This window comes from Crassostrea angulata, chromosome 7, assembly GCF_025612915.1.
Source record: "Crassostrea angulata isolate pt1a10 chromosome 7, ASM2561291v2, whole genome shotgun sequence".
Taxonomy (NCBI): domain Eukaryota; kingdom Metazoa; phylum Mollusca; class Bivalvia; order Ostreida; family Ostreidae; genus Magallana; species Magallana angulata.
Window position 1 is genome coordinate 20,958,610 of NC_069117.1, and position 140,247 is coordinate 21,098,856.

Below are 140,247 nucleotides of genomic sequence, written 5' to 3' on the forward strand. Positions count from 1 at the left end.
CATATTATATAAATATTCATTGCACTGTATCTCCTCTTTTAAAGTGATTGTAACGTCAGTTCATCCCCCTTTTTTGCAGTAGACATTTTTTCTTAAACCTACATATAAAACTTGGACTCATCATAGAGCCCCCCCCCCCCCCCCGCATGTAATAAATGAAAATAAAGAAACCATTGAACTGCTAGAGAGCTGAAGGATTAGAATTTTCATGATTTTTTTTTCTTTTTGCTTGCAAGATTTTTTGGATGAGGCTGCCATTCACCCATCCACCCACCCACTCCCTTTTAAAAAAAAGGCGATGCTATGTGTACGTTCCAGGAGTTTACCGTAATTATAGTGAATAAAATAAATGTGAGCATTCATCCAAATGAGTGCAATTTACAACTGTTTCCTGTATCTGAAGAAATGTCCTTATTTTTCAGCTGTTCTTTAGCTTAGCTTTTGCAAGATTTTGAGAGGATTTTGGTCATTTCAGCAGATTTACAATAACTTCAATTAGAGTAATTTCCCCTTATCAGTGCTTATTGTGACGTCAAAGCTGACGTTGGTTACGTGTCGCCTGACTCTTTAAAACTCTCATGAGAAATAAAAGTACGCAAAGTATATTGTTTTATTTACTTAAAAAAGCATGATGTTCTTAAAATTAAACATCTTATATATTCTTCTCAAAAGTTGTACTTTGATTCTCGCGATAACGCGAGGTTGGAAACCATTGGTACTATGAATTGTGGGTCAAAATTTACTGACGCCGAAAAAATCTATCGGATCAATGTGTAAACCTTTGTGACGTCACTCGATTATTTTTGATTGAGCGTGTACTGACGTGAACTTTAGAGGTAGCACTGACTGTATGTTGTAACATCGTTATTGTTTTTATATTGTCTTGCTGATTCTCGTGAGAGTGTGAAGTGATAAAAATTGCCATGATTACAGGGAACTACTGGGACGATTAAAACAATGCATTACTGGTCCGATTTACTGACGCCAAAAAAATCCGTTGAATGAATGTGCAACTAGTCCGAATTTTCTATTCACACATGCCTTGCCGGTAGAGCTCGCTTCGCTCCGGCGCTGCTATCAAATATGATTTACATTAGTTAACTATATTTGAGAGTTGTTTATCAAAGTTTAACAAATCCTGTTAAATCCGATGTTAATCAGCTAACCTATGTTTTATAATTGCAAATGATTGTTTTCAATGTAAATTATAGTGTACACTTTTAAAACAAAGATTATTTCGTTAACTATGGTTAACAGATGTGAACTATTAATAGATTAATGACGTTTGCTATAGTTTTCAGCCGGTCAACCTAGTATTTGAACTGTGAGACTATGTTTAGCTCATGGTCATTTTTATGATTTTAGCGTTATGGCACGCCAAATATACAAAAATGAGCTAAACGTGAGCTAAAACAGTTTTACAGGTGACAAACAAGGTTAATCGACTTTTAACTATTGTTTACAAACCTGTTAACTATAGTAAACGATTCACTTACTATAGTTTTCAGCTATTAATAATATTTGAATGTGTAAAATATAGTTAAAGAAATCTTAAGTTTATTTGTCTGTAAATAAACGTCAATTATGGTCTACAAATCGTGAAACGTTATCTTTTAGAAAAACTATGTTTTACAACTGCAAATAATTGCTCTCAGGTTAATAATAGATTACATTTCTGAAACAAATGAAATATAGATTGACTTCGTTACTGTCCGTCGACGTGCTGTTATCGACTGTGAAACTGTTCATTTTTGTAGATTTTGCGAGCCACACTTACATTGTTTAAATTAAAGTTAAAAAAAAATATAAGATGGTATTTTAGTAAGATTATCTTTAAATGACTTGCTTTTACTCACTATGTGTGGTTTTTGTTGGAGGTCCATCAGACACCGATAGAATTATAACCAAAACCATTGTCATTATAAACATTATGATGTTAAATAAATGAAAAAAGAAAAGATCAAGTAAAGCTGACACCTCCTTGCAATGGAATGGGAACACTCGATCCTTCCTGATTGGTACCTGTGGCCTTGTAGCTGACATGCGATTTAGGAAGTGGTATTCGGCTGTGCCCTCGTTGGAAACCTCGTTGGAAACCACGTAGTCTTCGACTCTTGAACTTCGACAGCTGATTCTGAGAAGCACTTTGAGGGTGAAGAACTTAAGCCATTTTGGCACCGCTGATTGGTCCGCTCTGAGGTGAAGGCGGAGATTCAGGATGGTGATGACAATGGACAAGGCCGCCAACATTAGTACAAAGGAGACGTATACTTCTGTCATAACAGAAACAAAAACATAAGGTTTATTGTAAACGAATAGAGATATGATCTTTTTGAAATGAGTGTTTTGATATATATAGAAAAAGCACAAAGGATATATATGCCAACGATATAAAAATAATTGTGTGATGTGTCACCGTCGTTAGAAACCCACCGCAAGTCTTGCAAGCGCATTTACTGACTGACCAACTTGACAAGACTCGTTTTTATTTATTTTTAACATTATATAAGATAGTGAAAGTTTTTCTTTTGGAAAAAAATACCTTTAAAAACCCATACATTTGTTATGTTTATGGCATGCCAAATTCACAAAGATGGGCTAAGCATACTGTATACAGGCACATATTTAGCCCCGTTTTATTTTAGTTTCTTTCGCACTTATTGTCATTGGGTGAGTTCCTATGTCCAAATTATCCCTCTTTGAACACAACTTTGTCACGGCGAATTCAAGGTGGGGCGAAACCGTTTGCAAGTGAAAAGAGCAAAAATAACCCTGAATACAGTAGTTTTACAGTCGATAATCTAGATTTATAGGTTGTAAACTGTATTTTACGGACAGAAAACTATAGTTAACGACGTTTATCTATATTTAACATCTGTAAACCATAATTAACACTATCATTTATATTTCAGACGTGTAAACTATAATTAATACTGAATACAGCCATTTGCGACTGTAAAACATGATTTATCTGATAAATACAGTTTCACGATTGTGAAACTGATTAACAACTGTTTACTACAGTTAACGAATGTAAATGATAGTTTACAGACGTGAATCTATATTTATGAGCAAAATCTATTGTTAACGTTTATTTTATGATAGGTAAACATAAATTTTCATTTGTAAAATGTAACTATAGTTAGCGAATGTAAATTATAGTTTATATTATTTGATCACGCCCCGACCAAAATTATCACATCATAATACTCGAAGAATGATTCCTTATTCCTTATATAATTACATATGTGAATCTATATTTATCACCAAAATCTATTGTTAACTACTTGTAAACTATAGTTGACAACATTTAAATATAATTCATAGATGAAAACTATAGTTAACGAATAATTTACTGTTGTTTACGTTTTATAGACCATAGTCCAGGATTCATAACTAATATTAACATTCGATGAACCTAGTTTATCATCTGTGAAACTACAGTTAACGTTGTTAATCTATATTTCACATCTGTAAACCATAGTTAATTCGATCATTTATGTTTCAAAAGTGTTAACTATAATTAACACAGACAATAATTTGGGATTACAGAACATATTTAAGATGATAAATAAAGTTTCAGGATGAATGGAACTTTTATTAATGTCTCTTAACTAGTGTTAAACGAATTTAAATTATAGTTTTCATTATATTATGTGAATCTACATATATTAGCAAAATCTTCTTTTGTTAACGTTTGTCTACATACATGTATGTATAACATGGTATACCTCACAGATTTATTGAACATTACGTCAATTCTCTGTTTTCCTTACTATATAAACAAAGTAAATATTGTCTATATAAAATAACGAGTCGACAAACACATGTACATACTCATACCGGTACCTGTATTTATACAGGTTTATGCAAAGTTAGGATGCACAAAACATCAATTTGAATTTTTAAAACCACTTGGTATTTCCTTAATCTTTTTATAAAATTTGAACCAAAAAGTGGGGAAAAAATTCTAATATGGAGGAAAGTCTACTATGCAGGAGCTTTTCTCTTCGAGGGGTAAAACTACTATATAACAGGTTTTTCGGGGGGGGGGGGCTGCTATACAACACCGCTTTTGACCTAATCTAACAAAGCATCCATAAGACAATTCGTTACTTCTGAATACGGTAGATAAACCACAAAGTTATGTAATTTCCTGCTTTCTTGATTTAGTAAGCACATTTTTGTCTATGAAAAAAAGAGAAGAAAAGCGATGGCATTTGACATGTGCACTGGTCAAGATATCCAAGACATGTGCAGTACGACATGCCTAATCATGTCGGTAATTTGAAAGTGATTTGGGTAGTCATACTGCTCAGACAGGTCTAGCACGTAAAAAAGTTTGAAACTTAATTAACAGGTGTGATCTTTCTATTGTATTTAGTGGGTATCATCAAATTTTACTGTCCGGTTAATTGAAGCAAGATTTATTGTTTAAGAGCGTTTTGTGGATGTGTGTTTGAAGGGGGGGGGGGTAGGTGTATATTTTGTTGAAACAACGTCAATTTTACACAACAGAGCAGATCTTTGGGGGAAAACTTTCAGAGTTTGTTTTGATGAGCAAACTAGATAGAAACATCCCATCGAAAGTCTAAACTCTTGTTAAAATAGTAATAATGCAATTTTGATTTATTAATTATACTTGTGTAATGTGTATGTGTAATTAAAATATAAATGGGTTGCATAAGTGAAATTATAATTATTCATATGTGTTGTGTCATTAAATAAATTTGATATTATCGTTGAAGAATCTTGATTATATGTTCAATGAAACTATGAGTTCGTTAGCATGTCTTATCAAACGATGTGTACACTATCTTTAACACATATTTCTGAGCAGATACGCAGTGTTTAAACGATTTTACCTATTAAAGGTGCTTTTTTAGACGTCGTCGGCATGCTGTTCCCGATTAGGGTCAGCAGCACTGCCTGGGCCAACAGAACAGTGAGGATGTATGATATCTTCTCCCCGGAATCCGCAGGAAGAAGAAAAACTAGGTTAGTCAGAAGAGAGACTAGAATCACGGGGTAAATAATGTTCGTAATGTAATATCCGGGCCGCCTTTCAAAGATCATTTGAAATTCCAACATAGAAAATTCCTCGCCATTTTCTACTAAAACATGATTTTCTGTCCTTGTAGAATGCAGGACCCATCCCCCGTGATCCTGATAATCCTCGATGTTGATTGTATCTCTGGAATTTTTCAAAGTCACAACCTCTTTCGAGAAACCGAAACTTACAATCTCAATAGAACATTTCTGGTAGTCGAATGGGAAATAAGTGACGTCAAATTCACAATGAGTGATGTAACGACCAGGAGGATCCCAGCGAACCTCACCGGTATGCTTCACTTTGAAATACAAGTCTTTATCCCCAATAGGCTTGATTCCTTCAACACTATAATTTGTTTTTAGAATTAGACACGATTAATGTGCAATTGTGATATTATTAAACTTATATTATTGAGTCTTTTTGACAAGAGATTGGACTTTCTATTGGATGTTACGAATTTGCCCATCAAAACAAACTGTCAAATATTAAACTTATTTCTTCTTATTTCTAAGAGAAGCTTAGTAATATCCATAGCCTGTCAAAATCAGAAATATGCTTTGTTGTGTAAAATTGACACTGTTTCAAATGAAATATACACCCCTGGATGAAGTCGGACAAGTGTTCAATTTATACGTAATAACTAGACAACGACTGGACAATTAACCTTAAGAAGACTGCGCCTTCACCAAATCAGATTTGGCCACCTACTGCCAAAAGTCCAAGCTCTTGTTTTTTTTAATGGATTATGTATAGAAAAGATATTTACGAGTTATCGATGATGAGTTCTGGGCACCAGATTTTGTCCTGTTTGGTATAGATATATTCTATGCCGCCGTAGGCTGACGCATTCCAAGTCAATCGTGGATCATCCCAAGTCTGCACACAGATAGGAAAAAGCTTAGTTTTAAGCCTTGAGGTACACATTACCATTTAGCTTTTGCTTGAAAATCGCAAAGTTAGTACTTACAACAGTTAGCCAACCAGAGGAAGACATTGTCTGCCTTTTTACGTCCTTAATAAAGATAAAAATAGAAAAGTTCAACTTAATACAAGTTTTGACTTTAGGTTAACGTATTAAAACTGGGGATCAGAGGTGTTTGTTGATTTATTATATCAATCAAGCCATGTATCTCAAGTATTTACACATTTTATTCTGTAGCAATTTCTTTTTACAACTGGAAAAAATAATATATTAATGTATACTATACTCCCATACTTAGAACGTTCTTTGCAGAAAGCTAGTTAATTTTTATATTGAAAAAAAAATCTCGCATATATATGGTCATGTACATGTATGCGCAATTCCTATCCTTGAAATTTTTAAAAGTAATAGAAACTTACCAATTCATCGATCGAAAACAGAACCAATTCAATGCTGATATTGGTGAGAGCAAATGGTCTGACATACTTGTTGTAGGAGTCGTCAAAAACAGAATGGATTTGAGTTGCATGTCTGGTCGTGAATTCGCCCATTGAATCTGCAAAAATATACAGTATGCAAAAACATTTCCTTTATACATTGTTAACTTTTGTATATCCATTAAAATACAACATATAAGATCTATCATTGATAAACAGTTGTATTAAATTAATGTGTGTAATTTATAAGACTAATATTGTGTTGAATTCAAAAACTATTTTAATTTGCTCAAAATTCTTGCATTTTTCTTAATCAACAAATACAAAGTTTAATTGAAAAAATATGTCTCTCATTTTTGTTAGGTTTGCAGTTTTAAGAATCGGGATTTTTTTTTCTAACAAAAACTTCATTTGTTTTATCGTTCTGGATTTTATGTTCATAAAGTTTAATGCTTCCAAACTTAAAAAAGAAAGAACTATTTTAACAAACGGTTGGACGTAACTATCCATTTCTTTCATAAAAACAAGTTAAGAATGACGCTGGTGTTTTGTTAAATATGCATAGATTGCGTAGTCTTAGCTCAAAGACAAATAGTGTTGATTTCAAAGAGCCATGACCGAGTGGCCACTGAGAAATACACATGCCTAGAACTACACGAAGTCAAAGCTCTTGTTTAAATGGTTCTAATCGAGATTTGTAAAAACCCTTTTACCGTCAAAGTCACGACTCCGGATGTTTTGAACTATGTAGGGTGCGAAATCTTTCGTACAAAATATTAGTAATTTTGTAATTCAGGGGATTATCGACTGAACAATTATTTTTGCCTGGGTCTTGTTTTAATTATATGTTTTCAAGTTTAAAATTAAATGACATATTTTTAGGATGGCTGTTGGAAAATTACTGCGACATCTTACTACTCCAAACGGTAGTCAATTAAGCAGTCGTTTGAGTTCCTCGTTAATTTTGTAAAATGAATTGTCAAAAGAAAAATCAAAAAGGTCTTAGACACGTTTCTGTATTGAAAATAAAAAGATCCAGGATTTGAACAAAGAGAGATTTTCATTTTTAACATTATAATTTTTTATAACAAGTTAGTCAGACTTATCATAATTTTATGTAAATGATACTTGTACAATTCTTACCTTTCAGGCTCAGACAAAGAGCTAATTGCAGTATCGTTAACTTCATTGTGAAAGTAAAGTTTCACTACAGAATTTGCTTAAAGTTAGCTTTGTAATTTGTTAAAAGGAAGAGGGAGTGAACTTAGACCAGAGAATATAAAATAGCTTGTAACGTTGTTCGGTCGGAAGTGTGTCAGATAATCTTATATAATAAAATGAAAGTCTTAATAAATGTTGAATCTATATCATTGTGTATTTTAGTTTAAATTCTTAGAAATGATCATGTGTTTTGATAACTAGACATTTTATCACTTTATTTCAATAAGACATGCTCACGAAACTGTTTTCTGAATAATCGCCCAATGAATCGAACCAATTGCAATTTTACTAAATAACGTGTATGTCTTATTTGTTCAAACTCAGAAAAAAAGAAAAAAGATTGATGGTGCTTATAAAAAAATGAAAGACCATTTTAAAGATTAAAAGAGTTTATTACCACTTTTGTTATCATTGATGAATCTCACAGCTTTTATGTAATGTATCTTATCTGGGGGGGGGGGGGGGTAATTTATGTTCTTCACTGAAGTTCTGAAATGTGCCATTTTCATTTACACTATTTTAATGTGATGTGGACGGATCATTTCCTGTCGAGCCTTCATTCTTCTCCCCATCGAAGGGTTTCACCACTCCCTGACGGGGGCAGGGAAGTGTGGCTTGGTTTCCATCAGAGTGTGATGCCCTCCCATTGAAAAATAATTAATTCTCAACATTAACGGTAAGAGAGTTATAGGCGCGAATGTTCGACATTATACACCTATCTCTGATGTGCCATTTGTACTTTGTACGACTTTGTATGCTTTAAAACCGTTGTAACACTTTGTATGCTTGAACTTTTCAAACAATTGCAACAGTTTGTATGCTTGAACAGTTTAATCACTGTTAAAACAGTTGTAACACTTTGTATGCTTGAACTGTACATCACAATATAGCTACAATGAGGTAGGTTTGTTTGTTTTTAGTATCTGTCAATGCTGAAATTTTTTCAGTATCTGCCACTGCCTTTTACAAAGTCCAGCCTGTGGTGAAGTTTATGTTTGAAGTGTCGTTAATGAACAGAAACGCCCCCAAACCGATTCTAAGAGGATCAAATTTACAACAGAAATCAGAGGTTCAGTCACCCCCACCCACCCATAACAATTGTTAACCGTCAAAACTGTAGACACAGCTTTGGACAACGAAGATTCAAACTTCTCTGTAACAAATTAAATTTGAAGGCAGGGGAATGATGATATCAGGAATCGAATAATAAGATACATTTCTTTCATCTTTGTTAAAACAGGCATCTTATTATAGACTAACTATAGATATATATGTACACAGCTTTGGACAACGAAGATTCAACCTACTCTGTAACAAATATAATTTGAAGGCAGGTGAATGATATTATCAGGAATCGAATAATAAGATACATTTCTTTCATCTTTATTAAAACTGGCATCTTATTATAAAAACATGTACATTATTTAATTATGAAAAACAAAATATCCCAATCACAAATAATTTTCTAGGTTATTAGAAAGATCATCATAACATGTAAAATTCTCCGCACATTTCAGAACAATACAAAATAAAATATAGATTTGATGATGAGATTATGGCAACCTTATATAGAAAATAAAATAAAATCTTGTTAAATTAAGATTAAATACATTTTTACAGTGTACAAAGTATAAATATGTAAATAAAGTTCAGAATGCAATCAATTCATTGTTGATTCATTATTTAAAAAGTCTTCACAAGCTACTTATTCGTAAGAAAGACATAGTAAGTTGTAATAACGACGTTTGATCTAAATGATAACCGGTGCAATGATAAAATTTAAAGCCAATCTTTACAAACAAATTCATTTCCCTTGTTAATAATGTTTGGTTCTACCTTTTACCACTCGTTCTGGTTGATTTATTAAATTTTGATACTAGTAGAAGGATATCATTCATCTTAATAATAAAAAGATAATACACCTTATTTACGAATTTTTGTTATTATAATGTAAATTTTCCATTTCCCGTTTTAAAAGTATTTGGCTTTACCCTAAATCTGATCAAAATGTAATAGAAAAATATGATCCATCTAAATCGTAAAAGAAAGGACTTATTATTTATGAATTTTGTTACTTTAATGTATACTTTTAATCCTTTTTGTCACATTTCTGAAATTGCTTTTGTATCGATCCTAGTATATGTCATTTGTACAGAAATGATTATCTAGCTATTACGACTTATTAATAATATTCATTCAAAGGGTTAAACATATTATTCACCGATTTGTGTTTTATGAAGGAGACACATCAGATACCGCTAAAACTACAAGGAAAACCAGTGTCGTCATAATTAAGACTATGTTGAATAGATAAAAAAAGAAAATGTCTAAGAAAACAGACACTTCCTTGCATTGAAAAGGAAACTCGGTATCTCCCTTGCTTCGAGCCTGTGACCTAAGGTTTAGCACGCGCTTCAGAGTTTTGCCTTTTTCGCTGATATCCTCCATTTTGACCGTGTCCTCATTGGAAACCACATTCTCTTTTTCATTTTCTTTGACCTTTGCGCTATGACAGTTGATTCTGAGAAGTACACCAAAGGTGAATACCTTGAGCCATCTTGGTACTGCTGTTTGTTCCGTTCTGAGGTACAGACGAAGGTTTAGAGTGGTGATGATAGTGGCCAAGGCAACAATCAGGAGAACAAAGGAGATGTACATCCCTTATGACAGTAAAATTATCATTTTTAGTGTGAAAATAAGTATACATCTACCAAAATGAACACAATGTAATCTAATATGATGAATAATGTTCAATAGATTTTAGTCATAAACGTAAACAAAACTTCTTAATAAGTGTTTTAAACAAATTGATTGTTATGAAATTGTATACACTACCTGTATGGGTTCAGCCATATTCAAACTTAGTTATGAAATACACATGTACATGTATTCTTTTATAATATGAAAAAGATCTGTTATTTGGTTTTACCCATGATAGGTGTTTGGACGGACGTCGTTGGCATGCTGTTCCCGATAAGGGTCAGCAGCACTGTTTGGGCCAGTAGAACCGTCAGGATGTATGATACCTTCTCCCCAGAGTCCGCCGGTAAAAGGAAGACTAGGTTTGTCAGAAGAGAAACTAGAACCAATGGGTAAACGACGTTGGTAACGTAATAATCCGGTCGACGCTTGAAGATGATATTAAATACCAACTTCGAAAAATTTTCATAATGTTCTGTCAAAACTTGCTCTTCTACCCGAGCATTCCCCGTCCCATTTATAATCCTCAGTATTTACTGTATGAATTGTACTATTCAGAGTCAAAGATTCTATGGTGAAGGCGAAACTCGTGACCTCAACCGAACATTTCTGGTAGTCGAAAGGGTAATAAGTGACATCAAAATCACATTGAGTGATGTAATGGCCAGGTGGATCCCAGCGAACCTTACCAGTATGCTTCACTTTAAAAATATCTCTTTATGACCTAATGGACTCATTCCTTCGACACTAAAAGAATCTCAAGGTTAATTGATGTACAAGTAGGAACAACAAGATTAACACGTACTCAAAAACCATTTTGTTAACGCAGGGTAATCAAATACTGTTTCCATTTTTAAATAGTTCTTTATTTTAAATAGATAAGGTATGAAAAAACATTTACGAGTTATCAACGATGAGTTCTGGGCGCCAGATATTGTCTTGTTTTGTGTAAATATATTCTATGCCGCCGTAGACGGAGGGATTCCAAGTCAAGCGTGGATCTTCCCAAGTCTGCATTCAGTAAAAAATGGTTATGCTAGTAACTTAAAAACATTCGTTTCCAAAAATGAAAGGTATTCATGTCAATATTAGTATCAATTATAGATTTTATTGTTCTATGTCAAAATGTCTTTCTTGATATTTCAAAAAGACATCCTTATATTATCATTTTAAACTCCATATTTTGTTTAGTCGATGATATCAACTGATGATGATGGTGATTTAAACCATGTTAACTCTCTGAAATAATAAGACATAATAAGTTATAACACAAAAAGCGTTGTTTCGCCTTTTAGAAGGGAATAGTAATACTGCGTATACGAGCTTTGTCTCAGATATGCAAGTTTATATTTAGTCGTCACATATATTGTATATTGAATTCCGTAAAAATCTGCTCCATTCACTTTATCCTGACAATAGTAAAATCACACAAGTTGGTTTCATAAGTGGAATCTTCCGCACCTTTCTTTCTAGAATTATCCTTTGCATGGTGAGATCTTAAAAAATTAAGGTTTAAAATTTCCTAAAATTTCAATTCAAAAGCCCGTACACCAACTTTCGATGTTAAGAGCGTATTCTGCTGTTGGATTTAATTTTATTTTGCAGCGTTGGATTTGATGCTTCCTGTTCCCAATCAGCCTCCTCGCAGTGATGTCGGTGCTCTCTGTCGCCGAACTTCAACCCAAATGGAAGACTGCCCTTAATTATTTGTTTGTACAGGATTCAATTTGTACATATTTACCTTTATAATGACTTTATAGTTCTGTAATTACTTTATAATATTTGCATAGTTTGCATAATTACCCGGTAATGTTAATCACTATTTATGACCTTCACGCATTTGCTTTTACCCAGTGCGCGATTTGCCATATTTGGGCCGTCAGTCATCTGTTATCTGTTTTCATATTTGATGGCAGCCCGTCGATAGCCCAAGCAAATTATTGCCGCGGCCAAAAGCGCCACAAATAAATGATGTTATCATTACTTCAGAGTTTGTGTCTTTCTGCGACAATCTGAGATAATGCCCTTTTAAAAAACGAGTTTCATTCCTTTTCTCAAGGCGTTCGAATGCCTTTTTTCAATTTGAAAAAGCATTTTTTTCGTCTTATGGAAACGCGAATTTGCGTTTAGAAAGGCGAAAAAATGCCTTTCTTCGCGTTATAACGCCTTTTGAAAAGGCGTTTCACGCCTTTAAGTTTATCATTTAGTAACATAGATAATCATAATAGGCTTCCGTATACGCGAAATATGTATTTATCACATTTATGGCAGAGTTATGCCATTTAGCATCTTCCCAAGTCAAGGGTTTATGATGCACACCTCCTGTTTGTGGGGAGCGAGTGGACCGAAAACCCTTGGCTAGCTACATGTAAGATAGCCATTCAGGCATCTTTCATTTACATGTACCATTCAGTCATATTTCAGTTCACTAAATGGCAGAACTTTTACTGTTTTATTTGTTTATAGTTTGATCATCAAAGTCATTAGTCGTTATCTCTTGGCTTAGTGGCATGTGTTTAGTTGCCGACCGACACTTGCTTTTGAAAGTGGTAATTATGGAGTTCGCTCAGGCAAAGCGTAGGTCATTTAACGTTTTCTCCATTGAAACTTTCTGTTGAAATATTATTTACGTGCATATTTGGATTACTTTAAGGACTATCTGAAACAGAACTGTTATGTTCTAAGTGTACTTACTACCGTTAGCCAGCCAGAGGAGGACATCTACCTATTTCAATTCAAACCTAAAAATTTCAATGCATTGTGATAATTATTTCTGAAGATAATATATTTTGTAGAGCCCGAGGTTGGGATAGTCGCCGCATGCTAGCGAGGTCAAATCTAGACATTGGCGTTCTGGTAGAATTTCATAATTTAATACTCTGTATAAATTGGCCACGAAGCTCTTATATTTTCATAATGTAAATAATAACTCTTGTTGTAATCGCTGGAATGGTATATTGGAGTAGTTTGCGATCAGTTTGTCGAAGTCCCTTCAAGAAGTCATGATTGTAGCTTTATAATACAGCTCATTATGCAAGGACCTAGCCTTAACTCTCCTTCAGAGCGTATGTCTTTTTTCTATCCAATTTATTTGTTAATATGACATATGCTTTTATTAGATATTTGAACTACGTTGAGGGTACCCTGTTCACTAGCTCTAAATTTTAGGGCCATTTATCAATTCCAGTACATTTTCTTGTGATTTCTATCCATTGAAGCAAAATATGCATCGTATCACTATTCGGATGTCCAGACTTTTTATTCCTTGATCTAGAGACAAAAGGCATTGATATCTGAAATGCACGGTAGCGTTCCCTATTTTTTTTTAAACAATTAGAAAAAGTCTATATTATCTGTTTCAAAACTTTTTGTTGTTTGGAGCTTTAAAAAAAATACAAACCTTAAGAAAGACGTAAATTCAAAACGCGGCGATGTCACATATTATCATGCTAAAAACATCAATATCTTGTTAAGAGCTCAACAAAAATTAATCAAAATTTTAATTCAAATTAGAATATGGATACAAAAACTTTTGATGAATCATTTTATACAATATAGCACAAGTAAGATTCACGGTGTATAGTGTGACATAACTTTTGGAGCAACCCTTGTAATATGGCTAAGGACCACTTTACGATTACTGTGGTACTTCTTTCTTGCAGGGTAAATTGATATACTTTGCAAAAATATTAGTATGTTGATAACTAAAATGACGTAAATAAAACAATTGACGTTAAGTCATACATATTCCATCCAACTATGTGAATTTGCTATGCAAAAGAGCAGTACTGCATTAACCTTGAAGGGGTCTATCAATTAAATTCTGTATTTTTTAATGGTTTCAACATTTTCGTTTGCACCAGATCATCAAATTCTTTCATGCATTCATATAAATGTACAAATAAACAATAACCATGAAATTTGAAATATGTTACTCACCAACTCATTTATTGAAAGCAGAATTCATTCGATGTCGACGGACGTGGTAGCAGACGGTCGGACATTTTTATTGTACGAGGTTCCAAAAATGGCGGTGTGAATGTTAGTTTCATTGGTGGTGGTGAATTCACCCATGGAATCTATATAATGAAGACGGAGGTTTTTTCTATATATAAAAATGTTTTTATTTAACATTTAAAAAAAGAGGTGTAAATTTTAAAATGATATTTTTATGCATATTATATAGCTCTTGTTGCAGAGCAAACGAGTGTGTATGTGTGTGTGTCTTCAGTGATAAATGTATTATTTATTAAATTTCCTTTGTGAATCCATATGACTAAATGTATTGACTTTCAGGTAAATAAGGAAGATTTAAACACTGTAGTGAATTTCTGGTGTGTATTCACAATGAATCACGTGAGCTCGTGTAGTGATTATCAGGTATAAAATCACAAACTTTTAGAGATAAATTTTCCTTGTTTCAAGTAGCAGAATAGTATTAAGATAGATAAGTCTCATATTACATAAATATGTTATTGTACATTGAACAGCATAACTAGAACACAGTGTAGTGGATATCAGGTGAAAAGTCTGGTATAGTGAGTTTCTGGGCGGGGGATTCTGGTTGTCACATCGGGTTTTCTGGTGTGCATATCTATTATCTGTCTCAAGTTTCCGTCACATGTTGACAATATTATAAAAGAAGTACAACTGAAATTGATGAAAGGGAAAATTTCGAATTCGAAATTATTTCTTCATAACAAATTATGGCTTTTCACTCGTAAACATTCACAGGAACGAAAACAAATTTATAACGGAGATTTATAACTGGAAAATCTTAAATCTCATTTTTTCAGAAGTCACTCATAATACCTCGCATATTTTTTTTTCATAGTTCTTATCCTGGTACTTTCAAGTATATCACGGATTCTGACATTGCAATGCAAAATCCTTGAAGATTTTTTTTATTTTTAGCTGTGTAGTGAAACACGAAAAGCTAAAGGGCAGCGTTTCAAAACAGAAAATCTTTACTTTTTTTCATTATAGTGGATGAATGCAGCGTTGGCTCAAAGGTTTGTATGATTATCAAAATATTAATCAAAAAGTGATGGAAGCAGAAACTTAGGACAGAGTATAGTAGCTCCTGGTTGCTTTGAATACTCATACTGAGTAACATTCTTGGCTCAAATAACGCAATACCTCTTTGAGCATATAAAATTGGTTTGCTGAGTTAGGAGAAAATACTGTTTATCAGAGTAGGAGAAATAAAAATTATCTGATGTAACTGTTGTTTTTCATATGTAACGATTATCAATTAACAACTTTTAAGATATCATAATCATTCATAAAATGATGTTAAGACTTGACACAGTTTATTTGCTTAAAATGAGTATGATTCAAACGACATAAAATAAATAGTAGCGACGTATTATAAATATGCGCCTCTTATTAATGCAATATACTCTAAGTACCAGTGCAACAAAAAGGTTTACTTATATAAACGATAATGCATAACCCGGTTTAAATGACGGAGAGACCATTTGACGTCCTTAAAAATATATTCAATAATAGTTTTAGTACTCACTAGTTAAATTTTTATTGCCTTTGTATGTGATAACACCACGTATTGTTTTGTACTATACAGTCCAATAATTTCAAATGACGTCTAATTGGGGCGCAGGCGGGGTTTGCAAATTTATATTTAAACATTTAATCGTACAATGGTTGAAATTAAGATTACATAATCATAAATAAAAAGGAATCATTCTTTGAACATTATGAGGTGATACGTTTGGTTAGGGCGTGATAAAATCTATCATAAAACCATTCGGGCTATATCACGCCTCGACAAAAATTATCACTTCATAATACTCATAGAATGATTCCTTATTTCTTAAAAAACAAATATGAAAATGTTTCTCTTGTATTGTACCACTTTGCTTAACCGATTTAGGAAAGAAATAGGGTGTGCCAGTTTAAGCATTAAAGTTTTACAAGACAAATAATTTTTGATATCTAATTTGTGCATGAATCGTACAAGAGACCATCTAAGGATATAATGGCATTTGTCTTCAATTTAATCAAAGTTACAAAATCTTCAACTACGTTTAGCCATAAAATTTTATTTGTAGAGACATCTATCTGTCAACAATATGCATTTGCATTATCTCATTTCGATGATACAGGTAAAAGTCGTACCTTGTAGGGTCAAGCAGAGAGCTAATATCAGTACCATATACTTCATGGTGAAAAATAGGCTATTACTGGATAAAATGTATGCTTTATATAGATATTAACTTTTAAAAAATCTGTTTCACAAAGAGGAAGTAAACCGAGATTAACAAACCTGGGAGATGTAACCAGATAGTAACCAGATAGCTATGGCCTTACCAACTAACTTCATATCTCGGTGAACTTTTTACATTGCCGTTTATTTCTTAATTGGGAAGTGGACAGACATAGCCTACATCCACTTTTCTTCGCAAGCCCTCATATTTTGATTCTGGAAAACATGTAAATGTCAGGACCGAACACGGTCTACGCTTCGACCCATGTTTCGACGAATTCATATATCACAAACAAATCAACATTTTACATATGATACATTTCAGAGTGAATGTTGAAATAACCTAATATCACTACATTTAAGGTACAACAATATAAAAAACGAAGGTTTCTAATCATGATTAAGATGCAGGGAAAGAAAATGAAAATGTGGCGTTGGTTCCTACTCAGTACTTCAGTACTTTGGAGATGTTTAACCAAGATTCATCGAGTCAGAGGAATAATTTAACAACAATCAAAGGAATTATCAATTGGTAGAACATTAATTACCATCTAATAAGAGGATATAAAAAAAAATCCATTATGTACAACTTCAGATATGATATTCATACTCGATAAGGTGTAATATATGTATACAGTTTCACATATTTTAAAACTAAGAAAAGTTGAAAGTGGAGTTGGAGGCAACTTATCGAACAGAAAATTGAATTCCTATTACGTTGATTTTAAGGTTAAAAACTTGTATAGAAATTTAGAATGGGTTCAAAACCATCCTCAGAATTTTGATAAACAGTCAATTTTGTTTGGAAAATTTTATGATAAAAACATTTCTAGACTGCATAATTGCCAAACAATGTATATATTCCTATATAAATGAATTAACTCTATGTCAAAAATTGTATGTTCTAATGATCTGTGTTGCAACATCCGCTTTTAGCTCAGCTAGACTAAAAGTCCAGGCGAGTTTTTCTAATCACTTGTTTATACTACACAGTCTATATGTCGAATTCCTTTATAAATTTTCATTCTTTAACCACTGTGCTAATTTTATTTGGGTGAAAGGATTTCAACCCCTTTTCTGGTATTTTATCTTGTAGAAGAACACCTTAGAAAAATGATTTAATAAAACAAACGATGTTGACAGATTACATTTTATTCTTTTATATGTACATAATGTTAACACTGCAAAAAAAAAATACCTCAGCATAATTATGTTATCATTTTACACTGTTCTCTTTCTACATTTCGTATTTTTGTCGTAAGTTGGGGATATTTTGTCATACAAATATGATACCGAAATATTAAGTTATTAAATTACAAGATATATTGTCATAATATCAATAAAAACATCTTCAAAAAATGCTCATTTGTACGATTATACGTCGTAATAACTCTATCGTAATTCTCTATCTAAAAGATAACTAGTGCAAAGAAATAAATGACAAGCTATACATACGATCGCGAGCTCGTTACCCGTGGTAATTTTGTTTGGTTCTAATCTTTACCTCGCGTAATAATTGATTTAGCATTTAATACTAGTTGAAATATAATACATGTTTTCCTTTAAATCTCAAAAGACATTTTTTTTATTTTTATTTTTGTTGTTTAAATGTATATTTTTCATTTCCCTTCTCAACAATTATGTTTGGTTTTACCCTCAATCTGGATATAAAATCAGCTGTTCTGATGCGCTGCGATAGCGTATCAAAACAGCTTATTTTAATTAGACTGGCTGTCACTTTAACCCATATTCTATTTGATTTGATATTTTTAATATAGAGAGGAATAATTTATCAATCGAAAAGACAGGACTTTTTATTTATGAACATTTGTAATTTTAATATATATATATATATATATATATATATATATATATATATATATATATATATATATATATATATATATATATATATATATATATATATATATACATACTTTTCACCCTTTTTGTCATATTTCTGACATAGCTTTTGCATCGATCCTCATCATTTGTACAGAACTTATTTTCTCGTAATTATGGCTTATTAATATACTTTATTTCAAACGGTTAAGATATTATTCACCGATTTGTGTTTTATGAAGGAGGCACATCAGATACCGCTGAAACTACAAGGAAAACCAGCGTCGTAATAATTAAGACAATGTTGAATAGATAAAAAAAGAAACAGTCCAGGAAAGCGGACACTTCCTGGCACTTAAATGGAAACTCGGCATCATCCTTGGTTTGAGCCAGTAACCGATTCCACGTGAGCTTCAGGGTTTTGCCTTTTCCGTTGCTTTCTTCCACGTTGACCGTGTCCTCGTTGGAAACTACATTCCCTTTGTCTTCTTCGTTGACCTTTGCGCTACGACAGTTGATTCTGAGAAGCACAACGAAAGTGAATGCCTTGAGCCATCTTGGTACTGCTTTTTGATCCGTTCTGAGGTACAAATAAACGTTTAGAGTGGTGATGATAGTGGCCAAGGCAGCCATCAGGAGAACAAAGGAGATGTACATCGCTATTTTAATAGAAACGGCATAATTTTTTATGAAAGCATAGAAGTATCAATATATCTGTATTTTTTCACTTGACGTTTAAAGATATTAACAGAATCTAATTAAATTTGATACATAATTTTTTTTTTATATTTCTAAGTAATTGACTTCAACAAAACTTTAAAATAAATTTTGAAATTATATGCATGTATACCCCAAAAATAATTTACTTCATTGAGTATTTAGTTTAAATCATACAAAAAAGTCATATCATTGGTTTTACCTATGATAGGTATTTGGATCGACGTTGTTGGCATGCTGTTCCCGATCAGGGTTAGCAGCACTGCTTGGGTCAATAAAACCGTCAGGATGTAGGATATCTTGCATCCGGATTCTGCTGGCACAAGGAAAACTACGTTTGTCAGAAGAGAAATTACAACCACTGGGTAAACGACGTTGTTAACGTAATATCTCGACAGGCGCTTTAAGATCACCTTGAATTCCACCTGCGAAAACTCTTCACCATTTTCCGTCAAATTTTGCTTGTTTCCACGCAAAGAATGCAAAACCCATTCCCCGTTCTTTTTTAAATTTTTGCTGCTTTCTGAAACACTGTTAAAAGCAACGGCTTTATTGGTGAAGGCAAAACTTAAGACCTCAATTGAACAAATCTGGTAGTCGAATGGGTAATAAAGGACGTTGAAATCACAATGAGTGACGTAAAGCCCAGGCGGTTCCCAGCGAACCTCACCGGTATGCTTCACTTTGAAAAATATCTCATCATGGCCTAGTGGACTCATTCCTTCGACACTGAAACAAATGTTATTTTTAATTTAGTAAATAGTGTGAACCATCAGATTTACGCGTTTAGAAAAAAGTCTTTTTTTGTTAATGTAGGAGTATCTGCACACATTTCCATTTCTATAATATTCTTTATGAAGAATACGTAATATATAGTTTACACATTACGAGTTATCAATGATGAGTTCTGGGCGCCAGATTTTGTCCTGCTTGGTGTAAATATATTCTATGTCGTCTTTGGCGGAGGGATTCCAAGTCAACCGAGGATCTTCCCAAGTCTGCAAAACATTGTTAATATGCTTATAACAGAACAATAGTTTTGCAATATGTACATATGATATGAAATTTTCTTAAAGTCAATATTATTATCATGTATAGATTATATTGTTCTATGTCAAATGGCCTTTTCGATATTATTAAAACTCATTCTTTGGTTATTATTTACACTATTTATTTTTTAAAGTCAATAAAGCTAGTACATGCGTTCTTTGATGATTCATGATCAATCTAGCTTTAAAGGTAGCGAGCATTGCATAAAACATACATACAATTTGTTCTGCAATTATAGATACTTTCATTGTTCGCTTGAAACATCAAAGGTAGCGTTTTATTGTTTATATTTACATTTTTCTTTTCCAACATTATTGAATTAATCATAAAGAGTAAGTTAAAGTAAGTAAATTATTGTGAATATACGTAACTACATTAGATAGGAAAAAAATTAGATAGTTCTTCTTATATTGGATTTTGAGTATGACATCATCATGATCATTTCGTGCAGTCCGTGATTTTTGTAGGATGACTGGACCGATTGATAAATTGATTAGAAACGGATAACGTAGATTTCATCCCTGTCAGTTTTACATAGGCGGGGAATCAAATTTTCTTAAGAAATAGAGAAAATACTCAGTGATTGTGAAAAAAGAGTATATATATATATATATATATATATATATATATATATATATATATATATATATATATATATATAATAAAAATAAAAAAAGCAACACTAACTGCAAAACATAAGCGTAAGCGCTTTCATTGTTAAAAATCTTCACGTCTAAAGATTTTTAACAATGAAAGCGCTTATGTTTTGCAGTTAGTGTTGCTTTTTTTCTTTTATTATATTTTTACCGGACAGTGAGAAAATACTTTTGTGATTTGGATATATATATATATATATATATATATATATATATATATATATATATATATATATATATATATATATATATATATATATATATATCTTTGTCTGTGATAACACTAAGAATCGATTTTGTACTATACAGTGCAACAATTTCAAATTACGTAATGTTGGTGGCAAAGTGGGGTTCGCATACTTATAACATTCGTACAACTGCTGAAAATTATATAAATAAAAGTAATAAGGAATCATTTTCTGAACATTATGAGGTGACAATTTCGGTTGGGACGTGTTCAGATCTATCGACCAAAACAATCACCTCATAATTTTCAAGATAATGTTTCTTTAAAAGCCTTTTTTCTGCGCATATTTAAATTACTCTGTACTATTATTAAGAAATTTAGTAAGAAATATTTGAAACCGAGCTTTTATTTCAAAGTGTACTTACAACCGTTAGCCAGCCAGAGGAAGACATTATCTGCCTTTTGAAGTCCTTCAAGATGTAAATAGAAATAAAAACCCATAAACATGATATTAACGGTTATAAACCCAAACAAAATTTCAAAAAAGTATTACCTTTGTACATGTATATAACAAAAGAATACTCCCATTCCAATTTTGTAACCAATTCCTTTTGCCAGTGATATTATAATAATTGCAGTACTGCTCTCTTGCAAGGTAATTTAATATACTTTGCCGAAACTTGAAAAAAGTAAACGATATACGCTACGTCATACTTCATCGACTTATGTAAATTTGCCCTGAAAAAGAGCAGTACTAAATTAACGATGAAGGGGTTAATTGTTTAAACACTGTATTTTTAAATTCCTTCAAAAGCGTTTATGTATATATGATTTAGTGTACTCATTAACATCTATACTTATAAATTAAGGCATTTTGCAAATAAACTACAAAACGACTGCACCAGAGTACTTGCTTACACCTTTGGTATTTCACCACATGTGAGATGATGTCTGTAAGATATAATTGAATTTTAACTGATGAGTTATCATTGTGAAATTAATCAAAAACCTTCTTTCATTTTCGATAAACAAGCCCGTGGGCGATTTTATTTTTGATTCATTTTTTGATACACATACGCTTGAGAACTTTTTAGAACGGGGTAACCAAGAACGCGGATTGACTAATTAACGAAAAGAGTAGGACAAGTTCATCATGCATCGCGGGCAGGACTTGGATCGGACTTCTATTAATACTAAAGTTAATAAATAAAATGGAACAATTAATGCGATTTTAGTATTAATGGAAAAACTTTCCAGAACGGGCGAGTTAACCACCGGCCAAATCTGACAACTTTGGTTTGAATTATGTAGTAAATGGGTAATAGTGCATAACCTAGCGTGTTTTTATACCACGACAGATAGGTTGTAAACCTTATACATTGATTTGTAAACATAAATTAACAAATTAATGTACGTCTATGAGTTTAATGGGGATGCCCCCACCTACAGATTGTTTTTCAAAAGAGCCTTTTATCTGAATTTCTTATTTGGGAAGATTAATACGAATTATATTGAAAATTGACCAAAAGAACCAAATTTATAGAGAGAGATACACTAAATACCAGTTCAATGATTTGAAATAAATACTATTATAAAAAAGTTTATTTTTTTCAGTCAGCTGCAACAAACAGGATTAAGACAACGTACATGTACATTTGTATATATTAACAATTTCAGTTTATTTTTTTCATCCCTGTCCGCTTCTCTAAATATCCAACAATGCAGTTTGTTTTTCAATCAATTTTAAAGTAGAAGATAAGGAATAAATCGGACAGAGAGTATATACAAATATAAACAAAACTAGACATGATTTCGTTGCGAGCAACGAGGAGGTCTTCCGCGATTTTTTTAAGGTAATATGACCTTGACTTTGATATTTGACCCTTTATCTACTTATCGGGGCAACTACAACAATTTTTTATGGTTGAATATTGTTAGGAACATCATTCTCAGCATTTTTATTCTATATTGATTTTCAAAATGATGCTTTTAATAATATTTGTTCTGTTTGAGATATGTTATCAAAGTTTGGGACTTTTGGCCCCTAAAAATCCCTAAAAAAACCCCTAATTACATGATAAAATAATTATAATTTATTGTTAAATAAATGTGAGATGAACATTATTGCTTCCTAAACATATAACAAAATAATTTTCAGTGAAGTGCTATAAAAGAAAGACTTCAGAGCCTTTATGGCCCCTAAAAATAAAAAAAGATATGTCTTTTGATATTAAATATATTTTGTTCCAAAAGAGTTTAGAAATGCTTTGCCGTTTTTTAGCTATTTTGTAAAGACCGTTTTAGGGGCTGACCCCTTATCTCCTTATTGGTGTCATATGACAAAATTTCGATGGTTGAATATTGACAAGCGCATCATTCTAAGCATTTATAATTCAATATTGCTTTTCAAAATATATTTCAGTAAAGTGCTATGGAAGAAATATTTTAGAGCCCTTTTGGCCCCTAAATTGAATGGCCAACCCCTTTTTCTTGATATAATTTGAAAGGTCTTTTGATTTAAACATATTTTGTTCAACAAATGTTTAGATCGTTGCCGTTTTTGAGCTATCTGGGATAGTACCTTTTAGGGGCCGACCCCTTATCTCTCTATTCGAGCCAGATAACGAAACTATTATGATTGAATATTGTTTAAAACATCATTCTAAGCATCTTCTATTCTATATTGCTTTTCAAAATATTAGCGCATATGAAAGCGCAGTCTCAGAATATGCGCATTTATCTCAGTATACTTTCCATGCTCATTCCGGATTTATCCGGGTTGCACATGCTGAGATCCAAAATAGTTTTTAACTAAGTGCTTTTCTATATTACGTCATATCCTCCTTTTCAATCTTCACGTCATACTAACTGGTAGGTTAAAAATTTCTCTGTTAAATTATCATTATTTGCCTAACAATTTCTTAAAAATAACATTCAAAATTTTTACATCTTTTTGTATACGCTAACTTTAAATTATTATTCGTTGTTGGGATTTGCAGATGGCAGTTAATTTTATCGGATTGTTGTCTTTCATCCAAACTTGTTTACTGTGAACTGTACACACGCCATATTCATTGTTACAACGTGGGCTATCGGGCCACGCTTCTTTTTGATTACGTGTCAGTAGTTTATTTACTTTTTTAGTTGTTTAGTTAGACTCTTTTTCATTTAAAATAATTTGACAATTGTTTCTATATTTTTATGGTAATACCACCAACACAAACTATGCCTAAGACTAAGTCAAGGCCAGCAAGGCCAGCCCCCACGGAGCGGACGTCCAGGCGACCTCGACTCCACGCCGCTGCTAGGGATGATCCCCAGACAGTAGTGCAGGCGAAAACCCCACAGGCACTTACAAGCCCAGTTGAACAGTCAGCGCCACAGGCGCCCACAACCAGCGTTTGCACAATACCGGTCACTGAGCCACCCGTGCCCACGGGTAATTTAACTCTTGTTCCCTTGACTCGAACCACACAATCCTGCCCTTACCTGTAGGGTCTACTCAATTTTCGCTGGGATACTATGTTGACCCTAGCACTAGGGATAAGATCATATCTGGTAAATACATTAACTTGGGGACATTGCTCGTTAGGGACCCAAACAAATCTTATGTTTCATCCACTCTTGCAATAGATGCAACCGGCCAATTCATTGCCCAACCTAAATCTCAGCACAAAATTCAAAACATTGATCGTTGGACAGATGCATTTATTATCTTCATGAGCATTTACACAGCAGCACATCCAGAAAAATACAACAATTCTTAAAGTTCATGCATGACATTAGGCTTGGAAGCCAGAGATCACAGGGCTGTCTCACATATGACGAACAGTACCGCCTTAGGGCCTCCATTAACCAAAACACAGATTGGGGTGTAGTTGATCCTGAGTTTACTTTGTTTCTTATATCTGTGATAATTATCCTTTTTGAGATATAACTGATGAAAGTTTTGGACTTCTGGCCCCTTTAAACCCCTAATTACGTAACGCATGATATAGAATTTTATAATGTATAGTTTTATAAGTGAAAGATAAGCATTTTACAAAATATTTCTCAGTAAAGTGCTATGGAAGAAAGACTTTAGAACCCTTTTGACCCTTAATTTGAGGGACCAGCCCCGTTTTTCTTGATATCAAACGAAAGCTCTTCTAAATATAAATTTTATTTGCTATGTTATGTTAAAATATTTTCAGAAAAGGAGATAAAGAACGAAAACCATTCAAAATCCCGTCGTTTTTTCAAACTCGATTTTCGGGTCCAGGCGAGTTTCGACGCCTTTGAAGCCAGACAACCATAAATGCCTTTACACACATTTACAATCTTTCGTCTACAGTCCCTGAAAATTTAAATTCAATATCTTTTTTCGTTTAGGAGGAGATAGCAGGACAAACCGACCCTCTAAAAATCACTAAAACGTCAATATCTCCCGAACGGAAATGACGTCATTAAAATAAAAAAAAATATATATAAGGTTTAATTAATATCTACAATATCTGAAATTTTCACGAAAATCGGTCGAGTCATTTTCAAGGAATCGCTTGTACAAAAAAGCGTAAGAAAAAAATAATATATAAAGGGAAAGAGAAACAAAGCAATATCAATAAGGTCTTCCGTTGGCAACGAAAGACCTTAAATATCATCTAGTGACTTAAAATTTAGAAATGCGATACTCACCATATCATTGATTGAAAGCAGATGAAATTCGATACCGACATACGTGATATTAGACGGTCGTACATATTTGTTGTAAGAGGCGTTAAAAATGGCGGTATGAATGTCAGTTGCAGTTGTGGTGCTGAATTCCCCCGTAGAATCTAAAGACAGAAGATGCCAAGTTTGTCTTTTTTGTTGTTCAAAATGTTTTATTAAATATAATTTTTTTAAAAAGGTTTAACTCTAAAATGAAATTTTAATGCATATTCTATAAGTTTTGTTTTAAGAGCAAACAATTGTTACTTTGAAAGAAAAAAACCCAGAAGTGATATCGTCGTCGATAACAAGAAGAAAAGCTTCTGGTGATTACATCGGGTTATCTGATGTTTTCATCTATAGTCTGTTCCAAGTTATTGTTTCCTTTACAATTAGACGATTTTTTGGAAAAATGGAAAAATGTACAACGTACGAAATACAATTAATTAACATGAAAAAAGCATAAGATTTTTTGATGACATAAATCACAATATACTCGGAAACTTTTAGGGAAACAAAAACAGATTTCTAACGAAGATTTATAATGGAAAAATCTGATATCTTTCTTCATTTGAAAGTCACTCAAAATACCTCGCACAGGTTTTTAACGTTATTATTCGTCCACTTTCATGTATGTTGCAAACCCTGTAATAATTTTACATGTTTACTGACACCTGAGGGGTGTTTCAGATCAGGAAAATGGACCTTTTTCTATTCAAGTGGATAAATGTAGCTTTGGCTTGATGGTACTTGTGATTATTGAAATGTTTAGCAAAAAGTGTTGGAAGCAGAAACTTAGGACATAGTAGAGTTGCTCCTGGTTGTTTTGAAGTCTTATAATCCTTATTCTGAATAATTTTCTTTGCTCAAATAACGCAGCTTGTATGAAACTAAATTACATCGAATCTTTCACCATTTAATTGGTTTCTGAGTTAAAACTAAATACAGTATATCAGAGTGGGAAAAAAATCCAAATTAAAAATTAAAAAAATATGAAATGCGATATAGATTTCAGTGCATCAAACAGATGTTTATTTTTACGCACGAAAACCAAAATAAGAATATCAAATGCAATTTTAGTTTCGATGCATCAAACAGAGGTTTATTTTGAAAATGGCGAAGATATACTTTGACATCCTCAAAAATGTGTTTAACAATAGTTTTAGTACCCAGAAATACATATAAGAAGAAAATAATTGCAACAAAATGTTTCTACTATATGACATCACTCTGTTGATTACGAAGAGAAATAATATGAACCAGTTTTAACATTAAATGTTAATTGTTTTATGAGATCTAAGTTGCGTTTGTACAAGAAACCATATTAGAATATAATGGTATTTGTCTCCAATTAAACCAAAGTTACATAGTTTTCAAATACGTTAAACCCTGAAAAGTCGGGTTTTTTTTTAAAATGCCTCTATCTGGTGAAAAAAAAAATTCAATTATCCCATTTAGATGATACAAGTTTGGATCTTACCTTGAATGGTCAAGCAGAGAGCTAACACCAGTATGATAGACTTCATTTTTTAAAAAAAAGTCTGATATTTGAGAAAATGTATGCTTTATATAGTTATAAAGAGGAAGAAACCGCGATCAATCAACAAGCCGGGAGAGCGTGTAACCATTGGTCAAAATAAATATCAGATAAACTTCTTTTATGTTATATTGGTGATCTGGCTGGGAATATCAAACACATTACAAATGTTTGTGAATAATGTTATTAACATCAAACAGATATATTAACAGAGCACAGCAGTTGACATTTGACACTGATCTCTGCTTTGGCACCAGGAAGTAACAATTTCATGTTTAAAATTTTATCTGCTATTGTATTGTTATGCAGTTTAATTGAAATATAAAATTGTGTAACCAACACAAAGATCAAAACACAGTGTTTGATGTCTGACATGTGTCCAACATCAAGAATACATATATTGCACTTCACTGCAATAGTTATTGTACTGAGTGGGATTTAAAATGTAAAGATTGTCAAGCATAAGTGTCTACAAATTGCATCAGATATCTATCTGCCCACCTTTTGAATGCAGTTTTCAAAATAACCAAATAGTGTCGCTTGAATGGCTGACGCTATTCTTATAATGTGACCTTTGTAAAGGACAATGTCCAAACCTGGAGGTGTTTTGGTTCAAATGCATAGGTTACTGGTTCACCTTCCATAAATTAAACAAGGGACCTGATTTATGGCCAAAGTTTGTTTTACGTAATTGTCGAGTGTTTGAACTGGGAACGTTTCTTTAATTTCCGATGCTTTAAGATGGATTTGAAAAAAAGTCATAAGTTTTATTTGTTTTAAAATTTCCTAACACAATTACCAAAACCCATCAATGTCGTATGCAACATTCCAAAACTAATATCAATTCTTTGTTTACTATACATTATTTAAGTTTTTTTAACAACAATCTCTCCCAAGCGTAGGAAATCATTGGAGACTTAAGGGCACCTCCAGTCAATTTTTTTCACCAATCAATAGAACTGATCTATCTTTATCTGCACTGGTTTTGCAGATAAAAGCAACTAAATATGATAAATATATTAGTTTCTCCCTTCTCGCGGAAATGCACGAAAAATATAAAAAGTTCGCTTATCAGTTGTTGAATGCGCTACGTTACAAATGTGTCCACAAGCATCAATGCTTTACAATGAAATGAATCAGAAGTCTGAAAAGTGTTAAAAGAAAAAAAATGAGGTTTAATTTTTTCGATATTAAGGAGAATTTCAAAAATCATTAGATGTATTTAAATAAAGATATTGATTTAATCTATAGGATGCAAATAACAATGAGAGAGGCATCCTCACTCCCACACTTGTGCAGCAATTCATTAGGATATTGAACCTATGTAACTAAAAACAGGGCACGAGCCTTTTTTACATGACAAAGAATTGTGAGCCCTGTATCTTGCTTATAACTTTACGAATGACTCTCAAATTTTATTTGATCATTTGAAATGCATTTCTAAAGCATTGTAAATAATAAAAACATGAAAATAGAATTCGTCCACAATCATGGCCATGCCCCTCTCAGTTTTAATTTAAGATTGTTTTAAAACATGTTTTATGGAAAATCAACATCTGATTTTAAACTAACTTAAACTGGTTGAGGACGAATAATTCACAATTAATAAATAAACAAAATTATTAATGAAAAGCTTAATAAATAAATGATATTGCATTTAAAATTCTTTTGTTGTCAAAGCAAAACAAAATGGCTTAACTAACTTCAGTTATTTTTTTTTATGAATAAGTTAATACACTGTTTCTACATGAACGTATCGATGACGAAATGAGAAAACCAATTTTGTTTCAGCTGAAACCTTTTTTTTTCAGGAGAATATTACCGTATGTCGAGTTCACATTGAGAGGTCTGGATTCCTTGCGATTGTATGACATTATGTTTAATAAAATAATCCCAGCTTAAAAAATTGTAATTAATGCGGAGACAACAAATGGAAACGTATTTTAGAAGCAGAATTAGAATTTGATCACAACTAATCTATTCAAGCGTTACCAGGTTCTCTTTGACTACGTTAGAAATAGAAATTTATTTCCATCGTTTAATAGTGTGAAACATCATGACTGTAAATGTGGAATTGTGAGCTGTTCTGTGTAACATCAAGTATTTTTTCTTATTGGCTAGGAATGTGTAAATGTCTTGATATCAATATATTTGAAAGGCGTTTAGTGAACACCTTTTAAGCCTACGTAATATATAAAAGCAAAGTGACAGCTAGACACCTAGTGTTTGCTTTCATTTACAGCTCACGCTTCGACCAAGGCATAAGTATCTTGTGCGAGTTCATCTAAAGACAAGGAGAGGAGGAATTTTCTGTTCTGCAAAATCGAACAGCTGCATCAAAATTTATTGTGGCTGTGTTTTAGCCTAGAAAGGAAACTGGTGGTCACAAATCTTCATTTCAACAATTATCCGTGTTTGGAAACCCTACGTTACCGCGACAGCAGGTAAAATTTACCGTTTTTGAAATTTAATTTGAAAATCAATCAAAATGAAAGCAATTATAGTTACAGATACGACGCAGAATACTTAATTATTTTGGTATATTTTTTTTCAGTGCATGCTTGAATTCGTCTGCAGATTAGTATGCGCTTTAAAATACGTTGCAAAACAAAATTTAAAAAAGTATGCAATCCTAGATTCGCCTACACTAATCGACTTTATAGATATTTCGGAATATTTGTTTTTCTGTGCATGCCTTGATAGCGGCAATTCTAAAAGCTTTGGATTTGTCCTATAGCATTCTGTCATTCAGTGTGCAAGCATATTCGTTTGCAGTTTATAGTATGCATTTTGCAATTATTTAAGATACGAAAAAAAGTAATAGAAAAACAGCAAAAAAGCGGATAATAAAAGTTTATTTGTGCGAAAAAGAAATATGACAGAATACTGTTATTTACCCACCATAATAGGTAAACTAAGAATTTCTTTTAAAAAATACTAGACAAGTCTATCTCTCTTGTAATACTTGATTTTATTGATTTAGCTATTCCGGTCTGTTTTAAGAGATAACGTCATACAATAGTTATTAGTAACGCATTAGTAGAGTATGCAATTCTAGATTCGTCAAGGCAAATCAATTTTTCTCAGTTTGCAGGTAGTTAATGTAACGCAATTAATCTAGGCGTTTGGTTTCCATGGTTTATTTAATGGTATTAACGCATAGTGTGAATAACGTTATTTCTGTAAAAATGTCATTTTGTTTTTATTAGTAATCTAGAAAAATTAACATTAAATTAATTGACACATATTCGAAATTATAAGATTTTGCAGATATACTATAAAAACCTCATTAGAAATTAAATATATAAAAAAAATTGTCTTTTTAAATGTTTATGTAATTTTTCAGTAATTGTTTTGTCTCTTTAGAATGAAGAGGCTTTCAAACAGCTCTGCAAATAGAAAATGTTACAAAAGTCATCCAAACAGACGCACAAAATCAAGAGCCCACGCTATAGCTCGGCGTTTTGATGGAAGCGACCGTTCACAGTAAGTTGATGGAAATGAGTTGATAAATTAATATGAATTACTGTACACAGGATTCTTTTGCCCCCGAGTTTTTAAATACCCAATTGTTAACGGTTTCGCAACGTCCTGAGTTCGCCCAGACTCAGTGTGTTAAGAAAGAAATAATTTGAGACATTTGAATTCGCCCAGTGTTAGATTTGCCTGCTGACGACGTGGAAGGAGCAAACATAAATTGGAGGCAAAGTTCTTCTTGAATACAGCATATTTTTTGAATTTTTAATGATCCTTAAATTGTATTTATAACAGAATTACCAATTAAGCGCTGAATATGAAGTTACTTTCTATTTAGTAAAAAAGAAAATAATTTCTTAGTACGATGTATTTGCTTAAACTTCAGATTCCTGTGGTCTAAGTATAAATTCAGTACTTTTCAACATTTACAGTTTTTGAATATAGTTTATCTTGACTTGTTTGATGAGTAGAATGAATTGTGGATTTTGAAAAGTATGCTTTAACAAACGTTACTATGTTTACATTTAGACTTTCGTTATTATCCATCGACGCCTCCAACAGAAGGAGACAAAGTACGTGCACAAATATCTACTGATGCTGAAAATGCTTAAACTTATGATCTTGAACATTTTATCAATAAAGTTTTGTTGCTAAAAGAACTATCAACTAAAATGAGAGGGTTGTCAAAAGAAAACAAAATCCTTTTTCAAATTGAATATATTTTGGGAAATGAAATTCAAGTTTGTCAATTGTTGGTGCTCTTAACCAGGACAATTCTCGTCGGAAGGATCACTTGTAAAGAATGACCAGGGAACTCAATCAGAAATATCAATGGCAGATGGAACCCTTTGGTCCATGTTTCCATTGTGTAAGTTCAAAACACTATCAATCAAGGTTTTTGTTTTTTGTTTTTTTTTGGGGGGGGGGGGTGGGGGTGGGGTGGGAGTGGGTGGGAGTGCAGAGGCGAGTAATATTGTGTATCTATACTAAATTTATTTTTTATTTCTTATTATTAAGTTAAAATTAAATTTTAAGTAACTAAAGGTGTTAAACTGTTAAACATCAATTTCAATTACAGCACAAACACTATTAACATGATTTTTCATTATCATGGTTGTAAAATTGTTTAATATTCATTAAATAAAAATTTATTAAATTACAGAACAACCCCTATTAACACGATTTTCATTGTTACGTGTTTTATTACAATTCTATTAGGTCCTTTTGATTGGAGTTCCTCGGACACGGCGTCATTTCCGGATTTTCCTTGCTGTAACAATTTGGACATCAACTTATTGCTACAAGGTTTTTGATTCTAGTGATAAACTCATAAAACAGATATTTCATTACTTGTTGTTGATATTTACTATTTAGTCTTACAGAAAATACAAATTATTTAAGAAGTTTTATAATATATAAAAAAAATTAAAATTTTAAGTTTTTATATTTCTTGTTAGAAATAAGACAGAAAAATGAGTGGCATCATTAAAATCTCAAAGCAGTGGCGGTCAAAACCGACGATAACCACGTGATTATTTAGATAATGCATACTAATCATAAAATGCATGAAGTAATTATTTATCATCGATTTATCATTTATAATGATATGTATATGCCTACAGTACATGCATAATTAACTGACTTAAAATACACTTTTGCTTTTATCACGGGCGAACTGAAGAAGTGGAATATGTTAATATTTCTAAATAGACACAAAATAATAAATATTACTTTTTTAGCAGCTTACTGATTGGCTAAAACCAAACATTCTAAGAAAATAACATGTTATTATAAACCTAATGTAACGGTTAAAGTGGATATAATAATTGATATTTTCTACTTTGCTATAATTGGTAATCATTAGTCCAATGAAATTGTGTGTTTTTCTCAATGGTTTCGGCAATGAATTTAGCTTGATGTTAAGAAAATAAATAAAGGTGATGAAATAACAGCGAATTTATTATGTTTATAATATGTTTTACGGTGCGACCGTTGGGGCGAGCACAGCATGTGATCAAACAATGAATTATAATAAATTAATAAAATAAAATTAACAACGTGAAATTTGAATGCCAAAAAATAAAACATACCTATTTTTCAGTAAATTTTCATTATTCATAGTTCATTATTCATAAGTTTAATCTCAGATACAATGTTGTTAAATAATAAAGATTTTAATATATAAATATTCATTGCACTGCATCTCCTCTTTTAAAGTGATTGTGATTATGATTGATTGATTGATTTCCCCCTTTTTTTTTGCAGTAGACATTTTTTCTTAAACTTACATATAAAACTTGACTCATCATAGAGCTCCCCCCATGCTATTTTTTTTTTCATTTTTGTCAATTTATACATAGAAAATCGACTTACCATGGATTTGCCCCTCCACTTAAAAAAAAATAATTAATGTTTAATTTTATTTTTAATTTACGCTTAAAAATATTTGCTTATCATGTTAAAAGAACATGGTGTTGTCCCCCCCCCCCCCCCCCCCCCCCGCATGTAATAAATGGAAGTGAAAATAAAGAAACCATTGAACTGCTAAAGAGCTGAAGGATTAGAATTTTCATGATTTATTTTTTTCTTTTTGCTTGCAAAGATTTTTTGGATGAGGCTACCATCCACCCACCCACCCCCTTTAAAAAAAGGCGCTGCTACGTATAACGTTACGTTTCAGGAAATTACCGTAATTATAGTGAATAAAATATTTGTGAGCATTCATCCAAATTAGTGCAATTTACAACTGTTTCCTGTATCTGAAGAAATCTCCTTATTCGTCAGCTGTTCTTTATCTTAGCCTTTGCAAGATTTTAAGAGGATTTTGGTCATTTCAGCAGATTTACAATAACTTCAATTAGAGTAATTTCCCCTTATCAGTGCTTATTGTGACGTCAAAGCTGACGTTGGTTAAGTGTCGTCTTACTCTTTAAAACTCCCCTGAGAAATAAAAGTATGCGAAGTATACTGTTTTATTTACTTAAAAAGCATGATGTTCTTAAAATTACACATCTTATAAGCTTTTCAAAGGTTTCACTTTGATTCTCGGGAGAACGTGATGTTGGAACGTGAGGTTGGAAACCATTGGTACTATGAATTGTGGGTCAAAATTTACTGACTCCGAAAAAATATATCGGATCAATATGTAAACGTTTGTGACTTCACACGATTATTTTTGATTGAAAGTGTACTAAGGTGAACTTTAGAGGTAACATTGACTGTATGTCGCTTACATCGTTATTGTTTTTACTGTCTAAATTTGTCTTGCTGATTCTCGTGAGAGTGTGAAGTGATAAAAATTGCCATGATTACAGGGAACTACTGGGACGATTAAAACGGTGCATTACTGGTCCGATTTACTGACGCCAAAAAAATCCGTTGAATGAATGTGCAACTAGTCCGAATTTTCTATTCACACACGCCTTGCCGGTAGAGCTCGCTTCGCGCCGGCGCTGCGCGCCGGCGAGCTGCGCTCGCTATTATTTTGTCACTGGATCATATAATAAAACTATTATTGTTTTGTCTTTTTATCAGTACAATAGATCGTATAGACCGAAATAAACTTATCATAACTATGTCATTATATTGCATAAATATATAAAGAAGTGTAAATAGATATTTAAATAATATGTTTTATCATCTTATCGACCTAAAATACATACAAACTATGTTTTGTATACAGGGTTATTTTCGCCCCATGTCATTTTTGCCCTTCTTCACTTGCATACGACTTCTGCCCGTCTTGAATTCGCCCAGATGTAGTTGTGTTAACAGAGATATTATTTTTGACATAGAATTCGTATAAATAATAATGTATAAATAATATGATTGTTTTAACAGCTGTCACATATACTAGAATATTTAATATTTCCTTACTTAAAGCATTTCAAACTCAATGGGAGCCTACCACAGAACAAGACATGAAACAGATGACCGAGCATCTTGAAGAACTCAAAACAAGGATTCAAAGTAAGAATGTTTCTTATAAAGGTATATTTTGCTTATATAAACAAAGCCCGCTGCCTATATGTAATTTATAAGTGTAATATATTTACATATTCAAATATGATCAATTCAAATCAAATCAATTAAACTAAGGCATTGGTAAATTTAAATACATGTAGCATTGCAACGGTTTAAAAGAATGTTATTTTCTTGGATAAAAAAATTAAAAGTGTATATGCTTTGCATGTATATAAGACTATATATATCGATACTTTGTATATCTCGAAAAACAAACTTTAAAAACGTTAATACTCATAAATAAAATAATAATTGGGAAAAGCGAATGTATAAAAATAGAAAAACCAAAACAAATATAAAAAACGAATAAAAAAAGAGATGAGTTTTATCGTTTATCAAGTTCTGATCACAATGCACTAATCCATTTGAGTAGATAACATTTCAATTGCGTACTGGTAAGTACTTATTGTTTTTCCCCCACAGAATGGTTCAAAGACAATGAATGAAAAGCGGTCCTTTCTTCTCCTGCAATTGTTTCTATCATTTTGAGCAAGTTACAGAGATAACGCAGCAGATAAAAAGTTTCTTTGGGTTGATATTATCTTTACTTTATGTATCAATGAATTGATGATCATAAGCTATTTGATATTTTGAAAGATGTTAATATATCAATAGTGCCTGTTTAGGAGGGTAAGAGTTGAAATTGACACCCCGGGAAAACTATTGTCAACCGCCGCGAAGCGGATGTTGACAATGGTTTTCGAGGGGTGTCAATTTCAACTCTTACCCTCCTAAACAGGCACTATTTTTTTTATTATACTGAATGTTTCAATTTTAAAGAAAACTTTACTACTCTTATATATGAATGACGTGAATTCTTTGGCGAACGGTTCGCGCATAGTTTACGCGCATGTAACAATTCGTTGTGTTACCCGTTGCTAAGTGTGTTGCTTACGCTTAGGTTATAGAACGGATTATCAACTGCGTCTTAACCAATCAGATTTCAGTATTTAACATGAAAGTATAATAATATGATTTAACAACTTCTAGATACATTAAAAATGTCCATAATATGTTTTCGGGTTTCAAAAAAGGTCATGTCTGTTTCATTTGTGTTTAGATGTGTTTACATGGTGTTATTTGTGTTGTTGTGCATGAATTATATTTTTTATTTTTTATTACCTTCTTCTTAATTTTTCAATTCACTTTACAAAAGTAAAAAAATTAAAAGTAGGTTTTGAAATAGAAGAAATATTGTATTAAGTTAAATGATCTTTTGTTTTGTCCATGAATCTATAGGTGTATAAGAGTTCATAAATTATACTTATAAATCAAAATGGTTAGCTATTGAAATGGACAAAAAAATGATTATAATAGCAATGTACAATCATGTAAATTGAATATGTCTTGACAGCCAATCTTATTGTACACAAAAAATAAATATAGTCTCAAAAAATCATACTTTGCTTTTTTATTGACCTGAAGCAATACTTAGAATACTTTTGTTTTATCAGCTATTTGCATTGTTTGTTTCTCAGAAAGGGATAAAAGATGAATGCTTTTAACAAAATAAAAATAACAAACAACTGTATATGCAAACTGTCAACATATGAATCACATGGATTTTTTTTTCGAACATGAAATAAAATCTAAAGGCATTGTATTTTTAAAAGTTTTCAAGCAATTTCAGATCGGACATTCAAAACATTTATTTTTAAATAATATTTTGATATCCAAAATACAACCAAAAATTCAATTTGGGCTGGAAATGTTAAGTGAAATATTTTAATTCTGATTGTAACACATCATTTGATTGGCTAAACCAGTTCTTATATATCGTGTAACATAACCCTGGACAGTTTAATACTTTTGTTATAACTTAATGAATGAATTACGCCAAAGTGCAATTTGTGTATCATTTAAGTAAAAAGATTACAAAAAGCATACATATATAATGGTCCCTCATCCGAGCATTATTTTAAGAGTGTAAAGGATAAGATACATTATATGTTTTAAGCATAAGGCTCAATAGGTATCGTATAGCATGGTTATCTTTAGTAGCATAACATTAAAACGGGTGATCATTTGACAACACAGAACCTTACCTCTTTAAAAAGGCCTGTCCGAGCGCGGTAATCATCTTAAAAGAATTTGTGACAACCCCTCTACAGGGTTTGGGAAACAAAACAAAAGGCGTCTGTAGGTGGGTATATGATATCCTCTTAGGCCTCAGACGCATAACATTAGTTTATCATATTTGTGAAAAGTAATTGAAGGCAAAGGTGTTCTTGGCCTTGACGTTTTTACAGGAGTTTGAATTTGTAATCCGGTTTTATCATTGAAAATACACATATAAAATCTAAATCCAAAGCTGATAGGCTTTTTGCTTTTGCGGTAGTAGTTATTGCCCAGAGTGCTACTAATTTAAGAGACATCATTTTGAGATTCAATGTTTGAAGTGGACAAAGACCACATAAAATCGCAATAGCTTTGAAACATCCAATGTCCGCTTACATTTACAGGAAGTCTCAGGAGGCCTATATTAAGAATATCTTTTAATCATTGTTGAAATCAATGTCTGGTTGTTAATCATTTTTACATTGAAAAAAATGAGTTAAAAAATTATTAATTTATGTTAAAATTTATAACTAAATATTAGAACATTCACTTCAGAAAGTTGACGGAGATTAATTTTCCATTAAATGCACTATTCAACCCATGCCACGCATGTTGATACTTTTTATTGGTGGCTGGTTTGCGGGTTTCGTTTGTAACGTAGCATTCGAAGTATGATCTTCATTGACTCTCAATCTGTTTCCAGATAAAACATAAGTTATCAAGGATAATTTCCTTACCAAGGGATGAAACTCTCCCATGTGTGGCATAATCAGTAGAGTTTTGTGTCTTGACAACCTGGTAGGAATAGATATTAAAGTTGATTTCAATAATGGAAACCAACTACTGTAGAAGCACATATTTTCGTTGGGTCAAAATGTCGTTGTTTTTAAACCAAATAAAATTCTGTTTGGCATTTAATTTCGTCATATTGTGATTTCTTTGTAATCATTAATACTTGGGTTAAAAATTCGTCATGAATTTAATTTCGTTGATTTATACTGCCAACAAAAATAACGAAATTAAATCCTCAACGAATATTTCTGCTTCTACAGTATGTATTATTCAAAGAAGAGAAATGATAATAGCTTCCTCTACTATCCAATAAATATGCTTTTATTCATAATTCTCCCAATAAACCTAATAGAAAGAAATATCAGATTTTAACATTCATTCTTTTGAATCTTAGAAATTTCTACAAAACAATTATGCACAAACATATTTAAATCCCTATATATTTTTTGCTAATATAATAATTTGTTTTTCTATACATCAATTTCCGATTTGAATTAAATCCAATGATCTAGAAGACATACTGTCCGTCGCATTGACATTAGCTCCTACAGTCGTCGTGTTATCGGATTTAATCCTAATGTGACAATTGGTATAACTTTCAAAAAGGATTTCAATATATTTAAGTTTCAAATATATGCATTCTAGCTTCTAACAACGACCATTGACCTTCAGTGTATTTGTCACTAAAACTTGCCCCCAGTCCTAAATGGATGCGTTTGTTTCAACCAAATAATCAATATGTAGATTTTTAATTAGTCTTCTATTAAATTTCTCAACATCGTTTATCAACTATGTAATTTCTTAAACAATTTCCTCTGAATTATGTGTTATTAAAGCAAAGCAGGATTTTTTCAACTTTTATTTTTGCTTTGAATGTATAAACAGTTAGACCAATCGAAGACGCAAACTTCCGTATCGGAACCGAATGTTCTTGCATTGTTTCTAATATAATGTCATGATTTTAGAGATCATTTCTTCAGGATAAAAAAATTTTAAATTTTATCGATTAAATAATAAGCCTACAAATTTAATCTTTGACTTTGTGTCTTCAATGACTTTTAATGATTCTTTGAAAAACCAAGATAATCTAAATCACTCATTACTAATTCACTTTTGCATCAAAATTCGTTTTGATAATAAGAGAAACGTTGATAATGTAACAAAACTGTATCCATTGCTCTGAAAGCTGCAAAAACTGGTTTATATAACTTAGTTAAAACCTCTCGGTGCTGAGGCTACATAGTAATACATTAATTTATACAAAATATTATTCCAGTAGAATGCCAACATTTTTGTAAAATCTGGATGAATACTAACTATAAAATAAGCATCTTTTGGATCAATACAAATCAAATAATCATATTTTTTAATTGCAGAATCTCTTGTCTTTTATGTTAGATTTTTACAAACTCATTAAAATTAAACCTTTTTAAATTAATTATTGGTCTTTGAGAGCCATCTCTTTGTGGTTCAAGAATAAATTTGAAATAAATTTATTTGTTGGGACGTCAACTTCTTCAATTCCATTCTTTGCTAATAAAGTTTCTGCCTCATTGTGAAAAAAGTGCAGATTCATTTAATTTTAGTCTTTAAATTGAGATCCCAAATTGTATGCTTTGGTACACATGAAAACAATACTACATATCAAATGCAATGATAACTTCTGAAAGCCGTAAGGCGATATGTAATTGAATATATTCATCGACATCTAGCACATGTTAGTTTGCGAAAGACACTTCTGGATTACTCTAGCGTTAGCAATTACTTTATTTCAAAAATACCATGGCCATCAAATGTGTCTTTCCTATGACGAAAGCGGTAATTATGGCTGTGTTAATCTTTTTTACGCTTTTAAAAGGATTTAAAGACAACAAGTAGGTTTTTGATTCAATGACACAAAGTGTTTTGGGGCAATAACAAAATATCAGTATATTATATGGCAATGTTAGGTATGATTGATTAAGTAAAATAACAAAGCTTGTTTTCGAAACCAATTTCGCTTTTGTATCATTTTTTTACTAAAATTATGATATTTGATCAGGGTATGTTTACATTTAATAAAGTGACAATTTAACTAACTTATGCACAATTAGTACTTTTTAAAGTCTTACTTTGTGCAATGATGGTGTCAGCTTTTTTTTAAAATGACATTTGGATTTTTATAAGTACATTTAAAATTTTAAAAATTAAATAAAGTAAGAAATATTGGAATGAGAAATCTCGCACCTTGCGCTGTGTAATTTAGAAATTTAGAAAGGACACAAATGACCCCCCCCCCCCACTTCATATTTTTTTCAGATCTTGAAATCCCTTAAATAAGTCTGTAGCTGCGCAGTTCGACAGCTGTTCTGAGTGATTAAAAAGGCATTGTCCTGTTCTTGTTTGCATGCTTTTAAAACAAAATGACATGTAGGACTTCATATTTATTGTTTTTATATCTTTTGGCAACATTTTTGGCCAGTTTCGGGCAGAAACAAGCCAGTTCAAGAAAAGTTTACATTCTTATCCTTAAATGTACAAGATAGCTGCACATCCCCTTAAGAGTTCCGGCCCTTAATTGATACTGCGCATTACTTTCACGCCGCCAACTTTCGAATATGTTACATGACCTACTAGTATTTTTTTTAATGTTGCAAACTCTTTTGACTCTATCAAAGCTTGAATTAGCTATTTGTCAATTTCAAAACCAAATCGTGGCTCCTCAGAGTTTTGGACATGTTCTATTTTGGTGACCACGTACACGTCCATACTAGAGACCACGCAATTTTCTGTGCCAAGGCACATGTCAACATTCATTAGAATCTCTATGTGTGCATTGAAAATCTTGCTTGTGGCCAAGCAGCAAAAAGGTTTTTTAACCAAAATATTTTGCGATGTAATGAACGTAACAATCTCCCATCCTGATCTTAACGACATTTTAAGAAACATTTAAACCAATGTTAAACATTACTCAAATTGACATATGCATCAGAATACAAAAGATGTGGAGTATATATTGGTTTGGGGCAATCGCATAAGCAGTTAAATGCGTTATTATAGGCAGTGTTTTGAGACTAGCCTTTTGTTAGCTGTGGGTATTTAGTTCCCGGTTGAAAGATAAGTTGGAAGACCGGGAACCTAAGGTTCCATGTGCGTTTTAAAGTTGCAATTTACGGCGAACTAAATATTACGCTAATTTTGGAATGATTATTCTAATTTTATCATAAATTTTGCGGAAAAAATAGTTTTATTACATTTTACAGGCAATTTACTACTGTAATCTATACAGGCCTTTGACTTTCTCAGAAATACGCTAACCGACATCGTGGAATAAAGTTAAATTCACGCACAGATTTTGTGAGTCGCTTTATTTTGCATAAAAACAAACTACACCAGTTCACTTTACCAGGCTGGAGATGGTGCCCAAAAGAATAATGTAAACCAACTTTTATACGCGTGCAAGAAATATCTGCGAGGTTCGCGAGAGCCTCATCGTCGCAAAAATTTCTCGCCGCGGACGAGTATTTACCATATAATCGTAATTTTAAAAAAGGCTTGGTCGCGAAAATAAGTCGTTGCGAACCAGTTAATTTTAGGGAAATTGCGAAATAAAGTTGTCGCGAATAATATTTGGTTTACAGTAATTTTTGGCAAGTGAAGTGACGATATTTGTAGTAAATTGTCTGAGGATATTTTGTAAAAGATATGTTTTGAAAATAAGACTAATCAGTCAAAAACTAGCGCAATTTTTGCGTCGTGAATTGCTAGTTTTTAATATGTACGGAACTGTAGCTCCCAGTTCGTACCTCTGAATGTTACAAACCTTCAGCTAGATATAGTTTTTTTTGCATCTTCCAAAGTCAAGGGTTTCTGATCCGCTCCACTCTACATAAACCCTTGACTGAAAAGACAATACATATGCGGGTTAACGATTACGCCATCTAGTGAGTGTACTCATTTTGGGACTTTTGTGATTTCTTGCTCTGACCAATCAGAGAATGCGTTATAAACAGAAACAATATAGCAACGTGGCTGCTCCCATTAACAAAATCGAATTTGTACAAAAGATGGATTCACTCGGACTTAAAACCGACAGCAGTAAGTCAAATACTTACTAGTCCGTCTCAAATTTATTTGACAATGGTTCAACATTGATCAATGCACACTTCACAACATTATTAAAACAGCGCTTCTTATTGGATCATGCAAACTTGTATGACACCAACCAGCGTACGATGTTTCTAACCCAGTTAAACTATGCCTATTCGGTCAAGGGTTTATGTATAGTCGAGCGGATCAGAAACCCTTGAGTTGGAAAGATGCCTTTTTGGAGAACTTGGAAGGAATAAAAGTGCATTAAAAACAAACAAATATTTTCTCCACAGACATTTATTTCAATGAAAATATAACATGAAAATAATACAAAAGCAATCTATTTTTCACCAAGATTTTCCTCTAGCAATTCTCGATTTAAAATATATACATATTCTTGTTGCAAGGAATTCTCTTCTCTACAGAGTATAATTCCACCTGCTACAATGCCTCAAAATATTGCCTCAGTGAGTTGATGTCCGGATTCATATTGCGAGGACATGATGGAGAGGTCGCCATGTTTAAAAGATTCCTTACAATTGGACCTAAATGAAAAGCAACCCAAACATTTAACAAAACATTTTTTTCATTTGAGTGTTGTGTTATATATAATACCGATTTATGATGATGAAGCATTTCTCTTTGTCAAACACATGATCTCACACGTGAATAAAAGGTACCTAAATATTACCTAAACAGTTATTGCATAGACCTTTCCTTTCCGGGATTTTCAACTAACAGTAAACAGAATACAAAGTATTGTCTTGTGAAATATTATTTTGTCGTTCAATAACCTTCCCAGAATTTCAATTAATAGTTAACAAAATACAAAGTATTGTCGTATGAAATATACGTTTCTCTAATTAAGTTTATGGAAAGTATCATATAAAACTTACAGACTGGTAACATGCACCATAAGTTTCCATCCGCCATTGACAGTTCTGTTTGAGTACATTGATCGTTCTTCAATTCTGATTCTTCGGAGATTGATGAACCGAAAAAGGCAAAATAAATCTAAATTGTTTAGTCTGTGTCAGCTATTATTAAAAAAAAAAAGAAAACTAGGGAAAGACCCTTTGTCTTTAAGCATGTCACTTTAGAACATAAAAGCAATTAACATATGTAAGCCATTTCTCTCTCAAATATTGAATTCAAAATTAATTACTTCTTATCTCCAACACAGCTTTAGTGATTACATAATATGTAACTCTGTTTGACAAGGCTATGTTAAAATGTTTTACTTGAAAAGTCTTAGGTACGTGTACTTACTTGGTCTCCGTCTGTCGTTCTGCAAGGCCGTAGATTGTGATGGTTGTCTGAAATGTAGAATTAATTACTTATAATGTAAGCTGTATAGACTGTAGTCTTTTGTTATTATACATGTAGAAGCTATATTAAGGAAAAAGTAGCCCTGCGAAATCATTTCTTGATATAAATTTGTTTAAAGTCAATATAATTTTTTTTTTGGTGTTTTTTTTTAATTCTTCATCTTCGTCTTCGTCTTGATGATTTTAAAATAAAATATTGATAACTAATTGAGGATTTTTTTTGGTGTATGAAATATATGGAATGATGGAAATTACAGTTATTTGATAGTTAGTACAAAATAAGAGAATATACATGTTTTTAATTCTATAAAACTTACTGTATGTGGTGAATTTCATCAAAGCTTTCCGTGAACATATCCATTCTTGATGTTGGGATTTTTTTGTTTTGATGTTTATTTGTCTTCTTATCAGAGAGAGAAACTGAAGGCTTTTTCATTCTAAGGAGTAACACAAATAAAGATTAAATTTAAAAGAATAAAGGATAGTTTCGATTATAGATATAAAATGGACAAAACTATGCATTTCAACAAGTAGCAGAACTGTTATCGTGAAATTTGACAAATCAATTATATTCTATCCTCTATCATGCATCCTATCCCACTAATGAGCTATTTTCTATCCTACCTATCCCTTACCATCCATATTAAGGAATAAAAGATAAACAAATATGACTAAAAATGATTTTATCAAATAATGTAATTCTGTAATACACAAATGTAGGGTACCATTTTCGTGATGAGGATTTAATAATATTTTATCATAGGTACATGTATTACATGCATTTGATTAGATCTCTCATTACCATTAGTAGGAAACCAGGTTACACCTGCGTTCTTGCATAAAGTATATTAAATATATTTCCTGCTTAGAAAGAAAAGTTCTGATTTTTACTAATCAGAGGATGGTCATACGTGCGTTTATTTTGATTCAAACAATTATTTCATTTGCATACTGTATAGACCTTTTTTCTGAGGTGTCTAAATCAACATGACAAACACGTGATCTGTTCTTGACCGTTGGGTGTCTAAAATGTTATCTTTACTCAAAATGTAGAAAAATGTCAAATATCAATATTTTCAGAAAAAACAATAAACAGAGATACAGCGGTATATCACCGTTTGGATTCATATCTTGATACTTTTGCAAAACGTAAGATTCGATTTACCTGCTTTTGGGGTACCGGAAGGCTTTGGAATATGGATTGCTCTTGATCTTCAGCTCCGTGACCTGCCTGTTGTTGTATGCTGTAACTGCTTCAAACGTCGGTACAGGAATTGGAATTTCAAGCACCGAAAATATGTCAGTCTTGTGTTTGATGAGAGATATTTTCACTAAATACTTCTAAAGGGTTCGGAGACTGAACTGTAAATTGATACAAAGATTCGGAACAATCAACTTATACTCAAATGCTACATGTCAAATTGTACGTGGATAACCCCAGTACGATTTTATCGAAATATCAATTAACACATCCTCCATGTAAATTGGTACGTAGACAACCCCAGTACTATTTTATCGAAATATCAATTAACACAATTAAAGCCAATAAAGCAAGGCATAAGCCACAATTTTAAGAAGTGACTAAGAAAACAACTTACGATTCTACATTTTCAGCTAGGTTGGTTTGAAAGATTCACATTCTGGAATGATATAATATTGGCCATCTATTCCGACCAAATTTGTGGAGAATTTGGATGCTTAAAAAAGTTGTTATTAAATTCTTGTTCAGCTTCTCTAATAGCAAAACGTAAGATTCGATTTATTTGCTTTTGGGGTACCGGAAGGCTTTCGGATATGGATTGCTCTTGATCTTCAGCTCTATGACCTGCCTGTTGTTGTATGCTGTAACTGCTACAAACGTCGATACAGGAACCGGAATTTCAAGCACCGAAAATATGTCAGTCTTGTGTTTGATGAGAGATATTCTCACTAAATACTTCTTAAGGGTTCGGAGACTGAACTGTAAATTGATACAAAGATACGCAAAAATCAATTTGTACTTAAATGCTTCATGTCACATGCTACGTAGATAACCCCAGTACGATTTTATCGAAATATCAATTAACACATCCTACATGTCAAATGCTACGTAGACATCTCCAGTACGATTTTATCGAAATATCAATTAACACATTTAAAGCCAATAAAGCAAGGCTTAAGCCACTATTTTAAGAAGTGACTAAGAAAACAACTTACAATTCCACATTTACAGCTAGGTTGGTTTGAAAGTTTTACATTCTGGAATGATATGATTTTTGCCATCCATTCCGACCCAATTTGTGGAGAATCTGGAGGCTTGAAAAAGTTGTTATTAAAATCTTGTTCAGCTTCTCCAATAGCTACCCATTTGTTGTCCACAAATTTAAAATAATTGGTGTCAGCTGGGATTATATCAAACATTATGTCATACAATCCCGCAGGATCCAGGCCTTTCAAGGTGAGCTTTACATACGGAAACATTCTCCTGAAATAAAATGGATAATACATGTATTTAAAATGAAATCAAACCAGGTTATCATATGTTAAGAGGGATTATAAATATCTATTAAAGTCAATACATTTTGCTTTTCCAACGTCCACACAGCTTATGGTCCCAAGTTTACCAACATGCATGTTGTTAACCAACTAAACAACACATTTCTTAACGATAATCTACTAAACATGTTCATGAATATGACGTCAAAGAATTTGTATGAGAAAACTGATGAGAGAGGGTCAAGGACAAGAGGATGTTGGATAAACAGTGTTTGGGAGCATGTTTCGATGATAAAAGATATATACCTAATTTCAAGTCATATTATTTACACATACATACCGTCCTGTTCTGTTGATAATCATTTCAATTCCATTTCTGTAGAAGTTATTTCAAAGGTTGCTCTTTTCCAATTCCAGCGATTCGGAACCGTTTTGCAAAGGCTAAAACGTATTTGTTGCATTCCTTCTTTCAGTGTCCTCAGACTTGCTCTCAGACTCAGAGGTGTTTGGATACCCTGAGGAACCTGAGGTAGACACCGTGTAGGTCTCGGTATCTGATGATTGTTCCTCTAGTTCTTCTGTCGAAGAAACGTTGGAAGACGCGGGTACGATAAGGCAACTCTCAGCGATCAAATTCCTCTGATCGATATGACGTCACAATAAGCAGCATGATGTCATATTTCACTCAGAAACATGTCGATTTTAACTTTATCTCTGGTTTAAAATATAAAAACTACAGGCATAACATATCACTAGAGACTCTTCTAACTGAATATATCTTCGATTTCTCTCTATTACGTATAATTATCATTGATGACGTCACAAGCATGTCTAATAGCGAAGATCATGTCGGGAGACAAATCATCGGAATGCAGTGTAAACAATGCCGAAATGAGACTTATTTAATAGATACCTAAGATTTAGATGAGTGTCAGGATATGAACAGGATAATACAGGCATGGATATTTTGTTTAATCAGCGAGTGTTATAAGGTAAGCAGATCGACATTTATATGGCTTGACCAGCCTTTCCTCTGACAGTGTGTACAAAAAAGGCAAAAGTTTAACGCTACCCCGGATATTATGAAAGATGACTTTGGAAAATATCAACGGTATATGACCTAAACTACCTGAAAAGTGCTGCTAGAATCCTCTGCTTCGTTGTTTTAAATGAAAAATACGTAGTATTTACAATGAAATTATAGAAGTTGAGAGGGTTTCCGATAAATATTTACAATATTTATTTTATGCGAATAACAATAGGATTCTAGCAGTAATACTAATAAACATGAACTAATTGCCGATCGAATTATTGTAGCAAACATACAAATGAACTTCGGGGTAGTGTTACACTTTTTGATTTTTTGTTAAGGTAAAAAAGTGATCTATTTTTAACTGTCACGTGATACCATGGCACGACAGCTTCAAAGATCGAGTCGATTCCGAAGTAGAAAAATAATATCTTGGTGAACACATTCCCTTGGTATTAATATTCCGCACTGTTTTCTTTAACAAAACCAGTTTTTAAATTGATCATTATTTTGACGGTCATTAAACTCGGAGTTGCCTTAACCTACCCGCGGAGGATGACTGCGTGTTGAAAAGAGACCAATTCATCCTCGGACATGAATTGAATGAATACGTTTCAAAGCGCCGCCTCTTTGCTGCAGTGTTTCTTTTTTCTTGATCACTCGTTTTAGCTCCGAAATAATCTGTATATTCTATTGCAAGTGCTTGCCTACATGAATAAATAAATTGAAATTAAACATAGCCGATTGCAATAGATTCTTAAACAAATTGCTAGAATATAACATCGAAAATTACGAAGAAACATTTAAAACAATCTTATAAGAATTGTTCAACTGTTATGAAACCCAAGTAATTTGTAAAAATGGTTTTGAATACTGAAATGTAGTTACATTGAGATACCAAATAACTAAACTCAAAACTTGGTTAATTGCAAAAGATACACATTGACTATGATTTAAGAACATGAAAAAAGGAAATACAGATATGTCATTAATATCATTTCATGGATAAATGTAAAAAAATATCTTACTTACTTGTGGTCCTGTTAAAGTTTTGATTTTATGCAGATTAATGGTTTTTGTGTGAAATAAATCTTTTTTAGATTTTTATTGTACTTTTATTAACAACGCCCACAAACCAGATTTAACTGCTGAAACTGTTAACTTAATATAAATGTTTGTCGGTTTTTTCATATTTGGAATCGTGACATTACACAATTATTCGATATTTCATTATAATTAACATTAGTATGTGTACATGTAGAACTGCGTCGATAATTCCAGAAAGGTTACAACGTTTCTAGTGATCCTTGCGCAATATTTTAATGAGGACGAGTGGCCAGCTTGCCTGTCAGGTCTACCTTCAATGTTTGTTAATATGATTAACATTACAATAAAGTTATATTCATTAAGGTTAATTCAAAATCTTTTTTTAAATTTGTATAATTCTCTCCCGTTGAAAACCTTAATGTACCAAAATGGCCAGTTAAACCCAATCTTCTTAAAGATTTCTTCTCTTTTAACTTGTGTTTGATTTTTTTTCCCATCAGATACCTGTGTATACATGTATGCTTACTAAAAGTTTCAATTCAGTTATTTACATGTGCATTTACTTAGAGAGTTTTTTAAAGCAGAAAAAACTGTTAAAACTTTAAAATCACGATTTTCTATCATGTGTTTAGATTTTTAAAAAACCCTAAAATATAGAGTATCATCAATATTCCTGTATTAACTGCAAAATAATTTGCTGTCAAGTGTCCTTATATTCTAACAATATCAATCTATTAAGGTCTTCATTTAACTTCATGGCATTAGTTTTCAAACTCAAATATTTTTATACAATTTGCAGCATAAAAAAGTATAAAATGAATGAATCATGCAACGTTTCAGTTACACTTTACTGGTTTTGGTTTGATATAATCTATGCATAGTAATAAGACATTCGAAACACAAGCAAACAAATGTAAAAGAGCAAATATGTAGTACATTTGATTAATTATATTATTAGTGACGTTCATTTGACTTTCCGAATTAAAGTTATTGTATATCGTCAATTCTCTTGTATAAATTAACCATGGAATATTATACAATTATTTAATGCTTGAGCAGTCAATAGACCAGAATATTTCTCCCGAAGTACAGGGAACAGCTCAGTATGATCTATTGCCCGAGGCCAATGGCCGAGGGCAATAGATCATAATGAGCTGTTTCGCTGCACCAAGGGAAAAAAATTCTGGTCTATTGAGTGTTCAAGCATTGAATAATTGTTTTATTACCTAATTCCTTTTTTAGTTTTCGGGGTTTACAATTTGCATATTGCAGATGGTTTTTGTGCCATTATGCAAGATACTAAGATTTTTTTCATCTTTTACATGCACAGAACCTGTTGCATGCATTACAACATCTCAATTTAATATTAGTTTACACAAAGGAGGGGGTCTTAAACCCATTAGATTTTAAATAGTCTTTTACCTTATTTGAGGCTTTAAAGCTGTTGATTATTTGATACTCCATTTTGATAACATTGAATTTGGTTTCACCAAGTACTAAAAACAACGTCTATGTAATGGAATATACCTTCCCCGAGAACTATTGAGAGGATGTAACATTAACATACCCGCGTTCTGAAATACGTTGCCAGTCCAATAGATCGCAGTCTATTGACCGTCGGTCTAATAGATCGCAGTCTATTGACTGGCAGTTCAAAATAAACGCAAATATTTAAATGGTAATAAAACAACAAAATCCCTTCGATTAGGTAATAAAACAAATGATAAAACATTTCCTCAAGTATGAAAACGTTTCAAATGAATAAATGTTTCGAATTGAGATTGAAGTCACCAGAAGAACAATTCTAGACTCCGCAAAAAGTATTTAATCTAATACAGACTACAAAAAGTGTTTATATATTACATACCCTACCAAAATGATTATCCCACCTCAGACTTAACAAAAAGTGTTTCTTCCATTAAAAGCTCTAAACAAGAAAGCGTTTCTTCCATTATAAACACCGCAAAAACTGTGTCCGCCAAAGTAGACTCTGTAGAAATTATTACTCCACTGTAGACTACATAAAGTATTTTTTCAGATGAAAGTACTTTCATAAATTGCAGAAAGCGTTTCTTCCATTATAAACTCAGCAGAAACTGTTTCTTTAATGATATACTCTGCAGAAAATGTATCTTCCTTTGCTAAAAATGTTTCTTCTATAATAGATCCTGCAGAAAGTGTTTCTTCAATTGCAATCACTGAAAAAGGTGTTTACTCCATTATAAATTCCGCAGAGTGTATTTCTTCTATTAAAGACTCTACATAAAGCGTTCCTTTCATTATAGACTCAGCAGAAAATATTCCCTAGAATGTGTTTAATCAATTTAAGACTCTGCCAAATGTTTTTTATTTTTTATTGTAAACTCTACATAAAAGGTTCCTTCCATTGAAGACTCCGTAAAAATTGTTTCTTCCATTACAAATTCTGCAGAAAGTGTTCCTCCGGTTATAGACGGTACATAAAGCGTCTTTATTAAAGACTTTACGTAAAGTGTTTCTCCCATTTAAGACTCTAAAGGTAGTGTTTCCATTATAGATTCTGTTGAAAATGTTTCTTTCATTGTAGACTCTGCAGAAACTCTAAAGCAAGTGTTTCTTTCATTATAAACGCTGCAGAAACTCTTAGGAAAGTGGTTTTTTTAAACTAGACTATGCAGAAACCTTTCCCCCATAATTGACTTTGCAGACACTTTTTCTTCCTCTACAGAATAAGAATGGAATTTGTAAAAATTAAAGATAAAGATTTGTGATAAAAATCCAGATCGATAAAAAGTTTAAAATTGTTGTTGCAAAAAGTATAAATTACCAATTTTAAACATAAATGAAATTAAAGAATACCATTTTTTATAAGAAAAAGTTGATAAAACGATATACTCAAAAGTCTTTGTCACTGATTGATAATTAACAGTTATCTGTTTGTCGTGATTTCTTCAACATGACAACCTTGTTTCTGGACAATTTGTCTACAATATACCCAGTATTTTGCCTGGTATAAACTGTCCTATCTTTTGTAATCTGTATGATAGGTATTTTATACCTATGGTATATCATACCTTAGTGTTTACTACTGAATTTAGAACTACAAAGTCAAATTTAACGAAATCTACCATACACACATTTTCTAAAAAATCATGTACCTTTGGCGAAGAAGATGCAAGGTAAATCTCAAACCTATGTCTTTCATCTAGAACTCAGAACTACAGAGTCAAACTTGACTAAATCTGTCACACAAGGATTCTTGTTTTTCAGATGTTTTTGTCAGATTTTTCTTTTTCAGTTTCACATAATTACGTTTGAATTGACGGAAAGTAATAAAGGTAAAGCATATCATCAAAGTTTTCTTGATTTGCATGTTACAATTACAGAAGAAAAAGTTGAATCACAATACAAATAAGACAGTTTAAATGGTATATATATATATATATATATATATATATATATATATATATATATATATATATATATATATATATATATATATATATATATATATATATATATATATATATATATATATAATTCAGAGACAATCCCTCTACCTCTCCAGAAACCAGCCTGTTCTTTTCTGAGTGTGCGGTCTACACCGGCCTGTCTGGAAAAAAAAAACACACACACACACACAAACAAAACTGTCCTCCTTATCCAACGGTTCTTCGTCGGAAGAATCAGAAGTACAAACATTGGATATCAAAGTCCCCATGTCTTTTCTGCCTAGTTTAAAGGTGAGATACGGGACGGATTAAGATCCCTATTTTAGATGCATTGGGTGAGGCTTTTGCTCCTGTGATATGGGAGTGAGATATTGTCTTTAAAGGGTACTGTTTACAGAAAAATATTCGTCCCAGTTTTATTCTCGCCCCTTTCGCCCTCATTGTTAACGGACGAATTTAGGACTGGGCGAATTCCGATGTCTTCAATTGATTTTCTTTAAACACAACTGTGTCTGGGGGAATTCAGGACGGGGCAAAACTGTTTGCAAGTGTAGAAGGGCGAAAATTACAATGGGCGAAAATAACCCTGTATACATTATCTTCTTCCTCATATTTGGAACTGAACTGATTAGTTCAATTTAAGTTCTATAGGAACAGAGATGATACGTCAAATGCATCAAGCGGGGCTTTTCCCTTGCGACACGGGTCTGTGTTGTTGCATTTCGAAAGTATTTACTATTAGACCGATTTTTTATATTGATAACTTAAAAGATGATTAACATAACGGGACGTTATGTGTTAAAAGGGGCATGGTCACAATTTTTTGTTTTAAAAATTATTTTTCTGTTTTTAATATTTACAATGTTTCAGAAGGACATTTTTAATAGGCAACCAAAGTTTGAGTGTCATTTGTTGAGTTTCAAGCGAGTAACAGGGCTTGAAATTCTTGATATGTAAACAAAGCGTTTGTTTACCTTTTGAACGTTGAAGTAAAAATTTCAGTTTTAAACCTAAAACGAATGTGTTAAACGTTAGGAACTGTGTATCAATGCTTGAAATAAATAAAAAGATAGACTCATAGGCTGGGAAAAGTTTTTGTACTGGGATATTGAACCTATGTAACCAAAAACACAAGGGCACGAGCCTTTTTTACATGACAAAGAATTGTGAGCCCTGTATCTTGCTTATAACTTTACGAGTGACTCTCAAATTTTATTTGATCATTTGAAATGCATTTCTAAAGCATTGTAAATAATAAAATCATGAAAATAGAATTCGTCCAAAATCATGACCATGCCCCTCTCAGTTTTAATTTTAGATTGTTTTAAAACATGTTTTATGGAAAATCAACATCTGATTTTAAACTAACTTAAACTGGTTGAGAACGAATAATTCACAATTAATAAATAAACAAAATTATAAATGAAAAGCTTAATAAATAAATGATATTCCATTTAAAATTCTTTTGTTGTCAAAGCAAAACAAAATGGCTTAACTAACTTCAGTTATTTTTTTTTATGAATAAGTTAATACACTGTTTCTACATGAACGTATCGATGACGAAATGAGAAAACCAATTTTGTTTCAGTTGAAACCTTTTTTTTCAGGAGAATGTTAACGTATGTCGAGTTCACATTGAGAGGTCTGGATTCTTTGCGATCATATGACATTACGTTTAATAAAATAATCCCAGCTTAAAAAATTGCAATTAATGCGTAGACAACAAATGGAAGCGTATTTTAGAAACAGAATTAGAATTTGAACACAATTAATCTATTCAAGCGTTACCAGGTTCTCTTTGACTACGTTAGAAATAGAAATTTATTTCCATCGTTTAATAGTGTGAAACATCATGACTGTAAATGTGGAATTGTGAGCTGTTCTGTGTAACATCAAGTCTTTTTTCTTATTGGCTAGGAATGTGTAAATGTCTTGATATTAGTATATTTGAAAGGCGTTTAGTGAACACCTTTTAATCCTACATACGTAATATATAAGAGCAAAGTGACAACTAGACACCCAGTGTTTGCTTTTATTTACAGCTCACGCATCGACCAAGGCATAAGCATCTTGTGCGAGTTCATCTAAAGACAAGAGGAGGAGGAATTTTCTGTTCTGCAAAGTCAAACAGCTGCATCAACATTTATTGCGGCTGTGTTTCACCCTAGAAGGGAACTGGTGATCACAAATCTTCATTTCAACAATTATCCGTGTTTGGAAACCCTACGTTACCGCGGCATCAGGTAAAATTTTTGAAATTCAATTTGAATATCAATGAAAATGAAATCAATCATAGTAACAGATTCGACGCAGAATACTTTATAATTATTTTGGTATATTTTTTTCAGTGCATGCTTGAATTCGTCTGCAGATTAGTATGCGCTTTAAAATACGAGACGAAACAAAATTTTAAAAAGTATGCAATTCTAGATTCGCCTACACTAATCGACTTTATGAATATTTCGGAATAATTGTTTTTCTGTGCATGCTTGGATAGCGGCAATTTAAAAAGCTTTGGATTTGTCCTATAGTATTCTGTCATTCAGTGAGCAAGCATATTAGTTTGCAGCTTAGTATGCATTTTGCAATTATTTAAGATACGAAAAAAATAAAATAAAAAAGTAATAGAAAAACAGCAAAAAAGCGGATAATAACAGTTTATTTGTGCGAAAAAGAAATATGACAGAATACTGTTATTTACCCACCATAATAGGTAAACTAAGAATTTCTTTAAAAAAAATTACTAGAGAAGTCTATTTCTCTTGTAATACTTGATTTTATTGATTAAGCTATTCCGGTCTGTTTTAAGAAATAACCTCATACAATAATTATTAGTAACGCATCCTGGTAAGTACTTATTGTTTTTCCCCGACAGAATGGTTCAAAGACAATGAATGAAAAGCGGTCCTTTCTTCTCCTGCAATTGTTTCTATCATTTTGAGCAAGTTACAGAGATAACGCAGCAGATAAAAAGTTTCTTTGGGTTGATATAATCTTTACTTTATGTATCAATGAATTGATGATCATAAGCTATTTGATATTTTGAAAGATGTTATTATATCAATAGTGCCTGTTTAGGAGGATAAGAGTTGAAATTGACACCCCGGGAAAACTATTGTCAACCTACGCGAAGCCTCCTAAACAGGCACTATTTATTTTATTATACTGAATGTTTCAATTTTAAAGAAAACTTTACTACTCTTATATATGAATGACGTGAATTCTTTGGCGAACGGTTCGCGAATAGTTTACGCGCATGTAACAATTCGTTGTGTTACCCGTTGCTAAGTGTGTTGCTTACGCTTAGGTTATAGAACGGATTATCAACTGCGTCTTAACCAATCAGATTTCAGTATTTAACATGAAAGTATAATAATATGATTTAACAACTTCTAGATAAATTAAAAATGTCCATAATATGTTTTAGGGTATCAAAAAAGGTCATGTCTGTTTCATTTTTGTTTAGATGTGTTTACATGGTGTTATTTGTGTTGTTGTGCATAAATTGTATTTTTTATTTTTTATTACCTTCTTCTTAATTTTTCAATTCACTTTACAAAAGTAAAAAAATGAAAAGTAGGTTTTGAAATAGAAGAAATATTGTATTAAGTTAAATGATCTTTTGTTTTGTCCATGAATCTATAGGTGTATAAGAGTTCATAAATTATACTTATAAATCAAAATGGTTAGCTATTGAAATGGACGAAAAAATGATTATAATAGCAATGTACAATCATGTAAATTGAATATGTTTTGACAGCCAATCTTATTGTACACAAAAAATAAATATAGTCTCAAAAAATCATACTTTGCTTTTTTATTGACCTGAAGCAATACTTAGAATACTTTTGTTTTATCAGCTATTTGCATTGTTTGTTTGATTGAGTTGTTTGTTTCTCAGAAAGGGATAAAAGATGAATGCTTTTAACAAAATAAAAATAACAAACAACTGTATATGCAAACTGTCAACATATGAATCACATGGATTGTTTTTTTCGAACATGAAATAAAATCTAAAGACTATTTTAAAAGTTTTCAAGCAATTTCAGATCGGACATTCAAAACTTTTCTCTTTGAATAATATTTTGATATCCAATATACAACCAAAAATTCAATTTGGGCTGGAAATGTTAAGTGAAATATTTTAATTCTGATTGTAACACATAATTTGATTGGCTAAACAAGTTCTTATATATCGTGTAACATAACCCTGGACAGTTTAATACTTCTGTTATAACTTAATGAATGAATCACGCCAAAGTGCAATTTGTGTATCATTTAGGTAAAAAGATTACAAAAAGCATACATATATAATGGTCCCTCATCCGAGCATTATTTTAAGAGTGTGAAGGATAAGATCCATTATATGTTATAAGCCTAAGGCTCAATAGGTATCGTATAGCATGGTTATCTTTTGTAGCATAACATTAAAACGGGTGATCATTTGACAACACAGAACCTTACCTCTTTAAAAAGGCCTGTCCGAGCGCGGCAATCATCTTAAAAGAATTTGTGACAACCCCCCTACAGGGTTTGGGAAACAAAACAAAAGGCGTCTGTAGGTGGGTATATGATATCCTCTTAGGCCTCAGACGCATAACATTAGTTTATCATATTTGTGAAAAGTAATTGAAGGCAAAGGTGTTCTTGGCCTTGACGTTTTTACAGGAGTTTGAATTTGTAATCCGGTTTTATCATTGAAAATACTCATATGAAATCTAAATTCAAAACTGATAGGCTTTTTTGCTTTTGCGGTAGTAGTTATTGCCCAGAGTGCTACTAATTTAAGAGACATCATTTTGAGATTCAATGTTTGAAGTGGACAAAGACCACATAAAATCGCAATAGCTTTGAAACATCCATCGCTGCTTACATTTACAGGAAGTCTCAGGAGGCCTATATTAAGAATATCTTTTAATCATTGTTGAAATCAATGTCTGGTTGTTAATCTTTTTTACATTGAAAAAAATGAGTTAAAAAATTATTAATTTATGTTAAAATTTATAACTAAATATAAGAACATTCACTTCAGAAAGTTGACAGAGATTAATTTTCCATTAAATGCACTATTCAACCCACTTTTCTTCTGTTTCCAGATAAAACATAAGTTATCAAGGATAATTTCCTTACCAAGGGATGAAACTCTCCCATGTGTGGCATAATCAGTAGAGTTTTGTGTCTTGACAACCTAGTAGGAATAGATATTAAAATTGATTTCAATAATGAAAACCAACTATGTATTATTCAAAGAAGACAAATGATAATAGCTTCCTCTACTATCCAATAAATATGCTTTTATTCATAATTCTCCCAAATAAACCTAATAGAAAGAAATATCAGATTTTAACATTCATTCTTTTGAATCTTAGAAATTTCTACAAAACAATTATGCACAAACATATTTAAATCCCTATATATTTTTTGCTAACATAATAATATGTTTTCCTATACATCAATTTCCGATTTGAATTAAATCCAATGATCTAGAAGACATACTGTCCGTCGCATTGACATTAGTTCCTACAGTCGTCGTGTTATCGGATTTAATCCTAATGTGACAATTGGTATAACTTTCAAAAATGATTTCAATATATTTAAGTTTCAAATATATGCATTCTAGCTTCTAACAACGACCATTGACCTTCAGTGTATTTGTCACTAAAACTTGCCCCCAGTCCTAAATGGATGCGTTTGTTTCAACCAAATAATCAATATGTAGATTTTTAATTAGTCTTCTATTAAATTTCTCAACATCGTGTATCAACTATGTAATTTCTAAAACAATTTCCTCTGAATTATGTGTTATTAAAGCAAAGCAGGAATTTTTCAACTTTTATTTTTGCTTTGAATGTATAAACAGTTAGACCAATCGAAGACGCAAACTTCCGTATCGGAACCGAATGTTCTTGCATTGTTTCTAATATAATGTCATGATTTTAGAGATCATTTCTTCAGGATAGAAAAATCTTAAATTGTATCGATTAAATAATAAGCCCACAAATTTAATCTTTGACTTTGTGTCTTCAATGACTTTTAATGATTTTTTGAGAAACCAAGATAATCTAAATCACTCATTACTATTTCACTTTTGCATCAAAACTCTTGTTAATAATAAGAGAACCGTTGATAATGTAACAAAACTGTATCCATTGTTCTGAAAGCTGCAAAAACTGGTTTATATACCTTAGTTAAAACCTCTCGGTGCTGAGGCTACATAGTAATACATTAATTTATACAAAATATTATTCCATTAGAATGCCAACATTTTTGTAAAATCTGGATGAACACTAACTATAAAATAAGCATCTTTGGGATCAATACAAATCAAATAATCATATTTTTTAATTGCAGAATCTCTTGTCTGTTATGTTAGTTTTTTACAAACTCATTAAAATTTAACCTTTTTAAATTAATTATTGGTCTTTGAGAGCCATCTCTTTGTGGTTCAAGAATAAATTTGAAATAAATTTATTTGTTGGAACGTCAACTTCTTCAATTCCATTCTTTGCTAATAAAGTTTCTGCCTCATTGTGAAAAAAAGTGCAGATTCATTTAATTTTAGTCTTTAAATTGAGATCCCAAATTGTATGCTTTGGTACACATGAAAACAACACTACATATCAAATGCAATGATAACTTCTAAAAGCCGTAAGGCGATATGTAATTGAATATATTCATCGACAGTCTAGCACATGTTAGTTTGCGAAAGACACTTCTGGATTACTCTAGCGTTAGCAATTACTTTATTTCAAAAATACCATGGCCATCAAATGTGTCTTTCCTATGACGAAAGCGGTAATTATGACTGTGTTAATCTTTTTTACGCTTTTAAAAGGATTTAAAGACAACAAGTAGGTTTTTGATTCAATGACACAAAGTATTTTGGGGCAATAAGAAAATATCAGTATATTATATGGCAATGTTAGGTATGATTGATTAAGTAAAATAACAAAGCTTGTTTTCGAAACCAATTTCGCTTTTGTATCATTTTTTTACTAAAATTTTGATATTTGTTCAGGGTATGTTTACATTTAAAAAAGTGACAATTTAATTAACTTATGCACAATTAGTACTTTTTAAAGTCTTACTTTGTGCAATGATGGTGTTAGCTTTTTTTTAAAATGACATTTGGATTTTTATAAGTACATTTAAAATTTTAAAAATTAAATAAAGTAAGAAATATTGGAATGAGAAATCTCGCACCTTGCGCTGTGTAATTTAGAAATTTAGAAAGGACACAAATGACCCCCCCCCTTCCACTTCATATTTTTTTCAGATCTTGAAATCCCTTAAATAAGTCTGTAGCTGCGCAGTTCGACAGCTGTTCTGAGTGATTAAAAAGGCATTGTCCTGTTCTTGTTTGCATGCTTTTAAAACAAAATGACATGTAGGACTTCATATTTATTGTTTTTATATCTTTTGGCAACATTTTTGGCCAGTTTCGGGCAGAAACAAGCCAGTTCAAGAAAAGTTTACATTCTTATCCTTAAATGTACAAGATAGCTGCACATCCCCTTAAGAGTTCCGGCCCTTAATTGATACTGCGCATTACTTTCACGCCGCCAACTTTCGAATATGTTACATGACCTACTAGTATTTTTTTTAATGTTGCAAACTCTTTTGACTCTATCAAAGCTTGAATTAGTTATTTGTCAATTTCAAAACCAAATCGTGGCTCCTCAGAGTTTTGGACATGTTCTATTTTGGTGACCACGTACACGTCCATACTAGAGACCACGCAATTTTCTGTGCCAAGGCACATGTCAACATTCATTAGAATCTCTATGTGTGCATTGAAAATCTTGCTTGTGGCCAAGCAGCAAAAAGGTTTTTTAACCAAAATATTTTGCGATGTAATGAACGTAACAATCTCCCATCCTGATCTTAACGACATTTTAAGAAACATTTAAACCAATGTTAAACATTACTCAAATTGACATATGCATCAGAATACAAAAGATGTGGAGTATATATTGGTTTGGGGCAATCGCATAAGCAGTTAAATGCGTTATTATAGGCAGTGTTTTGAGACTAGCCTTTTGTTAGCTGTGGGTATTTAGTTCCCGGTTGAAAGATAAGTTGGAAGACCGGGAACCTAAGGTTCCATGTGCGTTTTAAAGTTGCAATTTACGGCGAACTAAATATTACGCTAATTTTGGAATGATTATTCTAATTTTATCAATTATTTTGCGGAAAAAATAGTTTTATTACATTTTACAGGCAATTTACTACTGTAATCTATACAGGCCTTTGACTTTCTCAGAAATACGCTAACCGACATCGTGGAATAAAGTTAAATTCACGCACAGATTTTGTGAGTCGCTTTATTTTGCATAAAAACAAACTACACCAGTTCACTTTACCGGGCTGGAGATGGTGCCCAAAAGAATAATGTAAACCAACTTTTATACGCGTGCAAGAAATATTTGCGAGGTTCGCGAGAGCCTCATCGTCGCAAAAATTTCTCGCCGCGGACGAGTATTTACCATATAATTGTAATTTAAAAAAAGGCTTGGTCGCGAAAATAAGTCGTTGCGAACCAGTTAATTTTAGGGAAATTGCGAAATAAAGTTGTCGCGAATAATATTTGGTTTACAGTAATTTTTGGCAAGTGAAGTGACGATATTTGTAGTAAATTGTCTGAGGATATTTTGTAAAAGATATGTTTTGAAAATAAGACTAATCAGTCAAAAACTAGCGCAATTTTTGCGTCGTGAATTGCTAGTTTTTAATATGTACGGAACTGTAGCTCCCAGTTCGTACCTCTGAATGTTACAAACCTTCAGCTAGATATAGTTTTTTTTGCATCTTCCAAAGTCAAGGGTTTCTGATCCGCTCCACTCTACATAAACCCTTGACTGAAAAGACAATACATTTGCGGGTTAACGATTACGCCATCTAGTGAGTGTACTCATTTTGGGACTTTTGTGATTTCTTGCTCTGACCAATCAGAGAATGCGTTATAAACAGAAACAATATAGCAACGTGGCTGCTCCCATTAACAAAATCGAATTTGTACAAAAGATGGATTCACTCGGACTTAAAACCGACAGCAGTAAGTCAAATACTTACTAGTCCGTCTCAAATTTATTTGACAATGGTTCAACATTGATCAATGCACACTTCACAACATTATTAAAACAGCGCTTCTTATTGGATCATGCAAACTTGTATGACACCAACCAGCGTACGATGTTTCTAACCCAGTTAAACTATGCCTATTCGGTCAAGGGTTTATGTAGAGTCGAGCGGACCAGAAACCCTTGAGTTGGAAAGATGCCTTTTTGGAGAACTTGGAAGGAATAAAAGTGCATTAAAAACAAACAAATATTTTCTCCACAGACATTTATTTCAATGAAAATATAACATGAAAATAATACAAAAGCAATCTATTTTTCACCAAGATTTTCCTCTAGCAATTCTCGATTTAAAATATATACATATTCTTGTTGCAAGGAATTCTCTTCTCTACAGAGTATAATTCCACCTGCTACAATGCCTCAAAATATTGCCTCAGTGAGTTGATGTCCGGATTCATATTGCGAGGACATGATGGAGAGGTCGCCATGTTTAAAAGATTCCTTACAATTGGACCTAAATGAAAAGCAACCCAAACATTTAACAAAACATTTTTTTCATTTGAGTGTTGTGTTATATATAATACCGATTTATGATGATGAAGCATTTCTCTTTGTCAAACACATGATCTCACACGTGAATAAAAGGTACCTAAATATTACCTAAACAGTTATTGCATAGACCTTTCCTTTCCGGGATTTTCAACTAACAGTAAACAGAATACAAAGTATTGTCTTGTGAAATATTATTTTGTCGTTCAATAACCTTCCCAGAATTTCAATTAATAGTTAACAAAATACAAAGTATTGTCGTATGAAATATACGTTTCTCTAATTAAGTTTATGGAAAGTATCATATAAAACTTACAGACTGGTAACATGCACCATAAGTTTCCATCCGCCATTGACAGTTCTGTTTGAGTACATTGATCGTTCTTCAATTCTGATTCTTCGGAGATTGATGAACCGAAAAAGGCAAAATAAATCTAAATTGTTTAGTCTGTGTCAGCTATTATTAAAAAAAAAAGAAAACTAGGGAAAGACCCTTTGTCTTTAAGCATGTCACTTTAGAACATAAAAGCAATTAACATATGTAAGCCATTTCTCTCTCAAATATTGAATTCAAAATTAATTACTTCTTATCTCCAACACAGCTTTAGTGATTACATAATATGTAACTCTGTTTGACAAGGCTATGTTAAAATGTTTTACTTGAAAAGTCTTAGGTACGTGTACTTACTTGGTCTCCGTCTGTCGTTCTGCAAGGCCGTAGATTGTGATGGTTGTCTGAAATGTAGAATTAATTACTTATAATGTAAGCTGTATAGACTGTAGTCTTTTGTTATTATACATGTAGAAGCTATATTAAGGAAAAAGTAGCCCTGCGAAATCATTTCTTGATATAAATTTGTTTAAAGTCAATATAATTTTTTTTTTGGTGTTTTTTTTTAATTCTTCATCTTCGTCTTCGTCTTGATGATTTTAAAATAAAATATTGATAACTAATTGAGGATTTTTTTTGGTGTATGAAATATATGGAATGATGGAAATTACAGTTATTTGATAGTTAGTACAAAATAAGAGAATATACATGCTTTTAATTCTATAAAACTTACTGTATGTGGTGAATTTCATCAAAGCTTTCCGTGAACATATCCATTCTTGATGTTGGGATTTTTTTGTTTTGATGTTTATTTGTCTTCTTATCAGAGAGAGAAACTGAAGGCTTTTTCATTCTAAGGAGTAACACAAATAAAGATTAAATTTAAAAGAATAAAGGATAGTTTCGATTATAGATATAAAATGGACAAAACTATGCATTTCAACAAGTAGCAGAACTGTTATCGTGAAATTTGACAAATCAATTATATTCTATCCTCTATCATGCATCCTATCCCACTAATGAGCTATTTTCTATCCTACCTATCTCTTACCATCCATATTAAGGAATAAAAGATAAACAAATATGACTAAAAATGATTTTATCAAATAATGTAATTCTGTAATACACAAATGTAGGGTACCATTTTCGTGATGAGGATTTAATAATATTTTATCATAGGTACATGTATTACATGCATTTGATTAGATCTCTCATTACCATTAGTAGGAAACCAGGTTACACCTGCGTTCTTGCATAAAGTATATTAAATATATTTCCTGCTTAGAAAGAAAAGTTCTGATTTTTACTAATCAGAGGATGGTCATACGTGCGTTTATTTTGATTCAAACAATTATTTCATTTGCATACTGTATAGACCTTTTTTCTGAGGTGTCTAAATCAACATGACAAACACGTGATCTGTTCTTGACCGTTGGGTGTCTAAAATGTTATCTTTACTCAAAATGTAGAAAAATGTCAAATATCAATATTTTCAGAAAAAACAATAAACAGAGATACAGCGGTATATCACCGTTTGGATTCATATCTTGATACTTTTGCAAAACGTAAGATTCGATTTACCTGCTTTTGGGGTACCGGAAGGCTTTGGAATATGGATTGCTCTTGATCTTCAGCTCCGTGACCTGCCTGTTGTTGTATGCTGTAACTGCTTCAAACGTCGGTACAGGAATTGGAATTTCAAGCACCGAAAATATGTCAGTCTTGTGTTTGATGAGAGATATTTTCACTAAATACTTCTAAAGGGTTCGGAGACTGAACTGTAAATTGATACAAAGATTCGGAACAATCAACTTATACTCAAATGCTACATGTCAAATTGTACGTGGATAACCCCAGTACGATTTTATCGAAATATCAATTAACACATCCTCCATGTAAATTGGTACGTAGACAACCCCAGTACTATTTTATCGAAATATCAATTAACACAATTAAAGCCAATAAAGCAAGGCATAAGCCACAATTTTAAGAAGTGACTAAGAAAACAACTTACGATTCTACATTTTCAGCTAGGTTGGTTTGAAAGATTCACATTCTGGAATGATATAATATTGGCCATCTATTCCGACCAAATTTGTGGAGAATTTGGATGCTTAAAAAAGTTGTTATTAAATTCTTGTTCAGCTTCTCTAATAGCAAAACGTAAGATTCGATTTACCTGCATTTGGGGTACCGGAAGGCTTTCGGATATGGATTGCTCTTGATCTTCAGCTCTATGACCTGCCTGTTGTTGTATGCTGTAACTGCTACAAACGTCGATACAGGAACCGGAATTTCAAGCACCGAAAATATGTCAGTCTTGTGTTTGATGAGAGATATTCTCACTAAATACTTCTTAAGGGTTCGGAGACTGAACTGTAAATTGATACAAAGATACGCAAAAATCAATTTGTACTTAAATGCTTCATGTCACATGCTACGTAGATAACCCCAGTACGATTTTATCGAAATATCAATTAACACATCCTACATGTCAAATGCTACGTAGACATCTCCAGTACGATTTTATCGAAATATCAATTAACACATTTAAAGCCAATAAAGCAAGGCTTAAGCCACTATTTTAAGAAGTGACTAAGAAAACAACTTACAATTCCACATTTACAGCTAGGTTGGTTTGAAAGTTTTACATTCTGGAATGATATGATTTTTGCCATCCATTCCGACCCAATTTGTGGAGAATCTGGAGGCTTGAAAAAGTTGTTATTAAAATCTTGTTCAGCTTCTCCAATAGCTACCCATTTGTTGTCCACAAATTGAAAATAATTGGTGTCAGCTGGGATTATATCAAACATTATGTCATACAATCCCGCAGGATCCAGGCCTTTCAAGGTGAGCTTTACATACGGAAACATTCTCCTGAAATAAAATGGATAATACATGTATTTAAAATGAAATCAAACCAGGTTATCATATGTTAAGAGGGATTATAAATATCTATTAAAGTCAATACATTTTGCTTTTCCAACGTCCACACAGCTTATGGTCCCAAGTTTACCAACATGCATGTTGTTAACCAACTAAACAACACATTTCTTAACGATAATCTACTAAACATGTTCATGAATATGACGTCAAAGAATTTGTATGAGAAAACTGATGAGAGAGGGTCAAGGACAAGAGGATGTTGGATAAACAGTGTTTGGGAGCATGTTTCGATGATAAAAGATATATACCTAATTTCAAGTCATATTATTTACACATACATACCGTCCTGTTCTGTTGATAATCATTTCAATTCCATTTCTGTAGAAGTTATTTCAAAGGTTGCTCTTTTCCAATTCCAGCGATTCGGAACCGTTTTGCAAAGGCTAAAACGTATTTGTTGCATTCCTTCTTTCAGTGTCCTCAGACTTGCTCTCAGACTCAGAGGTGTTTGGATACCCTGAGGAACCTGAGGTAGACACCGTGTAGGTCTCGGTATCTGATGATTGTTCCTCTAGTTCTTCTGTCGAAGAAACGTTGGAAGACGCGGGTACGATAAGGCAACTCTCAGCGATCAAATTCCTCTGATCGATATGACGTCACAATAAGCAGCATGATGTCATATTTCACTCAGAAACATGTCGATTTTAACTTTATCTCTGGTTTAAAATATAAAAACTACAGGCATAAAAATATCAGTAGAAACTCTTCTAACTGAATATATCTTCGATTTCTCTCTATTACGTATAATTATCATTGATGACGTCACAAGCATGTCTAATAGCGAAGATCATGTCGGGAGACAAATCATCGGAATGCAGTGTAAACAATGCCGAAATGAGACTTATTTAATAGATACCTAAGATTTAGAGGAGTGTCAGGATATGAACAGGATACTACAGGCATGGATATTTTGTTTAATCAGCGAGTGTTATAAGGTAAGCAGATCGACATTTATATGGCTTGACCAGCCTTTTCTCTGACAGTGTGTACAAAAAAGGCAAAAGTGTAACGCTACCCCGGATATTATGAAAGATGACTTTGGAAAATATCAACGGTATATGACCTAAACTACCTGAAAAGTGCTGCTAGAATCCTCTGCTTCGTTGTTTTAAATGAAAAATACGTAGTATTTACAATGAAATTATAGAAGTTGAGAGGGTTTCCGATAAATATTTACAATATTTATTTTATGCGATTAACAATAGGATTCTAGCAGTAATACTAATAAACATGAACTAATTGCCGATCGAATTATTGTAGCAAACATACAAATGAACTTCGGGGTAGTGTTACACTTTTTGATTTTTTGTTAAGGTAAAAAAGTGATCTATTTTTAACTGTCACGTGATACCATGGCACGGCAGCTTCAAAGATCGAGTCGATTCCGAAGTAGAAAAATAATATCTTGGTGAACACATTCCCTTGGTATTAATATTCCGCACTGTTTTCTTTAACAAAACCAGTTTTTAAATTGATCATTATTTTGACGGTCATTAAACTCGGAGTTGCCTTAACCTACCCGCGGAGGATGACTGCGTGTTGAAAAGAGACCAATTCATCCTCGGACATGAATTGAATGAATACGTTTCAAAGCGCCGCCTCTTTGCTGCAGTGTTTCTTTTTTCTTGATCACTCGTTTTAGCTCCGAAATAATCTGTATATTCTATTGCAAGTGCTTGCCTACATGAATAAATAAATTGAAATTAAACATAGCCGATTGCAATAGATTCTTAAACAAATTGCTAGAATATAACATCGAAAATTACGAAGAAACATTTAAAACAATCTTATAAGAATTGTTCAACTGTTATGAAACCCAAGTAATTTGTAAAAATGGTTTTGAATACTGAAATGTAGTTACATTGAGATACCAAATAACTAAACTCAAAACTTGGTTAATTGCAAAAGATACACATTGACTATGATTTAAGAACATGAAAAAAGGAAATACAGATATGTCATTAATATCATTTCATGGATAAATGTAAAAAAAAATCTTACTTACTTGTGGTCCTGTTAAAGTTTTGATTTTATGCAGATTAATGGTTTTTGTGTGAAATAAATCTTTTTTAGATTTTTATTGTACTTTTATTAACAACGCCCACAAACCAGATTTAACTGCTGAAACTGTTAACTTAATATAAATGTTTGTCGGTTTTTTCATATTTGGAATCGTGACATTACACAATTATTCGATATTTCATTATAATTAACATTAGTATGTGTACATGTAGAACTGCGTAGATAATTCCAGAAAGGTTACAACGTTTCTAGTGATCCTTGCGCAATATTTTAATGAGGACGAGTGGCCAGCTTGCCTGTCAGGTCTACCTTCAATGTTTGTTAATATGATTAACATTACAATAAAGTTATATTCATTAAGGTTAATTCAAAATCTTTTTTTGGATTTGTATAATTCTCTCCCGTTGAAAACCTTAATGTACCAAAATGGCCAGTTAAACCCAATCTTCTTAAAGATTTCTTCTCTTTTAACTTGTGTTTGATTTTTTTCCCCATCAGATACCTGTGTATACATGTATGCTTACTAAAAGTTTCAATTCAGTTATTTACATGTGCATTTACTTAGAGAGTTTTTTAAAGCAGAAAAAACTGTTAAAACTTTAAAATCACGATTTTCTATCATGTGTTTAGATTTTTAAAAAACCCTAAAATATAGAGTATCATCAATATTCCTGTATTAACTGCAAAATAATTTGCTGTCAAGTGTCCTTATATTCTAACAATATCAATCTATTAAGGTCTTCATTTAATTTCATGGCATTAGTTTTCAAACTCAAATATTTTTATACAATTTGCAGCATAAAAAAGTATAAAATGAATGAATCATGCAACGTTTCAGTTACACTTTACTGGTTTTGGTTTGATATAATCTATGCATAGTAATAAGACATTCGAAACACAAGCAAACAAATGTAAAAGAGCAAATATGTAGTACATTTGATTAATTATATTATTAGTGACGTTCATTTGACTTTCCGAATTAAAGTTATTGTATATCGTCAATTCTCTTGTATAAATTAACCATGGAATATTATACAATTATTTAATGCTTGAGCAGTCAATAGACCAGAATATTTCTCCCGAAGTACAGGGAACAGCTCAGTATGATCTATTGCCCGAGGCCAATGGCCGAGGGCAATAGATCATAATGAGCTGTTTCGCTGCACCAAGGGAAAAAAATTCTGGTCTATTGAGTGTTCAAGCATTAAATAATTGTTTTATTACCTAATTCCTTTTTTAGTTTTCGGGGTTTACAATTTGCATATTGCAGATGGTTTTTGTGCCATTATGCAAGATACTAAGATTTTTTTCATCTTTTACATGCACAAAACCTGTTGCATGCATTACAACATCTCAATTTAATATTAGTTTACACAAAGGAGGGGGTCTTAAACCCATTAGATTTTAAATAGTCTTTTACCTTATTTGAGGCTTTAAAGCTGTTGATTATTTGATACTCCATTTTGATAACATTGAATTTGGTTTCACCAAGTACTAAAAACAACGTCTATGTAATGGAATATACCTTCCCCGAGAACTATTGAGAGGATGTAACATTAACATACCCGCGTTCTGAAATACGTTGCCAGTCCAATAGATCGCAGTCTATTGACCGTCGGTCTAATAGATCGCAGTCTATTGACTGGCAGTTCAAAATAAACGCAAATATTTAAATGGTAATAAAACAACAAAATCCCTTCGATTAGGTAATAAAACAAATGATAAAACATTTCCTCAAGCATGAAAACGTTTCAAATGAATAAATGTTTCGAATTGAGATTGAAGTCACCAGAAGAACAATTCTAGACTCCGCAAAAAGTATTTAATCTAATACAGACTACAAAAAGTGTTTATATATTACATACCCTACCAAAATGATTATCCCACCTCAGACTTAACAAAAAGTGTTTCTTCCATTAAAGGCTCTAAACAAGAAAGCGTTTCTTCCATTATAAACACCGCAAAAACTGTGTCCGCCAAAGTAGACTCTGTAGAAATTATTACTCCACTGTAGACTACATAAAGTATTTTTTCAGATGAAAGTACTTTCATAAATTGCAGAAAGCGTTTCTTCCATTATAAACTCAGCAGAAACTGTTTCTTTAATGATATACTCTGCAGAAAATGTATCTTCCTTTGCTAAAAATGTTTCTTCTATAATAGATCCTGCAGAAAGTGTTTCTTCAATTGCAATCACTGAAAAAGGTGTTTACTCCATTATAAATTCCGCAGAGTGTATTTCTTCTATTATAGACTCTACATAAAGCGTTCCTTTCATTATAGACTCAGCAGAAAATATTCCCTAGAATGTGTTTCATCAATTTAAGACTCTGCCAAGTGTTTTTATTTTTTATTGTAAACTCTACATAAAAGGTTCCTTCCATTGAAGACTCCGTAAAAATTGTTTCTTCCATTACAAATTCTGCAGAAAGTGTTCCTCCGGTTATAGACTGTACATAAAGCGTCTTTATTAAAGACTTTACGTAAAGTGTTTCTCCCATTTAAGACTCTAAAGGTAGTGTTTCCATTATAGATTCTGTTGAAAATGTTTCTTTCATTGTAGACTCTGCAGAAACTCTAAAGCAAGTGTTTCTTTCATTATAAACGCTGCAGAAACTCTGAGGAAAGTGGTTTTTTTAAACTAGACTATGCAGAAACCTTTCCCCCATAATTGACTTTGCAGACACTTTTTCTTCCTCTACAGAATAAGAATGGAATTTGTAAAAATTAAAGATAAAGATTTGTGATAAAAATCCAGATCTATAAAAAGTTTAAAATTGTTGTTGCAAAAAGTATAAATTACCAATTTTAAACATAAATGAAATTAAAGAATACCATTTTTTATAAGAAAAAGTTGATAAAACGATATACTCAAAAGTCTTTGTCACTGATTGATAATTAACAGTTATCTGTTTGTCGTGATTTCTTCAACATGACAACCTTGTTTCTTGACAATTTGTCTACAATATACCCAGTATTTTGCCTGGTATAAACTGTCCTATCTTTTGTAATCTGTATGATAGGTATTTTATACCTATGGTATATCATACCTTAGTGTTTACTACTGAATTTAGAACTACAAAGTCAAATTTAACGAAATCTACCATACACACATTTCTAAAAAGTTTTTTTTTACAAAATAGCGAACAAAAAAATCATGTACCTTTGGCGAAGAAGATGCAAGGTAAATCTCAAACCTATGTCTTTCATCTAGAACTCAGAACTACAGAGTCAAATTTGACTAAATCTGTCACACAAGGATTCTTGTTTTTCAGATGTTTTTGTCAGATTTTTCTGTTTCACATAATTACGTTTGAATTGACGGAAAGTAATAAAGGTAAAGCATATCATCAAAGTTTTCTTGATTTACATGTTACAATTACAGAAGAAAAAGTTGAATCACAATACAAATAAGACAGTTTAAATGGTATATATATATATATATATATATATATATATATATATATATATATATATATATATATATATATATATATATATATATATATATATATATATATATATATATATATATATATATATATATATATATATATATATATATATATAATTCAGAGACAATCCCTCTACCTCTCCAGAAACCAGCCTGTTCTTTTCTGAGTGTGCGGTCTACACCGGCCTGTCTTAAAAAAAAAACCACACACACACACACACAAACAAAACTGTCCTCCTTATCCAACGGTTCTTCGTCGGAAGAATCAGAAGTACAAACATTGGATATCAAAGTCCCCATGTCTTTTCTGCCTAGTTTAAAGGTGAGATACGGGACGGATTAAGATCCCTATTTTAGATGCATTGGGTGAGGCTTTTGCTCCTGTGATATGGGAGTGAGATATTGTCTTTAAAGGGTACTGTTTACAGAAAAATATTCGTCCCAGTTTTATTCTCGCCCCTTTCGCCCTCATTGTTAACGGACGAATTTAGGACTGGGCGAATTCCGATGTCTTCAATTGATTTTCTTTAAACACAACTGTGTCTGGGGGAATTCAGGACGGGGCAAAACTGTTTGCAAGTGTAGAAGGGCGAAAATTACAATGGGCGAAAATAACCCTGTATACATTATCTTCTTCCTCATATTTGGAACTGAACTGATTAGTTCAATTTAAGTTCTATAGGAACAGAGATGATACGTCAAATGCATCAAGCGGGGCTTATCCCTTGCGACACGGGTCTGTGTTGTTGCATTTCGAAAGTATTTACTATTAGACCGATTTTTTATATTGATAACTTAAAAGATGATTAACATAACGGGACGTTATGTGTTAAAAGGGGCATGGTCACAATTTTTTGTTTTAAAAATTATTTTTCTGTTTTTAATATTTACAATGTTTCAGAAGGACATTTTTAATAGGCAACCAAAGTTTGAGTGTCATTTGTTGAGTTTCAAGCGAGTAACAGGGCTTGAAATTCTTGATATGTAAACAAAGCGTTTGTTTACCTTTTGAACGTTGAAGTAAAAATTTCAGTTTTAAACCTAAAACGAATGTGTTAAACGTTAGGAACTGTGTATCAATGCTTGAAATAAATAAAAAGATAGACTCATAGGCTGGGAAAAGTTTTTGTACTGGGATATTGAACATATGTAACCAAAAACAGGGCACGAGCCTTTTTTACATGACAAAGAATTGTGAGCCCTGTATCTTGCTTATAACTTTACGAGTGACTCTCAAATTTTATTTGATCATTTGAAATGCATTTCTAAAGCATTGTAAATAATAAAATCATGAAAATAGAATTCGTCCAAAATCATGACCATGCCCCTCTCAGTTTTAATTTTAGATTGTTTTAAAACATGTTTTATGGAAAATCAACATCTGATTTTAAACTAACTTAAACTGGTTGAGAACGAATAATTCACGTATGTTAACGTATGTCGAGTTCACATTGAGAGGTCTGGATTCTTTGCGATCATATGACATTACGTTTAATAAAATAATCCCAGCTTAAAAAATTGCAATTAATGCGTAGACAACAAATGGAAACGTATTTTAGAAACAGAATTAGAATTTGAACACAATTAATCTATTCAAGCGTTACCAGGTTCTCTTTGACTACGTTAGAAATAGAAATTTATTTCCATCGTTTAATAGTGTGAAACATCATGACTGTAAATGTGGAATTGTGAGCTGTTCTGTGTAACATCAAGTCTTTTTTCTTATTGGCTAGGAATGTGTAAATGTCTTGATATTAGTATATTTGAAAGGCGTTTAGTGAACACCTTTTAATCCTACGTAATATATAAGAGCAAAGTGACAACTAGACACCCAGTGTTTGCTTTTATTTACAGCTCACGCATCGACCAAGGCATAAGCATCTTGTGCGAGTTCATCTAAAGACAAGAGGAGGAGGAATTTTCTGTTCTGCAAAATCAAACAGCTGCATCAACATTTATTGCGGCTGTGTTTCACCCTAGAAGGGAACTGGTGATCACAAATCTTCATTTCAACAATTATCCGTGTTTGGAAACCCTACGTTACCGCGGCATCAGGTAAAATTTTTGAAATTCAATTTGAATATCAATGAAAATGAAATCAATCATAGTAACAGATTCGACGCAGAATACTTTATAATTATTTTGGCATATTTTTTTCAGTGCATGCTTGAATTCGTCTGCAGATTAGTATGCGCTTTAAAATACGAGACGAAACAAAATTTTAAAAAGTATGCAATTCTAGATTCGTCTACACTAATCGACTTTATGAATATTTCGGAATAATTGTTTTTCTGTGCATGCTTGGATAGCGGCAATTTAAAAAGCTTTGGATTTGTCCTATAGTATTCTGTCATTAAGTGAGCAAGCATATTAGTTTGCAGCTTAGTATGCATTTTGCAATTATTTAAGATACGAAAAAAAATAAAATAAAAAAGTAATAGAAAAACAGCAAAAAAGCGGATAATAACAGTTTATTTGTGCGAAAAAGAAATATGACAGAATACTGTTATTTACCCACCATAATAGGTAAACTAAGAATTTCTTTAAAAAAAATTACTAGAGAAGTCTATTTCTCTTGTAATACTTGATTTTATTGATTAAGCTATTCCGGTCTGTTTTAAGAAATAACCTCATACAATAATTATTAGTAACGCATCCTGGTAAGTACTTATTGTTTTTCCCCCACAGAATGGTTCAAAGACAATGAATGAAAAGCGGTCCTTTCTTCTCCTGCAATTGTTTCTATCATTTTGAGCAAGTTATAGAGATAACGCAGCAGATAAAAAGTTTCTTTGGGTTGATATTATCTTTACTTTATGTATCAATGAATTGATGATCATAAGCTATTTGATATTTTGAAAGATGTTATTATATCAATAGTGCCTGTTTAGGAGGGTAAGAGTTGAAATTGACACCCCGGGAAAACTATTGTCAACCTACGCGAAGCCTCCTAAACAGGCACTATTTATTTTATTATACTGAATGTTTCAATTTTAAAGAAAACTTTACTACTCTTATATATGAATGACGTGAATTCTTTGGCGAACGGTTCGCGCATAGTTTACGCGCATGTAACAATTCGTTGTGTTACCCGTTGCTAAGTGTGTTGCTTACGCTTAGGTTATAGAACGGATTATCAACTGCGTCTTAACCAATCAGATTTCAGTATTTAACATGAAAGTATAATAATATGATTTAACAACTTCTAGATAAATTAAAAATGTCCATAATATGTTTTCGGGTATCAAAAAAGGTCATGTCTGTTTCATTTTTGTTTAGATGTGTTTACATGGTGTTATTTGTGTTGTTGTGCATAAATTGTATTTTTTACTTTTTATTACCTTCTTCTTAATTTTTCAATTCACTTTACAAAAGTAAAAAAATGAAAAGTAGGCTTTGAAATAGAAGAAATATTGTATTAAGTTAAATGATCTTTTGTTTTGTCCATGAATCTATAGGTGTATAAGAGTTCATAAATTATACTTATAAATCAAAATGGTTAGCTATTGAAATGGACGAAAAAATGATTATAATAGCAATGTACAATCATGTAAATTGAATATGTTTTGACAGCCAATCTTATTGTACACAAAAAATAAATATAGTCTCAAAAAGTCATACTTTGCTTTTTATTGACCTGAAGCAATACTTAGAATACTTTTGTTTTATCAGCTATTTGCATTGTTTGTTTGATTGAGTTGTTTGTTTCTCAGAAAGGGATAAAAGATGAATGCTTTTAACAAAATAAAAATAACAAACAACTGTATATGCAAACTGTCAACATATGAATCACATGGATTGTTTTTTTCGAACATGAAATAAAATCTAAAGACTATTTTAAAAGTTTTCAAGCAATTTCAGATCGGACATTCAAAACTTTTCTCTTTGAATAATATTTTGATATCCAATATACAACCAAAAATTCAATTTGGGCTGGAAATGTTAAGTGAAATATTTTAATTCTGATTGTAACACATAATTTGATTGGCTAAACAAGTTCTTATATATCGTGTAACATAACCCTGAACAGTTTAATACTTCTGTTATAACTTAATGAATGAATCACGCCAAAGTGCAATTTGTGTATCATTTAGGTAAAAAGATTACAAAAAGCATACATATATAATGGTCCCTCATCCGAGCATTATTTTAAGAGTGTGAAGGATAAGATCCATTATATGTTATAAGCCTAAGGCTCAATAGGTATCGTATAGCATGGTTATCTTTTGTAGCATAACATTAAAACGGGTGATCATTTGACAACACAGAACCTTACCTCTTTAAAAAGGCCTGTCCGAGCGCGGCAATCATCTTAAACGAATTTGTGACAACCCCCCTACAGGGTTTGGGAAACAAAACAAAAGGCGTCTGTAGGTGGGTATATGATATCCTCTTAGGCCTCAGACGCATAACATTAGTTTATCATATTTGTGAAAAGTAATTGAAGGCAAAGGTGTTCTTGGCCTTGACGTTTTTACAGGAGTTTGAATTTGTAATCCGGTTTTATCATTGAAAATACTCATATAAAATCTAAATTCAAAACTGATAGGCTTTTTTGCTTCTGCGGTAGTAGTTATTGCCCAGAGTGCTACTAATTTAAGAGACATCATTTTGAGATTCAATGTTTAAAGTGGACAAAGACAACATAAAATCGCAATAGCTTTGAAACATCCATCGCTGCTTACATTTACAGGAAGTCTCAGGAGGCCTATATTAAGAATATCTTTTAATCATTGTTGAAATCAATGTCTGGTTGTTAATCTTTTTTACATTGAAAAAAATGAGTTAAAAAATTATTAATTTATGTTAAAATTTATAACTAAATATAAGAACATTCACTTCAGAAAGTTGACAGAGATTAATTTTCCATTAAATGCACTATTCAACCCACTTTTCTTCTGTTTCCAGATAAAACATAAGTTATCAAGGATAATTTCCTTACCAAGGGATGAAACTCTCCCATGTGTGGCATAATCAGTAGAGTTTTGTGTCTTGACAACCTAGTAGGAATAGATATTAAAATTGATTTCAATAATGAAAACCAACTATGTATTATTCAAAGAAGAGAAATGATAATAGCTTCCTCTACTATCCAATAAATATGCTTTTATTCATAATTCTCCCAAATAAACCTAATAGAAAGAAATATCAGATTTTAACATTCATTCTTTTGAATCTTAGAAATTTCTACAAAACAATTATGCACAAACATATTTAAATCCCTATATATTTTTTGCTAACATAATAATATGTTTTCCTATACATCAATTTCCGATTTGAATTAAATCCAATGATCTAGAAGACATACTGTCCGTCGCATTGATATTAGTTCCTACAGTCGTCGTGTTATCGGATTTAATCCTAATGTGACAATTGGTATAACTTTCAAAAATGATTTCAATATATTTAAGTTTCAAATATATGGATTCTAGCTTCTAACAACGACCATTGACCTTCAGTGTATTTGTCACTAAAACTTGCCCCCAGTCCTAAATGGATGCGTTTGTTTCAACCAAATAATCAATATGTAGATTTTTAATTAGTCTTCTATTAAATTTCTCAACATCGTGTATCAACTATGTAATTTCTTAAACAATTTCCTCTGAATTATGTGTTATTAAAGCAAAGCAGGAATTTTTCAACTTTTATTTTTGCTTTGAATGTATAAACAGTTAGACCAATCGAAGACGCAAACTTCCGTATCGGAACCGAATGTTCTTGCATTGTTTCTAATATGATGTCATGATTTTAGAGATCATTTCTTCAGGATAGAAAAATCTTAAATTGTATCGATTAAATAATAAGCCCACAAATTTAATCTTTGACTTTGTGTCTTCAATGACTTTTAATGATTTTTTGAGAAACCAAGATAATCTAAATCACTCATTACTATTTCACTTTTGCATCAAAACTCTTGTTAATAATAAGAGAACCGTTGATAATGTAACAAAACTGTATCCATTGTTCTGAAAGCTGCAAAAACTGGTTTATATACCTTAGTTAAAACCTCTCGGTGCTGAGGCTACATAGTAATACATTAATTTATACAAAATATTATTCCATTAGAATGCCAACATTTTTGTAAAATCTGGATGAACACTAACTATAAAATAAGCATCTTTGGGATCAATACAAATCAAATAATCATATTTTTTAATTGCAGAATCTCTTGTCTGTTATGTTAGTTTTTTACAAACTCATTAAAATTTAACCTTTTTAAATTAATTATTGGTCTTTGAGAGCCATCTCTTTGTGGTTCAAGGATAAATTTGAAATAAATTTATTTGTTGGAACGTCAACTTCTTCAATTCCATTCTTTGCTAATAAAGTTTCTGCCTCATTGTGAAAAAAAAGTGCAGATTCATTTAATTTTAGTCTTTAAATTGAGATCCCAAATTGTATGCTTTGGTACACATGAAAACAACACTACATATCAAATGCAATGATAACTTCTAAAAGCCGTAAGGCGATATGTAATTGAATATATTCATCGACAGTCTAGCACATGTTAGTTTGCGAAAGACACTTCTGGATTACTCTAGCGTTAGCAATTACTTTATTTCAAAAATACCATGGCCATCAATTGTGTCTTTCCTATGACGAAAGCGGTAATTATGACTGTGTTAATCTTTTTTACGCTTTTAAAAGGATTTAAAGACAACAAGTAGGTTTTTGATTCAATGACACAAAATATTTTGGGGCAATAAGAAAATATCAGTATATTATATGGCAATGTTAGGTATGATTGATTAAGTAAAATAACAAAGCTTGTTTTCGAAACCAATTTCGCTTTTGTATCATTTTTTTACTAAAATTTTGATATTTGTTCAGGGTATGTTTACATTTAAAAAAGTGACAATTTAACTTATGCACAATTAGTACTTTTTAAAGTCTTACTTTGTGCAATGATGGTGTTAGCTTTTTTTAAAAATGACATTTGGATTTTTATAAGTACATTTAAAATTTTAAAAATTAAATAAAGTAAGAAATATTGGAATGAGAAATCTTGCACCTTGCGCTGTGTAATTTAGAAATTTAGAAAGGACACAAATGACCCCCCCCCCCCACTTCATATTTTTTTCAGATCTTGAAATCCCTTAAATAAGTCTGTAGCTGCGCAGTTCGACAGCTGTTCTGAGTGATTAAAAAGGCATTGTCCTGTTCTTGTTTGCATGCTTTTAAAACAAAATGACATGTAGGACTTCATATTTATTGTTTTTATTTCTTTTGGCAACATTTTTGGCCAGTTTCGGGCAGAAACAAGCCAGTTCAAGAAAAGTTTACATTCTTATCCTTAAATGTACAAGATAGCTGCACATCCCCTTAAGAGTTCCGGCCCTTAATTGATACTGCGCATTACTTTCACGCCGCCAACTTTCGAATATGTTACATGACCTACTAGTATTTTTTTTAATGTTGCAAACTCTTTTGACTCTATCAAAGCTTGAATTAGTTATTTGTCAATTTCAAAACCAAATCGTGGCTCCTCAGAGTTTTGGACATGTTCTATTTTGGTGACCACGTACACGTCCATACTAGAGACCACGCAATTTTCTGTGCCAAGGCACATGTCAACATTCATTAGAATCTCTATGTGTGCATTGAAAATCTTGCTTGTGGCCAAGCAGCAAAAAGGTTTTTTAACCAAAATATTTTGCGATGTAATGAACGTAACAATCTCCCATCCTGATCTTAACGACATTTTAAGAAACATTTAAACCAATGTTAAACATTACTCAAATTGACATATGCATCAGAATACAAAAGATGTGGAGTATATATTGGTTTGGGGCAATCGCATAAGCAGTTAAATGCGTTATTATAGGCAGTGTTTTGAGACTAGCCTTTTGTTAGCTGTGGGTATTTAGTTCCCGGTTGAAAGATAAGTTGGAAGACCGGGAACCTAAGGTTCCATGTGCGTTTTAAAGTTGCAATTTACGGCGAACTAAATATTACGCTAATTTTGGAATGATTATTCTAATTTTATCAAAAATTTTGCGGAAAAAATAGTTTTATTACATTTTACAGGCAATTTACTACTGTAATCTATACAGGCCTTTGACTTTCTCAGAAATACGCTAACCGACATCGTGGAATAAAGTTAAATTCACGCACAGATTTTGTGAGTCGCTTTATTTTGCATAAAAACAAACTACACCAGTTCACTTTACCGGGCTGGAGATGGTGCCCAAAAGAATAATGTAAACCAACTTTTATACGCGTGCAAGAAATATTTGCGAGGTTCGCGAGAGCCTCATCGTCGCAAAAATTTCTCGCCGCGGACGAGTATTTAACATATAATCGTAATTTTAAAAAAGGCTTGGTCGCGAAAATAAGTCGTTGCGAACCAGTTGATTTTAGGGAAATTGCGAAATAAAGTTGTCGCGAATAATATTTGGTTTACAGTAATTTTTGGCAAGTGAAGTGACGATATTTGTAGTAAATTGTCTGAGGATATTTTGTAAAAGATATGTTTTGAAAATAAGACTAATCAGTCAAAAACTAGCGCAATTTTTGCGTCGTGAATTGCTAGTTTTTAATATGTACGGAACTGTAGCTCCCAGTTCGTACCTCTGAATGTTACAAACCTTCAGCTAGATATAGTTTTTTTTGCATCTTCCAAAGTCAAGGGTTTCTGATCCGCTCCACTCTACATAAACCCTTGACTGAAAAGACAATACATATGCGGGTTAACGATTACGCCATCTAGTGAGTGTACTCATTTTGGGACTTTTGTGATTTCTTGCTCTGACCAATCAGAGAATGCGTTATAAACAGAAACAATATAGCAACGTGGCTGCTCCCATTAACAAAATCGAATTTGTACAAAAGATGGATTCACTCGGACTTAAAACCGACAGCAGTAAGTCAAATACTTACTAGTCCGTCTCAAATTTATTTGACAATGGTTCAACATTGATCAATGCACACTTCACAACATTATTAAAACAGCGCTTCTTATTGGATCATGCAAACTTGTATGACACCAACCAGCGTACGATGTTTCTAACCCAGTTAAACTATGCCTATTCGGTCAAGGGTTTATGTAGAGTCGAGCGGATCAGAAACCCTTGAGTTGGAAAGATGCCTTTTTGGAGAACTTGGAAGGAATAAAAGTGCATTAAAAACAAACAAATATTTTCTCCACAGACATTTATTTCAATGAAAATATAACATGAAAATAATACAAAAGCAATCTATTTTTCACCAAGATTTTCCTCTAGCAATTCTCGATTTAAAATATATACATATTCTTGTTGCAAGGAATTCTCTTCTCTACAGAGTATAATTCCACCTGCTACAATGCCTCAAAATATTGCCTCAGTGAGTTGATGTCCGGATTCATATTGCGAGGACATGATGGAGAGGTCGCCATGTTTAAAAGATTCCTTACAATTGGACCTAAATGAAAAGCAACCCAAACATTTAACAAAACATTTTTTTCATTTGAGTGTTGTGTTATATATAATACCGATTTATGATGATGAAGCATTTCTCTTTGTCAAACACATGATCTCACACGTGAATAAAAGGTACCTAAATATTACCTAAACAGTTATTGCATAGACCTTTCCTTTCCGGGATTTTCAACTAACACTAAACAGAATACAAAGTATTGTCTTGTGAAATATTATTTTGTCGTTCAATAACCTTCCCAGAATTTCAATTAATAGTTAACAAAATACAAAGTATTGTCGTATGAAATATACGTTTCTCTAATTAAGTTTATGGAAAGTATCATATAAAACTTACAGACTGGTAACATGCACCATAAGTTTCCATCCGCCATTGACAGTTCTGTTTGAGTACCTTGATCGTTCTTCAATTCTGATTCTTCGGAGATTGATGAACCGAAAAAGGCAAAATAAATCTAAATTGTTTAGTCTGTGTCAGCTATTATTAAAAAAAAAAGAAAACTAGGGAAAGACCCTTCGTCTTTAAGCATGTCACTTTAGAACATAAAAGCAATTAACATATGTAAGCCATTTCTCTCTCAAATATTGAATTCAAAATTAATTACTTCTTATCTCCAACACAGCTTTAGTGATTACATAATATGTAACTCTGTTTGACAAGGCTATGTTAAAATGTTTTACTTGAAAAGTCTTAGATACGTGTACTTACTTGGTCTCCGTCTGTCGTTCTGCAAGGCCGTAGATTGTGATGGTTGTCTGAAATGTAGAATTAATTACTTATAATGTAAGCTGTATAGACTGTAGTCTTTTGTTATTATACATGTAGAAGCTATATTAAGGAAAAGTAGCCCTGCGAAATCATTTCTTGATATAAATTTGTTTAAAGTCAATATAATTTTTTTTTTGGTGTTTTTTTTTTAATTCTTCATCTTCGTCTTCGTCTTGATGATTTTAAAATAAAATATTGATAACTAATTGAGGATTTTTTTTGGTGTATGAAATATACGGAATGATGGAAATTACAGTTATTTGATAGTTAGTACAAAATAAGAGAATATACATGCTTTTAATTCTATAAAACTTACTGTATGTGGTGAATTTCATCAAAGCTTTCCGTGAACATATCCATTCTTGATGTTGGGATTTTTTTGTTTTGATGTTTATTGGTCTTCTTATCAGAGAGAGAAACTGAAGGCTTTTTCATTCTAAGGAGTAACACAAATAAAGATTAAATTTAAAAGAATAAAGGATAGTTTCGATTATAGATATAAAATGGACAAAACTATGCATTTCAACAAGTAGCAGAACTGTTATCGTGAAATTTGACAAATCAATTATATTCTATCCTCTATCATGCATCCTATCCCACTAATGAGCTATTTTCTATCCTACCTATCCCTTACCATCCATATTAAGGAATAAAAGATAAACAAATATGACTAAAAATGATTTTATCAAATAATGTAATTCTGTAATACACAAATGTAGGGTACCATTTTCGTGATGAGGATTTAATAATATTTTATCATAGGTACATGTATTACATGCATTTGATTAGATCTCTCATTACCATTAGTAGGAAACCAGGTTACACCTGCGTTCTTGCATAGAGTATATTAAATATATTTCCTGCTTAGAAAGAAAGGTTCTGATTTTTACTAATCAGAGGATGGTCATACGTGCGTTTATTTTGATTCAAACAATTATTTCATTTGCATACTGTATAGACCTTTTTCTGAGGTGTCTAAATCAACATGACAAACACGTGATCTGTTCTTGACCGTTGGGTGTCTAAAATGTTATCTTTACTCAAAATGTAGAAAAATGTCAAATATCAATATTTTCAGGAAAAAACAATAAACAGAGATACAGCGGTATATCACAGTTTGGAATCATATCTTGATACTTTTGCAAAACGTAAGATTCGATTTACCTGCTTTTGGGGTACTGGAAGGCTTTGGAATATGGATTGCTCTTGATCTTCAGCTCCGTGACCTGCCTGTTGTTGTATGCTGTAACTGCTTCAAACGTCGGTACAGGAATTGGAATTTCAAGCACCGAAAATATGTCTGTCTTGTGTTTGATGAGAGATATTTTCACTAAATACTTCTAAAGGGTTCGGAGACTGAACTGTAAATTGATACAAAGATTCGGAACAATCAACTTATACTCAAATGCTACATGTCAAATTGTACGTGGATAACCCCAGTACGATTTTATCGAAATATCAATTAACACATCCTACCTGTCAATTGGTACGTAGACAACCCCAGTACGATTTTATCGAAATATCAATTAACACATTTAAAGCCAATAAAGCAAGGCATAAGCCACAATTTTAAGAAGTGACTAAAAAAAAAATTACGATTCTACATTTACAGCTAGGTTGGTTTGAAAGTTTCACATTTTGGAATGATATGATTTTGGCTATCCATTCCGACCCAATTTGTGGAAAATCTGGAGGCTTGAAAAAGTTGTTATTAAAATCTTGTTCAGCTTCTCCAATACCTACCCATTTGTTGTCCACAAATTTAAAATAATTGGTGTCAGCTGGGATTATATCAAACATTATGTCATACAATCCCGCAGGATCCAGGCCTTTCAAGGTAAACTTGACATACGGAAAGATTCTCCTGAAATAAAATGGATAATACATGTATTTAAAATGATATCAAACCAGGTTATCATATGTTAAGAGGGATTATAATTATCTATTAAAGTCAAAATATTTTGCTTTTCCAACGTCCACACAGCTTATGGTCCCAAGTTTACCAACATGCATGTTGTTAACCTACTCAACATCACATTTCTTAAAGCTAATCTACTAAACATGTTCATGAATATGACGTCAAAGAATTTGTATGAGAAAACTGATGAGAGAGAGTCAAGGACAAGAGGATGTTGGATAAACAGTGTTTGGGAGCATGTTTCGATGATAAAAGATATATACCTAATTTCAAGTCATATTATTTACACATACATACCGTCCTGTTCTGTTGATAATCATTTCAATTCCATTTCTGTAGAAGTTATTTCAAAGGTTGCTCTTTTCCAATTCCAGCGATTCGGAACCGTTTTGCAAAGGCTAAAACGTATTTGTTGCATTCCTTCTTTCAGTGTCCTCAGACTTGCTCTCAGACTCAGAGGTGTTTGGATACCCTGAGGAACCTGAGGTAGACACCGTGTAGGTCTCGGTATCTGATGATTGTTCCTCTAGTTCTTCTGTCGAAGAAACGTTGGAAGACGCGGGTACGATAAGGCAACTCTCAGCGATCAAATTCCTCTGATCGATATGACGTCACAATAAGCAGCATGATGTCATATTTCACTCAGAAACATGTCGATTTTAACTTTATCTCTGGTTTAAAATATAAAAACTACAGGCATAAAATATCACTAGAGACTCTTCTAACTGAATATATCTTCGATTTCTCTCTATTACGTATAATTATCATTGATGACGTCACAAGCATGTCTAATAGCGAAGATCATGTCGGGAGACAAATCATCGGAATGCAGTGTAAACAATGCCGAAATGAGACTTATTTAATAGATACCTAAGATTTAGATGAGTGTCAGGATATGAACAGGATAATACAGGCATGGATATTTTGTTTAATCAGCGAGTGTTATAAGGTAAGCAGATCGACATTTATATGGCTTGACCAGCCTTTCCTCTGACAGTGTGTACAAAAAAGGCAAAAGTGTAACGCTACCCCGGATATTATGAAAGATGGCTTTGGAAAATATCAACGGTATATGACCTAAACTACCTGAAAAGTGCTGCTAGAATCCTCTGCTTCGTTGTTTTAAATGAAAAATACGTAGTATTTACAATGAAATTATAGAAGTTGAGAGGGTTTCCGATAAATATTTACAATATTTATTTTATGCGATTAACAATAGGATTCTAGCAGTAATACTAATAAACATGAACTAATTGCCGATCGAATTATTGTAGCAAACATACAAATGAACTTCGGGGTAGTGTTACACTTTTTGATTTTTTGTTAAGGTAAAAAAGTGATCTATTTTTAACTGTCACGTGATACCATGGCACGGCAGCTTCAAAGATCGAGTCGATTCCGAAGTAGAAAAATAATATCTTGGTGAACACATTCCCTTGGTATTAATATTCCGCACTGTTTTCTTTAACAAAACCAGTTTTTAAATTGATCATTATTTTGACGGTCATTAAACTCGGAGTTGCCTTAACCTACCCGCGGAGGATGACTGCGTGTTGAAAAGAGACCAATTCATCCTCGGAGATGAATTGAATGAATACGTTTCAAAGCGCCGCCTCTTTGCTGCAGTGTTTCTTTTTTCTTGATCACTCGTTTTAGCTCCGAAATAATCTGTATATTCTATTGCAAGTGCTTGCCTACATGAATAAATAAATTGAAATTAAACATAGCCGATTGCAATAGATTCTTAAACAAATTGCTAGAATATAACATCGAAAATTACGAAGAAACATTTAAAACAATCTTATAAGAATTGTTCAACTGTTATGAAACCCAAGTAATTTGTAAAAATGGTTTTGAATACTGAAATGTAGCTACATTGAGATACCAAATAAATAAACTCAAAACTTGGTTAATTGCAAAAGATACATATTGACTATGATTTAAGAACATGAAAAAAGGAAATACAGATATGTCATTAATATCATTTCATGGATAAATGTAAAAAAAATCTTACTTACTTGTGGTCCTGTTAAAGTTTTGATTTTATGCAGATTAATGGTTTCTGTGTGAAATAAATACATTTTGCGAAATAAAAACTGCGCAACTTCCTAAATGAAAACTCGTTATTCCGCCTTTAGAAGGTTCTTGTTTCCAGTGTTTACAGGAAACATAGAAACCGATTCGCTAGATTTTTATTGTACTTTTATTAACAACGCCACCAAACCAGATTTAACTGCTGAAACTGTTAACTTAATATAAATGTTTGTCGGTTTTTTTCATATTTGGAATCGTGACATTACACAATTATTCGATATTTCATTATAATTAAAATTAGTATGTGTACTGATAGAACTGCGTAGATAATTCCAGAAAGGTTACAACGTTTCTAGTGATCCTTGCGCAATATTTTAATGAGAACGAGTGGCCAGCTTGCCTGTCAGGTCTACCTTCAATGTTTGTTAATATGATTAACATTACAATAAAGTTATATTCATTAAGGTTAATTCAAAATCTTTTTTTGGATTTGTATAATTCTCTCCCGTTGAAAACCTTAATGTACCAAAATGGCCAGTTAAACCCAATCTTCTTAAAGATTTCTTCTCTTTTAACTTGTGTTTGATTTTTTTTCCCATCAGATACCTGTGTATACATGTATGCTTACTAAAAGTTTCAATTCAGTTATTTACATGTACATTTACTTAGAGAGAAAAAACTGTTAAAACTTTAAAATCACGATTTTCTATCATGTGTTTAGATTTTTAAAAAACCCTAAAATATAGAGTATCATCAATATTCCTGTATTAACTGCAAAATAATTTGCTGTCAAGTGTCCTTATATTCTAACAATATCAATCTATTAAGGTCTTCATTTAACTTCATGGCATTAGTTTTCAAACTCAAATATTTTTATACAATTTGCAGCATAAAAAAGTATAAAATGAATGAATCATGCAACGTTTCAGTTACACTTTACTGGTTTTGGTTTGATATAATCTATGCATAGTAATAAGACATTCGAAACACAAGCAAACAAATGTAAAAGAGCAAATATGTAGTACATTTGATTAATTATATTATTAGTGACGTTCATTTGACTTTCCGAATTAAAGTTATTGTATATCGTCAATTCTCTTGTATAAATTAACCATGGAATATTATACAATTATTTAAGGGTGCGTCGATTTACCCAAATGGACCCAAATGAACCCAAATGGACCCAAATGAACCCAAATGGACCCAAATGGCGACCCAAATGGACCCAAATGGCGACCCAAATGGCGATTAAAGTGGAAAAAAATTATAATAAAATCCTTATTACTAATATTATTACTTGTTTTAGTCATGTCATGGGGTTGTTAGCCGTTATTAAGAAAAATAAAGACCCAAATGGCGATTTAAGCGGAAAACAATTATAATAAAATCCTCAATACTAATTCTATTACTTGTTTAGTCATTTCATGGGGTTGTTAGCCGTTATTCAGACAAGTTAAAAATGAATTATGATTAACTTGTCTATTTAATAACGTTGCCCAGCTCTTGCCACGAGGAGGCCACCCCAATAAAGAGCCATAATTTAGGGAAATTTGGAAAATTAAAAGCCGAAGGTCCAAAACAATAATTAGAATTATTTCAGTATATCTTTGTAATTGAAATGAGAAAACTAGTAAGATCCTCTGTAGAGTTATTGTAAACAAAATGAAAGATGCAGTGCATAAAGTTTTACGGGACGAACAGACAGGTTTTAGATCCAACAGTAGCTGTACTGACTAAATAGCAACTCTAAGAATAATTGTGAAACAATATGTCGAATGGCAGTCATCACTGAACATAAAGTAGATGGGTGAATAAGTCGTGTAAAATGCCCATATGAGGAATAAATAGATACTGCAAAATTAAAATATGTGATAAATTAAAAAAAAAAATTAAAAACAATGCAACTATATTTAACGTAACATCGATGTTTTTTCAATAAGTATGCCAAAGGTACTAATTTTAATGGTTATGATACATACAGAGCAACCCCCTACCCCAAGAGAGAGAGAGAGAGAGAGAGAGAGAGAGAGAGAGAGAGAGAGAGAGAGAGAGAGAGAGAGAGAGAGAGAGAGAGAGAGAGAGAGAGAGAGAGAGAGAGAGAGCCCGGTGTATTATTTCCCAACTTTAAAATTTAATGGTTTGACTATATGCAATATCTACGTAAATTTTTTAACTGTTTATTTTTTTCATTTTATTCCTTTCTATTTAGTTCAAAATGTCCTATTGTTTATTTCCTCCTAGATAGAATGTTCTATCGTTAAAATGACATATCCTACGGACCCGGTTTAACGATAGAATTCGTCCCATATATTCGCTTGGTAGCAAATAAAAATATTATATCGTGCTGTATCTCGACTTAATTTTCATATGATTGGTCTTAAATACCTACAATGTTGCTCTTTTATAATCCCATATTACCACATTAAATGTTTTTGCAACAAAATCACTGCCACTTTTAACATCATGTTTGAACACTGTTAATACAATTTGTTTTATTCATCTCTTATCCTGCTAATTAAGAGAGCTATAATATTCATAATTATTTATAAAAATGTTATCAAATTGTTCCCAACAGTTACGTTCATTTAATTCATCATGATTTATCTTTAATTCGTCTGAATACCGGCTAACAACCTCATGAAACAAGTAATAAGATTAGTAAAAATGATTTTATTGTAATTTATATTTTTCTTGAATCGCCTTTTGAATCGCCATTTGGGTCTTTATTTTTCTTAATAACGGCTAACAGCCCCATGAAATGACTAAAACAAGTAATAATATTAGTAATAAGGATTTTATTATAATTGTTTTCCACTTTAATCGCCATTTGGGTCGCCATTTGGGTCCATTTGGGTCGCCATTTGGGTCCATTTGGGTTCATTTGGGTCCATTTGGGTTCATTTGGGTCCATTTGGGTAAATCGACGCACCGCAATTCACCGATTATTTAATGCTTGAGCAGTCAATAGACCAGAATATTTCTCCCGAAGTACAGGGAACAGCTCAGTATGATCTATTGCCCGAGGCCAATGGCCGAGGGCAATAGATCATAATGAGCTGTTTCGCTGCACCAAGGGAAAAAAAATTCTGGTCTATTGAGTGTTCAAGCATTAAATAATTGTTTTATTACCTAATTCCTTTTTTAGTTTTCGGGGTTTACAATTTGCATATTGCAGATGGTTTTTGTGCCATTATGCAAGATACTAAGATTTTTTTCATCTTTTACATGCACAGAACCTGTTGCATGCATTACAACATCTCAATTTAATATTAGTTTACACAAAGGAGGGAGTCTTAAACCCATTAGATTTTAAATAGTCTTTTACCTTATTTGAGGCTTTAAAGCTGTTGATTATTTGATACTCCATTTTGATAACATTGAATTTGGTTTCACCAAGTACTAAAAACAACGTCTATGTAATGGAATATACCTTCCCCGAGAACTATTGAGAGGATGTAACATTAACATACCCGCGTTCTGAAATACGTTGCCAGTCCAATAGATCGCAGTCTATTGACCGTCGGTCTAATAGATCGCAGTCTATTGACTGGCAGTTCAAAATAAACGCAAATATTTAAATGGTAATAAAACAACAAAATCCCTTCGATTAGGTAATAAAACAAATGATAAAACATTTCCTCAAGTATGAAAACGTTTCAAATGAATAAATGTTTCGAATTGAGATTGAAGTCACCAGAAGAACAATTCTAGACTCCGCAAAAAGTATTTAATCTAATACAGACTACAAAAAGTGTTTATATATTACATACCCTACCAAAATGATTATCCCACCTCAGACTTAACAAAAAGTGTTTCTTCCATTAAAAGCTCTAAACAAGAAAGCGTTTCTTCCATTATAAACACCGCAAAAACTGTGTCCGCCAAAGTAGACTCTGTAGAAATTATTACTCCACTGTAGACTACATAAAGTATTTTTTCAGATGAAAGTACTTTCATAAATTGCAGAAAGCGTTTCTTCCATTATAAACTCAGCAGAAACTGTTTCTTTAATGATATACTCTGCAGAAAATGTACCTTCCTTTGCTAAAAATGTTTCTTCTATAATAGATCCTGCAGAAAGTGTTTCTTCAATTGCAATCACTGAAAAAGGTGTTTACTCCATTATAAATTCCGCAGAGTGTATTTCTTCTATTATAGACTCTACATAAAGCGTTCCTTTCATTATAGACTCAGCAGAAAATATTCCCTAGAATGTGTTTCATCAATTTAAGACTCTGCCAAGTGTTTTTATTTTTTATTGTAAACTCTACATAAAAGGTTCCTTCCATTGAAGACTCCGTAAAAATTGTTTCTTCCATTACAAATTCTGCAGAAAGTGTTCCTCCGGTTATAGACTGTACATAAAGCGTCTTTATTAAAGACTTTACGTAAAGTGTTTCTCCCATTTAAGACTCTAAAGGTAGTGTTTCCATTATAGATTCTGTTGAAAATGTTTCTTTCATTGTAGACTCTGCAGAAACTCTAAAGCAAGTGTTTCTTTCATTATAAACGCTGCAGAAACTCTGAGGAAAGTGTTTTTTTTAAACTAGACTATGCAGAAACCTTTCCCCCATAATTGACTTTGCAGACACTTTTTCTTCCTCTACAGAATAGGAATGGAATTTGTAAAAATTAAAGATAAAGATTTGTGATAAAAATCCAGATCTATAAAAAGTTTAAAATTGTTGTTGCAAAAAGTATAAATTACCAATTTTAAACATAAATGAAATTAAAGAATACCATTTTTTATAAGAAAAAGTTGATAAAACGATATACTCAAAAGTCTTTGTCACTGATTGATAATTAACAGTTATCTGTTTGTCGTGATTTCTTCAACATGACAACCTTGTTTCTGGACAATTTGTCTACAATATACCCAGTATTTTGCCTGGTATAAACTGTCCTATCTTTTGTAATCTGTATGATAGGTATTTTATACCTATGGTATATCATACCTTAGTGTTTACTACTGAATTTAGAACTACAAAGTCAAATTTAACGAAATCTACCATACACACATTTCTAAAAAGTTTTTTTTTACAACATAGCGAACAAAAAAATCATGTACCTTTGGCGAAGAAGATGCAAGGTAAATCTCAAACCTATGTCTTTCATCTAGAACTCAGAACTACAGAGTCAAATTTGACTAAATCTGTCACACAAGGATTCTTGTTTTTCAGATGTTTTTGTCAGATTTTTCTTTTTCAGTTTCACATAATTACGTTTGAATTGACGGAAAGTAATAAAGGTAAAGCATATCATCAAAGTTTTCTTGATTTATATGTTACAATTACAGAAGAAAAAGTTGAATCACAATACAAATAAGACAGTTTAAATGGTATATATATATATATATATATATATATATATATATATATATATATATATATATATATATATATATATATATATATATATATATATATATATATATATATATATATATATATATATATATAATTCAGAGACAATCCCTCTACCTCTCCAGAAACCAGCCTGTTCTTTTCTGAGTGTGCGGTCTACACCGGCCTGTCTTAAAAAAAAAAACACACACACACACACAAACAAAACTGTCCTCCTTATCCAACGGTTCTTCGTCGGAAGAATCAGAAGTACAAACATTGGATATCAAAGTCCCCATGTCTTTTCTGCCTAGTTTAAAGGTGAGATACGGGACGGATTAAGATCCCTATTTTAGATGCATTGGGTGAGGCTTTTGCTCCTGTGATATGGGAGTGAGATATTGTCTTTAAAGGGTACTGTTTACAGAAAAATATTCGTCCCAGTTTTATTCTCGCCCCTTTCGCCCTCATTGTTAACGGACGAATTTAGGACTGGGCGAATTCCGATGTCTTCAATTGATTTTCTTTAAACACAACTGTGTCCGGGGGAATTCAGGACGGGGCAAAACTGTTTGCAAGTGTAGAAGGGCGAAAATTACAATGGGCGAAAATAACCCTGTATACATTATCTTCTTCCTCATATTTGGAACTGAACTGATTAGTTCAATTTAAGTTCTATAGGAACAGAGATGATACGTCAAATGCATCAAGCGGGGCTTTTCCCTTGCGACACGGGTCTGTGTTGTTGCATTTCGAAAGTATTTACTATTAGACCGATTTTTTATATTGATAACTTAAAAGATGATTAACATAACGGGACGTTATGTGTTAAAAGGGGCATGGTCACAATTTTTTGTTTTAAAAATTATTTTTCTGTTTTTAATATTTACAATGTTTCAGAAGGACATTTTTAATAGGCAACCAAAGTTTGAGTGTCATTTGTTGAGTTTCAAGCGAGTAACAGGGCTTGAAATTCTTGATATGTAAACAAAGCGTTTGTTTACCTTTTGAACGTTGAAGTAAAAATTTCAATTCTAAACCTAAAACGAATGTGTTAAACGTTAGGAACTGTGTATCAATGCTTGAAATAAATAAAAAGATAGACTCATAGGCTGGGAAAAGTTTTTGTACTGGGATATTGAACCTATGTAACCAAAAACAGGGCACGAGCCTTTTTTACATGACAAAGAATTGTGAGCCCTGTATCTTGCTTATAACTTTACGAGTGACTCTCAAATTTTATTTGATCATTTGAAATGCATTTCTAAAGCATTGTAAATAATAAAATCATGAAAATAGAATTCGTCCAAAATCATGACCATGCCCCTCTCAGTTTTAATTTTAGATTGTTTTAAAACATGTTTTATGGAAAATCAACATCTGATTTTAAACTAACTTAAACTGGTTGAGAACGAATAATTCACAATTAATAAATAAACAAAATTATAAATGAAAAGCTTAATAAATAAATGATATTCCATTTAAAATTCTTTTGTTGTCAAAGCAAAACAAAATGGCTTAACTAACTTCAGTTATTTTTTTTATGAATAAGTTAATACACTGTTTCTACATGAACGTATCGATGACGAAATGAGAAAACCAATTTTGTTTCAGTTGAAACCTTTTTTTTCAGGAGAATGTTAACGTATGTCGAGTTCACATTGAGAGGTCTGGATTCTTTGCGATCATATGACATTACGTTTAATAAAATAATCCCAGCATAAAAAATTGCAATTAATGCGTAGACAACAAATGGAAACGTATTTTAGAAACAGAATTAGAATTTGAACACAATTAATCTATTCAAGCGTTACCAGGTTCTCTTTGACTACGTTAGAAATAGAAATTTATTTCCATCGTTTAATAGTGTGAAACATCATGACTGTAAATGTGGAATTGTGAGCTGTTCTGTGTAACATCAAGTCTTTTTTCTTATTGGCTAGGAATGTGTAAATGTCTTGATATTAGTATATTTGAAAGGCGTTTAGTGAACACCTTTTAATCCTACGTAATATATAAGAGCAAAGTGACAACTAGACACCCAGTGTTTGCTTTTATTTACAGCTCACGCATCGACCAAGGCATAAGCATCTTGTGCGAGTTCATCTAAAGACAAGAGGAGGAGGAATTTTCTGTTCTGCAAAATCAAACAGCTGCATCAACATTTATTGCGGCTGTGTTTCACCCTAGAAGGGAACTGGTGATCACAAATCTTCATTTCAACAATTATCCGTGTTTGGAAACCCTACGTTACCGCGGCATCAGGTAAAATTTTTGAAATTCAATTTGAATATCAATGAAAATGAAATCAATCATAGTAACAGATTCGACGCAGAATACTTTATAATTATTTTGGTATATTTTTTTCAGTGCATGCTTGAATTCGTCTGCAGATTAGTATGCGCTTTAAAATACGAGACGAAACACAATTTTAAAAAGTATGCAATTCTAGATTCGCCTACACTAATCGACTTTATGAATGTTTTTCTGTGCATGCTTGGATAGCGGCAATTTAAAAAGCTTTGGATTTGTCCTATAGTATTCTGTCATTCAGTGAGCAAGCATATTAGTTTGCAGCTTAGTATGCATTTTGCAATTATTTAAGATACGAAAAAAAAAAAAAAAGTAATAGAAAAACAGCAAAAAAGCGGATAATAAAAGTTTATTTGTGCGAAAAAGAAATATGACAGAATACTGTTATTTACCCACCATAATAGGTAAACTAAGAATTTCTTTTAAAAAGATTACTAGAGAAGTCTATTTCTCTTGTAATACTTGATTTTATTGATTAAGCTATTCCGGTCTGTTTTAAGAAATAACCTCATACAATAATTATTAGTAACGCATCCTGGTAAGTACTTATTGTTTTTCCCCCACAGAATGGTTCAAAGACAATGAATGAAAAGCGGTCCTTTCTTCTCCTGCAATTGTTTCTATCATTTTGAGCAAGTTACAGAGATAACGCAGCAGATAAAAAGTTTCTTTGGGTTGATATTATCTTTACTTTATGTATCAATGAATTGATGATCATAAGCTATTTGATATTTTGAAAGATGTTATTATATCAATAGTGCCTGTTTAGGAGGGTAAGAGTTGAAATTGACACCCCGGGAAAACTATTGTCAACCTACGCGAAGCCTCCTAAACAGGCACTATTTATTTTATTATACTGAATGTTTCAATTTTAAAGAAAACTTTACTACTCTTATATATGAATGACGTGAATTCTTTGGCGAACGGTTCGCGCATAGTTTACGCGCATGTAACAATTCGTTGTGTTACCCGTTGCTAAGTGTGTTGCTTACGCTTAGGTTATAGAACGGATTATCAACTGCGTCTTAACCAATCAGATTTCAGTATTTAACATGAAAGTATAATAATATGATTCAACAACTTCTAGATAAATTAAAAATGTCCATAATATGTTTTCGGGTATCAAAAAAGGTCATGTCTGTTTCATTTTTGTTTAGATGTGTTTACATGGTGTTATTTGTGTTGTTGTGCATAAATTGTATTTTTTATTTTTTATTACCTTCTTCTTAATTTTTCAATTCACTTTACAAAAGTAAAAAAATGAAAAGTAGGTTTTGAAATAGAAGAAATATTGTATTAAGTTAAATGATCTTTTGTTTTGTCCATGAATCTATAGGTGTATAAGAGTTCATAAATTATACTTATAAATCAAAATGGTTAGCTATTGAAATGGACAAAAAAATGATTATAATAGCAATGTACAATCATGTAAATTGAATATGTCTTGACAGCCAATCTTATTGTACACAAAAAATAAATATAGTCTCAAAAAATCATACTTTGCTTTTTTATTGACCTGAAGCAATACTTAGAATACTTTTGTTTTATCAGCTATTTGCATTGTTTGTTTGATTGAGTTGTTTGTTTCTCAAAAGGGATAAAAGATGAATGCTTTTAACAAAATAAAAATAACAAACAACTGTATATGCAAACTGTCAACATATGAATCACATGGATTGTTTTTTTCGAACATGAAATAAAATCTAAAGACTATTTTAAAAGTTTTCAAGCAATTTCAGATCGGACATTCAAAACTTTTCTCTTTGAATAATATTTTGATATCCAATATACAACCAAAAATTCAATTTGGGCTGGAAATGTTAAGTGAAATATTTTAATTCTGATTGTAACACATAATTTGATTAACTAAACAAGTTCTTATATATCGTGTAACATAACCCTGGACAGTTTAATACTTCTGTTATAACTTAATGAATGAATCACGCCAAAGTGCAATTTGTGTATCATTTAGGTAAAAAGATTACAAAAAGCATACATATATAATGGTCCCTCATCCGAGCATTATTTTAAGAGTGTGAAGGATAAGATCCATTATATGTTATAAGCCTAAGGCTCAATAGGTATCGTATAGCATGGTTATCTTTTGTAGCATAACATTAAAACGGGTGATCATTTGACAACACAGAACCTTACCTCTTTAAAAAGGCCTGTCCGAGCGCGGCAATCATCTTAAACGAATTTGTGACAACCCCCCTACAGGGTTTGGGAAACAAAACAAAAGGCGTCTGTAGGTGGGTATATGATATCCTCTTAGGCCTCAGACGCATAACATTAGTTTATCATATTTGTGAAAAGTAATTGAAGGCAAAGGTGTTCTTGGCCTTGACGTTTTTACAGGAGTTTGAATTTGTAATCCGGTTTTATCATTGAAAATACTCATATAAAATCTAAATTCAAAACTGATAGGCTTTTTTGCTTTTGCGGTAGTAGTTATTGCCCAGAGTGCTACTAATTTAAGAGACATCATTTTGAGATTCAATGTTTGAAGTGGACAAAGACCACATAAAATCGCAATAGCTTTGAAACATCCATCGCTGCTTACATTTACAGGAAGTCTCAGGAGGTCTATATTAAGAATATCTTTTAATCATTGTTGAAATCAATGTCTGGTTGTTAATCTTTTTTACATTGAAAAAAATGAGTTAAAAAATTATTAATTTATGTTAAAATTTATAACTAAATATAAGAACATTCACTTCAGAAAGTTGACAGAGATTAATTTTCCATTAAATGCACTATTCAACCCACTTTTCTTCTGTTTCCAGATAAAACATAAGTTATCAAGGATAATTTCCTTACCAAGGGATGAAACTCTCCCATGTGTGGCATAATCAGTAGAGTTTTGTGTCTTGACAACCTAGTAGGAATAGATATTAAAATTGATTTCAATAATGAAAACCAACTATGTATTATTCAAAGAAGACAAATGATAATAGCTTCCTCTACTATCCAATAAATATGCTTTTATTCATAATTCTCCCAAATAAACCTAATAGAAAGAAATATCAGATTTTAACATTCATTCTTTTGAATCTTAGAAATTTCTACAAAACAATTATGCACAAACATATTTAAATCCCTATATATTTTTTGCTAACATAATAATATGTTTTCCTATACATCAATTTCCGATTTGAATTAAATCCAATGATCTAGAAGACATACTGTCCGTCGCATTGACATTAGTTCCTACAGTCGTCGTGTTATCGGATTTAATCCTAATGTGACAATTGGTATAACTTTCAAAAATGATTTCAATATATTTAAGTTTCAAATATATGCATTCTAGCTTCTAACAACGACCATTGACCTTCAGTGTATTTGTCACTAAAACTTGCCCCCAGTCCTAAATGGATGCGTTTGTTTCAACCAAATAATCAATATGTAGATTTTTAATTAGTCTTCTATTAAATTTCTCAACATCGTGTATCAACTATGTAATTTCTTAAACAATTTCCTCTGAATTATGTGTTATTAAAGCAAAGCAGGAATTTTTCAACTTTTATTTTTGCTTTGAATGTATAAACAGTTAGACCAATCGAAGACACAAACTTCCGTATCGGAACCGAATGTTCTTGCATTGTTTCTAATATAATGTCATGATTTTAGAGATCATTTCTTCAGGATAGAAAAATCTTAAATTGTATCGATTAAATAATAAGCCCACAAATTTAATCTTTGACTTTGTGTCTTCAATGACTTTTAATGATTTTTTGAGAAACCAAGATAATCTAAATCACTCATTACTATTTCACTTTTGCATCAAAACTCTTGTTAATAATAAGAGAACCGTTGATAATGTAACAAAACTGTATCCATTGTTCTGAAAGCTGCAAAAACTGGTTTATATACCTTAGTTAAAACCTCTCGGTGCTGAGGCTACATAGTAATACATTAATTTATACAAAATATTATTCCATTAGAATGCCAACATTTTTGTAAAATCTGGATGAACACTAACTATAAAATAAGCATCTTTGGGATCAATACAAATCAAATAATCATATTTTTTAATTGCAGAATCTGTTGTCTGTTATGTTAGTTTTTTACAAACTCATTAAAATTTAACCTTTTTAAATTAATTATTGGTCTTTGAGAGCCATCTCTTTGTGGTTCAAGAATAAATTTGAAATAAATTTATTTGTTGGAACGTCAACTTCTTCAATTCCATTCTTTGCTAATAAAGTTTCTTCCTCATTGTGAAAAAAAAGTGCAGATTCATTTAATTTTAGTCTTTAAATTGAGATCCCAAATTGTATGCTTTTGTACACATGAAAACAACACTACATATCAAATGCAATGATAACTTCTAAAAGCCGTAAGGCGATATGTAATTGAATATATTCATCGACAGTCTAGCACATGTTAGTTTGCGAAAGACACTTCTGGATTACTCTAGCGTTAGCAATTACTTTATTTCAAAAATACCATGGCCATCAATTGTGTCTTTCCTATGACGAAAGCGGTAATTATGACTGTGTTAATCTTTTTTACGCTTTTAAAAGGATTTAAAGACAACAAGTAGGTTTTTGATTCAATGACACAAAGTATTTTGGGGCAATAAGAAAATATCAGTATATTATATGGCAATGTTAGGTATGATTGATTAAGTAAAATAACAAAGCTTGTTTTCGAAACCAATTTCGCTTTTGTATCATTTTTTTTACTAAAATTTTGATATTTGTTCAGGGTATGTTTACATTTAAAAAAGTGACAATTTAACTAACTTATGCACAATTAGTACTTTTTAAAATCTTACTTTGTGCAATGATGGTGTTAGCTTTTTTTTAAAATGACATTTGGATTTTTATAAGTACATTTAAAATTTTAAAAATTTAAAAAAGTAAGAAATATTGGAATGAGAAATCTTGCACCTTGCGCTGTGTAATTTAGAAATTTAGAAAGGACACAAATGACCCCCCCCCCCGCCCACTTCATATTTTTTTCAGATCTTGAAATCCCTTAAATAAGTCTGTAGCTGCGCAGTTCGACAGCTGTTCTGAGTGATTAAAAAGGCATTGTCCTGTTCTTGTTTGCATGCTTTTAAAACAAAATGACATGTAGGACTTCATATTTATTGTTTTTATATCTTTTGGCAACATTTTTGGCCAGTTTCGGGCAGAAACAAGCCAGTTCAAGAAAAGTTTACATTCTTATCCTTAAATGTACAAGATAGCTGCACATCCCCTTAAGAGTTCCGGCCCTTAATTGATACTGCGCATTACTTTCACGCCGCCAACTTTCGAATATGTTACATGACCTACTAGTATTTTTTTTAATGTTGCAAACTCTTTTGACTCTATCAAAGCTTGAATTAGTTATTTGTCAATTTCAAAACCAAATCGTGGCTCCTCAGAGTTTTGGACATGTTCTATTTTGGTGACCACGTACACGTCCATACTAGAGACCACGCAATTTTCTGTGCCAAGGCACATGTCAACATTCATTAGAATCTCTATGTGTGCATTGAAAATCTTGCTTGTGGCCAAGCAGCAAAAAGGTTTTTTAACCAAAATATTTTGCGATGTAATGAACGTAACAATCTCCCATCCTGATCTTAACGACATTTTAAGAAACATTTAAACCAATGTTAAACATTACTCAAATTGACATATGCATCAGAATACAAAAGATGTGGAGTATATATTGGTTTGGGGCAATCGCATAAGCAGTTAAATGCGTTATTATAGGCAGTGTTTTGAGACTAGCCTTTTGTTAGCTGTGGGTATTTAGTTCCCGGTTAAAAGATAAGTTGGAAGACCGGGAACCTAAGGTTCCATGTGCGTTTTAAAGTTGCAATTTACGGCGAACTAAATATTACGCTAATTTTGGAATGATTATTCTAATTTTATCAAAAATTTTGCGGAAAAAATAGTTTTATTACATTTTACAGGCAATTTACTACTGTAATCTATACAGGCCTTTGACTTTCTCAGAAATACGCTAACCGACATCGTGGAATAAAGTTAAATTCACGCACAGATTTTGTGAGTCGCTTTATTTTGCATAAAAACAAACTACACCAGTTCACTTTACCGGGCTGGAGATGGTGCCCAAAAGAATAATGTAAACCAACTTTTATACGCGTGCAAGAAATATTTGCGAGGTTCGCGAGAGCCTCATCGTCGCAAAAATTTCTCGCCGCGGACGAGTATTTACCATATAATCGTAATTTTAAAAAAGGCTTGGTCGCGAAAATAAGTCGTTGCGAACCAGTTAATTTTAGGGAAATTGCGAAATAAAGTTGTCGCGAATAATATTTGGTTTACAGTAATTTTTGGCAAGTGAAGTGACGATATTTGTAGTAAATTGTCTGAGGATATTTTGTAAAAGATATGTTTTGAAAATAAGACTAATCAGTCAAAAACTAGCGCAATTTTTGCGTCGTGAATTGCTAGTTTTTAATATGTACGGAACTGTAGCTCCCAGTTCGTACCTCTGAATGTTACAAACCTTCAGCTATAGTTTTTTTTGCATCTTCCAAAGTCAAGGGTTTCTGATCCGCTCCACTCTACATAAACCCTTGACTGAAAAGACAATACATATGCGGGTTAACGATTACGCCATCTAGTGAGTGTACTCATTTTGGGACTTTTGTGATTTCTTGCTCTGACCAATCAGAGAATGCGTTATAAACAGAAACAATATAGCAACGTGGCTGCTCCCATTAACAAAATCGAATTTGTACAAAAGATGGATTCACTCGGACTTAAAACCGACAGCAGTAAGTCAAATACTTACTAGTCCGTCTCAAATTTATTTGACAATGGTTCAACATTGATCAATGCACACTTCACAACATTATTAAAACAGCGCTTCTTATTGGATCATGCAAACTTGTATGACACCAACCAGCGTACGATGTTTCTAACCCAGTTAAACTATGCCTATTCGGTCAAGGGTTTATGTAGAGTCGAGCGGATCAGAAACCCTTGAGTTGGAAAGATGCCTTTTTGGAGAACTTGGAAGGAATAAAAGTGCATTAAAAACAAACAAATATTTTCTCCACAGACATTTATTTCAATGAAAATATAACATGAAAATAATACAAAAGCAATCTATTTTTCACCAAGATTTTCCTCTAGCAATTCTCGATTTAAAATATATACATATTCTTGTTGCAAGGAATTCTCTTCTCTACAGAGTATAATTCCACCTGCTACAATGCCTCAAAATATTGCCTCAGTGAGTTGATGTCAGGATTCATATTGCGAGGACATGATGGAGAGGTCGCCATGTTTAAAAGATTCCTTACAATTGGACCTAAATGAAAAGCAACCCAAACATTTAACAAAACATTTTTTTCATTTGAGTGTTGTGTTATATATAATACCGATTTATGATGATGAAGCATTTCTCTTTGTCAAACACATGATCTCACACGTGAATAAAAGGTACCTAAATATTACCTAAACAGTTATTGCATAGACCTTTCCTTTCCGGGATTTTCAACTAACAGTAAACAGAATACAAAGTATTGTCTTGTGAAATATTATTTTGTCGTTCAATAACCTTCCCAGAATTTCAATTAATAGTTAACAAAATACAAAGTATTGTCGTATGAAATATACGTTTCTCTAATTAAGTTTATGGAAAGTATCATATAAAACTTACAGACTGGTAACATGCACCATAAGTTTCCATCCGCCATTGACAGTTCTGTTTGAGTACCTTGATCGTTCTTCAATTCTGATTCTTCGGAGATTGATGAACCGAAAAAGGCAAAATAAATCTAAATTGTTTAGTCTATGTCAGCTATTATTAAAAAAAAAAGAAAACTAGGGAAAGACCCTTTGTCTTTAAGCATGTCACTTTAGAACATAAAAGCAATTAACATATGTAAGCCATTTCTCTCTCAAATATTGAATTCAAAATTAATTACTTCTTATCTCCAACACAGCTTTAGTGATTACATAATATGTAACTCTGTTTGACAAGGCTATGTTAAAATGTTTTACTTGAAAAGTCTTAGGTACGTGTACTTACTTGGTCTCCGTCTGTCGTTCTGCAAGGCCGTAGATTGTGATGGTTGTCTGAAATGTAGAATTAATTACTTATAATGTAAGCTGTATAGACTGTAGTCTTTTGTTATTATACATGTAGAAGCTATATTAAGGAAAAGTAGCCCTGCGAAATCATTTCTTGATATAAATTTGTTTAAAGTCAATATAATTTTTTTTTGGTGTTTTTTTTTAATTCTTCATCTTCGTCTTCGTCTTGATGATTTTAAAATGAAATATTGATAACTAATTGAGGATTTTTTTTTGGTGTATGAAATATATGGAATGATGGAAATTACAGTTATTGGATAGTTAGTACAAAATAAGAGAATATACATGCTTTTAATTCTATAAAACTTACTGTATGTGGTGAATTTCATCAAAGCTTTCCGTGAACATATCCATTCTTGATGTTGGGATTTTTTTGTTTTGATGTTTATTGGTCTTCTTATCAGAGAGAGAAACTGAAGGCTTTTTCATTCTAAGGAGTAACACAAATAAAGATTAAATTGTGTTTGATTTTTTTTCCCATCAGATACCTGTGTATACATGTATGCTTACTAAAAGTTTCAATTCAGTTATTTACATGTACATTTACTTAGAGAGAAAAAAATGTTAAAACTTTAAAATCACGATTTTCTATCATGTGTTTAGATTTTTAAAAAACCCTAAAATATAGAGTATCATCAATATTCCTGTATTAACTGCAAAATAATTTGCTGTCAAGTGTCCTTATATTCTAACAATATCAATCTATTAAGGTCTTCATTTAATTTCATGGCATTAGTTTTCAAACTCAAATATTTTTATACAATTTGCAGCATAAAAAAGTATAAAATGAATGAATCATGCAACGTTTCAGTTACACTTTACTGGTTTTGGTTTGATATAATCTATGCATAGTAATAAGACATTCGAAACACAAGCAAACAAATGTAAAAGAGCAAATATGTAGTACATTTGATTAATTATATTATTAGTGACGTTCATTTGACTTTCCGAATTAAAGTTATTGTATATCGTCAATTCTCTTGTATAAATTAACTATGGAATATTATACAATTATTTAATGCTTGAGCAGTCAATAGACCAGAATATTTCTCCCGAAGTACAGGGAACAGCTCAGTATGATCTATTGCCCGAGGCCAATGGCCGAGGGCAATAGATCATAATGAGCTGTTTCGCTGCACCAAGGGAAAAAAATTCTGGTCTATTGAGTGTTCAAGCATTAAATAATTGTTTTTTTACCTAATTCCTTTTTTAGTTTTCGGGGTTTACAATTTGCATATTGCAGATGGTTTTTGTGCCATTATGCAAGATACTAAGATTTTTTTCATCTTTTACATGCACAGAACCTGTTGCATGCATTACAACATCTCAATTTAATATTAGTTTACACAAAGGAGGTGGTCTTAAACCCATTAGATTTTAAATAGTCTTTTACCTTATTTGAGGCTTTAAAGCTGTTGATTATTTGATACTCCATTTTGATAACATTGAATTTGGTTTCACCAAGTACTAAAAACAACGTCTATGTAATGGAATATACCTTCCCCGAGAACTATTGAGAGGATGTAACATTAACATACCCGCGTTCTGAAATACGTTGCCAGTCCAATAGATCGCAGTCTATTGACCGTCGGTCTAATAGATCGCAGTCTATTGACTGGCAGTTCAAAATAAACGCAAATATTTAAATGGTAATAAAACAACAAAATCCCTTCGATTAGGTAATAAAACAAATGATGAAACATTTCCTCAAGTATGAAAACGTTTCAAATGAATAAATGTTTCGAATTGAGATTGAAGTCACCAGAAGAACAATTCTAGACTCCGCAAAAAGTATTTAATCTAATACAGACTACAAAAAGTGTTTATATATTACATACCCTACCAAAATGATTATCCCACCTCAGACTTAACAAAAAGTGTTTCTTCCATTAAAAGCTCTAAACAAGAAAGCGTTTCTTCCATTATAAACACCGCAAAAACTGTGTCCGCCAAAGTAGACTCTGTAGAAATTATTACTCCACTGTAGACTACATAAAGTATTTTTTCAGATGAAAGTACTTTCATAAATTGCAGAAAGCGTTTCTTCCATTATAAACTCAGCAGAAACTGTTTCTTTAATGATATACTCTGCAGAAAATGTATCTTCCTTTGCTAAAAATGTTTCTTCTATAATAGATCCTGCAGAAAGTGTTTCTTCAATTGCAATCACTGAAAAAGGTGTTTACTCCATTATAAATTCCGCAGAGTGTATTTCTTCTATTATAGACTCTACATAAAGCGTTCCTTTCATTATAGACTCAGCAGAAAATATTCCCTAGAATGTGTTTCATCAATTTAAGACTCTGCCAAGTGTTTTTATTTTTTATTGTAAACTCTACATAAAAGGTTCCTTCCATTGAAGACTCCGTAAAAATTGTTTCTTCCATTACAAATTCTGCAGAAAGTGTTCCTCCGGTTATAGACTGTACATAAAGCGTCTTTATTAAAGACTTTACGTAAAGAGTTTCTCCCATTTAAGACTCTAAAGGTAGTGTTTCCATTATAGATTCTGTTGAAAATGTTTCTTTCATTGTAGACTCTGCAGAAACTCTAAAGCAAGTGTTTCTTTCATTATAAACGCTGCAGAAACTCTGAGGAAAGTGGTTTTTTTAAACTAGACTATGCAGAAACCTTTCCCCCATAATTGACTTTGCAGACACTTTTTCTTCCTCTACAGAATAAGAATGGCATTTGTAAAAATTAAAGATAAAGATTTGTGATAAAAATCCAGATCTATAAAAAGTTTAAAATTGTTGTTGCAAAAAGTATAAATTACCAATTTTAAACATAAATGAAATTAAAGAATACCATTTTTTATAAGAAAAAGTTGATAAAACGATATACTCAAAAGTCTTTGTCACTGATTGATAATTAACAGTTATCTGTTTGTCGTGATTTCTTCAACATGACAACCTTGTTTCTGGACAATTTGTCTACAATATACCCAGTATTTTGCCTGGTATAAACTGTCCTATCTTTTGTAATCTGTATGATAGGTATTTTATACCTATGGTATATCATACCTTAGTGTTTACTACTGAATTTAGAACTACAAAGTCAAATTTAACGAAATCTACCATACACACATTTCTAAAAAGTTTTTTTTTACAAAATAGCGAACAAAAAAATCATGTACCTTTGGCGAAGAAGATGCAAGGTAAATCTCAAACCTATGTCTTTCATCTAGAACTCAGAACTACAGAGTCAAATTTGACTAAATCTGTCACACAAGGATTCTTGTTTTTCAGATGTTTTTGTCAGATTTTTCTTTTTCAGTTTCACATAATTACGTTTGAATTGACGGAAAGTAATAAAGGTAAAGCATATCATCAAAGTTTTCTTGATTTACATGTTACAATTACAGAAGAAAAAGTTGAATCACAATACAAATAAGACAGTTTAAATGGTATATATATATATATATATATATATATATATATATATATATATATATATATATATATATATATATATATATATATATATATATATATATATATATATATATATATATATATATATATATAATTCAGAGACAATCCCTCTACCTCTCCAGAAACCAGCCTGTTCTTTTCTGAGTGTGCGGTCTACACCGGCCTGTCTTAAAAAAAAAAACACACACACACACACAAACAAAACTGTCCTCCTTATCCAACGGTTCTTCGTCGGAAGAATCAGAAGTACAAACATTGGATATCAAAGTCCCCATGTCTTTTCTGCCTAGTTTAAAGGTGAGATACGGGACGGATTAAGATCCCTATTTTAGATGCATTGGGTGAGGCTTTTGCTCCTGTGATATGGGAGTGAGATATTGTCTTTAAAGGGTACTGTTTACAGAAAAATATTCGTCCCAGTTTTATTCTCGCCCCTTTCGCCCTCATTGTTAACGGACGAATTTAGGACTGGGCGAATTCCGATGTCTTCAATTGATTTTCTTTAAACACAACTGTGTCCGGGGGAATTCAGGACGGGGCAAAACTGTTTGCAAGTGTAGAAGGGCGAAAATTACAATGGGCGAAAATAACCCTGTATACATTATCTTCTTCCTCATATTTGGAACTGAACTGATTAGTTCAATTTAAGTTCTATAGGAACAGAGATGATACGTCAAATGCATCAAGCGGGGCTTTTCCCTTGCGACACGGGTCTGTGTTGTTGCATTTCGAAAGTATTTACTATTAGACCGATTTTTTATATTGATAACTTAAAAGATGATTAACATAACGGGACGTTATGTGTTAAAAGGGGCATGGTCACAATTTTTTGTTTTAAAAATTATTTTTCTGTTTTTAATATTTACAATGTTTCAGAAGGACATTTTTAATAGGCAACCAAAGTTTGAGTGTCATTTGTTGAGTTTCAAGCGAGTAACAGGGCTTGAAATTCTTGATATGTAAACAAAGCGTTTGTTTACCTTTTGAACGTTGAAGTAAAAATTTCAATTCTAAACCTAAAACGAATGTGTTAAACGTTAGGAACTGTGTATCAATGCTTGAAATAAATAAAAAGATAGACTCATAGGCTGGGAAAAGTTTTTGTACTGGGATATTGAACCTATGTAACCAAAAACAGGGCACGAGCCTTTTTTACATGACAAAGAATTGTGAGCCCTGTATCTTGCTTATAACTTTACGAGTGACTCTCAAATTTTATTTGATCATTTGAAATGCATTTCTAAAGCATTGTAAATAATAAAATCATGAAAATAGAATTCGTCCAAAATCATGACCATGCCCCTCTCAGTTTTAATTTTAGATTGTTTTAAAACATGTTTTATGGAAAATCAACATCTGATTTTAAACTAACTTAAACTGGTTGAGAACGAATAATTCACAATTAATAAATAAACAAAATTATAAATGAAAAGCTTAATAAATAAATGATATTCCATTTAAAATTCTTTTGTTGTCAAAGCAAAACAAAATGGCTTAACTAACTTCAGTTATTTTTTTTATGAATAAGTTAATACACTGTTTCTACATGAACGTATCGATGACGAAATGAGAAAACCAATTTTGTTTCAGTTGAAACCTTTTTTTTCAGGAGAATGTTAACGTATGTCGAGTTCACATTGAGAGGTCTGGATTCTTTGCGATCATATGACATTACGTTTAATAAAATAATCCCAGCATAAAAAATTGCAATTAATGCGTAGACAACAAATGGAAACGTATTTTAGAAACAGAATTAGAATTTGAACACAATTAATCTATTCAAGCGTTACCAGGTTCTCTTTGACTACGTTAGAAATAGAAATTTATTTCCATCGTTTAATAGTGTGAAACATCATGACTGTAAATGTGGAATTGTGAGCTGTTCTGTGTAACATCAAGTCTTTTTTCTTATTGGCTAGGAATGTGTAAATGTCTTGATATTAGTATATTTGAAAGGCGTTTAGTGAACACCTTTTAATCCTACGTAATATATAAGAGCAAAGTGACAACTAGACACCCAGTGTTTGCTTTTATTTACAGCTCACGCATCGACCAAGGCATAAGCATCTTGTGCGAGTTCATCTAAAGACAAGAGGAGGAGGAATTTTCTGTTCTGCAAAATCAAACAGCTGCATCAACATTTATTGCGGCTGTGTTTCACCCTAGAAGGGAACTGGTGATCACAAATCTTCATTTCAACAATTATCCGTGTTTGGAAACCCTACGTTACCGCGGCATCAGGTAAAATTTTTGAAATTCAATTTGAATATCAATGAAAATGAAATCAATCATAGTAACAGATTCGACGCAGAATACTTTATAATTATTTTGGTATATTTTTTTCAGTGCATGCTTGAATTCGTCTGCAGATTAGTATGCGCTTTAAAATACGAGACGAAACACAATTTTAAAAAGTATGCAATTCTAGATTCGCCTACACTAATCGACTTTATGAATGTTTTTCTGTGCATGCTTGGATAGCGGCAATTTAAAAAGCTTTGGATTTGTCCTATAGTATTCTGTCATTCAGTGAGCAAGCATATTAGTTTGCAGCTTAGTATGCATTTTGCAATTATTTAAGATACGAAAAAAAAAAAAAAAGTAATAGAAAAACAGCAAAAAAGCGGATAATAAAAGTTTATTTGTGCGAAAAAGAAATATGACAGAATACTGTTATTTACCCACCATAATAGGTAAACTAAGAATTTCTTTTAAAAAGATTACTAGAGAAGTCTATTTCTCTTGTAATACTTGATTTTATTGATTAAGCTATTCCGGTCTGTTTTAAGAAATAACCTCATACAATAATTATTAGTAACGCATCCTGGTAAGTACTTATTGTTTTTCCCCCACAGAATGGTTCAAAGACAATGAATGAAAAGCGGTCCTTTCTTCTCCTGCAATTGTTTCTATCATTTTGAGCAAGTTACAGAGATAACGCAGCAGATAAAAAGTTTCTTTGGGTTGATATTATCTTTACTTTATGTATCAATGAATTGATGATCATAAGCTATTTGATATTTTGAAAGATGTTATTATATCAATAGTGCCTGTTTAGGAGGGTAAGAGTTGAAATTGACACCCCGGGAAAACTATTGTCAACCTACGCGAAGCCTCCTAAACAGGCACTATTTATTTTATTATACTGAATGTTTCAATTTTAAAGAAAACTTTACTACTCTTATATATGAATGACGTGAATTCTTTGGCGAACGGTTCGCGCATAGTTTACGCGCATGTAACAATTCGTTGTGTTACCCGTTGCTAAGTGTGTTGCTTACGCTTAGGTTATAGAACGGATTATCAACTGCGTCTTAACCAATCAGATTTCAGTATTTAACATGAAAGTATAATAATATGATTCAACAACTTCTAGATAAATTAAAAATGTCCATAATATGTTTTCGGGTATCAAAAAAGGTCATGTCTGTTTCATTTTTGTTTAGATGTGTTTACATGGTGTTATTTGTGTTGTTGTGCATAAATTGTATTTTTTATTTTTTATTACCTTCTTCTTAATTTTTCAATTCACTTTACAAAAGTAAAAAAATGAAAAGTAGGTTTTGAAATAGAAGAAATATTGTATTAAGTTAAATGATCTTTTGTTTTGTCCATGAATCTATAGGTGTATAAGAGTTCATAAATTATACTTATAAATCAAAATGGTTAGCTATTGAAATGGACAAAAAAATGATTATAATAGCAATGTACAATCATGTAAATTGAATATGTCTTGACAGCCAATCTTATTGTACACAAAAAATAAATATAGTCTCAAAAAATCATACTTTGCTTTTTTATTGACCTGAAGCAATACTTAGAATACTTTTGTTTTATCAGCTATTTGCATTGTTTGTTTGATTGAGTTGTTTGTTTCTCAAAAGGGATAAAAGATGAATGCTTTTAACAAAATAAAAATAACAAACAACTGTATATGCAAACTGTCAACATATGAATCACATGGATTGTTTTTTTCGAACATGAAATAAAATCTAAAGACTATTTTAAAAGTTTTCAAGCAATTTCAGATCGGACATTCAAAACTTTTCTCTTTGAATAATATTTTGATATCCAATATACAACCAAAAATTCAATTTGGGCTGGAAATGTTAAGTGAAATATTTTAATTCTGATTGTAACACATAATTTGATTAACTAAACAAGTTCTTATATATCGTGTAACATAACCCTGGACAGTTTAATACTTCTGTTATAACTTAATGAATGAATCACGCCAAAGTGCAATTTGTGTATCATTTAGGTAAAAAGATTACAAAAAGCATACATATATAATGGTCCCTCATCCGAGCATTATTTTAAGAGTGTGAAGGATAAGATCCATTATATGTTATAAGCCTAAGGCTCAATAGGTATCGTATAGCATGGTTATCTTTTGTAGCATAACATTAAAACGGGTGATCATTTGACAACACAGAACCTTACCTCTTTAAAAAGGCCTGTCCGAGCGCGGCAATCATCTTAAACGAATTTGTGACAACCCCCCTACAGGGTTTGGGAAACAAAACAAAAGGCGTCTGTAGGTGGGTATATGATATCCTCTTAGGCCTCAGACGCATAACATTAGTTTATCATATTTGTGAAAAGTAATTGAAGGCAAAGGTGTTCTTGGCCTTGACGTTTTTACAGGAGTTTGAATTTGTAATCCGGTTTTATCATTGAAAATACTCATATAAAATCTAAATTCAAAACTGATAGGCTTTTTTGCTTTTGCGGTAGTAGTTATTGCCCAGAGTGCTACTAATTTAAGAGACATCATTTTGAGATTCAATGTTTGAAGTGGACAAAGACCACATAAAATCGCAATAGCTTTGAAACATCCATCGCTGCTTACATTTACAGGAAGTCTCAGGAGGTCTATATTAAGAATATCTTTTAATCATTGTTGAAATCAATGTCTGGTTGTTAATCTTTTTTACATTGAAAAAAATGAGTTAAAAAATTATTAATTTATGTTAAAATTTATAACTAAATATAAGAACATTCACTTCAGAAAGTTGACAGAGATTAATTTTCCATTAAATGCACTATTCAACCCACTTTTCTTCTGTTTCCAGATAAAACATAAGTTATCAAGGATAATTTCCTTACCAAGGGATGAAACTCTCCCATGTGTGGCATAATCAGTAGAGTTTTGTGTCTTGACAACCTAGTAGGAATAGATATTAAAATTGATTTCAATAATGAAAACCAACTATGTATTATTCAAAGAAGACAAATGATAATAGCTTCCTCTACTATCCAATAAATATGCTTTTATTCATAATTCTCCCAAATAAACCTAATAGAAAGAAATATCAGATTTTAACATTCATTCTTTTGAATCTTAGAAATTTCTACAAAACAATTATGCACAAACATATTTAAATCCCTATATATTTTTTGCTAACATAATAATATGTTTTCCTATACATCAATTTCCGATTTGAATTAAATCCAATGATCTAGAAGACATACTGTCCGTCGCATTGACATTAGTTCCTACAGTCGTCGTGTTATCGGATTTAATCCTAATGTGACAATTGGTATAACTTTCAAAAATGATTTCAATATATTTAAGTTTCAAATATATGCATTCTAGCTTCTAACAACGACCATTGACCTTCAGTGTATTTGTCACTAAAACTTGCCCCCAGTCCTAAATGGATGCGTTTGTTTCAACCAAATAATCAATATGTAGATTTTTAATTAGTCTTCTATTAAATTTCTCAACATCGTGTATCAACTATGTAATTTCTTAAACAATTTCCTCTGAATTATGTGTTATTAAAGCAAAGCAGGAATTTTTCAACTTTTATTTTTGCTTTGAATGTATAAACAGTTAGACCAATCGAAGACACAAACTTCCGTATCGGAACCGAATGTTCTTGCATTGTTTCTAATATAATGTCATGATTTTAGAGATCATTTCTTCAGGATAGAAAAATCTTAAATTGTATCGATTAAATAATAAGCCCACAAATTTAATCTTTGACTTTGTGTCTTCAATGACTTTTAATGATTTTTTGAGAAACCAAGATAATCTAAATCACTCATTACTATTTCACTTTTGCATCAAAACTCTTGTTAATAATAAGAGAACCGTTGATAATGTAACAAAACTGTATCCATTGTTCTGAAAGCTGCAAAAACTGGTTTATATACCTTAGTTAAAACCTCTCGGTGCTGAGGCTACATAGTAATACATTAATTTATACAAAATATTATTCCATTAGAATGCCAACATTTTTGTAAAATCTGGATGAACACTAACTATAAAATAAGCATCTTTGGGATCAATACAAATCAAATAATCATATTTTTTAATTGCAGAATCTGTTGTCTGTTATGTTAGTTTTTTACAAACTCATTAAAATTTAACCTTTTTAAATTAATTATTGGTCTTTGAGAGCCATCTCTTTGTGGTTCAAGAATAAATTTGAAATAAATTTATTTGTTGGAACGTCAACTTCTTCAATTCCATTCTTTGCTAATAAAGTTTCTTCCTCATTGTGAAAAAAAAGTGCAGATTCATTTAATTTTAGTCTTTAAATTGAGATCCCAAATTGTATGCTTTTGTACACATGAAAACAACACTACATATCAAATGCAATGATAACTTCTAAAAGCCGTAAGGCGATATGTAATTGAATATATTCATCGACAGTCTAGCACATGTTAGTTTGCGAAAGACACTTCTGGATTACTCTAGCGTTAGCAATTACTTTATTTCAAAAATACCATGGCCATCAATTGTGTCTTTCCTATGACGAAAGCGGTAATTATGACTGTGTTAATCTTTTTTACGCTTTTAAAAGGATTTAAAGACAACAAGTAGGTTTTTGATTCAATGACACAAAGTATTTTGGGGCAATAAGAAAATATCAGTATATTATATGGCAATGTTAGGTATGATTGATTAAGTAAAATAACAAAGCTTGTTTTCGAAACCAATTTCGCTTTTGTATCATTTTTTTTACTAAAATTTTGATATTTGTTCAGGGTATGTTTACATTTAAAAAAGTGACAATTTAACTAACTTATGCACAATTAGTACTTTTTAAAATCTTACTTTGTGCAATGATGGTGTTAGCTTTTTTTTAAAATGACATTTGGATTTTTATAAGTACATTTAAAATTTTAAAAATTTAAAAAAGTAAGAAATATTGGAATGAGAAATCTTGCACCTTGCGCTGTGTAATTTAGAAATTTAGAAAGGACACAAATGACCCCCCCCCCCCCCCCGCCCACTTCATATTTTTTTCAGATCTTGAAATCCCTTAAATAAGTCTGTAGCTGCGCAGTTCGACAGCTGTTCTGAGTGATTAAAAAGGCATTGTCCTGTTCTTGTTTGCATGCTTTTAAAACAAAATGACATGTAGGACTTCATATTTATTGTTTTTATATCTTTTGGCAACATTTTTGGCCAGTTTCGGGCAGAAACAAGCCAGTTCAAGAAAAGTTTACATTCTTATCCTTAAATGTACAAGATAGCTGCACATCCCCTTAAGAGTTCCGGCCCTTAATTGATACTGCGCATTACTTTCACGCCGCCAACTTTCGAATATGTTACATGACCTACTAGTATTTTTTTTAATGTTGCAAACTCTTTTGACTCTATCAAAGCTTGAATTAGTTATTTGTCAATTTCAAAACCAAATCGTGGCTCCTCAGAGTTTTGGACATGTTCTATTTTGGTGACCACGTACACGTCCATACTAGAGACCACGCAATTTTCTGTGCCAAGGCACATGTCAACATTCATTAGAATCTCTATGTGTGCATTGAAAATCTTGCTTGTGGCCAAGCAGCAAAAAGGTTTTTTAACCAAAATATTTTGCGATGTAATGAACGTAACAATCTCCCATCCTGATCTTAACGACATTTTAAGAAACATTTAAACCAATGTTAAACATTACTCAAATTGACATATGCATCAGAATACAAAAGATGTGGAGTATATATTGGTTTGGGGCAATCGCATAAGCAGTTAAATGCGTTATTATAGGCAGTGTTTTGAGACTAGCCTTTTGTTAGCTGTGGGTATTTAGTTCCCGGTTGAAAGATAAGTTGGAAGACCGGGAACCTAAGGTTCCATGTGCGTTTTAAAGTTGCAATTTACGGCGAACTAAATATTACGCTAATTTTGGAATGATTATTCTAATTTTATCAAAAATTTTGCGGAAAAAATAGTTTTATTACATTTTACAGGCAATTTACTACTGTAATCTATACAGGCCTTTGACTTTCTCAGAAATACGCTAACCGACATCGTGGAATAAAGTTAAATTCACGCACAGATTTTGTGAGTCGCTTTATTTTGCATAAAAACAAACTACACCAGTTCACTTTACCGGGCTGGAGATGGTGCCCAAAAGAATAATGTAAACCAACTTTTATACGCGTGCAAGAAATATTTGCGAGGTTCGCGAGAGCCTCATCGTCGCAAAAATTTCTCGCCGCGGACGAGTATTTACCATATAATCGTAATTTTAAAAAAGGCTTGGTCGCGAAAATAAGTCGTTGCGAACCAGTTAATTTTAGGGAAATTGCGAAATAAAGTTGTCGCGAATAATATTTGGTTTACAGTAATTTTTGGCAAGTGAAGTGACGATATTTGTAGTAAATTGTCTGAGGATATTTTGTAAAAGATATGTTTTGAAAATAAGACTAATCAGTCAAAAACTAGCGCAATTTTTGCGTCGTGAATTGCTAGTTTTTAATATGTACGGAACTGTAGCTCCCAGTTCGTACCTCTGAATGTTACAAACCTTCAGCTATAGTTTTTTTTGCATCTTCCAAAGTCAAGGGTTTCTGATCCGCTCCACTCTACATAAACCCTTGACTGAAAAGACAATACATATGCGGGTTAACGATTACGCCATCTAGTGAGTGTACTCATTTTGGGACTTTTGTGATTTCTTGCTCTGACCAATCAGAGAATGCGTTATAAACAGAAACAATATAGCAACGTGGCTGCTCCCATTAACAAAATCGAATTTGTACAAAAGATGGATTCACTCGGACTTAAAACCGACAGCAGTAAGTCAAATACTTACTAGTCCGTCTCAAATTTATTTGACAATGGTTCAACATTGATCAATGCACACTTCACAACATTATTAAAACAGCGCTTCTTATTGGATCATGCAAACTTGTATGACACCAACCAGCGTACGATGTTTCTAACCCAGTTAAACTATGCCTATTCGGTCAAGGGTTTATGTAGAGTCGAGCGGATCAGAAACCCTTGAGTTGGAAAGATGCCTTTTTGGAGAACTTGGAAGGAATAAAAGTGCATTAAAAACAAACAAATATTTTCTCCACAGACATTTATTTCAATGAAAATATAACATGAAAATAATACAAAAGCAATCTATTTTTCACCAAGATTTTCCTCTAGCAATTCTCGATTTAAAATATATACATATTCTTGTTGCAAGGAATTCTCTTCTCTACAGAGTATAATTCCACCTGCTACAATGCCTCAAAATATTGCCTCAGTGAGTTGATGTCAGGATTCATATTGCGAGGACATGATGGAGAGGTCGCCATGTTTAAAAGATTCCTTACAATTGGACCTAAATGAAAAGCAACCCAAACATTTAACAAAACATTTTTTTCATTTGAGTGTTGTGTTATATATAATACCGATTTATGATGATGAAGCATTTCTCTTTGTCAAACACATGATCTCACACGTGAATAAAAGGTACCTAAATATTACCTAAACAGTTATTGCATAGACCTTTCCTTTCCGGGATTTTCAACTAACAGTAAACAGAATACAAAGTATTGTCTTGTGAAATATTATTTTGTCGTTCAATAACCTTCCCAGAATTTCAATTAATAGTTAACAAAATACAAAGTATTGTCGTATGAAATATACGTTTCTCTAATTAAGTTTATGGAAAGTATCATATAAAACTTACAGACTGGTAACATGCACCATAAGTTTCCATCCGCCATTGACAGTTCTGTTTGAGTACCTTGATCGTTCTTCAATTCTGATTCTTCGGAGATTGATGAACCGAAAAAGGCAAAATAAATCTAAATTGTTTAGTCTATGTCAGCTATTATTAAAAAAAAAAGAAAACTAGGGAAAGACCCTTTGTCTTTAAGCATGTCACTTTAGAACATAAAAGCAATTAACATATGTAAGCCATTTCTCTCTCAAATATTGAATTCAAAATTAATTACTTCTTATCTCCAACACAGCTTTAGTGATTACATAATATGTAACTCTGTTTGACAAGGCTATGTTAAAATGTTTTACTTGAAAAGTCTTAGGTACGTGTACTTACTTGGTCTCCGTCTGTCGTTCTGCAAGGCCGTAGATTGTGATGGTTGTCTGAAATGTAGAATTAATTACTTATAATGTAAGCTGTATAGACTGTAGTCTTTTGTTATTATACATGTAGAAGCTATATTAAGGAAAAGTAGCCCTGCGAAATCATTTCTTGATATAAATTTGTTTAAAGTCAATATAATTTTTTTTTGGTGTTTTTTTTTAATTCTTCATCTTCGTCTTCGTCTTGATGATTTTAAAATGAAATATTGATAACTAATTGAGGATTTTTTTTTGGTGTATGAAATATATGGAATGATGGAAATTACAGTTATTGGATAGTTAGTACAAAATAAGAGAATATACATGCTTTTAATTCTATAAAACTTACTGTATGTGGTGAATTTCATCAAAGCTTTCCGTGAACATATCCATTCTTGATGTTGGGATTTTTTTGTTTTGATGTTTATTGGTCTTCTTATCAGAGAGAGAAACTGAAGGCTTTTTCATTCTAAGGAGTAACACAAATAAAGATTAAATTTAAAAGAATAAAGGATAGTTTCGATTATAGATATAAAATGGACAAAACTATGCATTTCAACAAGTAGCAGAACTGTTATCGTGAAATTTGACAAATCAATTATATTCTATCCTCTATCATGCATCCTATCCCACTAATGAGCTATTTTCTATCCTACCTATCCCTTACCATCCATATTAAGGAATAAAAGATAAACAAATATGACTAAAAATGATTTTATCAAATAATGTAATTCTGTAATACACAAATGTAGGGTACCATTTTCGTGATGAGGATTTAATAATATTTTATCATAGGTACATGTATTACATGCATTTGATTAGATCTCTCATTACCATTAGTAGGAAACCAGGTTACACCTGCGTTCTTGCATAAAGTATATTAGATATATTTCCTGCTTAGAAAGAAAGGTTCTGATTTTTACTAATCAGAGGATGGTCATACGTGCGTTTATTTTGATTCAAACAATTATTTCATTTGCATACTGTATAGACCTTTTTTCTGAGGTGTCTAAATCAACATGACAAACACGTGATCTGTTCTTGACCGTTGGGTGTCTAAAATGTTATCTTTACTCAAAATGTAGAAAAATGTCAAATATCAATATTTTCAGAAAAAGCAATAAACAGAGATACAGCGGTATATCACCGTTTGGAATCATATCTTGATACTTTTGCAAAACGTAAGATTCGATTTACCTGCTTTTGGGGTACCGGAAGGCTTTGGAATATGGATTGCTCTTGATCTTCAGCTCCGTGACCTGCCTGTTGTTGTATGCTGTAACTGCTTCAAACGTCGGTACAGGAATTGGAATTTCAAGCACCGAAAATATGTCTGTCTTGTGTTTGATGAGAGATATTTTCACTAAATACTTCTGAAGGGTTCGGAGACTGAACTGTAAATTGATACAAAGATTCGGAACAATCAACTTATACTCAAATGCTACATGTCAAATTGTACGTGGATAACCCCAGTACGATTTTATCGAAATATCAATTAACACATCCTACCTGTCAATTGGTACGTAGACAACCCCAGTACGATTTTATCGAAATATCAATTAACACATTTAAAGCCAATAAAGCAAGGCATAAGCCACAATTTTAAGAAGTGACTAAAAAAAAAATTACGATTCTACATTTACAGCTAGGTTGGTTTGAAAGTTTCACATTTTGGAATGATATGATTTTGGCTATCCATTCCGACCCAATTTGTGGAAAATCTGGAGGCTTGAAAAAGTTGTTATTAAAATCTTGTTCAGCTTCTCCAATACCTACCCATTTGTTGTCCACAAATTTAAAATAATTGGTGTCAGCTGGGATTATATCAAACATTATGTCATACAATCCCGCAGGATCCAGGCCTTTCAAGGTAAACTTGACATACGGAAAGATTCTCCTGAAATAAAATGGATAATACATGTATTTAAATTGATATCAAACCAGGTTATCATATGTTAAGAGGGATTATAATTATCTATTAAAGTCAAAATATTTTGCTTTTCCAACGTCCACACAGCTTATGGTCCCAAGTTTACCAACATGCATGTTGTTAACCTACTCAACATCACATTTCTTAAAGCTAATCTACTAAACATGTTCATGAATATGACGTCAAAGAATTTGTATGAGAAAACTGATGAGAGAGAGTCAAGGACAAGAGGATGTTGGATAAACAGTGTTTGGGAGCATGTTTCGATGATAAAAGATATATACCTAATTTCAAGTCATATTATTTACACATACATACCGTCCTGTTCTGTTGATAATCATTTCAATTCCATTTCTGTAGAAGTTATTTCAAAGGTTGCTCTTTTCCAATTCATGCGATTCGGAACCGTTTTGCAAAGGCTAAAACGTATTTGTTGCATTCCTTCTTTCAGTGTCCTCAGACTTGCTCTCAGACTCAGAGGTGTTTGGATACCCTGAGGAACCTGAGGTAGACACCGTGTAGGTCTCGGTATCTGATGATTGTTCCTCTAGTTCTTCTGTCGAAGAAACGTTGGAAGACGCGGGTACGATAAGGCAACTCTCAGCGATCAAATTCCTCTGATCGATATGACGTCACAATAAGCAGCATGATGTCATATTTCACTCAGAAACATGTCGATTTTAACTTTACCTCTGGTTTAAAATATAAAAACTACAGGCATAAAATATCACTAGAAACTCTTCTAACTGAATATATCTTCGATTTCTCTCTATTACGTATAATTATCATTGATGACGTCACAAGCATGTCTAATAGCGAAGATCATGTCGGGAGACAAATCATCGGAATGCAGTGTAAACAATGCCGAAATGAGACTTATTTAATAGATACCTAAGATTTAGATGAGTGTCAGGATATGAACAGGATAATACAGGCATGGATATTTTGTTTAATCAGCGAGTGTTATAAGGTAAGCAGATCGACATTTATATGGCTTGACCAGCCTTTCCTCTGACAGTGTGTACAAAAAAGGCAAAAGTGTAACGCTACCCCGGATATTATGAAAGATGACTTTGGAAAATATCAACGGTATATGACCTAAACTACCTGAAAAGTGCTGCTAGAATCCTCTGCTTCGTTGTTTTAAATGAAAAATACGTAGTATTTACAATGAAATTATAGAAGTTGAGAGGGTTTCCGATAAATATTTACAATATTTATTTTATGCGATTAACAATAGTATTCTAGCAGTAATACTAATAAACATGAACTAATTGCCGATCGAATTATTGTAGCAAACATACAAATGAACTTCGGGGTAGTGTTACACTTTTTGATTTTTTGTTAAGGTAAAAAAGTGATCTATTTTTAACTGTCACGTGATACCATGGCACGGCAGCTTCAAAGATCGAGTCGATTCCGAAGTAGAAAAATAATATCTTGGTGAACACATTCCCTTGGTATTAATATTCCGCACTGTTTTCTTTAACAAAACCAGTTTTTAAATTGATCATTATTTTGACGGTCATTAAACTCGGAGTTGCCTTAACCTACCCGCGGAGGATGACTGCGTGTTGAAAAGAGACCAATTCATCCTCGGAGATGAATTGAATGAATACGTTTCAAAGCGCCGCCTCTTTGCTGCAGTGTTTCTTTTTTCTTGATCACTCGTTTTAGCTCCGAAATAATCTGTATATTCTATTGCAAGTGCTTGCCTACATGAATAAATAAATTGAAATTAAACATAGCCGATTGCAATAGATTCTTAAACAAATTGCTAGAATATAACATCGAAAATTACGAAGAAACATTTAAAACTATCTTATAAGAATTGTTCAACTGTTATGAAACACAAGTAATTTGTAAAAATGGTTTTGAATACTGAAATGTAGCTACATTGAGATACCAAATAACTAAACTCAAAACTTGGTTAATTGCAAAAGATACATATTGACTATGATTTAAGAACATGAAAAAAGGAAATACAGATATGTCATTAATATCATTTCATGGATAAATGTAAAAAAAAATCTTACTTACTTGTGGTCCTGTTAAAGTTTTGATTTTATGCAGATTAATGGTTTCTGTGTGAAATAAATACATTTTGCGAAATAAAAACTGCGCAACTTCCTAAATGAAAACTCGGTATTCCGCCTTTAGAAGGTTCTTGTTTCCAGTGTTTACAGGAAACATAGAAACCGATTCGCTAGATTTTTATTGTACTTTTATTAACAACGCCACCAAACCAGATTTAACTGCTGAAACTGTTAACTTAATATAAATGTTTGTCGGTTTTTTTCATATTTGGAATCGTGACATTACACAATTATTCGATATTTCATTATAATTAAAATTAGTATGTGTACTGATAGAACTGCGTAGATAATTCCAGAAAGGTTACAACGTTTCTAGTGATCCTCGCGCAATATTTTAATGAGGACGAGTGGCCAGCTTGCCTGTCAGGTCTACCTTCAATGTTTGTTAATATGATTAACAATACAATAAAGTTATATTCATTAAGGTTAATTCAAAATCTTTTTTTGGATTTGTATAATTCTCTCCCGTTGAAAACCTTAATGTACCAAAATGGCCAGTTAAACCCAATCTTCTTAAAGATTTCTTCTCTTTTAACTTGTGTTTGATTTTTTTTCCCATCAGATACCTGTGTATACATGTATGCTTACTAAAAGTTTCAATTCAGTTATTTACATGTACATTTACTTAGAGAGAAAAAACTGTTAAAACTTTAAAATCACGATTTTCTATCATGTGTTTAGATTTTTAAAAAACCCTAAAATATAGAGTATCATCAATATTCCTGTATTAACTGCAAAATAATTTGCTGTCAAGTGTCCTTATATTCTAACAATATCAATCTATTAAGGTCTTCATTTAATTTCATGGCATTAGTTTTCAAACTCAAATATTTTTATACAATTTGCAGCATAAAAAAGTATAAAATGAATGAATCATGCAACGTTTCAGTTACACTTTACTGGTTTTGGTTTGATATAATCTATGCATAGTAATGAGACATTCGAAACACAAGCAAACAAATGTAAAAGAGCAAATATGTAGTATATTTGATTAATTATATTATTAGTGACGTTCATTTGACTTTCCGAATTAAAGTTATTGTATATCGTCAATTCTCTTGTATAAATTAACCATGGAATATTATACAATTATTTAATGCTTGAGCAGTCAATAGACCAGAATATTTCTCCCGAGGTGCAGCGAACAGCTCAGTATGATCTATTGCCCGAGGCCAATGGCCGAGGGCAATAGATCATAATGAGCTGTTTCGCTGCACCAACGGAAAAAAATTCTGGTCTATTGAGTGTTCAAGCATTAAATAATTTTTTTATTACCTTATTCCTTTTTTAGTTTTCGGGGTTTACAATTTGCATATTGCAGATGGTTTTTGTGCCATTATGCAGGATACTAAGATTTTTTTCATCTTTTACATGCACAGAACCTGTTGCATGCATTACAACATCTCAATTTAATATTAGTTTACACAAAGGAGGGGGTCTTAAACCCATTAGATTTTAAATAGTCTTTTACCTTTTTTGAGGCTTTAAAGCTGTTGATTATTTGATACTCTATTTTGATAACATTGAATTTGGTTTCACCAAGTACTAAAAACAACGTCTATGTAATGGAATATACCTTCCCGAGAACTATTGAGAGGATGTAACATTAACATACCCGCGTTCTGAAATACGTTGCCGGTCCAATAGATCGCAGTCTATTGACCGGCGGTCTAATAGATCGCAGTCTATTGACTGGCAGTTCAAAATAAACGCAAATATTTAAATGGTAATAAAACAACAAAATCCCTTCGATTAGGTAATAAAACAAATTATAAAAAATTTTTCAAGTATGAAAACGTTTCAAATGAATAAATGTTTCGAATTGAGATTGAAGTCACCAGAAGAACAATTCTAGACTCTGCAAAAAGTATTTAATCTAATACAGACTACAAAAAGTATTTATATATTACATACCCTACCAAAATGATTATCCCATCTCAGACTCAACAAAAAGTGTTTCTTCCATTTAAAACTCTAAACAAGAAAGCGTTTCTTCCATTATAAACACCGCAAAAACTGTGTCCGCCAAAGTAGACTCTGTAGAAATTATTACTCCACTGTAGACTACATAAAGTATTTTTTCAGATGAAAGTACTTTCATAAATTGCAGAAAGCGTTTCTTCCATTATAAACTCAGCAGAAACTGTTTCTTTAATAATATACTCTGCAGAAAATGTATTTTCCTTTGCTAAAAATGTTTCTTCCATAATAGATCCTGCAGAAAGTGTTTCTTCAATTACAATCACTGAAAAAGGTGTTTACTCCATTATAAATTCCGCAGAGTGTATTTCTTCTATTATAGGCTCTACATAAAGCGTTCCTTTCATTATAGACTCAGCAGAAAATATTCCCTAGAATGTGTTTCATCAATTTAAGACTCTGCCAAGTGTTTTTATTTTTTATTGTAAACTCTACATAAAAGGTTCCTTCCATTGAAAACTCCGTAAAAATTGTTTTTTCAATTACAAATTCTGCAGAAAGTGTTCCTTCGGTTATAGACTGTACATAAATCGTCTTTATTAAATTCTTTACGTAAAGTGTTTCTCCCATTTAAGACTCTAAAAGTAGTGTTTCCATTATCGATTCTGTTGAAAATGTTTCTTTCATTGTAGACTCTGCAGAAACTCTAAAGCAAGTGTTTCTTTCATTATAAACGCTGCAGAAACTCTGAGGAAAGTGGGTTTTTTTTAAACTAGATTATGCAGAAACCTTTCCCCCATAATTGACTTTGCAGACACGTTTTCTTCCTCTACAGAATACGAATGGAATTTGTAAAAAAAATTAAAGATAAAGATTTGTGATAAATATCCAGATCTATAAAAAGTTTAAAATTGTTGTTGCAAAAAGTATAAATTACCAATTTTATACATAAATGAAATTAAAGAATACCATTTTTTATAAGAAAAAGTTGATAAAACGATATGCTCAAAAGTCTTTGTCACTGATTGATAATTAACAGTTATCTGTTTGTCGTGATTTCTTCAACATGACAACCTTGTTTCTGGACAATTTGTCTACAATATACCCAGTATTTTGCCTGGTATAAACTGTCCTATCTTTTGTAATCTGTATGATAGGTATTTTATACCTATGGTATATCATACCTTAGTGTTTACTACTGAATTTAGAACTACAAAGTCAAATTTAACGAAATCTACCATACACACATTTCTAAAAAGTTTTTTTTTTTTACAAAATAGCGAACAAAAAAATCATGTACCTTTGGCGAAGAAGATGCAAGGTAAATCTCAAACCTATGTCTTTCATCTAGAACTCAGAACTACAGAGTCAAATTTGACTAAATCTGTCACACAAGGATTCTTGTTTTTCAGATGTTTTTGTCAGATTTTTCTTTTTCAGTTTCACATAATTACGTTTGAATTGACGGAAAGTAATAAAGGTAAAGCATATCATCAAAGTTTTCTTGATTTACATGTTACAATTACAGAAGAAAAAGTTGAATCACAATACAAATAAGACAGTTTAAATGGTATATATATATATATATATATATATATATATATATATATATATATATATATATATATATATTAAAGCGCCTCAATATCATTACACCAGAATTATCTTATACGTGGATTTGCATTTACATGTATGAGCTTTTATAAAAAAAATTGAAGACTTCTTTTATAAAGTAGAATTTTTTTCTTTTATCCTTTTAAAGTATTCCACGCTTCTCATTTTGGAGCCGTTGTTGTTCCAGAGATCATAATCTTTAAATTTTAAACCAATGCATTCTATGGAGAAATTGAATCAATGTTGTTCTAATTTTAAAAAAGCTGCCAAACTATAAGATTTCTCATTGGTCATGCAAATTTCAAATACATTCGAAGTACGTAACAAGCGCACGAAATTAACCAGAACAGACCGTCTAATTGGAAAATAATTCCTACCAAGCAATAGGATGACTGGGATGTTTGTACAAATACTGCTGCTCCATTGGATACGTCTTGGTAGAAAAAGGCTTTCTAAAATTTATTTTAAAAATTTTAAGGATTTTTATCAATAACATGAATTGTTAAGCACTTTTATTCATAAGTTCATATATTTTTTTCTTGATATTGTTTTCAACTTATTGTGGAACAAATTTTAACATTTTTATAGGATAATTTGGCATCTCTCTCAAAAATTATTTTGATATTGAAATTTTCATTTCAATTTTTACCTCTGGTATCTTTATATATTCTAAATTTTCAGGGAGAAAAAATAGGGCATTTTTGCTTGAAAATAAAAAAAATTACAACACAAAGCTCAAAACTTGTTGTCAGCTTAGACATAAAATGAATACTGTATCGAATAAAACGTACCAAGATGAGAGGGACAGATTTTTTCAATAAAGATTAATAATTCTAAGTTTTAAATTTTGATGCTTCTGTTTAAATCTAAGGATATCTATAAAATGATTTTTATACAAGGGAACAATTCGAATAAATGTATACAAAAACTATAATGAAATAATTTAAAAATCAAAGTTTATTTAAAAAGGAATCTCATATAGACCCATTATATGAAATGTTAGTGTTCTGGGCCATCTTATCCACCTATTTTTTCTGTAAACCTGCGAATACCGGAGCGTGTAACTTTTTAGTTGGCACGACCTCTAAAATAAAAATGGTGCATAATTCCTTTTTAAAACGAAAAATAATTTAGCATCCGATATATATATATATATATATATATATATATATATATATATATATATATATATATATATATATATATATATATATATATATATATATATATATATATGCTCCAAGAATTGTCCAGGGGTCCCAGCATACACAAAAATTAAAAACATTACAAAATGCTTGTATATAAGTAAGTGTAACGCAATATATTAAAACATTAGATATATTGAGTACAATTCAGATTTTTTTCATTAGTAAAAATTCGCCTCTCAGTTTGGCCTCAATAACCCCCGAGTTCAAGACTTTGACAAACTTGAACATACATATCTGAGATTGTTTCACTTAATCTACAGCTTATTTTACCATATGGTTTTGTGAAGATTTTTTTTAAAGATTTTAGTCTATATATCCCCATGTTAAAAGGTTCCAACCCCCATCCCCCATTGTAGCTCCACCTTGGATCAACAAAGTTGAATCTACACTACCTGAGAATAGTTCCACATAAATTTAAGCTTTTCTGGTCGGTAGGTTTTTGAGAAGAAGTTTTTTAAAGATTTGTTTTCTATATATTAAAAGATAAAAATTCGACCTCTTTTGCGGCCCCCACTCTACCCACGGCGATCATACTTTTAACAGACTTAAATGAACACTACCTGAGTATGCTTCAACATACATTGAAGCTTTTCTGGCCGATTGAATTTTGGAGAGAAGAATTCTGAAAGATACCAACAAAATTTTGCACTTTAAAAGAAGGTGTGACCCTTTATTTTTAATAAGCATGAATCCTCTACACATAAGAGTTATGTGCTTTGTGGTGTGTTTTGTTGAAATCGGTCCAGTGGTTCTGAAGCAAAAGCCAAAAGTTTCAAAACTTCTTAGACGGACAAACAGACAAACAACGGACAACAAGTGACCATAATAACTTAATTGAGCTTTCAGTTCAGATCAATGAGCAAACAATTTTAAACCGTCAACACAGCATATGAACCTTTTGCAACGAAGTTGTTAAAATACTCTGTAAATAATTTATTTTGAAGGCAGAGGAATAATATTATTAGGAAGCCAATGATAAGTTACTTTTTATATCTTGTTAAAACAGATGTCGTATTATAGAAACAAACATATCATATATATATTCAGAAGGAAATATTTCAATCACAAATAGTTTCCTAGATTATTAGACAAAGCACAATTAAATCTTAATTCGTTCGCACATTTCAGAACAATACAAAATGAATTGCAGATTTTTTTAACGAGATATTATGGAAGGAAACCTTTTACAGAAAATAAAATATAGTCTTAGATTAGATATTTATTTTTTGCAGTGATCCATATATATGTAAATAAACTTCAGATGCAATCAGTTCATTGTATACAAAAAGAAACGATATATGAATAGATCAAATATACATTCATTTGTAGGAAAATACTTTTTTTGCAAAAGATTAATAGATGTCACCTCTGAAAATGACAAGGTAATACAAATACCTCATAAAATACATAAATAACTTTTAAAATACTTATAAATTAATTATAAGGCCATTGAAGAATATTTAACAAGAAATCACTTCAGTGATTTTTTTTTCAAATAAAAGAAATAAAACAAAAAGTACAAAAGTTGTTAATCGCTTCTAAACAAGACCTAAATCTGATCTCGAACAGAAAATATCAAACTTAGGGGATAAAAATATCAAATTGTTTGCTCTGTTATTTAATAGATTATAGATTACTTTAACTTGAAAAACAACTTGAATTATCAGTTCAGGTATTTTGCTTTGTGTCGGTGATAGCTTTAAAAATGATATTTACTGGTTTAGATTTAAAATTTTGCATTTTTTAAAAACCGGTTTACTATATTGGAAACAATTAACACGGTGTGTTTTGTAATATTTTTATCCGTTCAAGTTTAATGAGAACATATTTTTAGGAAAAGTCCCAAGTGGCACATCGCTCACTTAAGCAAAAATTGCCTTATTTCAGATCAAATTAGCATTATGTACAGTATCAAAATCATAATATCTTGACAACTAAGTACAGTAGGTCTCAAAAAACTTTCCGGTTTGTTCCACTCGTCTTGAAACCCTTTGCGTTTTGTTTAGGATTGTTCTCTCTTATGGTCTCCGACCGCGCTCATTTGTGTGAGCTCCATTGAACAGAGTGTGCATTTTACGATTTTTCAACCTAGTTCTCTCTAAGGAGATCGCCATGCTTGCGGAGGCGTTTGAGGCGGCATGATCACTGACACTGGAATCAAAGATTGACAGAACGGCGACAGAAAAAAATTAAATACATGTAGTTCTCAATTGCAATTTCAATGTTATTCACAAATGATTAAAAAACCAGTGGACAGTTATGATGGTTAGGGCAGTGTCGAGGTGTTTAAACAGTAATTAGCACATAACAATCCGATACTTATCCCTTTAAAAAGCAAGGAGTAAATCAATTATCCCCAAATTAAAGCTCCAAGAAACGTTAAAAGTTCTTATTGTTGAATTTTTATGAACTTATATTTATTCCGACTAACCGATTACAGAATTTATAACCGGTTACCATCGTTCCAACCGATTAATCGGTTATTTGGTTAGCTATTGTCATCCCCTTTTTATAGAAACATTATATTTATCTCAATCGAAAAAAGGACTTTTTATGAATTTTTTGTTATCTTAATGCATATACTTTTCATCTTTTTTTGTCATATTTCTGATATTGTTTTTGTATCGATCCACGGTCATTTGTACAAAACTTATTAACGCGTAATTATGACTTAATAATAATATTTATTCAAAGGTTTAAAATATTATCCAACGATACGCGTTTTATGAAGGAGGCACATCAGATACCGCTAAAACTACCAGAAAAACTAGTGTTGTAATAATTAAGACAATGTTGAATAGATAAAAAAAGAAACAGTCCAGGAAAGCAGACACTTCCTTGCACTGAAATGGAAACCCGGCATCTTTCTTGTTTGGAGTCTGGGACCGACGGTTCAACATGCGCTTCAGGGTTTTGCCTTTTCCGTTGACATCTTCCATTTTGACCATGTCCTCGTTGGAAACCTCAAGCTCTTTGTCATCTTCTTTGACCTTTGCGGTACGACAGTTAATCCTGAGAAGGACAAGGAAGGTGAATGCCTTGAGCCATCTTGGTACTGCTTTTTGGTCCGTTCTGAGGTACAGGTTAAGGTTTAGAGTGGTGATGATAGTGGCCAAGGCAGCCATCAGGAGTACAAAGGAAATGTACATCCCTATTGTAACAGAAACGGCATCATTTTTAGTATAAACAAACAGAAAAGTATCTATATGTTTGTATTTTCACTTGACACTTATAACTTTTGAAGTAACCAAAATTAATAAAATGTAATCCAATATCATAAATTATTTGTTTTATCTTTCCAAATGACGTCAAAAAACTTATTTAAAACAATTTGAAAATTTTTAAATTTTATGCAGGTACTCCCCAATTCAAAATTGATTCTTTTTCACTCCATTAATCCATTGAATTATAATAGTTCTAATAACTATATTGAAAGAAAGATATATTTTTAGTTTTACCCATGATAGGTGTTTGGACTGACGTTGTTGGCATGCTGTTCCCGATAAGGGTCAGCAGCACTGCCTGGGCCAGTAGAACCGTCAGGATGTAGGATATCTTCTCCCCGGAGTCCGCCGGCAGGAGGAAAACTAGGTTAGTCAGAAGAGAAACTAAAACCAACGGGTAAATGACGTTGGCAACGTAATATTTCGCCCGACGCTCAAAGATCATCTTGAATTCCAGCTGCGAAAACTTCTCACCATGTTCGGACAAATTCTTCTCATCTACCCGTGAAGAATGCAAGACCCATTCCCCGTTCTCTTTATAATCCTCGGTGTTTACTGTGTCATATGTTCTATTTAAAGTCAAAGCTTCTATAGTAAAGGCGAAACTCGTGACCTCCACCGAACACGTCTGGTAGTCGAATGGATAATATGTGATGTTAAAATCACAATGAGTGACGTGACGGCCAGGGGTATCCCAACGAACCTCACCGGCATGGTTCACTTTGAGATATATCTCGTCATGACCTATTGGACTCATTCCTTCGACACTGAAACAAGGTTGATGATTAATTGAAAGAACAATGTGAACAATCAGATTTACACGTTTTCAAAAGCAATTTAAAATAATCATTTAAACATATTTCCGTTCCTATATTTTTCTTTATTCTGAATTAGCAAGATATAGTATAGACATTTACGAGTTATCAATGATGAGTTCTGGGCGCCATATTCCCTCTTGTTTCGTGTAAATATATTCTATTCCGTCATAGCTGGACGGATCCCAAGTCAAGCGAGGATCTTTCGAAGTCTGCCATATTAAAGGGGCATGGTCACGATTTTGGTCAACTTTAATTTTTATGTTTTTATTATTTACAATGCTTTAGAAATGCATTTCTAATGATCAAATTAAATTTGAGAGTCATTCGAAGAGTTATAAGCAAGATACAGGGCTCACAATTCTTTAACATGTAAACAAGGCTCGTGTCCTGTTTTTGTTTATTCATTTTAAGCATAGATAAACAGTTTCTAACGTTTAACACATTCGTTTTAGGTTTAAAACAGAAATTTTTACTTCAACATTTAAAATGTAAACAAACGCTTTGTTTACATAGCGAAGAGTTTCAAGCTCTGTATCTTCCTTATAACTCAACAAATGACACTCAAATTACGGTTGCCTATCAAAAATGCCTTTCTAAAGCATTGTAATAATCAAACTCGGAAAAATATTTTTTGACCAAAATCGTGACCATGCCCCTTTAAAAAAACTTAACAACAATACTGTTGCAATATCTTTCAAAGAAATGAAAACATATTCATGTCAATAATAATATCATGTTTGAATCTTTAATGTTCTATGTCAAAATGTCTTTCTCAATATTACTTAAAATCATTCTTAAAATATGCTATTTTTTAAACTCCATATTTTGTCAAGTCGATAAAATAAATATATGCTTTCTTTGGTAATGCTTGCAGGTATAAAGGCACGTCATTTGAAGTTTTAAAGTTTCTATTGAATTATTTTTACTGTGCATTTATGGATTATTTCAAGACATATTTGAAACATAATGGTTGGTTTTTAAATGTACTTACAACTGTTAGCCAGCCAGAAGACGACATTATCTGCTTTTTTACGTCCTTAAAGATTTAAATACAAAACAAATATAGTAACTTATTAACATGATATGAGCGATGAATGACACAACATTTTTGATAAATGAACCCTGTATCTATTAAAACAAAACTTACAGTTCAATTTTGTTACCAATTCTTCTGTTGTTTTAAAAATACTTATTTTTAATGATAACTACATTTTCAATACACCAAACCTTCAAATTCTTGTATGTATTCGTGATATACATGTACACAATAACCTGACCTTGAAACATGTTACTCACCATCTCATTGATTGAGAGCAGATTCAGTTCGATGTCGACTGACGTGGTAGCAGACGGTCGGACATTTTTATTGTACGAGGTCCCAAAAATGGCGTTGTGAATATTAGTTGCAGTGGTGCTGTTGAACTGGCCATTTGACTCTACAAGAAAGAAGTCAGCTCTGAAAACTGTATACAGGGAAATATTCTTCTTTGAAATCCACATTATATTGTTGCAGAGCAAACGTTGTTAATATGCAGAAAATTCTCGAAGGAACAAGAAGTAATAACGATTGAAAAAATCCCTCAGAAAAATTCACAGAAGCGAACCAAAACGGATTTCTTACGGAGATTCATTCTGGAGAATATGACATCGTTTTTCATTTGGAAGTCTCTCAGAATAATATCAACTTCTTAACAAGCATTCCGAGAGTACTTTATAAGTAATATACGTATCCTACCAGTTTGAAGTATTTTTTGAAGCTTCAAAAAATTATCTGTAAATATCAAAATTTGGTGCATGGCTTATTTCTTCATATTTCGTAGTTTGATACCCCTTGCTTATTAAAAATCCTACACAATCTTAAACGGTTGCTATGAGGACCGGTTGTCATGATAACAGAAGCAAAAGATTGATATTTTTCTAGCTGTTTTGAACACAAATTGTAATAATAAAATAATCGTACAAAAAATAGTGTGAATTTTAAAAATTATTGAAAATTTTTCATGGGTAAATCAATAGTTAAACAGTTTGCCAGCACTTAATTATTATTATTTTTTCGTTTTAATCCAACATAAATAGTAAAGATGACATAACTGAAAATTGAAATGTGTAGCTGGCATGGTCAAATTTCATTTTTCTATTTTTAGTTTTTTAAATGCTTTAGAAATGCGTTTCTATTGATCAATCAAAATTTGACTATCAGTCGTAGAGTTATAAGCAAGGTACAGAGCTCACAATTCTTTGTCATGTAAACAAGGCTCGTGCCCTGTTTTTTGTTTACATTGGTTCAATATACCGGTATACGTTCTTTTTCAAGCTTATTTCTTTCTTTTCTAATCCATTTTAAGTAGAAATAAATTATAACTAGCGTTTATCACATTTATTTTTGGTCTAAATCTGGAATTTTCACTTCTACATACAAAACGTAAATAAACAAAGCTTTGTTTACATGACAAAGAATTGTATAATTACAAACACCTTTCTTAGGCATTGTAACTATTAAAAACGGTAAAATAATTTTTGACCAAAATTGTCAGCAAAAGGAATGAGCGTTGCTAAGACGTTTTATACAATTCGATATTAGAAAGTCAACATATTTTCTTAATAACGGCATTTTAAAAAGCTGAATAATGCTTGAATATTTAGATGATATAAAAATATGGCATGCTTTTCATGAATAGCAACAAAACAATGGTTCTAAATTGTATTTAAACAAGCATTTTTGTTTGACATAATCACTGGGTTTTTTTCATTTGTTACTATAGCGACAAATGTCACTTTATTATCTTACATGTTTATTTTAAATACAGCTATAAATCTATGAGTTTTGTTCAATGATTTCTTCCATGCTACAGTGGTAATAACGTTATTATTGGCAAGCCAATCGTGTTAAATAGTTCGTGTACCGTAGGGGTTCGTTCCTGTAATTTTATAACGTGCGGGATCGATCGTGCGTATATATCAGGAATATTAGTTTTTACCGTGCTCGATCGTGTGGGTTTTTTGGCTTTGTAACTTTTTTTTTCAGAATTGCTGAATTTATTCTTTAAATAACGACAAATACATGTGTATTTTTTTAAAACAACGCAGCCTTGTGACTTTATAACTTTTTTAAAAAGAAGAATATTTAGAATTGTTACCATTCATGTACAATGCTAGCGCCTCTTTTTTCAACTTTTTTTTCTTTAAAATGAAAATACGATACGCAATCCTTTCTGTTACATTGTATAACTATGTGAAATATATACCATATAGCTTACATGTAGTATTAAATGTGAAGACAAAACAATTTAATTGATCTGTGGATCCTATCCTATCGTTTATCTTGTAAACATGAAACAGTGCGTGGGTAATTGTACATACCGCTTTTCAATAACACACAATCATTGTATAACTAATGAAAGCAATACGTTTTCTTAATTCCTATCTTAATTTTTTTTTTTTTTTTGGGGGGGGGGATTTTGCGTGTAAAATGTTGAAGAATCGTTCGTTTCGTGAAAATTGAGTAAGTTAGAGTTCGTCCGTAATCGTTCGTCGATCATGCGTGATCGTTCCGTTTATCAGAATCGTGCGTCTCGTTTGTCAACAATAACGTTGTTCCCACTGTATTTTAAATATTTGAAAACATTATGTTTTTAAAAAAAAATCAGATTTCCATGGTTATATTCTTATGATTTTGATTTGCCCACCAGATGTGTTTTTATTAATTGAACATTGACCATATAGTAAATTCAATATTTTATATTTCATAACTTAGATAAGCTGCAATTAATTTCTATATTACTTCAAAGTTGCCAAGATTTTCCATTTTTCTATCTTTGGTCTCCGTTTCCATGGCAACAATAGCCCTTCGCAACAAATTTTTGGCATTTTGCTACTTATTACATCAATTTGTATTATTGTATGCAATATTAAAAAATTCGTGAATATGCATGCCTCTATATACAATTTTGATTTATTTTTTTTTTACATAGAATTGATCGTAAGAACTAAACGAGATGATATACTTTAACAAGATGTAAAGAACAGAGGAAGTTTAAACTACATATTCTTCTCTAGATTGAAAACATTCACTATAATAGCATGTAACTTATTTTTTCGGGATTTTCCACTGCTTAGTTCAATGATAATATTTGACATGTTATACTTTAATATGAAACAAGCATTTTGAGAGTATTGCATTAGCATTACACGTCTCCTACCGCTTTGTGGAAAATTGTGAAAACAATGCACTGTTATGCAGAATACCGAACCCGAACATTAAAAAATTGGAATATAAAAAATTTATTTTCTCGAATATATGTCAACCAGACGCTACAAAAGTGTAAACTTGATCTGTAGTTTGACATTTTGAAGCTGTGCAGCAAATTTCCTATTATTCCTCAAACGCATAAAGAAAAAAAGATGGAAAACTGAAGTGGCACAGACAGACGGACGGGACAGACACACAGACGGACGGAGAGACCGCCGGACGCAGAGGAAAGGTATAGCCCCCCTCCGGTAAAACAAGCACTAAATATAATAATATTCTTATTAATGCAATATAAGTACATGTACCATGGCCAGTACATCAAACAGGTTTATGTATATTAATCAACGATAAAGTATTATACAGTTTTGACGTCCTCAAAAAAATATTTAATTATTTAATAATAGTTTTATTACTAAGAAATACACTTAAGAAGAAAAATAGCACCAAAATGTTTTCCTGTACAATACAACAAAGAAGAAAAAAATAAGATGTACCAATTTAAACATTACACGTTTTCACGATAGATAGTTCTTTTGGTATCAATTTTGTGTAAGTCTTTGTATGAGATACCATATAAGAATATAATGGTATTCGTCTTCAATTTAACCAAGGCTACATAATTTTCAGCTCCGTTCAATCCTAAAAAGTCAGTTGTAGAGGTCTTTATCTGTCAACAATATGAATTTGCATTTTCTCATTTGAATGATTCGGACTTGAATCTTACCTTGAATGGTCAAGCAGAGAGCTAGCATCAGTATCAGATAATTCATTGTGAAAACTAGGCTATTACTGAAAAAATGTATGCCTTATATAGATATAAACATGCTCAAAAAACACAAACAGGAAGTAATTGAAATCAGCCCGGGAGAGCTTGTAACCATTGGTAAGTAGATTAAATATCGGGTAAACTTAGAAATCTTTTTAAAAAAATTTAATTGATGTCAAATATCTCTTAATTTAAATCCAGGTATTAAGACCGAAGAGCATTGTCAGTAATGTCAGATTACTAACTGATATGGTTTTAATTTTACTTCCTTGCTCAAACGTTTTCAAAATCATTATTTGATGAATTGATTAACTGAAGAATACCTTAACTCTCTATTCATTCAAAAACATATGGCATACAAGTATTCCAGTTAACGTGTTATATAATTATATAATTCTTTGTATAAAATAAAAAAAAAACGACAAGGCCATTCAATCTCATTCGTTAAAGGGTTCAGGAAGAGCAGACAGCATTAGAAGTTTTTATTCATATATTTTACATATAACGGTGCCAAATTATTATGCAATATAGTGCCAACAGGTCATGTTTTGGCCCGTCTAATGCACAGTATCCAATATCAAAAGGTATGTCAGATCAGAAACTATTGCTGTAAGACCACTTTTGTTATCGATATATTTCAGTTGTCAATGAAGATATTGAAACAAATGAATCCTTACTAGACAATTATGTTTATCGTAAGAAAAGTAAAAAAAATGCATATCCTACTTTCCTACCGGATTAATTAACCTTCCAAACCTTTTTAAAGCCACATGCACACTGTCCATTCACAGCAATTTGCAAACAGGTCACCTTGGATACGACGACCAAATCTGACCAGCGTTTTTGTCTTTCAAAATTCCTTCTTTCTTATAATATTGTTTAACATTCAAAGTTTCAGCTTTAAAGTTCTACTATAATACTTCATGCAACGATAAATGTTGCCTAAGTCGTTGGGGATTGATTCGTTTTATATATTGTGTGCCAAGATATTTAGGCAGAATATTTCCATACATTTAACGATATTTCTAAACATTGTAGGATAGAAAAAATATCTATACATTAGACTGAAAAAAAACCCTCAAGATTTCTTCTCTGAAACGACTCCATTATCTTTTCAGGTTGAAAAATGGTTAATTTGCCTTGCGAACTACAATTACATAAAAGAGCTAGAATGATAACGTTTAAAATCCGTGAATTGAGATCTTGCATTGCAAACGACAATCACATTAAAGAACGAGGATAATAACGTTTAAAAACCGTGCGAGGTGTTCCGAGAAACTTCCAGAAGGAAAAAGTATCAGATTTCCAATAATCTACATAAGAAATTTATTTTTTGTTCCTGGTGATTACTCCGGATAAACAGAAATAGCCTGTCAATGAAGAACTCTGGAATTGATTTTAATTCAATTTAATTACGTTTTTGACAAGTGTATTTTCGCTTAAAGTCGTCAAAAAGTAACTGAAACGGGTAACATCTAACCAAACTTGGTTCAAAGCATCCTCATGGAAAGGGAATAGTAGTTCTTGAGAAGATTTTTAAACATTTTCCCTATATATTTTTACGTTAATGAGCCCTGATTCTCTGATTGAAATTCTCAGATCCTGCTATGCATGGTAAATTAGGTAACATAGCCCAATAATTAATACATGTATTACAATTTACAAAAAGTAAGCCAACCGTTTACATCTATAAAGATATTACTCCGTTAAGCTAATAATCCTTAAAAAGTGTTTCATTCATCTGCTTGAGGGAATAGCGTTTGTAGCCTTGGGTCTTTTAATACATATTGCCATGTGAAAGAATTTTTTTTCTTTTCTTTTTTCTAAAAGTTGCGTGTCCTGTCTTAGATATGAGGTAGTAGCATAACCGCAATCCTGTGAAAACGACACACATTCCTTGTGATATTTAAAAATGGAATCAGAAAAATGCATGCTAAAGTATTTTATTCTGAAGCAATTCAATTATCGGATTTCTATAAAAAGGGACATGCTCATTTGCCACTCGTGTCAAACAGACGGCATATTCACAAAGGTAGAAGGTGAAATAGTTATTTAAACAGTGAATTTGTAATAAATGATTCGACATGAAGAAATTTCTTTTCTCACAACAATCCTTAGCAGGCAATAATGGGGAAGACAAATACATAAACGAATATTTTCTTAAAAATAAAGTAAATGCTAATATTTCTAAAATGATATAAAGGTAACTTAGCCACATAAGTTACAAACATTTTCAAGTTTTTATCATCACTCATGGGGATAAGATACATAAATAACAAGAGAAAAATGATTAATATTTGATAAGTTTGTTCAAGTGAGAGATGTGGCCTACCGGCCTGTTGTTATGATATGTTATTGTCAACGGCAAGAATATGAATATTAATTGTCATGGTGCAACGAAAAAAATGAATTCCGATTTGGCAAGATTTAAAGTGTTTTTTCTTCCCTGGAAGTATCTTAGCAACAAGTTTGGGGAGGCTGGATGGTCAGCGAATTATTCGTCAAATCTTCCCTGTAACCTTCTATATAATTTACATGTTAAGTTAAAAACTTTGAGTAAAGAGAAATTCCAAAGTGAAAATCTGAATATTTTCCTTTATCTTTATACAAAACTCTTCGTCTTAATGATAGAATTTCCTGTTTGTGTTATATAGGCCTATCACAAACTGCTAAAACAACAAGCAAAACTACAGTCACGACAAATGTTATAATGTTGAATAAATAAAAGAAGAAAATGTCAAGCAAGTAAGAAACTTCTTTGCATTCGAATGGAAACTCATCATCTTGATTTTTCCACGCCTCTGTCTTCACACACTCCGATGATTTACTTCTTCCGTTGTCATCTTGCAGCTCCAATGTGTCAATCTTGGAAACCACGTGATTTTTGTCTTTGACCTTTGCGCTGAGACAGTTGACTTTCAGAAGCACAATAAAGGTAAAGGACTTGAGCCATCTGGGCACTTCTGTTTGGTCCGCTTTGAGGTGTAGGCGGAGGTTCAGGATAGTGATGACAATAGCTAACGCAGCCATTACGAGTACAAAGGAGATGTATATTCCTGTACAACAGACACAAAATCATTAGATTCAACGAATAGGGAGATAATCAATAACTTTAAACGCTGTTATGTTACTGAAATATGCCTTATTTAAATTTATAGTCCACGAGTATATCGTTACCATGTGTTTCTTGATACAGAGCTGTTTTAACAGGATTTTTGACCTTGGGCAATACGTCACAAAGTTCAATTTGACGAAGGCGGGGTCTACTCATGGTTGACTTTCCAGTCATTGGTTTTAGATATGAATACATTAAATGCAGTGACACTTGTTCAGCTTCATCCAGTGTTTGTACATTTTCGTTAAAACAGTGTCAATTTTACACAAAAGGCAGATCTTGACAAATAATCTTTCCGATTTTGAAAGTCTTTGAACATTAATGAGCCTCCCTTTTCGGATAAGAAAAAAGAAGGACTGTATTCAGTTTTGACAATTTGTTCTTTTGTTGGATCTCTGACTTTCACTTTCCACAAATTATTACGTAAGCAAAAATATTTAGAAATTCATAACAAACTGCGAAATCAATATAGTTATGCATATCATATGCTTAAAGGGGCATAGTCACAATTCTGGTCAAAAATGATTTTTCCACTTTTAATATCACAATTCTTCAGTAAGGCTTCTAATAGTCAATCATTTGAGCGTAGGTCGTAGAGTTATAAGTGAGATACAGAGCTCACAAATTTTGTTCGGTAATTTGGCTAGAGTAATGTTTTTGTTTACATTGGTTGTTTTTCAAATGGATATGACAAGCACTAGGGACTGCTTAAAACTAATCAGCAGATAGAAAAGTCAGCTTGAAAATGAACTGTTTACGTAATATTTATCTTATGTAAACAAAAGCATAGCACGAGCCTTGTTTACATCAGAAGAAGTGTGAGCTCTTTATCTTGCTCATCACTCAACTCAAATTTTGATTGATTAATAGAAATCCCTTACTAAAGCATTGGAACCAATAAAATTATAAATATTAAAGACTAAAATCGTGACCATGTCTTTTTAAATTCATTGTCACTATGGTTTCCTTTTTGGACCAATATGATATTTTGTCCTGATCAGCAAGATCTATTAATTATTATGTTATACCTATGACAGGTGTGTGTTTGGACGTCGTTGGCATACTGTCCCCTACTAGGGTCAGCAACACTGCCTGGGCCAGTAGAACAGTCAGGATGTAGGAAATCTTTTCCCCGGAGTCCACCGGCAGGAGAAACACTAAGTTTGTCAGAAGAGACACTAGAATCACGGGGTAAACGACGTTTGTGAGATAATATCCAGGGCGGCGCTTGAAGATAAGTTTAAATTCCAGCTGCGAGAACATCTCGCCATTTTCCGTCAAAACCTGCTCTACCACACTCGAAGAATCCAGTACCCATTCTCCGTTCTCTTTAAAATCATCGACGTTGACACTATCTGTAGTCTTGTTTAAAATAACAACGTCTGTCGTGAAGGCGAACGTCGTTATCTCAATAGAACATTTCTGGTAGTCGAATGGGTAATATGAGACGTCAATATCACAATGAGTGACGTATTGGCCAGGGGGATCCCAACGAACTGCCCCTGTATTCTTTATTTTGAAAAAAATCTCGGTATCACCAATGGGTGCCATGTCTTCAACACTGGAAAGAAAATCTGAATTGTTGAATAGCAAGATTTAGATACAGTTGAGGTAATGTAACTATATTACATGTAAAGGTACTTTCATTTGAAGTTTTATATAAAAATGGTCTTAAAAGATAACGATTGGGAAAGACATTTACGAGTTGTCTATGATGAGTTCAGGGCGCCATATTTTGTCCTGTTTGGTGTAGATATATTCTATGTTGCCGTATGAGGCCGCAGTCCAAGTCAAGCGAGGATCGTTCCATGTCTGTAAATTATATGTGCAAAAAGTTAAACGTTAACATTTCCGAGGCTCTATTTAACGATAAATTAATCAAAGTTCATCATAGAGCGCTCTAGTTTTGTCTTTTTTTGGTTTTGCTAGGACCCTTAACAAACCCATTTACAAACAGGTCGTTACATGTGCCTACTGACATATTCCAATTGAGGTGCTAATTGTAATCAGCAAATTGTAGTCACCAAAGTCAAAGCGTTAAGAACGCCAAGAACGAACAGCAAAGCCGTACAAATGAAGCATGATTTGAAACATACGTAACATTGCTCACTACTTTGAGAGAAATGCATAGTAATTGCTTCATTCAATTAAAATGTAGCATTACAGACGCTAGATGGAGTCAATTTTATAACATGTTTAAAGAAATAGTGTTTAAAAGTATAAAGTTTTCAGTATAAGGTACTTACAATAGTTAGCCAGCCAGACGTCGACATGACCTGATTTTTCATGTCCTGCCATACAATGAAGATAAAAAGGGAACGGTCAGCGTGATATCATGTGTTTAGTGACCCTTAAACTGGGATTGAAAACTTTTTTTTAATTTTGAAGTGTACTATTTTATAGTTGCAAAAAACTGTTTCTGATGTCATACTTTGAGGTATTTTTAAAAATCTTTCTGCGATTGGAATATAATTACCTATTGTGCTCATTTTTTTTTTCACAGAGGTATTAGTACTCATTATGTTGTTTACAGTAATTAATATAACATGGGCAGATAAACTAGTTCTAATATATTTGAAATGGTAAATTTAAAATAAACCATTTACTTACCAAATCATTGAGCGAGAGCAGATTTAATTCGATGTCAACGTAGGTGGTAGCAGACGGTCGGACATATTTATTGTATGAGGTTCCAAAAATGGCGGTGTGAATGTTAGTTGCATGGGTGGTGGTGAACTGGCCATTTGCCTCTACAAATTAGAGGTCAGTTCTCAAAAATTGTATACAGGGAAATATTCCCTGGATATTTTCTGCGCCGCTTTCGCTGTCAGCGGGCGAGTTTAAGAATGGGAGAATGCAAAGCAATTTTTGAATAATATTTTAATTAGAAAGGGGACCTATTTCTAACTGTATCAGGTCGAATTTAAGACGAGGCTAAACCGTTTGCAAGTGTAAAAGGACGAGAAAAAAAACACGGGCAAAAATAACCCTGTATACAGTATATAAACTTGATAATCCGTTTCCCCTACCTTAGAAATTTCAAATATATTCAAGTTTAAAATTAATATATATAAGTTATGATTTATGTTTCGAAAATTCAAGTGATATCCTTTTCTAAAAAAGCGTATTTTCTAAATCGGGCGATTTACGCTTACTTGGTTGTGTCAGTGCAAAATGAGTCATTTTGTCTTTCCTTTCTCTAGAATAATAATTAATCAGTCAAAATAATAACTATTTATTTCTATATAACTAATTGTTGCACATGAAGTGCGATATATCAGTTGCTTGATACATGTACACGTTGAAAAAAGTACTTAAAGATATATAATACTAATAGTTCAAAACTTCAAACAATACCTAAGAATCAGCACTGGTCGTGTAACCGTATCCGGACTCCCTATCTTAAAGAACACCACATAGTTTGACGTTCTGTTATTCTTTATAACTTAAACGAAATCGTCTATTGAAATCTGTTGGAATGTCCCTTTCTTTCTTATACTTTGTGAAATTCTCAAAACCATATTGAAAAATATTCAAGGTGGATAAATTAAAAACCATTTAATATTGTCCATAATTTAATGTTCATTTCTAACCTTCACAATATCAAACAGTCATATTTTTTGAAAATTGAGGACAATAAAAAATAATAAAATTAGCAACAACCTTAAATGTTTTGTATTATCCATAGATCCGAACATAATGAGATTTACATCATTGCGAAAAACACCCTCTTTTTGCCTTGACTATAATTAAAAGTCAATCATTTTTACAATTTTAATTCTTCAGCAAGTGAGAAAATAACAGCGGCATCATCAAGAAACATTTAAACACAATTTGAAATTAAATGATAAAAAAAAATTAATCTTACCTTTAAACGACAATATAACTGCTAATATCACAAATGCAGCCCTCATATCAAAATGCCCACGTTTCACTTGAGAAAGTTTGCGCTTTAAATGAATATAGATGAATCGGCGAAGGAAAGGGGGCCTTAGTAAAGATCAGGAGCATGGGAGAGATTGTTACGATGAACCTCAAGATTTGTTTTTTACTATTAAGAGTTTTTAAATCAATAAAAATGCGTTTGAATTTAAGCCCCTTTTAATGACATCTAAGAGCATGTGGCAAATCATTGTCAAGTCGTATATCTGACACGAAATCGTTGTGTGTTAACTACATTTGCCTGCTAATCCTCTATCTTTTAAATCTAATGTCAATGAATTGAACATGTTCACAAAAACGTGTTTTAGCGAAGAAGTGATGTGTGATGTTAATATGTACTTAAACTTCGACGTATGGGACAAGTAAACAATTTCATCACACATGCTCAAAAAACTATATTTTGATTTGAAAAACGCAATTAAATTCTACATTCTAAATAAATTGTGAGAGCACAATTCTATAGAAAATCACAGCTAGTTTTCTTTATGATTAAATATACATGATTAAATATAATAATACTTCAAATATCTGACACTTAAGTAAATGAATACGGAATATCGATTATTGTATGACGTATCGTCTTTAGACGATACTCTGAATATGACCATTTACATTTTCCAGTGACTTTGTCTGTGACAACACTACAAATCGAATAAGTAATGACTAGTCCAATACATTTCATCAATGACTATTTGAATATTTAACTGTAACAATTGTTATCATATAGCCCCTTGGGCTTTATTGGACTTGATCATCCCCGACCGTATTTGATCACCTCTTAATACTAGAGAATGGTCCCTTATTCCTTAATTCAAGCAGAATATTGATGTAAATATATATAAATTAATTATAGATATCAGAAGTTTAATTGGAAACAGGTATTTGTGAATTGCTAGGGTTAATATCGCGCTGTTCAATATTTATGTCATTTAGATTCTACATTAAATAAAAACGTTTAAGGACTCGTAGAAATTGAACTAAAAAAAGTAAAGAATCAATGTTATGACTTGCTTTACAGAAGTACAATAAGAACGGACAATATCGGGGACGCCGTTCCCATGGTAACAGGGACTAATCAAGGCACGAGAAACGTTTTCTTTTCAATTATTCACTTATAAGGTTTAAGCTGTTTGGAACTTTGCCAGTATTTAAGACTCTAATTAAAAATCGTGCATGTTTGATAATGTTTCTAATTGAAGCTTCTGGTCAATATCCGGGTTCAGTCCTATGAAAAAAGTCTAGTTGATACATCGTGTCAGTATTTTATGGCACTAAAACGTACGCCGCTTGTTTTGAACTTATTCACAACCTTCATATCAAATTATGCTTTAAACTGCATCCCCTTTACTATTACAGTATTATAATACAACAATACAATTTTTAAGGCCTTTATAGTTTGAACCGGTAGAAATGGCGACCGAGGTTTTTTGGTAGGGGCGTTAAACGAATATATAAGCAAGATATTCGATAATACCTAAACCATTTTTGGTAGCAAACATTTCCAAAGACTATGTAGTTGAACTACAGTTCAGTCTCACTTGTCCGTCATGCAAACACGGCGCAGTAAATCAGATGTTCAGCTGTAGGATTCTTTCACCGATAAGCATCATACGGTTATGTGCGCGTTGATTTACTAATTCATGTACATATATTTATACACCCTTCCCTTTGCCGCTTCCTAAAGTTTATTTATATATACTAATACCGTGTGTGTGTGTGTGTGTGTGTGTGTGTGTGTGTGTGTGTGTGTATATATATATATATATATATATATATATATATATATATATATATATATATATATATATATTTCGTTCTTCTTAAGAACTTCAAGCACAAAGCACAATTTGTTTATATAGTTACCGTTATTTAAAAATCGAGAACATTCAGCTTGAAGCGGGGCGAATTGTGACAAGGGGTAATAGAATAGCCTCCAAAACTCTTCTATATTAAGAAACAGGCTGGGTTCCTTTATCTAAGCGTCGGGAAGACCACCAGCATACAATATTTCACGGCAAAGTTCCAAACTATCTATTAAACCTCTTGCAGACTCAGCTGCCTTCCAATGAATCACAAGAAGCACTAACTCAGTACGAGAAATCTACGCAAGAAAGCTAAGCTTTATTACGACTTTTTTCTTCCCAATACCATACGACTTTGGAACACAATACCAAGCAATGTACAGAACGATCCTTCCATAAGAAGCTTCAAAAAATATCTATACAAAAACAACATAACTATTCCCGTATACATATAGGGTTTCGTATAGGTCAAATTCTCCACTCTCAACTACGTTTAGAATGTAGTACTTTAAAATTTCATATGTTCAACAGAAACCTATGTCCATCCCCATTTTGTTCGTGTGGGTCTATAGAAAACACTGAAC

General features: G+C 32.0%; 5 protein-coding genes and 4 pseudogenes across 5 annotated transcripts; 1 reads left to right on the plus strand and 8 right to left on the minus strand.

The window, feature by feature from the left end:
* Nucleotides 1-1,504: 1,504 nt before the first annotated feature.
* LOC128156500 (neuronal acetylcholine receptor subunit alpha-3-like) lies at nt 1,505-7,106 on the minus strand. Its single transcript, XM_052818671.1, has 5 exons — nt 6,395-7,106; nt 6,021-6,065; nt 5,820-5,929; nt 4,866-5,398; nt 1,505-2,273 (listed from the first exon to the last, which is right to left on the minus strand). The coding sequence occupies exons 1-5, from the start codon at nt 6,524-6,526 to the stop codon at nt 1,849-1,851; spliced, it is 1,245 nt and encodes a 414-aa protein (XP_052674631.1). The 5' UTR covers nt 6,527-7,106; the 3' UTR covers nt 1,505-1,848.
* A 2,759-nt stretch (nt 7,107-9,865) lies between these two features.
* On the minus strand, nt 9,866-16,517 carry LOC128156501 (neuronal acetylcholine receptor subunit alpha-3-like; annotated as a pseudogene).
* A 1,986-nt stretch (nt 16,518-18,503) lies between these two features.
* On the minus strand, nt 18,504-27,287 carry LOC128157555 (neuronal acetylcholine receptor subunit alpha-3-like). Its single transcript, XM_052820195.1, has 6 exons — nt 27,181-27,287; nt 25,686-25,825; nt 21,437-21,481; nt 20,007-20,116; nt 19,321-19,847; nt 18,504-19,060 (listed from the first exon to the last, which is right to left on the minus strand). The coding sequence occupies exons 1-6, from the start codon at nt 27,224-27,226 to the stop codon at nt 18,636-18,638; spliced, it is 1,293 nt and encodes a 430-aa protein (XP_052676155.1). The 5' UTR covers nt 27,227-27,287; the 3' UTR covers nt 18,504-18,635.
* Nucleotides 27,288-29,452: 2,165 nt separating this feature from the next.
* On the plus strand, nt 29,453-36,150 carry LOC128156043 (uncharacterized). The gene is made up of 7 exons (XM_052818005.1): nt 29,453-29,681; nt 30,604-30,723; nt 31,243-31,286; nt 31,484-31,582; nt 31,933-32,019; nt 34,597-34,683; nt 35,161-36,150. Exons 2-7 carry the CDS (start codon nt 30,605-30,607, stop codon nt 35,181-35,183), a joined length of 459 nt encoding a protein of 152 aa, XP_052673965.1. The 5' UTR covers nt 29,453-29,681; nt 30,604; the 3' UTR covers nt 35,184-36,150.
* Nucleotides 36,151-41,945: 5,795 nt separating this feature from the next.
* On the minus strand, nt 41,946-47,274 carry LOC128156825 (T-box protein 2-like; annotated as a pseudogene).
* A 13,031-nt stretch (nt 47,275-60,305) lies between these two features.
* Nucleotides 60,306-65,634, minus strand: LOC128156559 (T-box transcription factor TBX5-A-like; annotated as a pseudogene).
* Nucleotides 65,635-78,498: 12,864 nt separating this feature from the next.
* On the minus strand, nt 78,499-81,339 carry LOC128156569 (T-box transcription factor T-like; annotated as a pseudogene).
* A 30,634-nt stretch (nt 81,340-111,973) lies between these two features.
* On the minus strand, nt 111,974-114,812 carry LOC128156719 (T-box transcription factor TBX3-like). The gene is made up of 6 exons (XM_052818969.1): nt 114,609-114,812; nt 114,177-114,373; nt 113,329-113,448; nt 112,954-113,000; nt 112,582-112,662; nt 111,974-112,230 (listed from the first exon to the last, which is right to left on the minus strand). The coding sequence occupies exons 1-6, from the start codon at nt 114,810-114,812 to the stop codon at nt 112,127-112,129; spliced, it is 753 nt and encodes a 250-aa protein (XP_052674929.1). The 3' UTR covers nt 111,974-112,126.
* A 7,642-nt stretch (nt 114,813-122,454) lies between these two features.
* Nucleotides 122,455-138,061, minus strand: LOC128191229 (uncharacterized). Its single transcript, XM_052863323.1, has 12 exons — nt 137,788-138,061; nt 136,530-136,669; nt 136,166-136,210; nt 135,622-135,731; nt 134,948-135,480; nt 133,461-133,860; nt 130,763-130,827; nt 127,086-127,225; nt 126,781-126,825; nt 125,889-125,998; nt 125,206-125,738; nt 122,455-124,898 (listed from the first exon to the last, which is right to left on the minus strand). Exons 1-12 carry the CDS (start codon nt 137,831-137,833, stop codon nt 124,471-124,473), a joined length of 2,595 nt encoding a protein of 864 aa, XP_052719283.1. The 5' UTR covers nt 137,834-138,061; the 3' UTR covers nt 122,455-124,470.
* Nucleotides 138,062-140,247: the final 2,186 nt, after the last annotated feature.

Bases quoted from the DNA above. Each gene is read 5' to 3' on its own strand.
- LOC128156500 (XM_052818671.1), bottom strand. From the start codon at position 6,526: ATGGGCGAATTCACGACCAGACATGCAACTCAAATCCATTCTGTTTTT. The intron at 5,930-6,020 runs GTAAGTACTAAC...ATCTGTGTGCAG, and splicing joins CCTCTGGTTGGCTAACTGTT to ACTTGGGATGATCCACGATT. The intron at 5,399-5,819 runs GTAAATATCTTT...AACAAATTATAG, and splicing joins GAACTCATCATCGATAACTC to TGTTGAAGGAATCAAGCCTA.
- LOC128157555 (XM_052820195.1), bottom strand. From the start codon at position 27,226: ATGAAGTCTATCATACTGGTGTTAGCTCTCTGCTTGACCATTCAAG. The intron at 21,482-25,685 runs GTGAGTATCGCA...TACATCTTGAAG, and splicing joins TGCTTTCAATCAATGATATG to GACTTCAAAAGGCAGATAAT. The intron at 19,848-20,006 runs GTAATGTGTAAA...CATTTGTTTCAG, and splicing joins GAACTCATCATTGATAACTC to TGTCGAAGGAATGAGTCCAC.
- LOC128156043 (XM_052818005.1), top strand. From the start codon at position 30,605: ATGAAGAGGCTTTCAAACAGCTCTGCAAATAGAAAATGTTACAAAAGT. The intron at 31,287-31,483 runs GTACGTGCACAA...GCTCTTAACCAG, and splicing joins CTCCAACAGAAGGAGACAAA to GACAATTCTCGTCGGAAGGA. The intron at 31,583-31,932 runs GTAAGTTCAAAA...CAATTCTATTAG, and splicing joins TTGGTCCATGTTTCCATTGT to GTCCTTTTGATTGGAGTTCC.
- LOC128156719 (XM_052818969.1), bottom strand. From the start codon at position 114,812: ATGTTTGATATAATCCCAGCTGACACCAATTATTTTAAATTTGTGGAC. The intron at 114,374-114,608 runs GTAATTTTTTTT...ATCAATTTACAG, and splicing joins CTAGCTGTAAATGTAGAATC to TTCAGTCTCCGAACCCTTCA. The intron at 113,449-114,176 runs GTAAATCGAATC...GTTACTCCTTAG, and splicing joins TTCCGGTACCCCAAAAGCAG to AATGAAAAAGCCTTCAGTTT.
- LOC128191229 (XM_052863323.1), bottom strand. From the start codon at position 137,833: ATGAGGGCTGCATTTGTGATATTAGCAGTTATATTGTCGTTTAAAG. The intron at 136,670-137,787 runs GTAAGATTAATT...TCTAATTTGTAG, and splicing joins AGTTATATTGTCGTTTAAAG to AGGCAAATGGCCAGTTCACC. The intron at 130,828-133,460 runs GCCTATATAACA...ACATTTTTTCAG, and splicing joins GTTTTAGCAGTTTGTGATAG to TAATAGCCTAGTTTTCACAA.